The 144179-nt window shown below is 42.7% G+C and overlaps 1 protein-coding gene across 3 annotated transcripts; it reads right to left on the reverse strand.

Moving 5' to 3' along the window:
• Positions 1-12820: 12820 nt before the first annotated feature.
• Positions 12821-82500, reverse strand: SV2B (synaptic vesicle glycoprotein 2B). 3 transcript variants are annotated; one of them, XM_057723229.1, is made up of 12 exons: positions 82035-82500; positions 51883-52063; positions 51392-51543; positions 44526-44659; positions 43002-43091; positions 37266-37376; positions 35686-35774; positions 33433-33597; positions 22843-22976; positions 19870-20070; positions 15454-15613; positions 12821-13050 (listed from the first exon to the last, which is right to left on the reverse strand). In XM_057723229.1, the coding sequence occupies exons 1-12, from the start codon at positions 82483-82485 to the stop codon at positions 12867-12869; spliced, it is 2052 nt and encodes a 683-aa protein (XP_057579212.1). In that variant the 5' UTR covers positions 82486-82500; the 3' UTR covers positions 12821-12866. The 3 variants fall into 3 exon arrangements, with proteins under 3 accessions (XP_057579212.1, XP_057579213.1, XP_057579214.1); XM_057723230.1 differs by lacking the exon at positions 19870-20070 and having other exon boundaries at positions 82035-82485; XM_057723231.1 differs by lacking the exons at positions 51392-51543; positions 51883-52063 and having other exon boundaries at positions 82035-82485.
• Between the last annotated feature and the right edge of the window lie 61679 nt (positions 82501-144179).

The following is a 144179-nucleotide window of genomic DNA, read 5'->3' on the forward strand; positions in this document are numbered from 1 at the left end:
TTATGCTACCCACCCCCTTACACACACGCACACACTTCACACACTTTACCCACCAACCATAACTCGCTCAAACTTCAAAAATCATTTCTAGCCTGAAAATGAGTTTAAAATAACAAGTCCCAAAGTTGTATGAACCACCACATGTTGTGTTTTTGTCACTCTGTCTAATTACAATTCACACCATAGGTAAAAAATATAAATGGAATTCAGGAGCAGATTGCTTGCAGTTGAGGACTTCCTCCTTAATAGAGAGTAGAATGGGGATTTGTACACTCCCTGCTCTGCTAGGAGGAAAGCTGAAGCTGAAGATGGCTCTAAAACATGTTCCTTCCTGGTTGTTTTCACTTTCCTTGCAGTAATAATTATTCTTGGCTAATAATGTTGGTTTTTAAAGCAGGTAATTAGTGCTTCCAACACTGTAATTGAATTTCCTGAAAGCAAAGACCAGCATTCTACAATCCAGGACCCAATTATTTGACCAAGAACTGAATCTCAGTGACAAGAGGCAAGAATTCCCCTGCATTTGCTTTAATCAGGCCACACATGGTGGGATGTCCAGAGCTCATGAGACCAGCTTCAGGAGAACGTTGATGCATAGGTCTGCATTCTGGGGCAGGAGACCGTCAGGGAGCAGTCAGCTATGTCTTACCATTAAGCCCTGGAGAAACTGAGAGTCTTTGGTCTAGAGACATGTGTGGCATTTGAAATCCCAAAGTCTTTGTTTTAGGTGAAATCATCTCTGAAGAGCAGAGGAACTGCTCCTGAAAAAGGAATATCGTTAAACAGAGAGATACATGTCCCATGCATTTGCCACCTCTCCAAAGCAAAAGATGGGGGAAGTGTCCTCACCGCTTGTGCTGGGGCCCCCCACCTGCCCCTGCTCCCTACGGTGATATGTGACGTGCAAGAAGCTCTCCCAGGGGAGTGACTGCCATCTCCTTCTCGCTCTCAGTCTGTTATTTCCCTAGCCTGGCTTACCCCACAGTAGAGCCTGAGATTAGCACCTGTGTGAGAGTAGTTTATTTGGGAGGGTGATTCCAGGCAGCAAGACTGAAGGACAGGAAGAGTGAAAAGGAAAGAAAGAAGGAAAACCAATGCAAAGATGCACTTGCGTTGTCTAACTGGTCCTTGCTCTAGAGCCACTTAATGGCATAGAATCACCTGAGAAAATATGGAGTGTGTCTCCAAGGCACCTGGGTAAGAAGGGGGAAGGCGTTTACCCTGGGCTCTGTCCCCAGTGGGTCCAGGGCTTCCCCACAGAGTATGAACTCCCTCCATGTCAGAGCTGAGCATCTGAGGGTCCTGGTATGTTCTTCAGGTTGCCCTGTTGTGGAGCCAAAATAAACAAATAAATAAAACCCAAGGCAGCAAGTGAGGGCTGAGGAAAGCTTGTCAAAGCCTGTGTGGACTGACTGCCCAGCAGCCATGACTGAAATAAGCGGCCAGGCCAAGAGGATGCGAGGTGATGCCTCGAGGTATCCAGTCCATCCTTCAGAGGAGCAACCGTCAGGGCAGAGGGCGGGTGGACGAGTGCCTGGACTCCTCAGTCACTCATTGGGTGTGAAGTGGTGAAGACTTGACTGTTCATTTCTGACTCAGGAATGCCGTTTCCCGTTTCCTTCTCTGACATGTTCTCCAACAAGATGGAGAGAAACTTATACTGTGCTTGATTTACATCCATATGAAACTGCCCATGTCCTCAGAAAGGAATGCTGTCTCCCTCTGACTGTTGGAATGCACAGAGCCAACCCAAGTCTGGAATCTACGATTCTGTAGTTCAAAGGGAAAAAAAAAATGCTGCATGTTTCATCTATTCAGTACCAATAACTCTCCCTGAAGCCAAATGGATAGAGCAGATACCAGCAAGTATAGTAGGAAAATCAGGGTACATTAAGTCTGGCCTGAAGGAACCGTGCTTTTCCAGAATGTTCCCCACCTGAAGATGAATCTGTGATTCGGCACCTTTTCAGTTTCCCCCATTGGAGGACTCAAGATCTCTGAATGTGCTCTCCTGTATTCCTAGAATTTCTCACTATGACCTCTTTCTTGCTTCTGTGGGCACCACCTGCTGCCCCCTTCTGACCTGGCCTCCTGCCACATCCTGGCCTCCTCCTCACCTTCTGTGCTCTTCTGTTTCCATCATCTGATTCCTTCTCTCTCCTCTTCATCCTCCTTTATTCAGGCTAAGTGCCCCCAGGGAAAATCCTATACACAGTGTAAATTACACTTGAGAACTTGATGCAAATGCAACACTGATTTTTTAAGCAAGATTATGTAAATTGTGGGTAGTCAATTAGTTTGCTTGCTGAAATTTCTTTAACAAAATTATGAAGTTGAAGTTCTTTAATGTGAGGCAGGCCAAAAAAGGTAAATGCATAATGGTTACTTCAGGCCAGACTTAATGTACCCTGATTTTCCTGCTATACTTGTTGGTATCCTGTCTATCCATTTGGCTTCAGGGAGTTGTTATTTGTACTGAATAGTTGAAACATTGAAACACTTTTTCTTTTCCTTAGAACTACAGATGCAAGTAAAGACAAAGAGGAGGCGGCAACTAACATTTACAGACATCAAATGAGAAAAAGGAGGCTCAGAGAGGTCTTCACTTGCCTGAGCTACCCATCTAATAAATGATAGAGGGACTTCCCTGGCATCCAGTGGTTAAGACTCCACGCTTCCACTGAAGGGAGCACGGGTTCAATCCCTAGTCAGGGAACTAAGATCCTTCATGCCACGTGGCCAATAAAAATAAATGAATAAAATAAATGATAGAACCTGGATTTGAATAAATCTCTCCCTCTCTCTCCCTGATTACTTTCTTTCATAGTTTCCACTGACATAACTGAATGGAGTTTCCTGTCACCACTTTGTGCATATCTTAGTCAAGATCTGACTATAAAACTAGACTCCATTTTCTCTGTGGCCACTTTCTTTTTCTATTTTCTCTAAGTTAGTCCTGAGCCCAGTTTTCCCTCCATATTATGTTTACAGATCACCCGCCTCTTTTTCCTTCAGCAGAAGCCACCCGTGAGGAATAAGCAAAGTCCATCCTGTCAAGTGTCTCCAAATGAAGCATATCTAGCCTTGCATGCATTCTCTTCCTCTCATCCTATCAAGATGCAGGTGCAGAAGATTCCATTTCTGTGTTTTGTTTTGTGAGCCTTCCCTGGTGGACATTGTTCTCACTGTAGAAAATTAGAACTCGGAGAGACCTTACAGCCATTTGTCGACCTCTTCTATTTTAGAGATGAAGAAATTGGGGTTAAGCAAACAGCCCAAGACCTCCCAGCCCTTCCCTAGATCACACAAGTTAGGAGTAGAGCCAAGAAACTCTGGGCTCCCAAACTGAGCTTCTCCTAGGTTATCCAACCGCCTTTATATGGATCAGATATGCTGAAAAGATTTGCTCCCATGAGCTCAGCTAGGACAGTGGCTACATGTGCTTAAATGTGGTTAATGTCAGGAGCTGCCTCCCATACATGGAAGAGTTCAGTTTTTAAAGAGACACATGATAAATATACAAACACGACTCTTGCATTCTCGTTTATAACGCTAAATCTTCACAAATTCCCAGGCACCCCCAGAGGTTTCACCTGTGTGAAGCCAGCCAGCAACAGTAAATGGTGCAGGACTGCTTAAATAAGAATGGGGTAAATGTCAGTCATCTGCTAGGATGATGCTAGGTGTTTCCACATGAACATTTAATAAATGTTTGCTCAGTCTGAATCTAGACAATTGCCCCTGACAATTGAGCAAGTTCTTCTGTTTCAGGCCTGAGCATATTACAAATGATTGAAGAACACCCTGGGCCCTTGAGAAACTATTCTGAAATCATCTCCATATTCCCATACATCCTAAAGAATAGAGGGAAATGTTTGTCGTTTTGCAAAAGTTCATTCCACTTGACAGAGTAGGACCAAAGGCTAACCTACCCTAGGAGTACAAACCCATTTTACATCTTCAAGGTAGCTACTGCCCCCTAGTGTTCTGGGTGTACAGCAAAAAATATATCTGGTAGAATACAAGCCAGCCTCAGAAAGTTTTCCAATTAATGATACAGCTCAGTCGCCTTTGTAGTTCCTTAGAAAACAAGATACTGGGATTGACCAGGTGTGGCTTGCAAGGTTTCTATTCAGCCAATTCACATTGGTACTTCTGTGACTGTTAAAATGCTGAAATGCTTCCGTACCACTAGGCAGAAAGCCACTATCCTAAACCCCCTGAGTACCCACACCATCGCTGCAGAACCACAACCTTCCCATGAACTCCCCGGGGTCCTCCACAATCCAATAACTGAAGCTTTAATGCCTGGTGAAGCAAAGACCCCCAAGACCCTGATCCAGAGCTGCGGCTGCAGTGTTAGGTCAGCTTTTGAATCAATCCAGTGATGAAATGTTTTGAATGTGACAATTGCTCCGCTCCATCCAGCTAGCATGTTCATTCATCCATCCACCCATTCATCACCTGTCGACACCTACCATGTCCCAGACACCATGTTAATCACCATGCATGGGGAAAAGGGAAGGTTCTATTAGACTGCAGGTCTGTGGAATCCTCAGAACTTCAAAAGGCATCTAATTTGGTTAATATTGTCCTAGTAGCCTGGAAACCTCTGCAGCCAATGACTAAGCTACACCCAGGCTTCTTTGGGAATAACTCAGGGGGGATGATTACACTATATTATATGCCAGGTGATGAGGGGCCAGACTTCGGCTCCACCTCTTAATACCTCTTCACCTTTCTAGATTTCAGGTTCCCCATCTCTACAGGGGAGAAAACAACACTCAGATCACGAGATCATTGTAAGGATTAAAGGAGGCAGTCATTATCACAGCCTGTGTCACATATGGAGCTTTCCATAAGTGTTTGCTAATATTTAGATCACAAAGTATCAAATGATAAAAATTTATTCACCAAATCAAATGCTCCTACTACTTTAATACACTAAAGAACAAAAAAACTTGGGTCTTGAGAGCAATTCCACTTTCCAGGGACAGTTAGATGGAAAAACACTTAAAGGGGGAAGGAAACTAGAGCATGAAAAATATGAAGAGAAAACTGACTTTGGTCATTTCACACTCACAGCATCGATTTAATCATTCAGTAGGTGCATTCACTATATACAGTATTATTTACAGATTTACGCAGACAGCTCTAGCTGGACATACAGTGGAGGTTTATCCAGCCAGCTGTCAAGTCTTGGTAAATGGGGTAATGAGTCCCTTTGCCCATCACCTGCAGATTTTCTTTTCAGGGCTCACGCCATGTGGCTCTGTGTCCTCCTCGTGGCCATGGGAACAAGGGCTGGTCAATGTAACACAGGACTGTGAAACACACTGACTTTTTGTCACCTCCACTTGAAGGTGCTTCCAAAGAAAGATCCCAGGCTTCCAAAGAAATAGCTCCTTCAGGCTGTGTATCAGCACATTTCATCGATAGCGGTAGTATTGCTTTCTATATTAGTATTGCTTTATGCCATCACGTTGCTTTCTATATATGCCTTTCTATAAATTCCTTCTATACCTACAAAGAAATCTCTACAAATCTTAAAGCACTTCACAGGACCATGGCAGAAACTTGGTAAGACTGTCTTTTTTAACTTTGTTCCCAGACACCTGTCCGGGAGCAAGTCGCCATAGTGAGCTTTACTGCTCAACTTCTCACGTTTGAAAAGTCAGAAGTGTCCCACCCAGTCCAAAGACAGACGTAGCCATGTTTGTAGCAATGACTATAAAAAAAGTATTCAAAACTACTGGTCAAACATTCAAAAAGACCATGAATAGTCACTCACATCTGGATGCTTTTGACCTTCCCCCCAAAGTGTCTCCTCTCTAGCTCCCCTCCCACCAGAGGGAATAAAACCTTTTAATCCCCCACCAGTGCTTATTGGAGCCCAGAGGCTTAGTTTGGACTTTCTAAATTTAACCCACTACTTTGGAATTTTTAAAAAAAGATTCATAAGCATAAGTCAGTAAGGAAAGATGGACCAGAAAACCTGAAGTTCTCTAATAATTCAAGCTACTTTATGTACTTAACCTATTGCATCAAGAACAGAGAAGTAATAACAAAAGATGTAGATACTCCCTTAGTCTGTTAGGGTTGGGTACCTCCAGGATTCAGACAGACCGAAAAGCTGGGACCACATGGAAATGCACACATCAGCTATTTTCATGTTTGACCTATTCAAAATGTAGCAGAATTGACAAATCTGTGTTTAACTACTTGGTAAATAGTTCACACTTTCAAATTTTAAAATATCTTTTAGATTTCATCACATAAAGTAAAAATAGCCTGACTCAAAACTAATTCATGGCGTGTGTGTTAAACAATAAAATAGTTTTCCTATCTATATATTGTAGGAGGTATTTTTTTATGTGTATGTCACAAATACCTCCATCTTACTTCCCATAATGTAATTTTTAAAATTTGAGCTTCCTTTCAAAATCATCAATTTAAGTTACTAGATACACATATGTCTATTCAGGACCGCCTATAAAATGCTCTTTTCCTGCCTCACTTATTATAGCCAAGGTTCTAACATACATCTCAGCAATGTACCACCTGTATTCTGATAGCAAATCTTCAGCTTACCATTTGATATTTCAACTGTAAAATATGTAGACTACAGGTTTCTGAAATTATCCTTATTAAAAATTGTTAGTACAAATACTAGTGAATTAGCTGTTAGCAATTCACTTCAAACATTTGTGGAGTTTTCTTGACGCATCCAGACCAACTCCAAATTGGAAAGAAAGCTGTTATCATAAAACACATTTTAAAAAAGTAGAGTTTTGTCATTTCCAAAAATTTTTGAGGCTGAAAAAATTTGCTTTGTGATTCTTTGGGAGAAACACTTTTGTAAATAAGAGTTGTTTATAATTTGTTCATCAATTGCTTACCAATTTTTTGCTGAGCTTTTTTTAAAGTAATCCTTTGTGAGATAGTTCAAGGTCTAATTTTCCTGGAAAGCCATTTTTGTTGGCCTTTTGTTCACACCCTATTGAAGTCACACAGGCTGATTTAGAGAAATCTGAATCACTGAGATTATATATTGCAGGTGAGAAGTAAACATGACAGTTGGTTTTGAGTAGTTTGCTCTCCTGGGCGGCAGTCACCGGGATTAAACAGAACTCCCTACCTAGCAAAATGACCAAATGTGGAGACCGCATTAACTTGGAGTAGGGGACAGCTCCTGAAAGACCTTTGCTTTCTAGAGGAATGTGTATTTACGGTCTCTGAAATTTGAAGACATTTGAAGCCAGCAGGACCAGAAGTGAATGCAGCTAAAGCACGTGTTTTCAGGTGACATGACAAGGACTCCTCATCCCCCAGCTCACGGCCTGAACCTTCCAGAGGGTGTACTATGGTCCTGCTAAGCAGATCCCCTGCTCATCCTGTAATTAGCCACAACTCTATAGCAACTTTCATTCTTCCATTTACCTTTGTGGATAGCTCTAGTCTCTGTTTCAGTTCATCATTAATCTTTTTGGAAATCTCAGTGCTGTCACAAAAGCCATGCATATAAATCTCCCCACCGTGCTTCTGCAAATTAAATAAAATGTGCTTTAAGCTTGCCTCAAATGCAAAGGCTCCGTGTGATTTATTTCCACACTGTTCTTAGAGCTGTGCCGAAGCATGACTCAGCTACACACAAAAGCCCAAACTTTGAACAGGGGGTCAATCACTTAGAGGTGGGGAACTTGTACAGCATTGGACACACATAGCCATTCTGTAAATGCATGTTGAACGAGGTGTAAGTGGAGGAATTTTTTGCACTCCGGCTTTCTCTTATGGAAAGGAGAAATCTTTTCATCCTTTTCAAGAGACGTGTCCATGTCAAGTTCAAGTTGACTGTCAGCAGGTCAGGTTCACACACACATCGCTGTATCTTTATCATTCTCTGTACATCCCTAGGTAGGAGGAAGCTTTTAGGATCAAAGAGTACCATTATATGGCTTAGTGTATTACAATGTGCTATGAATACATTTGTGTCTATAAAAATCATTACCATGTGAAAATGGGCCAAACAGAGCTCACCAACCCCCAGATGAAAGGACACCTACCCTCTGCTGAGCCTAGGAAATGATTAGAGGCCAACAGCCAGACATAGGCTTACAAGGACAAAGCCTGAGTGAAACCAAGCAGTTTCTAGGGAAGGGATAGCTTCATTGACACTCTTCAGTCACTGATGCACTGCCCCTAGTTGATTGTCTCTGAACTTAAGGAAGATGGTGATCATTTTTCATGGGCTGCTAGTTTGTGTGAGTTTCTCTCTGATTGGGCAATTTTTAATTTATCAAGGCAATAGAACTTCTCCAAAAAATCAAATTGTAAGATTGTTGGTGCTGCTCAAAATATGATCCAAGAACTGACACCATCCACACCACTTTGGGAGCTTGTTAAAAATACAGAGTCTCAGATTCCACCCCAGATGGGGTGGGGCCCAGCAGTGTATGTTTTAACACCCCCTCCCAGGTGATTCTGACACATGCTAAGGTTTAAGAAGCATGGTCCACCTCCCTTTTCTCTCTTTCTTCCTTAGCGCCATGATCCTCACTTTGAAGGAGGGATGGCAATGTTCCCAGGTAAATGCCACATTTCCCAGCCTCCCCTGCAATGAAGGGAGGTCAATGATATACATGTGGAAGCAACCAGACGGGGCACCCAGGGGAGCAGCTTCAAGAGAGACTGGCTCAGCTGGGAGGTGCAGCCCCTTTGCCTCTTGTCCTTCCTTCTGCTTCCCACTGAATTGTGAGTGTGAGGATCGGTGCTCCAACAGTCATCTCAGCCCATGAGGCAGCCTTGACGATGGAAACGGCACTAAAAACTGAGGAGCCGAAAGGCAGGAGTCTGTTCCCAATAATCAGATCACAAAGCAGCCACAGCTTTCTTTCTTCCAGATTCCCTTCATATGAGACAGAAATAAACCTTAACTTATTATAAACATATTCTAAACCTGCTTGTTTGAATTTTCAGTTATACGCCACCCAATCTAATCCTAACTAAATCCCAAATATTGGGTCAGTGTTACTCAGCCACCCCTAGAAAAGCCAAATGCAGAGGTGGAAGTGCCTTTCCCAGGACACAGTGGGAGCCTCATCCCACTAACCAATGTCCTGCTTGAATTCCTGGCCCCCATCCCTTCCATCTAAAACTTTCTTGCAAAGTCAATCAAGTAAAAACTGATTAAGTTCTATAGAAAATGAGCAAGTGTGTCTTTTCCTTTACCTGGTTTAGAAAGGTAAGAAACTGGTATATTCCTTGAGTAAAAGAGAAGGTGGACAGGGCAACACTTGACTGGTAAAGAAGTAAGAATCCTTTTACAAACAAAAGGTGCATTTTACCGATTATCAGATCATTGCACTTTGGATTTGTTTTTTTGGAGGGGGATTTGGTTTTGCCAATTTAATGTCCATCTTGCCCACTCGCTGTAAGTAGAACAAGGCAGGGAGCAAGAACTGTGACCAGTTTTTTCACGACCGCATCCCCAGAACTGAGCGTGGAGGCTGGCATACAGCAGGGAGTCAGTAAGGATTTGTTGAATAAACAAATGAATGACTGACTGACAATGGATGAATACATACTAATCCTTTCGTGTTGATACTGGTCTTTCTACTCATTCTAGGTAAAACAATAAGTGAGCTTTCAGTGAATGGTCACAGGTAAGTTTTAGTCACATCTTCCCATTGCTCAAAGACTACGGGAGACCCTGTAGTAACATAGCAGTGACTGAGAGATTAGTCCAGAACTAGACAGACAGCATCGCTGTAGGACTTGTAACCCACTCCAAGCACTACATGTCACCTTGGTCGCATCATTTAACCTCTGAAGGTCCCCATATGCAAAATGAGGAAGTTGAAGGAAATGATTGTCAGTGTTCCTCCCAGCTGACCCAATCAACCTAAGAATCCAGAAGAGACTTTAGCGTCTGGAAATAATCTCTAGTCTCAGTTCTTTAAGGCTTGCTTACAATTATTTTTATTATTACTTTTAATGAACTAATACAAGGTGCCAGGGAACCCTGGGAATGGAGTTATTTATTACATGACCTCAGGGTCGTGTGCTATAAACATCACAAACAGGCACACCCCTGTCACTATTTATTTCCAGTAAAACAAAAGACCAAAAAATCAGCATCAAGAGATGACACAATATAGCTGAGACCATTAAAAGTAAGTACTCCCTAACTGGGCATCATAAAATACACCATGAACTGCAAACAGATCTGCTCAACGAGGGAGAGCCTCATCCCTTTAATTCTCCACGGATGCCACAGGGAGTTTCTCAGGGTAGAACATGAAATGAAAAAGAAGTGCCTGGCCAGGAATATTGTACATTATCCCCCAATGACCTGCCACAGAGACTATTTCTAAAGAAGCGTTTATCTCAGCAGGAGTGACAGCATTTAAGAAGTAGCCAGGTCCCAGTGCCAGACAATCCTTCATGGGAAAAAGCTGCAGAGCATGGCTGTACCTGTACAAAGATCTGAGTGATGGATAGGATGGGAATTGCCCTTGGTTGGTTAGGTGGTTGGTGTAAGGAACCATTAAGATAATGCAGAAGTTAGAGCTCAGGAATCAAACGGAGTTTACCCCAAATCGTTGCAGCCATCCCAACACTCAAAAATTAATCAGGTTTTAGATTTACAAGATCCATCATAACTAGAAATGCAGATTCTCACTGCTTTGTAAATTTCTTAAGCAGTAACTGCTCATCGAATTGTATTACCCCTTGAAGAATAATGTTATAAGGGATGTGGTAATCCCAGTTTACACAATTTTCTTTTATGAACCCAGCCAGTGCATATCGTATCACAAGCAGGTATATTACAGCTATATTACATTGGTCCTCTCATTATTGATGTAGCATTGATGTTAGGTAACTCCTGTAAAACACGGAGAGAAACACTAATACACAATGGTACTTTTATATACTTGGGAGAATTGGGATGTCAAATCAGGGTTGATGTGTCTTCCTTCCCTGTACAGATAAAAAAAGAAATGGGGGGGGGGGGGGAGGGGGGTGGCGGCGGGGGAGACATGAGAAGCAGAGAAAATCTTTGAACCACTAAAACTGATCTCAAATTCTGGGTAGAAAGGTATCATAGAAGATACTCTTTCCTCCTGTCTACCTTCTACTCCAGAGAATAACCAAAAGATGGCCTGAAGTTATCATGGGACCTAAATACTTCTCCAAAACAGAAAATACACTCAGTGCAGCCATCATTATTCTTCTTTAAATCTGCAAGGTTTCTGGTAGGGAAAGTGTGGCACTTTACACAACTGAGAGCATCACAAATCAATTCAAAGAACTAGTTCTTGCAGACTGATGTTCACCTGGCCTCAGCAAAGTCACCTCCAGTGGCAGGGGTTTACAGCTCATTGTCCCTTCCATGCAGGACAGTTCCGATGGTTAAAACATTGTTCTTCTCCTATGGAGTCAAACTTCAGTCTATTACTCACCTTTGCCAAAGCAGTTTGTCCTGGGTTCCTCCTGCCACCCCCACCGTAACCCCCATGCATGTTTCAAACTGGATCTCAGAAAATTGTTCTCTTGGAATACTGAAGGAAAACATTATGTAACATCCATTGCACTCCTTAACTCCCACGCCAATGACTGCTTCAAAAACCCTGAACCGAGACACATTGGGTAGATTGTTCATGGGACTTGACCATTATAGCAAATATGGATTGTGTTTTACTGCTAAATTTACGCTTTGAAGATCTGTGGCTACACCTCCCCATCCCTTCCTCAATCCCCCATGTGGTCCACCGCGTCTTATTCTCGCCTACAAAGAGGACGCCAGAGGCCATGAAACACTTCCCGTGTTTCTTTCGGGTGAGCAGCAACGTCAAATGCTGGGTTGGAAAATGATGAGCTTGCTTTTCACCAGAGACCCGTGTAAGAGAGGGAAGTAACTCCTCCCCCCGCACACAAAGAAAAGTGCCTGGATGAAAGGAACTGTACAACATTAGTTTGCTAAGTGCATCCTCCTGACAGCAAGATAAATGGCTATAAGAAATTGTGCTTGCACTTCATTCCATCAGCCCCACTTTCCTGGGACCTCAAACACCAAGTCCTCTCAAAATATGGCTAAATGCTGGCAAATATTTGCAGATAGCATTTCTGCAAATGAAACCCAAAGACGGTTACGTACAAAGATAGTTTACAGAATACCTATTGCATTAAGTTTCTTTGACTAGATCAAAATAGAAATAAATATTATTCTTAAATTTACCACCTAATCATCACGGAAAGCTTAGGACCCTTGGAGGGGGTAAAGTAGATTTCTACAGATATTGCTCAAATATTTGGTTTTCTATATGAGAGTATCTTCAATGCTATTGTGCCAATTTTCAAATGGAAACTATGAGAAGTAATATTTTAAATGCAAAAATATATGTATCCTGTACTTCAATATTCATAAGATGACTCAACTTCCCCAAGTCAATGTGTCAGGTCCTTGGGCTCCGAGGAACTTTGCGGAGGAAATTGAGTGTTTCTCAAATTCATTTTCAAATGCAAAAAGTCCTTGCACCTCCCTTGCGGAAATACACACCCCTTGCTCAGTTTGCATACACATTGGAAGGCGTTATCCCTCCTCCTCCCGCCTTGGGCTGGGGACATCATTAACCAAGCACACGGCTCTGGGATTCTAAGGGAGGACCGCTCAGGACACCCCCAAACAAGTCACCTGAGTTACAAACATATAGACAGCTGAAACAGGCACTAAACTAGGGGTCACAAATTCAACTTCTCCTCCTGTGCTATCCAGGTGTCCTCTGGACAGTGACGGACAGGAAGTGTGGGCACAGTTAATGTTCCTGGATGAGGTTCTTCCAACATTTCCTTTCCCTGTAGGCTGTTCACATCAGGACCTGTTCTCGAGTCTCCGGCAGTCGAAGAGCAATCAGGCCACCCCCAACGAGGGAAGTGGCAGCCAGAAGGATGGGGACCACTTTGGTGATCCCAACAAAAGAAGCAAAGATGGTGTTTCCCAGGATGGCTCCAAATTTGCATAATCCATTGAGGATGCCAAAGGCTGTTGCCCTGTAAAAGAAGGAGAAAGTAAATCATTCTGGAAGATACACACTAGACCTCCTTAGATATGTGGGACTGGGTTCTTTCTTTCCCTTATTAAACAAGTAGGGTGAAGGTGTGGGAGGGATTTTTTTCCTAAATATAAAATAACACATTCTCATTTTAGTCAAATTTGGAAATACAGAATAACGTAAAGATGTAAGAATATATTTCACCACTGAAAGGCATCACCATTATTAACATTTGGAGTATTTCCTTCCAACTTGAAAGAATGAAGAAGGATAAAGCAGAAATTGTTCCCCATTCATAACACCTCGACCCTCTTGTGGCAGAGACTGTTAATTCTCCATAAATAGCATTTCTCCAAAGGTAACACTACGTTTCCCAGATTCCCTTGCTTCTGAGCCTGGCCATGTGACTAAGTATAGGCCAATGGGATGTTAGTACAAGTGGCAGCTCCTGAGAAACTTCCTTAAGAGATGTCAAGAGTGATCCTTTTCAGAAATAGTGACACATATGCAGAGAACAAACATATGGACACCAACCGGGGAAAGCAGGGGGGTGGGGGTGGAGGGTTGGGGTGGGATGAATTGGGAGATTGGGATTGCCATATATACATTACTAATAAGAAAAAAAATCAAACTGTATACTTTAAATATATGCAGTTTATTGCATGTCAATTGTATCTCAATAAAAGTTCTTGAAAAGAAAGAAGAGAAAAGAAAAAAGAAAAGAAAAGAAGAGAAAAGAAAAGAAAAAAGAGTGGTCCTTTTGCTCTCTTCTCTTTTATCCTTTTTCCTTCCATCCTGCTTCCTGGAATATAGATGGTCTCATCTTGGACCATAGCTGAGGTCATGAAAGAGGAAGAACAAGATAAAAAGAACCTACGGTGCCTATCTTCCCGAGTATGTGGTTACTTGGGGTCTCTGTTACCCATGGCAGAACCTAATCCTAATTGTTATAAATCACACTTCCTAGTGGTAACTATTGTTAACCATTCATCCTTTCTTGACTCCATCTACATACAGAGACAATATTCCCAGCACTGGTCCTCCCCAAATTAAGTAAAATGTCTCTATTTCATACCACAAGTTTGTTAAGAATGTGGCTACATTTTCATATTTTAAATTCTTTTTACATTTTTTCTATAACTATACCACACAATACCTTTATCCTTGGTCACCACCTCTAACCCCAATCTTTTAGTTTTCAGAATTTTCTTTGATATTTTCACGTGTATTTTTCCAAATAAATTTTAGAGTAATTTTTTCAAGTTCCCAGAGTGGGGAAAAAAATCTCATGGAGTTTTGAATGAACTCTTTAAAAACTAAAGAATACTTGACACTTTTGTAAGATTAAATCTTCTTAGAAGTCAATAAGATAGATCTTGACATATATTTAAGTCTTCTTTTATATCTCTTAGTAAAGTTTTATGATTTTCTTCACGTGTTTCACCTTTCTCATCAAATTGATTTCTATATATTTTATTATTTCTTCTATTGTTAAATGGATTTCAATTTTATTTTGAATTTTTTTATCTCTTTCAAAAATCTAGAAATTATTTAGTTTTGTTATTGACCACCCTATCAAATTATTTTATTGTTTCTGGTAGTCTCTTTGTTTAATTCTCTTAAGTTTCCTGGGTTTAAAATCACATACCATTGAAATAATGATAACTTTTCCTCCTCTTATTTTTTGTAAAACTTAGAAGTTCTTTGATTCACAGAAGAGGCTTCAAATACAGTATTCTGTGCTTTTCCATAGCTACCTCTATCTTAATACCTCTGTCACCAATCTTCGGAAGGTCATTAAGATTTTCTGCAGAGTTGCATTTACCCCCCTTCCACACCACTTCACATTCCTTTCTGGCCACAGAGTCACTTACCTGCTATCCTGAAAACTCCCGCTCCATGAGGAGAAATAACTGCTAAGTAATGGCCTTGACCCTATGCCTTTAAACCAGGCCTCTTCCCACAGGGTACGCACAAAATAAAAGGAAACCCTGGGCATCCCTGGCCCATCTTCCACAAATGCCCTAGACCATCAGGCATCATGCCCGTCTTTATTTCTGCACAATCTTTCACCTTTCACTGCATTTCCCATTGGCAGGCCTGTTCTCACCTCCCTTTGGATTGCACAACACATACGGTTCAGACCTAGTTCCTCTCTCCTGGACAAGGTTTGCCCTTGTCCTTTGCATCTCGCCATCCACCCCACCCTATCAAGCCTTAGCTTTCCCAACCCCTGGGCTATGCCAGCCCCCAGGCGAGAGAAACTCAACAACCTAAGAGACATTGGGTCCATGGAATCCCAAGAAGACCAAGATGGCCAAAGTGGAGGATCTTGGGCAGGTAGACTTCTGGCCAAAGAAACTCAAGCAAGTCCCAGAAGGAAGTCCAAGGAAGAACTGACCTCTGGTTGGTGGGATACAGCTCCACTGTGATCACATCCAGAGCATTCCAGGCGGCAATGCTGGTCCCGCAAAACAGGCACTGCCAGCCGATCATCGCGGACTCACTGTTGCCAAAAAACAGGAAGAAGCAGCAGACGGCTGAGATGAGCATGGAACCACCTGCAGAGGGAGGTCAAGGCAGGAAGAGGCACGAAGCCCAAGTCAGACCTGAAAACACAGCTTCCTCTCTGCAGAAACAGAGCACAGCTGCCCCACCCCCACCCCATCACGGCACCCCAGCCATGGGATTAGAGCCTTCTGCAAGAGTCGTGTCACCAGAATGAGCCTCCAGGAAGGATTTCGAAATTCTCTCTCTATGGTGCTGTCCAGCCCAGAACAACTGAAGACCAAGCAGAGGGGGTGGATATTAGTTGAGAATCTATTAGGTACTAGACATTGTTCTAAGGTGCCTGAAATACATCGGGATCAAAAGACTCCATTCTTCTGGAGCTCACGTTCCACGGAGAGCTCAGCTGTGCACGGGCTACAGAAGAACACCTGATCCAGGGCCATGCTGCTCGTTCTCCATGTAGCCCCATCTCCACCCCAGATGTCTGAGCGGCCCTTCTCAGCCCTGCTCTGAGCCCTGGGAAGCTAACTCCCGTGGACTGCATATCTGGGGGTCCCTTATCAGTTCTGAGGAGAGAGGGCCTGGAATATGTCTTCCCAATTCTCACCCTCTTTTTAAGCCCTTTTCTGGTGGATGCTGCATCCCTCCAGGATGACAGCTCCTCCCGGGCACCTCCTCCTCCTTGGTTCCAGCTCTGTCTGAGCTCAGCTACTGCTGTTTCCCCCTTCATCCCTGCAGTCCTGGAGAAAGAGCCTGCCGCCCACTTTTGCTGGTATCTGGGTGTCTCGTCTGCCTCCTTTGTTCCCATAACCCTGCTCACACCTCTAAAAGCTGCCGCATCATACAGTCTCTTCACTAGAACTGTCTGGGGTGAATTCTTTTTCCCACCAGGACGCGGGGTGAGACAGCTAATGATAAGAGATCCCATTGAAAGAAGATTGTGTCAAATCCTACCCAAACCCAATACCTCCAGCCCAGAAGAGCTTGGGAAGCCTGGAGTGGATGCAGGGCACAGATCAAGAGTATGTCTGGAAATGCAGTGGGAATAATCAGCAGGAAGGAAGGAAGGAAGCAGGTCCCAAACAACCAGCTGGGAAACAGGGTGAGTCCCCACCAGGCATTAGGACCCCTGGAGGAGGGAGGTCTTCAGGTTGCCAAAAAGCCAGAAGGCTGGTCTGGCCTCACCCACAAGTGCCTCCCTGGGGGGCCTCCGCCTAGAATCTCATCCTCAGACCTGGAGCTGCCGAGACTAGTGTCAAACCCTGCTGATGAGCTGGGGAAAGGTAACTGTCCACCTGCATTCTGCTGATTCTGGGAAGAGGTAGGGCTGTGACTGGGTAGCCTGGTAACCTCTTTCCAAACAGCAAGGAGAGAACTAGAACGGGAGGAGACTGGCATCTACTGGACCGCAAGTGCCCTGAGAACTGTATCATCGACATGCATGCATCCCTCCAAGTGGCCAGCCATGGGGGTTGCTGAATACAAAATACGATCATCAAATAAATCAAGTGATAGTCAGGGAGCTAACCCTTCAACTATACTAGATCTTCCTGCTACAGGTCCCTGTAGTCCCCAGTTCTTCTACTCATCATTAGCTCTTATTCTCCTGTGATGGAGAGGCCTGAGGTCAAATCCCAGCTTCCCCTGTGTGACCTTGAGGGAGTCACTTAACCTCCCTGGGCTGTCTCACTTTCCCCATCACAGGGTTATGGTGAGGGTTAAACATGTTAATATTTACAAAATGCCTGGAACAAAACCTGACCTATAAGAAGCACTTCTTAAGTGTTAGTTAAATGAAATATCTAGTTTACATCTGTCTCTCCCAATAAATCATTTGTTCCTTAAGCACAGGGATGCTGTCTGTCTCAATTACTGTTGTATTCCCATTGCCAACCGTACAGCCTGGTGGAGAACTATGCTGCATAAAGTCATGTTTATTGAATATATAAATGAGGAGTAACAGGCTCATCAGGAAAACCTTCTTCTCTGCTGTTAACAAGGCACAGCTTCTGCCCTGGAAAGGGCGCAGCCGCAGAGTAAGGAGGATAAATGATGGTCCAGCACACTTGACAGGGGATTTGTCTAAGGGTCACGGGAAAGGCAATTTCAAAACAGGTCACCTACATCCCATCGAGACTTTTATTGAGCACCTAATATTTACTGGGCCCTGAGAATACTGCAGTTGATCCACTGTGTGCCAGGTCTTTTACTAAAGCTGCAAAGGGGGCACTGTCTGAGCTTTTAACAATCTGGCTCGGAAACAATATACAGACATTAATAAAGGAGCAAGATATAAAGAATGAATGATAAAAATTAGTTCCAGATATCCAGTTTGGGGATTATGGCTCTATTTAGCATTAGAGAAATCAGTTTTTATCTGGGATACATTTATGATGACAAGAAAGTCTTCAATGCAGAAGAAGAGGATGTCCACTCTCTCCCTGCCCTGCCTGCTCCCTGCACCTAGCCCTTCCTCTGCCCCTGGTTGAGGGGGGCAGTCCATTCTTGTTCACAGGTGCACCCACCCCACCCTTCATCGACCCTCATCTCCCAAGAACGTCCCAGCTACTCCAGGAGTGACCACAGAATTCACTGTTCAACCCTAGGACTTAAAACACCAGTGACAGAAATTCACTTTCTGGTATGAAGATTGCCCTTTTCTCCTCCAAAATTGTGTGTGTGTGTGTGTGTGTGTGTGTGTGTGTGTGTGTGTGTGTTCCCATAAAAATAGGCTTGTCAGAGCTGCTCCAAGTGACTTAGTTCAAGTGCCAAGTAAAAATGTTTGGCTTCTTCACCTGTTTTCCTTCTCTACGTTGATTAGACAGATTGGAGAGATTTCTTCAAACACACTATTTGTGTAGCTCATTACATATTAATATTTCCAAGTTTAAAAAAAAAAGGCCAGTGACAGAACGGCAGAAGTGTCACACAGGTACTCTCACATGCCTTGTCTCACTGGAGCAAACAGAGGTATTATTTTAACCATCGTGCAACGGAAGCTCAGAGAGGTGGAGGAAGTTGCGCAGACTCACAGAGCCAGTGTCCGGCGGGGATGGCCACCTGACTCCCAGCTGCTGGTCCTCGACACCACACCGTCCTGAGCACCTTGTGCTGGAAAGCTTGGTGCTTCCGACTCTTCTAGGAAAGAGGCCATCTTCGCGGGTCCCAGGCAGTCCCACAGCATCACTAAGTGGCCACTCGGCGGCAGGCACCGTGCTGGACACGGGCATCACAGAAGTTAATAAGCCACCGTCTTCCCTCATCAGGTTTCAGGTCTAAGCAGGGCACTGCCGCTAACAGGAGGCCCAGCTCAATCTGCCACGCCTGAGAGATGACCATCCTCACCACAAGATTAAAAAGCAGAAATCACAGGCATGTCTTAGGCTCAACCATTCTAAATATTCATGCTGCACTTACGGACAAAATGACTCTGTGATTTATTCTGTTTCCTTTGAGCTTAGCTGTTAGGATCTTGGAATTCATTTTTGCTGATTGACTACATCCCCGGGGCAGAACGCACAGCATGTTTATTAGCGTACTGTCTGCCTCCTCTCCCCTGACCTTGACTCATACTCTAATGTGTGTACATTTTCCCTGGCCCTGGGTGTATATATTTGTTTCTTGTTCACCATGCCTGGCATGTGTTTCTGTAACAAACTGCTGCAAATCTGGCAGAATGAAGCAAGGCCGACATGAGAACCTGCAATGCACCAAGCACAATGAGATGCTTTGGGCACATTATGTTCAAGCCTCAGGAACCCCTACCAGCTCATTATAGGTCTCCTTATCTATAAGATAAGGCCCAGAGAAGTAACCGAATGTGTCCAAAGTCAAACAGCCTTTAGGTGATAGGATTCCAACATGAGCCTGTCCAACTCCAAAGCCCAAAATGTTATCACTATTATACAATAATAAGTAATGGGATTTACTGTAAACCATCAAATGAAACTGATGCTCATTTAAGAGCACTTTATGTATTTTTCCAACAAGAAGAATACAGAGTGGGTACAATGGATGTATTTAATATCCTATGGAAGTGTTAACGGAATAAGTAACTGTCACAGAATTGCTGAGTGAGGAAACGAAGATGTGTTCCCGGTGTGGACCAGAGATCTCAGACGACCTCCACGGGGTCCTGGGGTTTTGCAGACGTGCCTCCTTGGTTCTACACCAGCAGATTCCCTCTTACCTCTGTGGTTTCCTGTGTGAGGTTTCTTTAAGAAAAAGGCCGCCGCTTTCATACACTTTAAGCCACTTCCCTAGCCCACTAGAGCAGGCATGCCCCAGCATGGCCCTAACAACTCACCGATCATCTTGAGCCTTCCGACTCTGTCCATGAGCAGGGCAGAAATGATGTTCCCAGGCAAGACAGACAGACTGCCAAGGAAGCTGACGAGGTAAATCAGGAAGTCGTTATCCTCCTCTAAGTCCACGCGGCAGCCCTCCTTCTGCTCCAGAAAGGTGACGTTGATAAAATGACAGTTGATGAACTTATGCTGGTAGAGGTCTGCGGAGAGAAGGACACCTTTGTTTCATGTGAAATGGAGGGGGTCTGGGGAGATTTGGGGCAGAGGCAGGGATGGCGTTATGCCCCTCCTTTGGGCAGGCGGCACCGCCCACTGGCAATCAGTCTCAAAGTCAAGATGACACGTGGCCAGGTACAGATGAAGAGAGAAACCTTTAAAAATGTAACGACCTGATCAAGTTTCTATAAGCAAGGGGAAATGAAATGAACACTCATGGAGGGACATGTTTACATACAACGTCTTTCAAGCCAGATAACAGTCCTGTTTGTCTCCACAAGACGGCATCGAGGGCCGCCGTGCCTGGGTTACACCTCCAAGGCTACCCGGCGTATACAAGGCAAATGACCAGAGAAGCGGGTCCAGATTGAGCCAGTCCCTCCAAAGCCCATGCAGAAACCTGAACGCGCTTCAAAATAAAAACCGTTTGCTCAGTGCTTGTGGGGGCGGGGCAGGAAAGAGATGACTAGGCCGAGCACAGCAGATTTTTAGGGCAGTGAAAATACTCTGTATGCTTTTATGATGATGGATATTATGCATGTGTCCAAGCCCACAGAACGTACAGCACCAAGAATAAACCTTAACGTTAACTGTGGACTCTGGGCGATGATGATGTGTAGGTCCAGGACTTACAACATGTGTACCGCTCTGGTGGGGGATGTTGCTGACAGGGGAGGCTATGTGTAGGAGCTGGAGGCAAATGGAAATCCCTGTACCTTTCTTCCAATTTTGTTGTAAACCTAAAACATCTCTAAAAAAATAAACTCTTAAAAAATAATAATAGCCATTTGCCTTGGAACCCGTTCCATGTTCTCTGACGCCTTCTAACATCAGCTGTTCTAGCAGAAAGATGATTATATAGGCTCTCAGGAAACCTGGGTTTGGGGACTGGCCCTGCAGCTGGCCCTCTTTAACCTCCCTGAGCTTCTGCCTGTAAAGTTAGAGGAAAACACCTAATGATCTCCACTACTTCCCAGCTCTGACATTTCATGACTGCAAGTGTCTGCAAAATTCCCCATGTTAAGAGTGTGTATATCCATGACACATTAAGTTTAAAAAAGCAAGTGTCACCATATGAGCTACAGAATCAATTGACTTTTAAATAAACATGGGTATGTTATATATGTAGATAAATATAAGAAGATTGCAAGGAGACTGTTACATAGCAGCTCCCTCTGGAAAGAGGAAAAAGTACTAGAGGTCAAGTGCTGGATGGAAACTAAGTTTTACTTCTACTCTATGTGCTTCCATAATGTTTGAATTCTTGCAGTAATCATATATCAGTTTTATCACTTTTTTAAATGTTAGGAAGAGTAGTAAGAACAGACCCTAATAAATGAATTGCTATGTTGCCCATGTCTACATACACATGTATAAGTGTGAACATACAGACTGGACTGCACCTGTGTATATATAATGTGCGCCTGCATGTGGTGTGTATATGTACAGGAACTATGTGCAGTGTGTATGAACATCTGTGTCATATTGTGGTGTGAGAACATGTATATATGTGTGTGTGTGTGTATAGTACATACACAGGAAGTATACACACACACATAAAGTTCCTTTGGGCTTAAGTGTTACCAAATTCTATGAAAGTATATAAAACCTTCTAATGAAATAGCAGATTTTACCTTGGAACCCCCTAAAACATTTTACATACAATAAAAGGTACTTGCTGATATTTTAAAAAATTAAAGTGCGCAAGCAAAGAGGCCTCATTGAAACTTGAAAGAAGAAAAAAGACATGCCAAAGAGTAAGTGGATAGAACTCACTAATATATTTTTTTAAGCTCAGGCTAAAAATAAATAAGGAAGATAAGTCCAATAATGGACTATTTGAAGACCAAGGGATAGTTAGAGACCAGATGTTGAGTCTTTTGAGACTGACATCATGGAGGAAAAAGATGTCCTTGCATAAACCATGTCTCGGTGCCAATTCCCGGGAGAATGCAAGTATTTCAGTGGAAAGCTCACAGACTTTAGAGCTAAACAATTAAGGGACATATCGAAGTTCCTCCAGCTTGCTGGCTGTGGCCTTGGGCAAGCTGCTTAAGCCTCTGTTTCCTGAGTTGTAAGATGGGGATGATAGTACATTTCTTACACGAGGCAATGTCGGTGAAGCCCCTGGTAAAACTCAACTAGTTTCCTTATAACCCAGCTCCACTTGGAATTAATTTATAATGAGAGCAGTAAAACTAACAAGGAGTGAGAGAGTGGTGGACTGTTGTGATTTTTTTTTAATCATGTAAATCTGAAATGGTGTGATTTTAAAATATCTTATCTCACTTCACACACGAAGCTTGAAAAGAGGCAGTTTTCCCTTTTCATTTATTGTTGTGAGAACACACGTCTTGAATTTTGTAAATTTCCAACTATGCTAGGTCTTCAAGAATGCACTCCAGGCATAAAATGCAGTCCTCCTGGAATGCTTGTTTTTGTTGTTTTTTTTTAAAATCTGGGTCATACTTTGTTCCTTCCAAAACCCCTTAGCGTATAGCATCAGTCTTGTTGAGATCAGAACACTCACTTGCCCCGTACTTTTGTTTCCATCTTACATGTGCTCAAACTGAGACGGAGCGCAATTAAATGCCTTGGTGAAGGCTGTGCAACCTCTCTTTGCCATGCCTGGGGCTGGAACCCATTTCTCCACGCAAAGACTCAACATGCACACTTGTGAATACTTTACTACTCCTAAAGCTTATGACTGAGCAGTTTGGTTCTAGACAACAAGCCCACCCAGTTCGTGCCCTTACCTGTGTTATAAAAGATGGTCGATTCAATGGTGCAGTTTTTGAAATAGGTATCAGTCGATGTAACATCTTCAAAATAGCATTCATCAAATAAGGTGTCCTCAAAGAGCACATGTTTAAAGCACATCTTTGTGAACCTGTGGGGGGAAATAAGCCCCTGAGTGAATCACCCAGCAAAAAAAAGGAGACTTGAGACAAAAACAGAAAACACAGGAAGGCAGAAAAAGGAGAACTGCAAACCCAAAGGTTCTAGAATGTTATTTTCAACCCAAACTAGTTCCTCATGTCTTTGCTGTGTGTTTATGAATGGGGAGGGGCCTCAGGACTGCGGAAGTGGATGTCCAGTGCAGGTACACGCATCAGCCTGTGGTTCACGCACCTCCTGCATCAGAATCACAGAAATGTGAAATAGCGTAACATGAAAATATTAATCACATCCCACTTCAGGAGCTTTAAAAACATGAGCATCCCTTGGTTGCTCTTAGAAAGTTTAAAGACAGCAGATGTGTGAGGGCCTCAGAATCTTTGTTTTTAAAAACTGAACCCACAAAAATGTGGGGAAATAGGCACTTTCATCCACATTGTTGGTAGAATATAATTGGTGCAGCCTCTCTGGAGAGCAGTTTTGCAAAATTTAAAATGTACAATCCCTTCGACCTAGGAATACCACGTCTAAAAACTCACCGTACACATACTTGCTCATGCACTCACTGGTCTTCATTGAAACATTGCTGATAACAGCAGTGGATTACTAGATAGACAGATGATAGATAGATGATAGACAGATAGATAGATGATAGCTAGCTAGATAGATGATATAGATAGATAGATAAATAGATAGATAGATAGATGATAGATAGATAGTAGATACCATACAATGGAATACCACGTAACCATTATAATAATCAGGTAGATCTGTATGTCTTAACATGGAATTACCTTCAAGATATACTGTTAATTGAAAAACGTAAATGCACTATGGTATTCATAGCACGTGACCATTTCTATAAGAAAAGACACGGCACATACATCAACAACCGCACAGCGTGTACCTGGAGAGGGACGCAACACATTGGCAGATGCGTGTGGCCCCGAGGAGGTGCAATGGGGGTTGGGCATGAGATAAACTTAATTTTTTCTTTATATCAAGTATATATATATATATATATTACTTTTTCACTTAAAAATAAAACAGTCAATAAGAGGTAAAACCCCTAGATGATTATGAGCTACAGTCCCATTTGGGGGCTGCTGCACGCCTCCGACTCCTACGTAAACTTAAAAGGAAAGAACAATATTACACTTAAAACCATATACTGACATCCATTAACATCATCCTCTATTGGTTATCTTTACCAAGCCAGCTTGAACTTTTAAGCGAGAAACCTTTGACTATGCTTTCATCTGTGAAGAATTAATACATCCTGTTCATTCATTCGTCTGTCCATTTATGTAGATATTCAGTCTTCACCAAACACTTCCATGGCATTAGGTGTTATGAGTACAGAGAGGAAAGACATGGTGCCTGCCCTCAAGTCAAACGGGAAAAAAATAAGCAAACGGACGACGACTATGCAGTGGGAATCACAGTGACAGAGGTAACACAGGGCGCTGAGGGTCACTGTTCCTCTTTAGAGTCACCAGGTCATTCAATCCATGAGCACGTATGATGGCCAGCGCGCCTTACCCTTTAGGCTCTACTGTGTTCAGCTGAGAACTCTAACCGAGAACCACCTCTCATTAGCTTCTACAAAAAGACCTCCCACTCAATAAGAAGGCCTGGGCCAGTGCTTCTCAAAGAGAAGCCCCCGACCACCTGCATCGGAATAAAATGGGAGGTTATTATGAAGGACACCGTTTTCTACATTCCAACCTGGACCTCTGGAACTATAATCACCAGATTATTATACTTCAGAAAACGTGAGAGTCACTGGTCTAGAAAGCCAAATTGTTTCCCACAGTGTTTCTTAGGGTTCAAGTCGCTGCAGACTTTTAAACCACACCCTCCAAAAGCTATCACTGGACTCTTCATATTTCCATGGAAAAATGAATCAGTAAGCCTTTTGTTACAGGAAGATGGCTCTGATATCAAGATTAATGCGATTTGTATGCTGAATGTATTTACTCAGGAAAGCTATTCCTGGAGACTGTCTCAGGTTTTTGCCCTTCTTAATATATCCTTCTCTCTAATACAGTAATAGGCTGGTGATGCCACCTTCGGTGATATTTTAATGTTCTGCCAAAGGTGGGTGAGAAAGCAGAGCCATAACTCATAACAGGTCTGACACAGGCAGACCTTAAAATGTATCTCCAAGTGAGTTATAAAAAGCCAAAGTTATAAAAGAAGAGATAAAAGAAGAAAGGGCCAAGGCATATTTTATGAGTCTTTTATATAAATCACCTCCTCCAATCTCTAATTTATATACTGAACTGATCCAAGATTCTTCATTCAGGAGATTTCAAAGGCTGAAGGAAAAGTTAGCAAAAAGTATCTTGTGGAACTTTTCCTTTAAGGAAACAGAGGCCACTGGCGAGCCAGACTCTATGGCAGAGTTATTATTACAAACACTTTATTTCAGTTACCTTCAGGCCCAATGCTTCATCCCCCAAGTGATGGAAACTACGCCAAAAGTCACATCTATTCAGTCAACATGTGTTAAGGTGGATGGCATCACCCTCAAGAAACTCAAATTAATTAAAGAGATAAACAAGAAAAAAAATGACAACTAAAATTTGGTATGATAATTATCCAGATAGAGATATGCTACAAGGTCATTGCAAAGGGGCACTTATGATGCAGTTGGGTAAAGCATGAGATGGCTTAACCTGAAGGACAAATAAATGCTATCCAAGCAAAGATGTGAAGGAAGTGAATCCCAGGCAAAGGGAACAGCACATGCAAAGGCACAGAGGCAGGTTATATATACCCTTTAATTGCCTTTTGTTTTTTAATAGAGATTTCTCTTTCACATCATTTATATCACCTTTCAGAGAGAAAATAAACAAAAGGTATATCTGCCCAAAGCTCACATACCGTCCTACAATAAGCCTTCTAGATACAGTGAAATAAAACAGAGATTTGCAGAAAAAAACTGGAACTTTAGTTTCTCACACATTATCTCATATCAGGTCCTAATCTGAGGTAAAGCAAAGCACAGGTAAGAAAATCGTTCACTTCAGAAAATATATGCTTGGGCTTAATTTGCTTAAAGAATGAAGGAAACAGAAGGTCTTGCCTGAATACTCTATATGACTTCTTAAATTCTCCAAACGTAGGTATCAGGCCTTTCCTTTACCTCTGACACCATCTTCCAAAAAATGAAGAATGGAATTCAACTTTTAGGGCTCAGTCACTAAAAGATTTCAGGTAAGTGTCTTATCCTCTATAGCCCTGTATTTTAAAAGCTTTAACATTATTGAGGAGATGGCTTTTTCCAGCTCTAATATATGGTTTTATAAATGAGAAGTATCTTTACTGTAGGTAGCCTGAGAAAGAAATAAAAGAGTAGACTTAGGAGATGGCCATCTTATGTCTCCAAATTGTTGAAGTATTATTTCATGAAGAAGCAGATGTATAGGACGGGAAATACTGGTGCTAATGTCAACCAAACAGACTCTCAAGGACGTATGCTCTTGTTCCTCAGGGAATCTGCCAGCAAATCCAACTTTCTCTCTTCATCTTCTCTTACACTCAAGGCTACCTAAGTGCTGAAATCACAATATCTCATCTTGTCTCTTTTACAAAGATCCTAGCCCATTTTTAAAAAGAGGATGTAGGGACTTCCCTGGTGGCGCAGTGGTTAAGACTCTGCCTGCCAATGCAGGGGACATGGGTTCAATCCCCGGTCTGGGAAGATCCCACATGCCACAGGACAACTAAACCCGTGTGCCACAACTACTGAGCCTGCGTGCCTAGACCCCATGCTCCACAACAGAAGCCACTGCACTGAGAAGGCCACGCACCACAACAAAGAGTGGCCCCTGCTTGCCACAACTAGAGAAAGTCCGCGTACGGCAACAAACACCCAATGCAGCCAAAAATAAAAAATAAACAAATAAAAAGAGGGTATAACCTTGATACCAAACTTGAACAAGAACAGTATAAGGAAAATATACACGTCTCACTCAGATGCAAAAATCCTAAATAGAACATTAGCAGTTCTATGGGTTTTAGCAAATGTATAACGAGATGTATCCATCGTTATGGTATCACGCAGACTATTTTCACTGCCCTAAAAATCCTCTGTGCTTTGCTTATTTATCTATCCCTCTCCCCTGACCTCTGGTAACCACTGATCTTCATAGTTTTGCCTTTTCCAGAATGTCATATAATCATTAGATAGCTTACTTCTTTGGCACTGAATAATATTCCGTGGTCAGTATGTACCACAGTTTATTTTTCCATTCACCTACCCAAGGACATCTTGGATCATCACTGGATGACAGGGTAGTTCTGGCAGAGAGCATATGGGAAATCTCTGTGTCTTCCTCTCAATTTCGCTGTGAACCTAAACTGCTCCAAAAATAGTCTTAACAAAACAATAAGTTGACACCCAATCTGAAATATTTGCACAATTTTTTGTAAAAAATAAAGGATGTGTATGTTGCCTCCAAGTGTTGGCAATTATGAATAAAACTGCTATAAACATCTAAACAAAAAAAAAGAATATTAGTAAATCAAATTGTCAAAGTACTGTCATTTAAAGAAATTCATACTGAATTATTAAGATATATCCTGGGAATCAATTATGGTTGAATACCAGAAAAAAATATTATTTTAATATATCATGTTAATAAGTCCAAGGAGAAAACCATATAATTATCATAATAGATGCAGAATGTTTGACAGATTCAACACATTTTCATGATAAAAACTCTCAGCATACTTAAAAGAGAATTTCCTTAACTTTATAAAAAGGACCAATCAAAAACGTACAGCAAATATAGTACTTAAAAGTAAGACACCCGGGACTTCCCTGGTGGTGCAACGGTTAAGACGCCGCACTCCCAAGGCAGGGGGCCTGGGTTCCATCCCTGGTCAGAGAACTAGATCCCACGTGTGTGCTGCAACTAAGAGTTCGCATGTCTCAACTGAGGAGCCAGTGAGCTGCCACTAAGGAGCCCATGTGCGCAACTAAGACCCGGTGCAACCAAATAAATAAATAAATATTAAAAAAAAAAGTAAGACACCCAAAGTACCTCCACTGAAGGATACCCATTAGCACTGTCTCTGCCATCATCAAACTGGACGTGCTGATCAACACAAGATTGTACATCAACTACACCTCGATTAAAAATATTAAAGTAGGGGAAAGCGGAGTGGGTTGGGGTGGGATGAATTGGGAGACTGGGATTACCATATATACATTACTAAAGAAAAAAATACCAAATTGCACACTTTAAATATATGCAGTTTATTATGTCAATTATATCTCAATAAAAGTTCTTAAAAAAAGAAAAAACAAACAAAAATATATATATTAAAGTAAAAGAAGTAAATAGTCTAAAAATAACAACAAAAAAAACTAGTCGCAAAACTCACAGTATGAGAATTACGCATTCACATCTATAACATAGTGTGATATTTACCTAAAATTTAAAGCACGCAAAAGAATGCTCTACAATGTTTACAGATATACAAATATATGGGAAGAGTATAAAAACACACAAGAATATGCAACACCAAATTTATGACCGTGGTGATCATCACTCCTCGGGAGGAAGAAGAATAGCCTTAAGGGGGCAACCAGGTGAGTGATGTTTAATCTAAATTAAAATCTGAAGTCAGTGTGGCGTAGTTTATGATTTTGCAAAGCTAGGTGCTCTGAATGGGATTGTTTGTGTTATTCTCAATTCTCCACATATTTGATATACTTCATGATGGAATAAAAAAGAAAAGAAAGGAGACAAAACAATTGTTATTAGCAGATCATTGGCTGGTATAACAACAACAAGGGAAACTGTTAGAACTAATAAAAGAGCTCGGTTAGAGACAAAACAAACATCCCCAAATCAACTGGATTTCTATTGATCTGCAATAACCTGGCTAAATGTCTGATGGAGGAATAGCAGTCCCATCTTCAGTGGCCAATTAGCTGTAAAATATTCAGGAAGAGGCTCTGCAGGGACTATGCAGGACCTAGATTAAATTACAAAATTTTGCTGAGATATTTTATTAACTCTGAAGCCTGATGGACATCCTATATCAATATGATCACTTTCAGATGTGGAATCAGGCTTAAACAGGTCAGAGCTGCCTCAGCTAGTTTCTGACCCACCAAGTCTTGGAATCCGGTCCCTCAAGCCTTGGCTACTTCCTCAGACCTGAAGCCAGAAGGTATGTTTAACACATTTCCTACCCTTGGCAGCTTCACGGAGATTTACTGCCCTGAAACACATCCACTGCAGATGAAGAAAATTCTTACTGATGCCCCACGAATAAGAGCTTTGAACAGTATGGGTAGCATGTCATCGTGATGCGTGAAATCAACCTTCTCTCTTCTAGATACGCATTTGCTTTCTTTCTCTCTGCTCTCCCTGCTAAAAGTAATCTTCCCCTATGTGTGATAGTCAATAAAGTAAATAATTTTATCCAAATTTGTAACCAGCAAAGTGTGGATAAAGTCAGAGGGGGAATACTGGTACAAACGGGGACAGTGTCCCACCCAAGCTAAAGAGCTTCAAAGAATTTAACCGTCCGAAGAGGCTCGAGGTTTCCCAAGGGGGCATGTTTTCTACTGTATGACCAGAAGATGGCAGCATAACTCAAGAAAAGAAACCAGATTCTCCCTCAGATAGGTTTCAAAGGTTCCTAATCTTTTTCCTTGGAGAAAAACACCCTTTTTATTCAAACAGATTGCTGGGGGTAAAAATTATGAGCATCTAGTGACTGTGGCTGTACTTTTATTATCCACTGGTTAGAAAACATGTATATGACAAGTTGAAATTAACTTACTGCAACTTTTGAAGGGACTTATACTTTAAAAATCACACAGAAATGTTCACGTGCATTTGAAACACAGAAACGTGATAGAGCATCTGTGTGTGCAGAATAGTCACATCCACTCCCAGACAATCTTTGGCCCGCCTATGCATTCCCAGACCTTAGACAATAACTCTATGGGGTCCTGGGTCCACAGATGAGACCAGCGCCTTCCTCAAGGCTTGCTTCCTCCTCACTCCCACCCAGCAGGTTGCTGAAAACTTTAGGAGGCTCAAATCTTTTAAAAGGACAGAGTGGACCAAAAGCTCCTATTTTCTGCCTACCTAAGTCTTAGAACTCCAAAACCTACTGTTAAAAAATCATAACAGCTCAGGGAACCCTCCTACACTATTGGTAGGAATGTAAGTTGGTGCAGCTACTATGGAAAACAGTGCAAAGGTTTCTCAGAAAACTAAAAAGAGAATTACCCTATGATCCAGTAATCCACCTCCCAGGTATATACCCCGGGGAAAACCATAATTCAAAAAGATACTTGCAGCCCTATGTTCAGAGCAGCACTATTCACAGTAGTAGAAGCAACCTAAATGTCCATGGACAGATGAATGGATAAAGAAGAGGTGGTACATATAGACAATGGAATACCACTCAGCCATAAAAAATGCCATTTGCAGCAACATGGGTGGACCTAGAGATTATCATACCAAGTGAAGCAAGTCAGACAGAGAAAGACAAATACCATATATCACGTTTTGCAGAATCTAAAACATGACACAAATGAACCTACCTACAAAACAGAAACAGAATCACAGACATAGAGATCAGACTTGCAGTTGCCAAGGGGGAGGGGGCAAGGAGAGGGATGGACTTGGAATCTGGGGTTGGTAGATGCAAACCATTACATATAGGATGGGTAAACAACAAGGTCCTACTCGATAGCTCAGGGAACTATATCAAATCTCCTGGGATAAACCATCATGGAAAAAAATATTTTAAAAAGAATGTATGTATGTGTATAACTGAGTTGTTTCGCTGTACAGCAGAGATTGGTACAACACTGAAAATCAACTATACTTTAACCAAAAAAAAAAAAATCATAATGGCTCTGGCATTGCAATTAACTTTTTAATGCAGAAAACACCATGGAAAGCAGGGCCTTTGTGGGAATGGAGAGTTTCCCAATGAGACAGCATTTGTAATTGTCGAGAACATGGGATTAGCGCTCGAACGCACACGTTGGGTGAGAGACATTTCTACTTATCTTAGCTGTGGGACTTGGGCCAGCGACTCAAACTCTCTAAGCTTGTTTCCCCATCCCTAAAAGAGAAAGGACATTTCTTGCCTCTTGGCGTTTTTGTGAGGATTAAGCGAGATAATGTATGAGATGATCAGCCTTGCTACCACTGTCAGTACCGTCATTATGACTGCTGACACCACAGCAGAGGATCACCGAACACTGGTAACTTCACAGGTGAGGTCTCTTTTAGGGAATTCGTCTCTGCAGCGAACAACATCACATCGTGGTGACATCTAGCTATCCATAATGTCCCTTAGTTTTCAACATTTCCAAAGCGTTCTAATAAAGAAGGGCAACGTTTCTTTCTTGGCGAGGCCAGCACAAGATCTCTGGGCTTATACTGAAGAGCCCCGACAGTACGAAATCTTGGGGAGAATTGCCGTCCACCAACCACTAGCCTTCAAGCTGCCGTCCCTGGAGTGGCCCCCCTCGACAGATGCCAGTGCCTGACGTGTCCCTACCAAGGGCGTGTGCACGCACGGGCACGTGAACGTGGAGAGGCTCGTGACTGAGCCTCAGCATTTTAAAAAAATCATCTGAAAATCTGAATTCCACGTCCGCTGACAGTCGGTCCTAACATTCCTTCCCCAAAGGGCTTCTATTCGTAGAAATAACATTCCCCTTTTCATGTCACGCTTTCTTTCTCACCCTAAATAACAGTGAACACTTGCTAACGAACGTCTGGCTGGTAAGAACATACGGACTAGGCTCCCCAAGGCCCCATCCTTGGACTTCACCCAGGCATACGCTTCTTTCCCACGGTGGCTAACAGTCACGGGCACGGTCACTTAGACACACAGGTGGGTGTGGGCTGGGGAAGTAGACCCCACCTCGGAGGAGAGAGTTTGTGGTGGTAATTCTTACACAGACACGTTAACTTGGGGGCAGTTTATACCACTGATACTGCACTGTCTGGACTGCGGCGTTTCTGGTGTATCACGCCTGACCCGGTAAACTTGCTAAGGATGATTCAAATAGGGAAACAGCAGAGCTGGAAATGCTCAGCTTAGTGGAGCACACTGCGTGGGGGAACTCTGTCCTGCCCTGACCCATTTGGGGCCTTCAGAGGGCAACCTCAAAGGCTTCTTTTTTTTTTTAAGAACTTTTATTGAGCTACAGTTAACAGACAATAAACTGCATATATTTAGAGTGTACAATTTGGTATTTTTTTTTCTTATTAGTAATGTATATATGGCAATCCCAATCTCGCAATTCATTCCCCCCCAACCCTCCCCACTTTCCCCACTTGGTGTCCATATGTTTGTTCTCTACGTCTGTGTCTCTATTTCTGCCTTGCAAACCAGTTCATCTGTACCATTTTTCTATATTCCGCATATACGTGTTAATATACGGTATTTGTTTTACTCTTTCTGACAAAGACTTGTTCTTAAAGCCCAACAGGCTGGACTAACCATCTCAGGAGCAGGAAGAGGAGGAGTCCAACAGATGGAGGAGGACGTGGGCAGGACTTTTCTAACACTCCATTCACTGTTTCCCCCAAAGGACAACAACATTTTTGGGACTTCCCTGGTGCTGCAGTGGTTAAGAAACCACCTGCCAGTGCAGGAGACACGGGTTCGAGCCCTGGTCTGGAAAGATCCCACATGCCATGGAGCAACTAAGCCTGTGCACCACAACTACTGAACCCGTGCTCTAGAGCCCATGAGCCACAACTATTGAGCTCGTGTGCTGCAACTACTGAAGCCTGCACGCCTAGTGCCTGCGCTCCACAACAAGAGAAGCCACCACAACGAGGAGCCTGCGTACCACAACAGAGAGTAGCCCCTGGTCGCCACAACTAGAGAAAGCTCGCACACAGCAACAAAGACCTAACACAACCAAAAAAAAGGACAACAACATTTTTCATGACAGCAGACCAGGCCATCGATGACCCTTGGAGGTAATTATCAGGTGAGAGACTAACATAAGATAGTGTTATATTAGCCTCTGGGTTTGCTTCTGAGGAAGCAGAATCAAAGAAAAAGCTCAATAGTCAGGCTGTGAGTTGGTGCAGGACCTCAGCGGTGAGAGCTCTGGGTCGTCTCTCCAGGCAGGCACCGCTGAGAGGCTCTGTGCACATCACCATTACAGGTGTGAGGGCTCAGGAAAGATGGTCTGGTTGACCCTCCTGGGATACATCAACCATCGCCAGGATGACGGGGGACAGCACGGTACAGACAGAGCCACCAGGGACACTGCTGAGTCTCCGGCAGCCGCGGTAAAAGTGATGCTCCACCAGCCTCGGAGCTCAATCCCCGCCACACTGAATTCTTGTCTTCCCAATGGCTCTCGCCCCCAAGACAGAGTCCACACACAGTCCCCTTGATCCGAGGAAAGCCCGTGATCTCCCACTTACTTGTCATTCACAAGCTTCCCATGTCGGTGAATCTGATTTTCCATCGTGAAGTTGATTGTGACACCGTACACGTGCTCGTCGTGAAACACCTTCATTTTGGACTTGTATGCTTCATCTTGAAAATACCGGATCATATCAGGGAACCAAACTGTCAGTCCATAGTAACTGTAATAGAGAAGGCAGAATATTAGAGCAGCGACACGATCTGAGTCTGTATTCCTGACTTGATATAGATCAAGCCCAATTTAAATGTATCAATATAGTTCATTACAAAAATCTAATAATATAATTAATAGATCTAAGGGAAAAAAATCACTACCATCTCCATAGATGCCAAAAAGGCATTTGATAAAAAACAACATTCATTCCTGACAAAAACACCAATAGAGTAGGAATTCATGGATGCTTCCTTAGCATGTAAAAATATACATTTCTCAGTTCAAAAGTCAGGATCTTTCTTAATGAGGGGAACACTGCAGTCATTCGCACAATATGAGAAGCAAGACCAGGATATCCATCATCACCACTACCATTTAACACTATGTTCTAGGTCTTAGCTAACTCAGCTACACGAGAGTGAGAACATAGGCATATAAAGTAGCAAAGCAAGAGGTAAAACTATCTCTATTTGCAGCGGACACGATTTTATACCTGAAAACTCAAGATCACCAAAAAAATGGCCGTTAAACACACAAAAATGATGCTCAATCCCACTCATGATAAGAAAAGTGGAAATTAAAACCACACTGTGTTACCATTCTCGCCTACCAGACTGTCAAAACCTTGACGTTTGCCAAAACTCTGCTGAGGAGGCTATAGGTAAGCAGGTGCTCTCATACACTGCTGGAGAAAGGACAACATTTTACAATACCATATGGAGGAGAACTGGTCAATGCCTAAAACAATTACTGATGGATTTACACCCTTTTGACTCCATTATCCCATTTCTAGGAATCTATTCCACTGATAAAATTGTCCAATACAAAGCAGCCTACAAACAGTTACACATTGTGGTATTGTTTGCAATAATGGAAGTCTGAGAACTTCCCAACAGTCTGGCAACAAAGCCCTGGTTGAATAAAGTGCAGGGCTGTGCTGTGAAGAACTACGCACACATTCTATGCCACTGTAAAGAAGAATAGGGAAAATCTCAATTTACTGGTATGAGAGATGTCCAGAATGTATTGTTGAATGCAAAAAGCAGATGCAAAACTGCTTTCTGCAGTTCCTTTGCATAAGAAAATGACAAAGAAATTTGTAAATATACTTGTATTTGCTTAAATTTGAAAGAAGAAACACTGGAATGATAAATAGGAAAATAAACGACAATTATGTAGAGGAAGCAGAAGGAAATAAGTAGAAAGGGAAGGAAGGGAGGCCAGATTTCTCTGTGGTTCCAACATTTGAAATACATCACCTATTCGACAAAATTAAATTAGACGTAACCAAATACAAACAAAATGTATCTTAAAACTATCAGTGAATTGGATCCTAGTGTCTACCATGTTTGGCTTCTGAAATGCTCTCTCCTAGTTTAGACAGAACAGATGGAGAGGAGCAGGGTCCAGCTGCCTCTCTACCTTGACTTGTTTGGGTCTCCATCAATAGCTATTGGAAGATATTTGGTAAGATATTGGAAAGTATCTCCCCATGTTCCTCCCATAATTGAAGAAGTCATTAAAGCCAATTTAATTCCCTGAGTTGAGGGAGTGTGCCTTTGGGCATGGGCAGTGGTGAACAAAGTAATTTCATAGATAGAAGTTTAAAATCTTACCCAAAGGTCCTAGTTGATAATAGCAATTTATTGAGCACTCACAATGGGCCAGAAAGGATTGCAAGCACTTTACATGGCTAATATAATGCATGGGGGTGGAGGGGGTCTGCTGGGGGCTTCTGAGAAAGGTTTCCTTGGTGTTAAAAAGTGGAGCTAGGAGAAAGGCAGCTTCTTCCTTGTTGTGACATTTTTCTGTGTCTAAAGGATACCCAGAGCAACGCAGGCATCTTGCCATCAGATGAGAACTAGCCTGAGGCTGAAACTCCACCTGGGGGCTGCCTCCCTACGGAATTCTTGTTACAAAGGATCAGAAATGTCCTCACTATAGAAGCCACTAGAGTGGGTTGCCTGTTGCTTACGGCCAAAAGCATCCAATCTGACACAGACTATGAGTTCGAACCAACTGTAACCCTCAATGTATACATGAGGCAGGCACCTGAAGCACAAGGAAATTAATGAATTTAAGGAAAACAACTTACCTTAAAGCCATGGTGAACCAGACCACAGCCAGAATCAGTGTGTTCGTCCTGTAGGGCCCCATCACACAGTACAGAGCATTTTCCCAGACCTATAACCCACAGCAGAGACGGGTTGGGAAACACAGGAACTTGTGACTTGGAATAGCTCATTTTTAAGATTTTCTATTAAATTGCCTAGGAACCCATGGAGAGAATAGGCAATGATCATCTTCCAGAGGCAGCAATCCTGCTCAAATAACATGGAAAGCCTCTTCTCGTCTTACTGGCTGGTCCCACCCGCACAGTCCTGCAGCTTCTGGGAACACGTGCTCCAGGCATGTGACCACAATCACACGGAGTGGGGATGTCAAGGCTCTGAATAGCCTTGAGTAGTGAGTTCTGCTCCCCGCCAGTGGGAATGGGGGATGTTCCAAACACTGAACCTCCCTACACCAAGAAGGTCATCCAGGCTCAGCAGATTCTGGCCGTTGACTGCCTCAGTCTTCAACAGTTGATTTGTCTCATATGAGCCACTTCTCTGGAGAAATGGCTTTGTGCTTCATGAAGATTTTCTCAGAAATCACCCACAAACCTCAAAGGGGTCATTTCTTTCACTCACTCCTTTCTTCCTATGGATTATTTAAAGAGAAGGTGCTACTGGAGTGGCATATCAACAAGAATTTTCACCTGATCTGGGATGAGCCTCCCAGCACCGTATGACAAAAATTGGTCATGAAATGTCTCCCAAATATTGGTTGAATTTCGGACCAACAGGAGGAACTGATAAATGGAATGTTGCCTGCCATGTCAGTAAACAAAGGATGTCACCGTCATCAGCGATTGCAGCCACCACCATGAGGAACTGGTGAGCCCCCAGCAAACTCAGGAAGGAAGGCATACCTGCCATCAGCAGCCATCAAACTGCAGCCACTCCCTACGGTGAGCCCTGAGGAGACTCGGGCTGCGAAAACACAGGCTACTGACCCCAGATAGCTGAGGTGCCTATCAAAGGAATGATCTCAGTGAGCCCAGACTCTTACATGTCCCATACATAGAAAAGCGCTAAATTCCTTAAATTGACATATCTGGTATTCACTAATTAACAATAATCTTTTGATGTTCAGACTACCTGCCCTTTGTTGCCAAACTCCTATATATCCTGGCTCCCTACTGCCTCACCACCTAGGAGAAGTTCTCCCAGGGTTATTTGAGATGCTGCCTTCCAGGCTTGAAGTCCTAAAAATTCTCACCAAATAAAACATAATTCTCAAACAAACAAACAAACAACCAAAAAAAAGAAGGTGCTAGAGAGAAAGGTGTTTACTCAGACTAGACAGTGTGCCTACATTCAAAATATCTGCCTTGGGAAGGATGAACAAAGAAAAGAAACTAAGGTTTACAGTTTGTGGCTCAAGGGCTCATAAGAGTGAGAGGTAAACATGGGCTGGGACCCAAACATCCCCATCCAAGGTTGCTTCCTGCCCATCACACTGCCTTGGGTTGATGGGGGTGTTCAGTAACTCTATTCTTCTTCCACTGACATTACAGATTTCTATAGACCCTCCGTCTCACCCCCCCCCCCTCCAGGTTCCCAGTCCTACCTGCTTGAAAGTTGTCTTGAATCTGACTAACCAGCGCTGGTACCAAGTTCCTGTCGAACTCTGGATCTCAATGAATTCATCCATTTGCTTGGGAGTTTTAATGTTGGAAACCTGTAAAGCAAAGATGGGCTAGAAAAACTTAACCCTACTTTGTGTCAGACTTTTCAATTGTTAGTTTAATGTAACTGACTTTATTAACTTATTTAGGGCTAGAGGAGCCTTTGGTGACCCTCTAGTTCAGTGATTCTTAACCAAAATTGTACATAGCATCTCTTAGGGATCTTTCTTAGGTAGATATACCCCTTTGCAGACAAATGAATCAGAGTCTTTTCATTCAATTATGGTTTTGGGAAATACACTGAATTCCTGTTTATATCTGATTTGTCCACACTAGAGTTGACTCTACCTTAAAACTCACAAGTCTATGCTGAATGGGTATTAACATCACAGAAGTCTAGAACCCATATAGGCAACTGTGTGTGTGAGTGTGTGTGTGTGCATGTGTGCTAGGAAAGGGGGTTTCCTATGTAAAACATTTTTAAAACTCTGCAGAATAAAAGACATTATGTCCTCCTGCGCAGCAAAGGAAATTATCAACAAGAGAAAAAGGCAACCTACTGAATGGGAGAAAATATTTGCAAGTCATATATCTGATAAGGGACTAATATCCGAAATATATAAAGAACTCATGCAACTCAATAGCAAAACAAACCAACAAACAATCCAATTAAAAAATGGACAGAGGATCTGAATCGAGAGTTTTGCAAGGAAGACATACAGATGGCCAACAGGCACAGGAAAAAAAATGCTCAACATCACTAAGCATCAGGGAAACACAAATCAAAACCACAATGAGATATCACCTTACACCTGCTAGAATGGCTATTATCAAAAAGACAAGAAATAACAAGTGTTGACAAGGATGTGGGGGAAGGAAATCCTTCTGCATTGTTGGTGGGGATGTAAATTGGTGCAGCCACTATGGGAAAGAGTATGCAGCTTCCCCCCAAAATTAAAAATAGAACAACCATATGATCCAGCCATTCCACTTCTGGGCATTTATTCGGAGGAAATGTGAAAACACTAACTCCAAAAGATATCTGTACTCCTATGTTCATTGCAGTATTATTTATAAAAGTGAAGATATGGAAACAACACAAGTGGCCATTGATAGGTGAACAGATAAAGATGTGATACACACACACACACAATGGAATACTACCCAGCCGTGAAAAAAATTTTTAAAAAATCTTGCCATTTGCAACAACATGGATGGACCTCGGGGGTATTATGGTTAAGTGAAATAAGTCCGACAGAGAAAGACAAATACTGTATGATCCCAATTACATTTAGAATCAAACAAAAAAAAACAAAAACAAAAACAGAAAATCAAGCTCATAGATACAGAGAACAGATTGGTGGTTTCCAGAAGGGGAGATGATATGGGGGGTGGATAAAACAGGAGAAAAGGGTCAAAAGGTACAAACTTTCAGTTATAAAATAAGTCATGGGGATGTAACATAGAGCAGGGTGACTACAGTTAATCATACTGTATTCATTACTTGAAAGTTGCTAAGAAAGTAAATCTTAAAAGTCCTCATCCCAATAAAAAAAAAATTTGTAACTGTGTGGTGACAGATGGTAACAATAAGTCTGTTGTGGTGATCATTTTGCAGTGTATACAAATATTGAATCATTACATGGTACACCTGAAACTAATATAATGTTATATGTCAATTATACCTCAATTTCAAAAAAGAAAGAGAGAAAGTATGTCCTCCTTGCTACCCCTGGTTTTCCTGGTGGAAATCAAAGAGATAGGGAATGGGAATAAGTCTGTATGTCTCAGGGCTCCCCCAAGGGCCCTGGAAAGTGTTGGGCTGTCCTAGGGCAGCACATAGCCCCAAGGAGCAATCCTGACTGATTAAGACAGTGATTTTCAGTTTAATCAATGTTTAAGACAACCACCGCATTCTATAACTAGCCATCGTGTTAAGGAGTTTCCTGACCACACAGACTCTTAGCCAAGTTATCAAGTTCCGAGCACGCAGACCAATTCAGGGCAAAAAAGAAGAGCATACTCAAAAAATTCAAAACCAGTTTCTATCACCTCCTCCAACAAACTTTTCTTTCTAGGGAGAAAAGGCTGTAGTCATAAGAGTGTCTCCATCTCTTTCTTCAGCCCAAGGACTGAGAAACGTGGAGAGACAAAGAGAGAGATGAGGCTGAATTAGGGACAATTGCTTCTTTAATTCCCAAGCACTAAGCCTAGGATGGCATGGCTTTGTTTTTCTAAAGCCTGAAAACAATGGTTCTTAAACTCTTGGGAGGGCCAGATACCCCTTTGAGAACCTGGTAAAAGCACAGGTGCTCTTCCTAAAACATCACAAGTATATAAGCATGCGAGAGCCTCCTAGGCTGGTCCTGCCCCTCCCCGGTGTGTGGCCTTTGCAAATGCTCTTCTGCCCCGGCCCAGACAGGGACACAGGAGAGGGAATCCAGCAGGCCCTGCAGTGGGACTCTTGGCTGGAACGGGTCTTCGTGTTATTAGATACCCCAGGGAGACCAAGAACCCAGCTGCAGCCAAAAGAGGCCAAGGGGAAGGTTCACCCCAAATCAGGAAGCACGTTAAGAATCACACTCAGTGGGACTTTCCTGGCTATCTAGTGATTAAGACTCAGTGTTTCCACTGCAGGGGGTGCGGGTTCAATTCCTGGTCTGGAACTAAGATCCCACATGCCTCACAGTACAGCCAAAAAAAAAAAATACAAATTTTGTCTTTCCTTTGCTCCTGGGGAAAAATAACACCCTGTTCCCTAGGGATCTGGGAGTAGGTGTGTTGAAAACGGCAGGCAAAATTACTCTAATTTACAATTAACTAGGATGCTTGGCTTTGCTTCAGCCTAAATTAGAATATGGTCTGTGTTCACGGCAGCCCTGCAGAACATGAGTTCTCAGGGGAATACTTCAACCCACTCCCCTTTCTAAAGGTGTCTTGGGGGACACCTGCCAGGGGGCAGTTCAGAAGCTTGTGAGGCAGCCAGTGGGGCTGGGGAAAGCCAGGGCTCTGTAGGGGAGGAGACAGTATTCCTCTCCCCTCTTAGGCTCCCTGGCTGGGCCCAGAAGTTAAACTGGCAAAGACAGGTTATCATTCTGCCGAGTTTTTACACGTCCGTGGGAGCCTTCACAAGAAAATGAAGTCCCAAAGAAGTGACCAGCGCAGGAAGCTTTTATACCTTTCAGAAACAGTAAATTTGTGAAGAATAGACAAAACAAAGGGATTTGGGCTAGGGTGACTAAATGGTAAAGAAGTAATTAGGATAATAAGGGTTAGTTTAACAAGGTTTGTTTATACAGCCTTCTTGGCCCTAAATTCCACATCTCTGCTGAGAACCATTTCTGCTTTACTCCTGGTACAGGGAGAGCACGTTTCATGTGGGAGATTTATGGCCTGTTTCAGGGAAGAGGGGCGAGCAGGGGGAGGTCAGAGTGACCTTTTCACTTCCGCTGTTTTCTCAAACTCCTTCTGCTTATGAGATTCAATATGCCAAGATGCCATAATTGGGGGTTTCGTGTCCTGAGCCCCATCAGCTCAACGGCGATGTAAGGAGGGCCTGGCCTGCCTTACGCTCTTCCTCCAGACCACTGAGCATGTTGACTACGAACATATCTACGGAGGGGAGCACACAGGATCAGAGCAGGCGACCCCATCCCGCCGGGCTGAGTATCACTCCTGACTCCAGCTACAGCCCAGCTGTCTGAGGTCAACAACACTTTCCAGGTGTTTGTTTTTTATTTTATTTTTTCCTGGCCCATCCAGTCATCCACTTCTACATAATTAATATGATCATCAGGTTGGTATGGAAATACTAAGCCCATAACCTTTTTAATTCCTTTTTCCTGTGAAAAAGTGAAATCTACCAAAAGCAGAGGTTATGCCCAGAGACTCAGTAATATCTCCCAGGAATAAGCAGGAGTCTGGAGGCAAGGCTATGGAATGGGGGGGGGGGGGAGGGCAGGACTGAGCCGAGTGTACCCAGACTCCAGGGGACACGGTGCTCCCGCTAACATCTCGGGTCCACACCTGCAGTCCAGCTGCAGCATTAAAATCCATCACAGAGAGAAGTGGGTCTGGGAGGTTGGGGGAGCCGTCAATTCCCTTGTCATCTTTCATTTGGAGTAGTTCTGCTAATTGTGCTTCTTCTTCCTTTTTTTTTAAGCATGGGATTTTTTTTAATAAGAAAGTTAATCAAGGAAGGATTAAGAAAACGAACTAGCTAAAAGTTATATTTTCGATTACATTTCATTTCACCAACCCCAAAGTCTATATATATTGTTAATGGTGCTTCTTAATAAATGTTTGTGATAAAAGGACTGGTCCCATATTTTAGATAATTCTAGGGGCATTGGAATTGGGGAAATATGCCATTGAACAGCTTTACTATAAAATCTATTATTTGAGTTTATTTACTTAAAAATATGATGAAATATTTGGATAATAGTTAATATCTATGCAGTCTTTACTCCAAGCCAGGCACTGGTTTAGGTGCTTGATTTTAATCCTTACATAACTATATTTATAGACAATATTATCCCTCTTTCCCAATGAAGAAAATAAGGCACAGACAGTACCTTGCCTAAGGCCATGCAGCTAGAACATGTTAAAACTGGGATTGGGACCCAGACTGGTCTGGCTTCAGGTTGTAGATACTTAACGGCTATGGAGTCGAGTCCTACCTGTGAATCAGGGGTTCCAAGTAACAGGTTAACAAGAACAAGTGTTTTACTCTGACTCAAATTATGGTAGGCAAAGAAGCAAAAAAAAGTGAGTCAGAGTAGCTGGGAGTTAACCCAGGAAGGCTTCCTTGAAGAAGTGGATATGGAGTTGGTCTAAAAGGGGGTCATGCAGACAGGTGCACAGGGACCCTGCTGTGGGCATTCCTCGTGGTTGGCCATAGCTTGGTGGGAAGAGCACAGTTCATGGTAACGAACAGGACCTCCTCGTGGAAACTGCCATTGGCTAGTTTTCCGCTTTTTAAACTAGTGAGAAAGAAAATCCAGGCTAATAGCCAACGCTGGTAAGGATGCAGAGAAACAGGTATCCTGCCATTGGTGATATCACAGATCATTGCAACCCTACTGAAATGTAATTCGTGATACATCTTGAGAGCTATAAAAATACTCATGCTGTTTGAGCCACTCATTTTATTTCTAGGAGTGTACTCTTAGAAAACAAACCCAGAACATGAAGGGAAAGGAACTATGTGCAGGGGAAGGTTCACTGCCACAATATTTGCCGGAACAAGGTAATAAAACAGGGCAAATAAATCTCTAACACTGGGGACATATTTAGGAAAACTATGTTAATGTTCCTAACATTAATGTCCATTAAAAGGATGATTCTGAATACTATGAGACACATGTAGAATGCCTGTGAGCGCTTCTAAATAATCTGTATGTATTGATATATGTAAATATTGGGTTGGCCAAGAAATTCATTCTGTATGACTACAGCTAGTGTTTTCTTTTGTCATTTTTGAACAATTAGTGGTACCAAGAAGGTATCCATCAAAAGGCAAAGAATAATTATGATGTGGTAATAGGAATATCAGGGGCTTTATTCCCCTTTTGACAAATGTTCTATGATGTGCTTACACAATAAAATTATTTTTTAGCAAACTGAAACAGTGAAGAGGTGAGGCCCCCTCCGGCTGGCATAGGTGACCACACACTCACCGTGAACACCTTCTCCGGGGCTCCCTTAGCCCTCATGTTGGTGTCGTGGACGTGCTTGAGAATCATCCAGGCTTCATCATGTTTGCCCATCTGGTAAAACCAAGGAAAGAGACGTGAACAATCCTTTGCTGATTAGGGGTGGAAAACCCTACAACCCAACGGGATGCTGATACCTGAGTCTGAGGCGATTGACCATGGATGCATTACTGTCTAGGGCTTGTGAAAGACCAGGACAAGTTTCCATTACAGCCCATCCTGGAAGGATAATAAGGTTGTGCCTCCAAGGTGCAAATGCTAGGTATAATTATCATTATAGGTGATGAGTAACTACTCCTAATTTAAGGCTGAGTAGACTGCAGGGTGGGAGGCACGTTCCTCCCTGGCAGGATAAAGCAAACACACAACATGTGATGGGCTGAACTGTGCACCCCCCCAACCCAAAAGATATGTTGACGTTCTAGCCCCAGTACTCTAGGATGTGACCTTACTTGGAAGTAGGGTTGTTGCAGATGTAATTGACTAAGATGAGGTCATACTGGGGTAGGGTGGGCCCCTAATCCAACACGACTGGTATCCTTATGAGAAGAAGCCCATGTAAAGAGCCAGAGATGCACAGAGAGAACACTGTGTGGTGACAAAAGGCTGAGATTGGAAGGAAACAGCTGCAAGTCAAGGAATACCAAAACATGCAAGCAACCCACCAGAAGTTGCACAAAGCAAGTAAAGATTGCTCCAAGGGCTTCCAAGGGAGTGTGGCCCTGCTAACATCTTGATTTGGGACTTTTAGTCAACAGAGCTGTGAGATTTCTGTTACTCCGAGCCACTTGGTTTGCGGGCCTTTGTTACAGCAGCCCTAGGAAACTCATACACAACAAACGGTAACTTTTGAGATAAGCCTGGATTAAAAAAAACTTTTCCTGCATCTACCCCCTGATCAATGGATGAAACAAGAAATTCAACAAGGAGGATTAGTCTGCAGAAAGTTGGAAAGAGGCTGATAAGTGGACTCTGAGAATTGGGGCTGTAAGAGCCTTCAAGTCCTATCGCCTTTCCACCAGCCCTGCCCATCTGACCACGGCAAGCACGAGAGACCCCGCTTCCACCAAGTTGGCAACCTCTGGAAGCAGCTTCCTGGAGGAGAGAGGACCTGCAAAGCCAAGAGTCTTGAAGGGCTTGGGAATTGTGACAGATTACAATCCAGCTCACAGCCGTAACATGGAAAAACTCCGTGCAGCTTTGAAGAGCCTCATAATCAGGACCTCTGGGGAGAGTGGGTGCCAGAAGCATCTTCAGGAGGGTCCCCTCCAATGCCACCCAGCCTCAGGGAGCAGGGCTGCTGCTCTGTGCACAGTGAGCTCCTGAGTCCCTCCGGCTCTGGATGTCCTTGGATCCCGGGCATACAACCATCACGATGGATTTGATGATGGGCCAGGTCAGCAGACATGGAACCAAGGGGCTCGGACAGCAGGGCCAGCTCCCATCGCCATCCCATTGCCCTCACATTGAGCAGGGGCGCTGACTCACCTCTAGAAGAAACCTCGGGCTCTCTGGCATGAACTTCAGGGCCACCATGGACACAGTGCAGGGCAGAGCGCAGACAATGACAAACAGTCTCCAACTGTGGAAGTGGTAATTGGTACCCATGCTGAAGCCCCAGCCTGTGAAGAAGCAATCAGAGGATCTCTGACACACGGTCTTAGAGTGACCTGCAAGGACTGGCTCTCATAATTCCTGTTTATGGGGTCACCAAATACCAATGAAGCAAACATTTCTGCTAGGGAGTTGCGTATGGTTCACAGAGCACTGCTATACATATCTCCCTTGGATGAAAATACCACTGAATGTCACTCTATTTGTCGCACGTGTGTTAATTGTGGCTCTACAGCTAGTGTCCAGACTTCATGAGGACAGGGGCCTGTATATAAACATTAAGAAGGTGGGGTCTGACATCCACTATTTGCCATGGCTGTTCAGACTGGGAAAACTGCCCTCACAATGCTCAGTTGCCCTATCTATAAAATGGGAATAATGGATTGCAGAAGGAATAAAAGAACTAACATTTAAAAAAAAAAGAAAGAAAGAAAGAAGAAAGAAAAAGAAAGAAAGAAAGAAAGAAAGAAAGAAAGAAAAAGAAAGAAAGAAAGAAAGAAAGAAAGAAAGAAAGGGAAAGAACAAGAAAAAGAAAAAGAAGAAGAAGAAGAACTGGCTCTCAAATTGTGGGGTGCAAGAGCATCACCTGGAGAGCAGCTTAACATGCAGACTCCCTGGCTGCGGCCCCAAAGCCTCTGATTCTGAAAGACGTTGGGAATTTGCATCTTGTCAGTCTCGTAGGCAGGCCTGGCCTAACATTTATGGGCCTTGCTTAGGCATACAAATAAAGGCACCATCCCATATTTCTATATATTCATTAAATTTTCAGTTAACAAACTGTTAGATAACAGATGTTCCATCCTCCTGATTGACGAATAAGGAGCTGGAAGGCCAAGCCCTGACCTGCCCAAAACCCACCTTTACAGGACCTGCTTCTGTCCTCCCACCTGTAGAATGAGGGGCCACCTGCCAACACATGCGGTCACACCACACACACCACCGCAGTGAGAATGGGTGTCCTTGTCATGATCCCTTGAGTTTAGTGGGGAGTCCTAGGTCCTGAGTACCCAGAGCATGATCTGGGTGGAGAGGGGTCATGGCCTCAGGGATGTCTTCTCTCATGGGAAGGGGTACAGCTGGAGGAAAGCCAGAGCAGGGCCTTCTATGACCCAGGGTTTTGATGAGGGATTACTCTTAGCCAGGTCAAAAGGCAATAACAGCTCTGGGTGATTCCAATTCACAGGGTTCAGGACCACACTTTGAAAAACACTGTCAGTCATTAGGCTAATTTTTTTTAAAGAAACTAAGCTTCTAGATTCAAATGAATTCTACCATCATTGGAGAGGTGACTAGCTCCTACTCAGCTTTCATTATTCAAAGCATTTCTAAAATTCATTTTCAGAAATTGCCTTCAGGATCTACAAAGCATTCTTTCAAATATCTTCATAAGTAGCAAATTTCCCTCTTTCAAGAATGATAACACAGTGGAAAGTGCCTGCACTTTTGCAGTCATATAGATCAGAGTTCAAATCCTGGCTTTCTCACATCGTTATTGCTGTGTTGGTGGGTTTCGCAGCTGTAGAATGCAGGTAGTGGTACTTCCACAGATTTTCTGTGTGTGAAAGCTCCCAGCAACCAATAATAATTCACCTGCTTTGAGGATAGATTTGATTTGTTTAGAAATAGCTACATGACAGTTAGTGCCGAAGATGTTGAGTGAAACAGATGAAACTCAGCAGAGATTAGCAAAAGAACTGTTTCCTTTTAAAGCCAAGGTTATGAAATAAACTGGTTCTCTCATGCCCCTCTCTGAACACAATTCCAACAGCATTTCTTAGAAAAACAAAACTTTATGAATAAGTATATTGATTTCTAAAGTTCAAATGGTAAACGTTATTCGGCTGTAAAAAAATCTCTATTCCATTTATGTAAAAATATATTATATGGCCAACTCCAGAGGTGGGCCGTTTATGTCTTGAATTCTCTATTACTTACAATTGTGGTTCAATTTGTTCTACTTGCAGGGGACGCCTAACCAACATCTGCTGTTTCTGCAGATATTTCTTACTCTATTTGCACAATGAAAGGACTGGGCAGAGAGAATCGCAGGTGAAAAAAAACATGGGACCATGGCCCCGCAGGCCACAGAACATTAACACACATAACACATCCAGCATTCTCAATCAGAATCACATCTCTTTTTGCACAGCCTGGGCTGTTCTCCTTCCCATCTCACTGGACTTTGTTCATTTTAATTTTAATTAAAAATCTTTCCTTTCTCCTGGGAGTGACAACCAAAAGAGGAAGACAAAACCATAGTAAGATTTCCACATCCTCAACTCATGTCCAAAAACCATTCTGGTGTAATTAGAAATAAAGTTGATCAAAACTACATAGCAGTCAAACTCAGGTAGGTAACAAGAGAAGAAGGTATGTTTAGAAAGGATTCTGCCTCAGGGAGATTTTTTTTCTTAATGATAATATGTGCAAATTATCCAAAATCCATTATTCCCTCATGCCTCTATGTTTTTTACGGTGATATTAGTAATCTGCACTTATCACATTCATTAGGCCTTAACATCTTTGGGGCCTTAAATTAAATAAAATTAAACAGTGAACTGCTTCCAAATATATGGAACAACTATTAATTTGGAGACAGGGATTGTTCTGTTCACTGATCTTTTAGCTTGCCCTACTTTTCTCCATTGGGATTTCACAAGCAGCTGGTACTGCTGACTACAGTGGGAATTAATCTTTCATAATAGATCCATGTTTTTCTGGGCTGTGCCTATGAGTTCCCAGAAAAACATTCCGAGCTTTGTAATTTTCTTTCTCAGTGACTCAGTCACCCAAATTCCTGGTGCCAAGACCTCCCATCACTTCATTCCTGAAAAAGAAATTAAACAGTTTGCAACAAGCTATGTACAAACATCAAGTCTCCTTTCTAGATCACCCTGGCATTTGTCCCTGCTGAGTGGAGGGGGTGTTAGAGGATTAATGTCTTAGGTCTGTTGAGAAATATCATCAAATGTCTAGGTCACTGTGGACAAAACATCTGGCCCTGGTAAAATGAAGCTTAAAATAAATAATCATTCCTGTTATACTGTGATTCTAGTCCATCACATTTCTAAGCTGGGTTGCCCTCAAGTTAACTCCTATTTCAATTAAGCCTAACCATCCAAGAGGCTTGTGTTTTTAAGTGGAATGTAAAAGCCACAGATTTCTTACAGGCATACAAATAGGAAACTATCCTGTCCATTTGGAGTAAAACATTTAACCACAAGCCCTGCTATCAGCCAGTAGCCCTGTGGCCCCTCTGCCACGGGCATCTCATTCAATCTTGGTCAACGTATTCCCAATGTGAAATTTTTTTTTTGCTTTTTTAGAAACCAGACACCCAGACCTCGGTGTGTGTTTGTGTGTGTAAAGTGAAATGAAGAAATGATTCAGCTTGTAGTGACTATTGTGGGTTGCTCCCCTCACAACATCCTTCCCCTCCTTTCTCTCCACTGGGTTGCAGAGTTGTGGTTTGGGTGAAACTGACACCATTCCCAGTGCCAGGGATGGGGAAGAAAGTATAGGAAACCCTCAGGACCTGGCACCCTCTGGGGGTTAGTGATTGGCTGAGGTGAGCACAGGACCTAAGCTGATCCAATCAGAGGGAAGCCAAGGACTTTGCTCATTGGCTGGCTGTGAGGGAGGTTCCCTTGTGGAACAAGCAGTCTGCAAATAGGGCTAGAATTGCTAATGCAGCTTGGAGGGAAACCGGCCCAAAGATTTAGAATCATCTCCAAAATTTTCTCTACATTCTTTGCATCCCAAGAACTGCTGGATGTTAGGGCTGGCATGGATCAGATCTCTACAGTCAGATCTCTTTGCTTCCTTCTCCCTTCATTTTCTAGGTGAAGGAACCAAGCCTGGACAAGCTAGAGTGGCTTGTCCCAAATTACACAGCACCACTCTTTTGACTCAGCTTTTATCCAGAGTCTATTTGTTCCCCTCCCCCCCCAAATTTTTCTAACTCAAATTATATGTAGAAATAGTTTCTTAGTGTTAACACATTTGGATCAGTTAACAGGGAAATGATATGATAGCAAGAATTGTGGGGATAAAAGCAATTCCTTGGACCCATATACCAACAGCCTGGATAATTAAAGTGTGCATTTGAGGGGAGGGTGGAGAGCAGAGCCTGCTATTGGGAGTAATACAGTTTTGTATCTAAAATTATGTAGAACTGCCTATGGTAACAGAATTGTCTGGAAAACCCTTCAATGCTTTATTTCATTATTCCTGTTCATGTTTCTTCTCTGTTTCTGATACAAAATTCAGTGGAATATGGCAAAGGTGACATGATGGTCCCAAACCCATTTCTTCTACCTCTGGGCACACAGCTAGGTTACATTTCAGTGTCCTTTGCTATAGTGTGTGGTCATATTACAGATTTGGGGCCAATGGGATGTGAGCAAAGAGGATGTGATCCAATTCCTAGCCTTCCCTTCAAAAGCACCCACATACAACGACCCATGCTCTTTCCCCAAACCAACATGTAGGTTACCTGTTGAAGAGGGTAGATCACATGCTGGAAGGAAGCTGAACCCTGGGATTACTGATGGAGCAGAGCTGCCTGCAGATCAGAAACACCACCCAGGCTTTGCAGGAGAGGAAAACTTCTTTGGTATTAAACCACTGAGATTTCAGGGTTTATCAGGTCCTCAGGGTAATACACCCAGCATCCCCTTAACTAATATGATAGGAATTGCCTACACCAAAGCTTCTTCTTAAAAAGATAATACAGAAGCCTCCATTAACCCAGAACATACATCAAAGAGGGTCAGATTTAAAACAAGCATACCAGGAGGAAAAGAAGCCCTCCTACACTGGTGATGGGGATGTAAATTGGTGCAGCCACTATGGAGAACAATTATGAAGGTTCCTTAAAGAACTAAAAATGGTTGCTATATGATACAGCAATCCCACCCTTGGGCATATATCCAGATAAAACTCTAATTTGAAAAGATGCATGCACCCCTATGTTCATAGCAGCACTATTTACAATAGCCAAGACATGGAAGCAACCTAAATGTCCAAGGACGGATGAATGGATAAAGAAGATGTGGTACATATATACAAAGGAATATTACTCAGCCACAAAAAAAGGAATGAAATAATGACATTTGCAGCAACATGGATAGACCAGGATTCTCATAGTTAGTGAAGTAAGAAAGACAGAGAAAGACAATTATCATATGATATCACTTATATGTGGAATCTTAAAAATGATACAAATGAACTTATTTCCAAAACAAAAATAAACCCACAGATGTAGAAAACAAATTTATGGTTACCAAAGGGGAAAGGGAGGGAGGAAGGATAAATTAGAAATTTGGGATTAACATATTCCCACTACTATATATAAAGTAGATAATCAAAAAGGACTTACTGTATAGCACAAGAACTATACACAATATAGGGTTGGCCAAAAAGTTCATGGAAAAACCCAAATGAACTTTTTGGCCAATCCAATATTTTGTAATAACCCATAAGGGAAAAGAATCTGAAAAAAAATAATTGAATCACTTTGCTTTACATCTGAAACTACTACAACATTGTAAATCAACTGTATTTCAATAAACACACCCCCCCACCCACCCCCACCCCCCAAGGAGGGGAACGGGTAGAGAAGTGCTGGTTAGCTTCAGAGGCAGTTGTCTGCTCCTCCCTACGGTCTGCAGGAGTCCAGGTGATGGCAAAGCCTACACCCATAATCAGTGGTTTACCAAAAATAATTTTGAAGGATGATGATATTACCCAGGATACTCAAAAGGCATAATCAAATTCAAAACTGCTGCCTTCTCCTGACTTTACTCTTAATAAAATCCAATAGTGAAAGTTAATGTTGCCAAGTCTGTGTCCAGAAAATCCAGTTTTTGCAATTATCCGAGATAATAAAATTTTCTCGGCTGAAACCAAGACCTTGTCTGTAAGGCTCCATGTTTGCAGTGGAAAGAGTGACAGCAGGCACTAAAATGGAAAGTATACGAGAGCACCGCACGGATGGGGAAGGGGCATCAGGATTCAAGGTCATGCCAAGGCCAAGTCATCCATTTGGCCAAGTCACCAACTTCTCGGCTTCTGTTACAACATCTATAAAATGGGGTTACTCAGCCTAACTTGCTGTAAGGAGGAGGGCTGGAGGAGATGAAAGTTGAAGTCCTTTCAATTAAAAGGGAGGAAAAAAAGAGAGAAGGAGAAAGGAAGTGAGGGAGGGTAGATTGTATTATTTCCAGAAGGACATGTATACTGAAATTAGCACTGTGTCTCCAGCGTTGGAAGTTCTTTATTCATTTTTATTTATTTTTTGGCTGCCTCAGTTCCTAGTTGTGGCACGTGGGATCCTACATTGCGGCGCGTGGGCTTCTCTCTAGTTGTGACGTGCGGGTTTTCTCTCTAGTTGTGGTGTGCCTGTTCCAGGGCGCATAGGCTCTGTAGTTTGCAGAACACAGGCTCTCCAGTTGAGGCTCAGTAGTTGTGGCACCCAGCCTTAGTTGCCCTGCAGCGTGGGGGACCTTAGTTCCCTGACTAGGGATTGAACCTGCATCCCCTGCATTGCAGGATGGATTCTTTACCACTGAACCACCCAAGAAAGTCCCTCCAGTTGTTGGAAGTTCTTTAGAAAGATCAAGGTCATACACAGGAACTGTGTGTGAGTGTGGGAATAAGGCTGAGGACAGGAAATGTTGTCTGGAGGCAGGTGTCACAGTAACAAGGGCCCCCGGGCTCTTGTAAGCCAACACACTCACCGTAGTGTGGGATGATGCTCCAGGCCATGGCAGATGCATAGATGCCCCCAGTCATCCAGAAGATCCCCAACCAACTGAGATGCTCGCCCCGTTTCTCCCGGGACAAGAATTCAGAAAAATAGGCAAAAACAATGGGCAGAGCACCCCCAATCCTGCAGAGAGAAAATGCCACAAAGAAAGAACCAAGTCAGATACTAAATATGGTCATAGGAACCAAACTGCCTTGTCCCACCCTTAGGCTAAGTGGTAAAGTCACCCAGTGAATTCAAAAGACCAGCCTAGCAAGTGTTGGGTTATTTCGACCTTATGCACTGAGTTGACAACCTAACCCCTTTCTAAGGTTCAACTTTAACACAGTATCTTGGAAGTCAAACAAAAACTCAGTTTAAGGTTTTCCGGAGGTACCACTCAGAGCCAGGGTACCAGGAGAGGTGGACCACCGGTCTGGGCGGTTAGGGGTGGGGTCCAGCTGACCCTCTGTGATCACGTACCCTATGCCTGAGATGAGTCTGCAGAAGAGGAAGCCTCCATATCCCTGTACGAAGGAGGAGAGGGAGGCAAAGGAGGCATTGATGGCCAGGGACATGCTGAGGACTCGCTTTCTCCCCAGCTTGTCAGCCAGGCCCCCCAGGACGAAGGCTCCCCCCATCATTCCTAGGTAGACTATCAGTCCTGTGAGGAAGAGACAGAGAGAGGAGAGGGTGGAGAGAGAAGACAAGAGATTAGAGACCATGCGATGTTTTAGAAAATCTGATGCCCATTTTAATGCAACCTAGAAATTCTGTGTCACAGACATAAAAGGTGGAATGTGACAGATGCTGGTAGCAAATTAGAAATGTTGGATAAATGTGACTTCTTAGGAATGTTGTTCAAAAAATAAAACCCTCATCAGGTTTACACATACGTGCACGTACTAAAATAGAGCAGCCATAACTGGGTTTGATGCACCTTTCTTTAGATGCATACTCTGCAGATGAAGGAAATTCTGTCATTTTATTTTTAAGCAAAAAAAAGTGTTGGTGCTACAAAAGTCCTTACCTGTGGGGTTATGTTTAAAGAGAAATTTTCCAGGGAAAAGTGTGGCCAAGCAGGCATGGGAAACATTCGGAAGGAAAAAATATGGTGCGAGTGAAAACAGCAATTACCAACAAGACAGCTTATTTTATTGAACACCCAAGAAGGACATTTTCCAAGCTACAACCAGTGTTTGGATTTCTTAGGGGAATGTGGAGGAGAGCAGCAATGAGCTACTCTTTCTTCAGCACATTCTATTACAAGTCACATGCAACTACTATGTGACTTGCAATAGAATCAGTTAATTTACAATATCATGTACATACCTTGTGATAGACACATTTATCGAATGCCAATGAAGCCAGCATCCTCACAGAGGTGGCAAATCTCCAGAAGTACATGGACGGTTCTTTCCTATTAACTATTGAGTACTTACTAATTATCAACGACTGTGCTAAGTACACGCATTATTTACTAAGGCCAAGAAGGAAATTTTGGAGAATGTCTTCCATGCGGTGGAAATACTGAATACAAATTAGGTTAAGTGTCCCTTTGCTCATCCCTGACTGTAAATCAGAAGAAGGACATCATTGGGCTTCCCTGGTGGTGCAGTGGTTAAGAATCTGCCTGCCAATGCAGGGGACACAGGTTCGATCCCTGGTCCAGGAAGATCCCACGTGCCATGGAGCACCTAAGCCCGTGTGCCACAACTACTGAGCCTGCGCTCTAGAGCCCATGAGCCACAACTACTAAGCCCATGCGCTGCAACTACTGAGCCTGTGCTCTAGAGCCCATGAGCCACAACTACTAAAGCCCACGTGCCTAGAGCCCGTGCTCTGTAACAAGAGAAGCCACAGCAATAAGAAGCCCTCGCACCACAACGAAGAGTAGCCCCCACTGGCCGCAACTAGAGAAAGCCCACGTGCAGCAACAAAGGCCCAATGCAGCCAATTAATTAATTAATTAAAAAATAATTTCATTTATAAAAAAGAACATCATTTGTCTTTCACAGACAGGAAGCTTCTCCTGACCTGCGGATGCTTTATTTATACAGATGTGTGCTGGGAAGGGCCCATGTAAAGCAAAGAGCTTCACTAGCTGGTTAATCAACTTGAAGGTAGGTCCCCAAAAGGAGCAGTTGAACTATGTTCTGCTTTATCTTCCCAGTGACAGATTTCCTTCTTTTATTATTTTATTCTATGAAATGAAAAGAAATGATAACTTTGGTGCTGTCAACGGTTTTCACGAACTAGGATTTCCTTCACTCATGTGAGTTGTAACTTTTCACCTCTGCGTTGCTCAAAGGCATGAAATATGTTATTTCCCTTTTCTTTTCCATATATGTCACTTCATGAAATATGCCTGAGGCTACAAGTATTCATTAAATGCCTGTTATTAGGTAAGTGCTATTTTTGTTACTGGGGATACAGCAGGGTACAAACATTGAAAATCCTTGCCTTTCTGGCGCTTACTTTCTAGTTGGGGAAACGAGATGATCAGTAAGTGAGTAAAATATACAGTAAGTGGGTTGCTGATAAGCATTATAGAGAAAAATAATACAGAAGCAGAGAAAGGAAGGGTCAGGGTGGGAGGTAACAGTTCTAAATAAGATGATTCAGGGACTTCCCTGGTGGCGCAGTGGTTAAGAATCCACCTGCCAATGTCGGGGACACGGTTTGATCCCTGGTCCGGGAAGATCCCACATGCCTCGGAGCAACTAAGCCTGTGCACCACAACTACTGAGCCTACATGCTGCAATTACGGAAGCCCACATGCTGCAACTACTGAAGCCTGCGAGCCTAGAGCCTATACTCCGCAACAAAAGAAGCCACGGCAATGAGAAGCCCATGCACCGCAACGAAGACCCAAGGCAGCCATAAATAAATAAATAAACAAACAAACAAACAAATAAATAAATAAAATGATTCAAGAAGCCCTCAGGGAAATGGGACACTTGGACAAAGATCTGCAGAGAGTCAAACATGGGGATATTTAGGAGAAATTGCTGGACCTGTGCTCTTGGACCCAAGGTTTCCCTCAACTACAATTTCACCAGTTTGCCAGCCCACAGCTCAGAAAATGTAGTGAACGATTTCCCACTGTGTTAGGTCACCGACACCTGTGTTGAGAAAATGAGTCAAGACTTGCAAACCTGACTCAGGTGTTGGGTCACGCTGTATTATAATGATGTCTGGGTCAGTGTTCTTGCTAGACTGTGAGTTTATCTGCCTGATCCAGCGCTGACCGGCCAAGGGCTTTCAGCATCTGGTTCCCAGCCAACTTAATCTTGCCCAGTTCTTTGCCATCGAGTGTTACATCTAGCAGGACCGCCTTACTCCCTGATGAGGGAGTCTTGAAACCACCTTCTGCTGCCATGACCCATCTCCACCAGGAATGAAATCAGTCAGGTGCCTGAGTGAGCCTCAGGCTGTAGCTCTCCTCTCGCTCTCACTGGGGGGTACTAGTCTGCGAGACTGGCTTTGTGCCTGGTCCTGAGAGCCTGGTCCCCATGCTAGTTTCCTACCAGCATCTGATGCCCCAACCAACTGGAAAAGTCCCAGACTCTGCCCATGCCCAACCAGGCCTTCCTCAGGAAAGAACTGGGTTCTACTTCCTTGTACGTAGACAACCCACCTAACACCATGACCACGGCCAAGAGCCCCACATCCGAGCTGCCCTGCCCCTCCTCCCCACTCCTGGATAGACCCCTGGGAGGTCACCACCAGCCTGGTTCACACTGGAATTTTACAGAATTCCTTATGCTTGGTAATTCAGACCTCTAGACCAGAGCAGAGAGGGAACCTTTCCCCCCAGTTAGGTCTGTTCAGCTTCCAACTTTTGTTGGCCTCAGTTTAGTACAGCCCCGTGCCAAGAATTTCCAATCATCCCATTCAGCCAAGAAATACCTTGCGTTTCTCTCATGGTACCTGATCAGTAAACATTTGGAATAAGAAACAGATATCGAAAGGGAGGAAGGGAGAAAAGGGGGAAAGGGAGGGAGGAGGGAAGTCCCACTCAAATTGCAGCTCCATGAGCAAAACAGATGCTATGGTTGCTTTAAGCCGCTGAGTTATACAGCAATAGGTAACGGGGCAATAAGTGCCGAACAAACTTAAGGAGCCTAATATATCTTAATAATAGCAGCAAAACAGCAAACGTGGAGTGAGCGCTGGCCACTAGATGGGCTCCATGCCAAGCATTTCACAGGCATTGTTGATACCCTTTAATGTTTGCAACATGCCAGTGAGGGAGATGCTGTTATTATCCCTATTTTATGCAGGAGGAAACGGATCCACAGAGAAATGAAGTAGTTCCCTGAGGTCAACTGATGGAAATATCAAGATTTGGGACTAGCACTTCTGACCTCAGCGTCCCTGCTTTAAGTACTATATTTCACTGCTCGTTTTGCATCAGCATTGGTCAGACTTTGTAGCTCTGCATCAGTTCATTCTTTCTTCATGTGCTCGTCCCCAGGATGGCTTGCTAAGTGAGGCATGGTTCCTTCCATTTAAGGAGATAAACCACAAAACCTGTGATTACCTCCTGGTGAGAAACAGTGCTCCAATAGAGGTATATGTCGAGTATTTTAAAATCACAGAGGAGGAGCACAGCCTGGATACACCTCACGCGACGTGGGAAGGCTTCTAAGAGGTAGACTTGGAGCTGTTGTCGAAGGACAAATGGGAGTAAGTCAGGTCTCCATCTTGATGACAGGGGTGTAACACAGACAGCACGTGCAAAGACAGGGAGGTTGAAAGCACGCCTGATGTGTTTGGGCAACGACCTGCAAGTAGTCCAGTGTGAGTAAAACACAGTGCATGTGGGACAGCTGGTGAGGGATGGGGGCTGGAGGTCAGATCATAAATGGTTCAGACGGTGTGTGTGTGTGTATGTTTGGGGTGGGGGGTGGGGAAACAGGCATGCACAGGTATGAGTACATGCACGTACGTTTACATGCCTGCATGTGGGCCTACAAATCGGGGCGGGGGGGGGAGATAAGAATCAGAGGAACAGTCAGGACACTTGCTAAGAACGGGTCTGTACACCCCCTACCGCAGAGAAACACCCTAGCGTCCAATTGAAGTTCTGTTTTTTTCTTACTTCAGTAAAGTTATCTGCAGCACTTCTCAAATTTCACTGTGCACACAAATCACGGAGGTATCCTATTAAAATCGGATTCTGATTCTCCAGTTCAGGAGGGCTGAGTTGGGGCCTGAGATTCCATCTTTCTAACAAGACTGGTGCTGCTGGTTCACGGACCACACTCTGAGCAGTGAGAGGCTAGAGCACACCCACCCTCAGGGAAACACAGGGAGGGGTAGTGGTGAGAATCCTCGCCTCTGAACCCAAAGATCTCGTTCACTGGTTGTGTACTTTGGGAGAAAAGCCTTTCACCCTCCAAGGGCCTGAGCACCACATCTGTAAAGTGATGACTGAGGTAGCTAACCTCCAAGCTGCCTTCCCATCCATTTGTTTCTAAAAAGTATAAATCGTGAAAGATGAAATTCTGTGGATTTCTCAGGAAGAAGATTGGCAGATTAAAAAAACACCAACCCAGACACAAAATGCTTGATTAAACTTTCGTGATCGTCACGCAGGACATGTTTATGGATCAGATGTGGCCCTAAGTGGCTTCTGGGCCACAAGTCTGCAATCTCAGCAGCGAACATTGTGCCGGTAATTAAGCTATTAGCTCCAAAGCCACCCTCCCAGCCCCTACTTTGTCCACAAACTACATGTGCTTTGCAGGCTGCTCCCTGCTAGGTCCTGCCAGTAGGCGGCACTAGAGGGAGGCGTCAAGGCTGCTGACGGGCAAAGGACCTGTGCTCTTTGTTCCTGAGCAACGCGTTTTCACTCTGGCCGCAGCAATTCCCTTCCCCGGCAGCAGCAGCAGTTGAATCTAAAAAGCAGAACCACCCACATCCTGCCTTCCCGCTCCTCCCGCCCCTCTGGAGGCACCAGCCAGCCAGGGCCCCCCTCCAGAGATCTGAGCTCTAGCTCCAAGAGGGCCCCTTTCTCTGAGCTTCTAAGTTATCATTATTCCAATTTATTCCCCCAGCCCTAAGGGTGGGAGCTGCTCCTTGCCTTCACTACCTCAGTATACTTTTTACAAATACTTCACTTACGTTCAATTCTCTCTGTTTCAATAGCTGGCATGATTTCTGTCTCCTGACTACACCCTGACTGACCCAGACACATGGGCAAATTGATGAATCTTAGAGGTTAGACATTGGATTCCATCCCTCAGCTGTCCTGGACGAGGAGGCTGAGCGCCAGAGAAGGTCAGGGACGCTCTCGGAAGCTCCCTGCCAGACTGGGATCTGCTGGCACTACCCTCTGGTCTCCCGGCTCCAAGACGGATGCTTTTGCTACCAAACCTCACTGTTCAAGGCAAAGGAGGAACTAGAAGGAACAAGAAAGAGCGTCTCAAAATGCTGTCATAGGGGACCAGAATATACGGCCTCCAAATGTACCACTTTGATATAGGATTATTTTGAGCTGAAGACAGTTGAGAAAGAGCAGACTCCAAAAACAAAAAAAGTTCTCTGCCCTCGCCCACCATTGCCTAAAAGCAGGCTTAGGCTCTACATCACCAGAGACTCATGAACCATCGGCAGCACAAAGAGCACATGACAAACCTCACTAAAACAACTCTATGAGTTTGCTGCACAGGTTTACCTTCCCACAGTTTGCCACCCTTGAAAGCCTGAAACCCTTTTCCTTTGTCTTGTCACTTCTCTGCAAATGCATTGTTCTTTGCGAAGATGCTATCTCAGCCCAGATTCTAGCCATCCCTAGAGTTACTCACAAGATAGGCACTGTGCATGGTAATACAGTCTGTTTTTCTCTTGTTAATCTGTCTTTTGTCAGTTTAATCCGCAGGGCTCCCAGCCACCAAATCTAGGAGGGTAGAGGCAAGAAGTTTTTCTTCCCCAGCACTGTCTTGGGATACCATGAAAAGGAAGAATGGAAGAAAGGTGAGCCTATCTAAGGAGAAGAGAAACAGAAAACTAACAATGCCTCTGAAATGCCTGTGCTATTAAACTCATTTAAAAATCTATCTTTTGCAGAAGAAATGAAGACAATACATTTGGAAAATTAGAGTGCATTGGAGTTATCAAAAATTACTTTAGCATGAAGCTGATAAGGGACTAGTTAGATAGCTAGGACGTCTACCCTTATTCAACAAGCTCAGTGGCATTTTAAGGCAATGTCCCCTCTAATAACACTGAGCTTTTTGAGGTAATTAAAAACCATGATTGCTACTTGTAGAGTAGGGGGGATGGGGGTGAAAAGGGGGGGATGCAGTGGGGTGAGAAGGGCTTTCAACTGGTGATAACACCAGAGAAAACGGACTACACTTCCATGGAAGAGGGAGGAGCCCACAATGATAGGTGCCCTTAAAAGGAAGAGCCCAGTCTTGAGACACAGACTTGAGCCGGTCACGGTCACAGTCCTGGCTCCATGGATTATAAGTAGCATGACCACGGGTACCCCACTCAGCTTCTCTGATCATTGCTCCTTCTTTGTAAAATTCAGAAGCTAGTGCTCATCTTGCAGAGCTGTTAGGATTATGTAGGACAGTGGGTTGAAAGTATGTAGCAAGATGCCTGTCTCAAAGGTCAATGCATAACTGATCAAAGCTGCTATTGTGATAAGCAGGGCAGGGGCCTGAGAAAGCACAGGATTGGAAAAATAACAATAATTCGGTGGTATTTTAAAGTCAAACCAACCATATATTAGAATTTGAGGAAAGAGGATCAAGATAAGCAGAAGAAACTTATTTATAGTAGCATGCCCTTTAAATCTACCTCCCTCTCACCTAACCTGAAAAGGAAGCCAGCTTCCAACAAAAAGCATTTTTGGTTCAAGTTTCTTCTAACAAGAATTTGGGGGGGGGGGGTGCTTTTTTTCCCTAACTCTTCTATTTCTTAAGTTCCCAGATTAAATGTCATCTCCTGAGAGAGGCATCCCTGATGTCCCAAACTAGGACTCAACAAACTTTTTCTCTAAAGGGCCAGAGAATAAATATTTTACTTGCAAATAATTTACTTTGCAGATGTCTCATGGTATCTGTGAAATATACTTCTTCCTTTTTTTCTTTATAGCCCTTGAATAATGTAAAAACAAAAATACAGTAATTCCCCTACATATGAACGAATTCCATTCTGAGAGCACATTCATAAGTCCAATTTGTTCGTAAGTCCAACAAAGTTAGCCTAGGTACCCGACTAACACAATTGGCTGTATAGTACTGTACTGTAATGGGTTTACAATACTTTTCACACAAATAATACATAAAAAGCAAACAAAAAATAAAGGAAACATTTTTAATTTTACAGTACAGTACCTTGAAAAGTACAGTAGTGCAGTACAACAGCTGGCATACGGGGCAGGCATCGAGTGAACAGGCAAGAAGAGTTCCTGACTGGAGGAGGGAGAGGAGGTGGGAGATGGTGGAGCTGAAGGATGGTCAGCAACAGGAGACGGAGGGCAGGCTGCAGTGTCACTCACACCTGACGTTGATGGAACGCACGTTCGCATCTTTAAAAGTTCGCAATTTGAAGGTTCGTATGTAGGGGATGCACTGTAGGCCACAGACCTGTAGGCCATAGTTTGCTGACTCCTGTCCTGTTTCAAATGAAATTCTGTTGTCTCTGCTGGTCTTTCTGCATCATACTACCGTTCCTTCATATAACATACGTCTAATTGCTACTGTGTATTTATTGGTTCAATGCTTGTCAGGTTCCTTTGACTACAAACTCCTGGAGAAGGGGACCTGTCAGTTCTGTCTACGTGGAGTTCCCACGCTGCTCTAGCACCCAGCGCAGAGAATGACACCTTGTAAGCATGCCATTAATATTTGTTCAAGAAATAAAAAATAATAATATTAAACTAATTCACACCCACTGTAGAAAACTCTGAAAAATATATTAAAAATGTATAAAAGGTAAAGTCCAAACCATCTATATACCACCACTCAAAGACAGCTGTTATTAGCACGTTTTATTCTTTGTATTTGTATTTGTATATATACAATTACATGGTGGAGACCATTCTGTATTGGAAATTTCATGACCTATTTTTTTCCACTTGATAAATAACTCAACAAAGAACATCTCTGTGCATATGTCCTCGTCTGTGTTGCCAGTTACTTGCTCCAAATTGCTTCCAAGAAATGAAATCATGAGGTCAAAGGGGATCTTGAGACCCAGTGCTGAGTTTCCTTCCAGAGAGCTGGTATATATCACAAACCTCTCGCCATCTCTAGAGATGATCTTCACACAGACCGGATATACCCGCAGAGCCAGAGGCAGCAGATTGAGAAGATAAACAATCAGACTGTGCAGGCTTATGTGTGATAGGAAAGAAGAGGCCCCTGCAGGAAAATCTTCTTTATTTAGCAATTAATCATGGACAAAGAAGGCATTTCTCACATTTTTTTTTGCTTCAATACATAGAAATTAAATGCATTAATATCCTAGGAAAATTCTGAGCTCTTTTTTCCTACAACCACTCCAATATTTATTTTACTGCATGCATATGCTTTGCAGGAATAAAAATCAACATCTCCAAATGGAACCATTTCTATTTCACTTCTTTATTATTCAACCAAATATACTTTCTTGAAGGGTAATGTTCTCTTGGACTAGGATCTGGGAGTCACAGATCTATAAGGTGGTAAATGTGATAAAGGTTGAACATATAAGGGAACTCCTGGAAGAAGTCTCATTTTGGTACTAAGTCATGGAAGAACATCAAAATGTCTGCACACCCCTATGAAATCAGATGCCTTGGGTAGGTGCTTTGTGTATATGATGTCTGGATGCTTGGAAACTTCTGGGATAAATAAACACTTTCTTTTGAGTCTAAACTCTTAGCACAGAAAAGGATTGATTTTCATAGGAAAACCAATTGAATTGGTCTAGTGGAAACCAACCTAGAAATCACTGTATCGGACCCTTCTAGTACTTTATGTGTCCGATAAACTCAAGTGAATGAATCTTTGGAAGTAGGTTAACTTTCCCAATCTGTGGAAAGTTGGAACTCTCCAAAAGATCACATAAGATATTTGGAAACAAGTGTGGAGCGGAGAAGGGAAGGGACAAAGGAATTAGCATCTTTGAAGACCCTACCACGTGCTAGGTACTATGCTAGGTGACATATGGAATAATTTCAGTTTGTCATTCCTACCCTGTGAGGGAAGTATTAATATTTTTATTTAATAGATGAGGTTAAGAGCTTTCCCCTCTGGCCACAATCATTGAAATATCTAAGTAAATTGTTCTAATATCTGATGGAAGAAATCCAGGTTTACAGTTGGGTAAGTCATCGATGCCCCAAATTATGGAGTAGTCCATGAGAAAAGATGCACCAATACTATTCAAGGACAGCAGTGTTGGAGGCACTTGTCACCCTGCCTGAGGATGCAATACATTCACTCATGCTTGGTCCTTCAGCTCGAGAGAAGCTACAACCCTATGGAAGAGCGGAATCATTCCTCCTGGAAGGTCTAGCTTCAGCATAAGGCCAACAGATCCAGAGGTAGGGGTTTGCAGATGGACTGGGGAACCTGAGGGACAGGGCCACTTGCTTCAGCAACGTAATGTAAGGATAGGGTCTTAAACCAGGAAGGTGTTCTATCTCTAGCCATACTTATTGGAAATTAAAGACCCTGCAAGGCAGCCCAGAGACTTTATCATCCCAGGTGATGCATAACCAAGCTCAAGCCACAAGGCAATATTCTGAGTCAAGCAGTGAGCCTGTAAGAATACCCAGACCCCAGATCCCTAGCCACGTCTTCGGTGAGTAGAAGACAGGCCCACAGTCATGGTGCAAGCAGCTGTAACAGAAAACTTTCAGGACACTAGCGAGGTTTCTTCCCAGGGCTCAGGGTAGCCCTTGGACAAAGAGGTATCTGACATGTCCCTTAATCTTCCCTTAGGCTGATAACAAGAGGCATTAAGAAATATTCCTTGAGGATGCTGCGAGAACCCTGAAATCGCCTTGTTTACAAACCACCACACTGGAGCCATCTTAGAAAAGCAGAGATTTCCTTTTGGTACCTCTCAGTGCAGGTAAGAAGAGGTGTCACCTGGGCTAAAGCCAGTAGAGGTGTGACATCTCTGATAGCTCTCCTGGACACCATGGGCGTCTCAGATATGACCATTACCCAGTGAGCCTCGGCAACCCCTCACCCACTCCACTAAAGACCAAGTTGTGGCCGCCATCATGGTCATCTCTAGATGGTGGAACGATGTATCCAATGACATCTAGGACCAGTCCAGGAGAATCACGGTAGGGCTAATTAATTGCAGAGCATGGCTGAGAGTTAGAAGCTGAGACAGGAGTAGCTGACATAAAATCAAGAAAGGAACCCAAAATCTTTATGAGGAAATTTGCTCAGCCCCATTCTCTACACCTCAGTGAGTATGGGAAAGAGGCATAGAGATTAATACTCCAGCCCAGTCCTCTGCTTTCAAAAACACTCACAATATAGCAGAAATAAATAGGTGGAAACAAGTTAAGTGGAGGAGCAACGCAGGGGCCAGAGAAAGGTCACAGCAAGAATGCTGACAAGCTGATGATGGGAACGAGGGTGGGGGCCAAGCTTGGCTGTCTTAGAATAAGCAGATGGATGCGGGTGGTAAGGGAGTGGCCGGATGGGGGCAGCAGGACTGAGCAACACACCAAGGGATCAGAAGGTGATGAGGCTGGTTACTGGCAGAGGTCACACTCACGACCTTCCAAAACTTGGATGTCTTCTTGGTACAATGACTCTGAACAGGCTACCTTGTCTTCAAAGAACATTATCTTCTACATCAGCTTAGAGCTGATTTACAGCCGGACTGGAAAAGATCTGTCTTTCTCTCTGGGACACCTAGACATCTGGCTCTGACTCATGGTCAAGATAAGGGCAATGAGATTTGTGATGTGTTGTTTAAAGTCTGAGACTGCCCTGGCAATCCCTAGAGCCCGTTTGTTTACTCGTGGTTTCCAGTGGCATAACTGGTTAGTCAACCTGGCTGGACAGCGCAACCAGAGGGATAAGAAAATCCCTCTGGGAACTTCTGCCTTGAGGTCTCCCAAAGTGAAGATTTCTTGCACAGATCTTAGTGGTTTTATCTGGAGACAAGCCCATATGAGAATGAGGAGGACCCTGGGGACTATGCCTGGATGTCTTTTGAATGTCCGGTTCTGGCCTACACTCTCTTTCTCTCTTTGGCCCTTTAAATAAGTGCCTACGTGACTATACTCAGAGGAGTCTTGTGAATTCTCTCAAATATCCAAACTAATGAAATCTTTTCACCTCTTAGCCCGAGGATTTCAAAATCAGATGCCTACAGGGGCCAAGCAGGGGCCAAGCAGTAAATGCAAGTGAGTGGAGTTGATCAGGCATGTTTCATAGGGAATGGTAGGGACGGAGGAATACACGCCCATTGACTAAAGGGTGCAGCCACACTTAACGTCAGCCGGTTGTTGTGTTAGATAGAATATATACTCTACTGCTAGAGTTTCAAAAAGAGCCAGAAATCTGATTTCTAAATAAAATTCCTTGCTTTTTAAAACACTCTACTAACCAAACAATTATTTTCATCCATTGTTTGCAAACCCTACATGACAGAGATCTACGCAGGTTTTAATGTTAGTATGCTAGGAGAGTGAGTATTCACACTTTTGTTGAAGTAAAATGTATCTCATGGGTCAGATCTCTTAATTTGTTTTCCAGTCATTTTTAAATTACACAACACATGAATACACCTGTATTTTAAAATGCAGCAATGTTTTACACAAACTCTCCTAGTCCCAGTTCCTCCCCCAAAGGCAGCCACTATGAGCAGTTTGGAATATATCTTTCTAGACTCTTTTTGCTCTTACATGCATATTCATATATAGTACACATATTACTAACAGATACCATTAGTCTACTTTCCACAAAGAAGATAGCAATACACACCTACCAGTAATAAATGAGAGGAACAGGCCTTCACCAACTCTGGAATCGATCTTTCTAATATTTTCCCAATCCAGTAAGTAAAGATCATCTCATGGTTTAAGTCGGTACTTCCCTAATACACAGAACTCAAGTCTATCCATCTGTTCTTCCGTGGTATTCCAGATTTTAGGAGGCCTCCCCTTCCATGCTGCCTAACGCTCTGAAGTTATTCCCATGACAATTACTCTTAATTTTCTCTTTCCCTTTGTATCAGATATCGCGTACCCCCTGCACAGTGATGTTCTACGCTTTTTCCCACCTGAGCCTTCACACTGCTTGTTCGTCCACCGGGCGGGCTCTTTGTTCAGACCTTTGCATGGCTGGCGCCTTCCTATGCTCCAGGCCAAAGCTTCCCTGACTACCCACCCACAGCGGTCTCTTCATCCAGCAGGTGGAATCACAAAGGCCAGTTAGAAGGCCATTACATCCCAAGTGAGTGACGCTGACAGCTTGGGGCACGGTGATCAGTGGCAGTGGAAGTGGGAAGAAGTCGCTGGATTTTGGATGTATTTTAAAGGTAGAGTCCAGAGAATAGATGGTACTGCGTTGGCCAAAAAGTTCCTTTGGTTAATGAATACGCTGTTCAATAAAGTTCTTGGTGAAAATGAAAAACATGTGTCCTTTATTTTTACTTAAAACAGAATGAACTTTTTGGCCAACCCAATCTATAAAGCAGAGCTCAAATCGGCTCTCCAAAGAAGTGAGTGGTAACAGAGGAGCTTCTATGGCTGAGTACTGAAATGTTCCAATGTTTAAGGGTCAGTAAGATGAAGAGAAACCAGCCGTGGAGAGTGAGAAGGAGTGGCAAGTGGAACAGCAGGCATACTGGAGGTAGGGATAGCCTAGATGTCCAAGAAAGAAAGTGTATCAAGGAGGCGGGAGGGATCACCTCTTGCAGTTGCTGCTGACAGGTCAGGAATGCGGAGGACTGAGATTGGACCACTCAACTGACCAAGCGTGGGTCACTAGTGATCTAGACAAGAACAGTCCTCTGAAGTGTTGGGGACTAAATTCTACTCAAAGTCGAGTGAGAATGGGAAGTGAGGACTTGGATTTAGTGAGTTTTACTGAAAACAGAAGAGATGTGTGTGAAGTCAGCGTTAGAGAAACTATCATGTTTGTGTGCTGATGGGAATGACTCAAGACAGAAAAATAGATGAGGGAGAGGAAGGTGAGAATTATGAAAGTGGTACCCTGGGGAAGTGAGAGGGGATGGGAATCCGGCCTGAGAGCGGACAGGTGAGCCTCAGCTCCTCCATAGGAACAGGAAGAAGGTGTAAGCCCAGGCGCAGTTAGGAAGGTAGGTGTTGCGGGAGTTCTTTTCTGATTGCTTCTGTTTTCTCAGTGAAAGAGGAACTGGTTCATTATGCTGAGGATAAAGATGGGGAGGAGGCACTGGGAATTGGAGAACAGAGGATGAGGCACGAAGCAGTCATCTAGGAGAGTGGGAAAGTGAATGGTTCAGGGCAATGAAGGATGATGGCTGGCAGCACAAGGGCCCCCTTGAGGGTCTCGACCATGAATTTAAAGTGAGACCAGGGGACGACACTGGGCGCATCTCACCAGCCGTGTTCAGCGACAGGGTACAGGGACAGACGGATGAAGAGTGAGGTGTAACCAGAGCTGGGGAACACAACAAACAAGAGAGGCACGAGGAAGCTGGTGGTGTTTGCTGGGGTTGATTCTGGTCCGCAGAATTCAAGTCCAGTGAAGCATGGGATGAGGACAAGAGCGTGGTGAGAGACAGACCAAAAGGCTGTAGGTGTCATGAGGCTGAACAACTGTGGGAGCTGGAGGACTGGATAGAGTGAGCTAGAAAGACAGAAGGGGTACTTGACACTGGGATTGTGAAGGGGTTGGCATCATTGATTATAATAAGATCTAGGGTAAGACCAAGACAGTAAGTGATTGGGAAGTAAGTGATTGGGATCATTGCAGAAGACCTTAGGAACAAAGAAACTAGGATACTGGAAAGCACGTACCGAAATCACCAAGAATTATAATGGAAATTGTGTTGACGTGTGACGGTAAACCTGGAACTAAACTCCTCAAAGAATGAGGGGCCTTGACCCAGGGAGCCAGTAGATGACTACACCAAGGATGCATGGTGGGTGATACCCTCTAAGGACAGGAGATTCAAATAAGGGATGTTTTAAGGATACAGGTGGGAGAATAGTCTGGATGTGTCCTGGAGCAGCCAGGAGGAGCAAAGGTCCAGGCGTGTGGAGTATGAGAAAGGAAACAGCCACCCACTAAGACCACAGGGCTAAGTAACGTCCTCAGAGGAGAATATGTTTCAGTGGTAGCAAAAAGATAAATGATATTGAGAGAAGAGCTTGAGAGGTGGGAGATGAGATGGGGGAAAAGGGGATGCACAGCGCCATGGGAGGATAAGGAACATCTTGGGAGACATGGACCTCTTATGGTGACCAACACATACAGTGACAAAGGGCATAACAATACTCCCAAAGGTCTCAATACCAATTTTGGTGGCAAGGCTGGTAGTGTTGGGGGGAAAGAAGTACTGAAGGACCTACCTGGAGCACACTGAATTCTAGATCACCCCCTGCTCCTGCCAATGGAAGAATGGAGGCTAGGAAGGGGCGTGGAGAATCATCTTATTTATTGTCTGTTTCCCCCTAAAATGTTAGCTCCATGAGGGAGGGACTTGTATGTCATTCTTATTTAACCCTCACAATGGTTCTGTGAGGTAGGTACTAATAATATCTTCATCTTATAGATAACGAAACCAGAGTTTGGGGAGGTTAAGTGACTTGTCTAAGATGGTAGAGGTAGTTAGTGATAGAGCCAAAATATAAAGTCAGACACTCCACCTTTAAAGCACTCACGCATACGGTAGACTCTGTTGGTCATATTCCCAACAGAACTTTTCCCCTCTTCTTCCTTGTTAAGGGAAGTGTGGTTTTGTTAGATATTAAAATGTGTTCAGAGAACTTGAGACACACACACACACACACACACACAACCCTAGAGGATGAATCATAGTTAATTTAAGACGGTCACCTGAATCCAAGTCTTAACTCAGGGAGAGAAATAAGGCATACAGGGACGTCTGTCAAAGGATACTGGGCAATGCATTTGTGCAATAAAAGAGAGAACATGGCAGAAGAGGCACTTTCTTGCTACCATCTCTTTTAAGTCCTGCTTGGAAAGAAATCATGGGAAGATGTAGAGCATAGAGCTATGGTGGTCAGCTTATGACCATGAGGGAAAGGCCAGGAGAATGTCCTTGCCTCATGTCCTGACATCAGGAGGCCACTGACCCAAGCTTGGAACCACCTCCTTGAAAAATTCTTGATACATAAAGAATAAACATCTTCAAGATTCAAAGTCATTGTTACAGGCAGTTGAATGCCTCCTAGACAAATACCGCCTCCCAAAAAAGAAATCATACAGATGAAAGAGCATGTGATTGATTTACATAGTCATTCCTTAAGAGCAAAAGGCAAGACAGCTCTGTGTAGAGGAAAGGCTCTGTGCCAGTAGTCAGGGACCCAGGTCCTGCTCTCAGAGATTGTGACCTTGACCACCTCACTTCCTCCTTGGGGCTCGGTTTCCTCCACTGGGAAATGAAGGGCATATTAGGAGTTCTCCTTTATCCCTTCCACTTTTAATATGAGATGACTCTATAATGTTGTAAGTAATGTCTCATGCCTTCTGATCTGTTGTTACATCTCCTTTGAAGGATAAAACTTCCCTTTCTAGGACCCAAGGAGAGGTGAAGAAGAGAGGTCAAGGAAAGGGTGGGACTTCTTTGGGCTATTCGCTGCACATCCCCAGCAGAGACTGATGGATGCCTCTGAGTCAGCAAAATCTCCAGTGCTGAAGCAGAAGATGCTCACTCTGCATATTTGAGCAGCCCGGGCCAGTCCCCATGGAGAGAAGGGTGTTCACATTCAGTCTGTTCAGTGGACCCCAGGGGGGATGGCAGAAGCAATTACATTTCCAAGACCATCTATCTGACTCTCCCTTTCCTCCTCCCTGGGCTGCTAATATCTGAGACTTTCTCTGGAAATTAATCAATCCTTTGCAAAGAAAAAAACCAACTCATCTGGGCTTGTGCTGCTTAAGAGCTATAAATACAGAGAGATTGTACATCCACTGGCCTGCAAAGGGCCATTATAGCTGAACAGTCATGAGCTCCACATTGCACATGAGTGTTTCACTAACTGATGTGGTTCGTGGCAGGGGCGGGTGGAGAAGTCCTTTGTGCCTCTGCTGCTCTGGTCTACACAGGGTGATGGAGCATTCCTCAGGACACGTTTCATGGGCAGATGGCAGTGTTGCTCTTCAGCAATATATCAGCCTATACTGGGCTGACAGTTTCAACGTCACAGATCACTGAAAGTCCCTGGTGAAATCGGCACCTGGCCTTTCTGGTCCAGCTGGCTGGGAGCTGGACTACATCACCCTCTTGCTTACAGAAATAAGCTGTACCTCTGTTGGAGGCCCAGTGCCTACTTGGCAACTGCATCTTATTGGAGTGAGGCATTTTTCATAAAGGTTGCTCAAGGTTACGTATGTAACGGGCACCTAGAAATATCTTCCGCAGATGGGACAGCAAAGTAAAGGAGAAGCAGTAGACTTTGAAGGCAGACATAACTGGTTTCAACTCCTAGAGTCATCACTAACTAGTTTTGACAGGTTATATTAACCTCTTAGAGACTAAGTTTTTTTGTTTGTAAAATGGTGAAAATAATGCTTCCCTTGAAGGTTGTTATAAGGATCAGAAATGTCATATATAAAATGCCTAGTATAAAATAATTTATCAAATTGTAACTCTTGGTGGTGGTAGTAGTATAATTATTATAATTTGCTTTTAATTTAAAAGAACGGTAATGGAGGTTGTAACAGCACTGGGAAATAATAGACCCTTAGGCATCAGTTCTCTGCTTTCTATGAAGAAATCCATACATGAGAAAATAAACCTTCCAACCTCATGACTGGAAAGTAACCCACAGTGAACACAAGTGGCGATGAGTGACAACATGGGACAAGAAAACTGCCTTAGGAACCGCATGCATCACTTAAGGTCTCTGAGCATCACTTCCCTCGTCCTGTAACCTGGGGATTCCACTCTGACCCCCTCACAGTGTCATTGAAAGATCAAATGTGAGTATCTATGAAAATCATTGCTAATCCTTAAAGCACTATGCAAACGTAAACAAGATTTTTGGGTACAACCCCATTTTTTTCACGCTGGTCAAGGTGTGTGCAAATATCCCATCCATCACCATGAACACAAGAAGGAAGCCATCTGGGGAGAATTCCTATGTAGCACAATAAACAAAAACCCTGACTACTCAGCAGCTCCTACTGATCCCGAGTCTCTGTGTAAACTACCTGGTTTTCTACCCTGGCTGCACAACAGGGGGTCACCAGGCAGCACACCTCACCCATAGAGACTCTGACATCATTCTAGAGCAGAGCCTGTTTTGTTTTTGTTTTTTAATAATATTTATTTATTTATTTGACTGCACTGCGTCTTAGTTGCTGTGCACGGGATCTTCACTGCCGCACGCGAGATCTTTAGTTGTGGCACGCGGGCTCTAGTTCCCCGAGCAGAGATTGAACCCGGGCCCCCTACACTGGGAGCATGGAGTCTCACCACTGGACCATCAGGGAAGTCCCAGGACCTGTTTTTTTTTTTAACAGCTCCTCGTGTGACTCAAATGGACAGACGGAGGGGAAAACACTCACCTGGAGCTGTGGTTCTCAACTGGAGGTGATTTTGTCCCTCCAGGGGATATTTTGCAATATCTGGAGACATTTTTGGTTTTATATATACATATACGTGTACAGGGAATGAGCTACGTGTACGTGTGCGTGTGTGTGTGTGTGTGTATACAACATGTGCCTGACCCTGCAACTTCCCCTCCGTTCCCAGTTAATATAACAGTTTACTGAAGGATTTCTCCCATTCATTCCTGTTGTATTTTCCATAGTCTGAAGATTATATTTTCAAACATGTGACTTAACAGCCCTATGAGCTTTTTCTAATTCACTAAAGTTTTCCATGGTGGGGGCAGATATAGGGGGATCCACATGAATAAATAACTGGCACATTTTCACTCCAAACGTTAGGAAATCACTAGTTACCAAGCACCTTTTACTTAGGTCTCTAGGAGTGCGCTGACAACTGTGGAGGAAAAAAAAGAAAAAACCCTTCAAGTCTTTGAAGGTCTCATGGCCAAGGATATTCTGCAAGCCGTGTAGACAGAATATACTGAGGCATCTTTGCTACAATGAAATTTGAACCAAGTTAGAAGCTGAACATCAGGTTTTGCAGATGGATTAGAAAAGTAGAATGAGTATTAACTGACGATATACTGCGTGCAGACCCTGAGCGGGACCTGGTGATCGCATTCAATTCTCCCAACAGCCCGGAGAGCTAAGTACTCCTCCTCCTCTCCCTCCCCCTACCCCACCCTCTTCCCTTCCCCTTCCTCCCTATCCTTCTCTTCCTTTCCCCCTCCCCCTCCTCCTCCTCCTCTCCCTCCCCCTACCCCACCCTCTTCCCTTCCCCTTCCTCCCTATCCTTCCCTTCCTTTCCCCCTCCCCCCCCCTTCCTCTTTCACCAGACAATGCTATTTACTCCAGGTAAAACTAAAACCTACACACAGAGAGCTCCAAATCGCCTTGATTCAATCTTGATGAAAATCAGAGTAGAAATCCAGGATCCATAAGTTAGAACAAGTGGTCAATAATTAGCAGTTGCTGACACATGCGCTTTCAGACTGAGGAAGGCTCTACCCTTCAAGGTAGGACTAAGTTGCAAGGCACAAAAAAAGGAAACAGCTGTGAACAAGTTGGAAAAGTGCCCCACTCAAAGTTAAATCCATACTTAACATGTAGCGCCCATCATAAAAGTGAGGGTTTTGTCTCAAGAAGGTCTCCTTGCCAGATTTTTCTTAACTCCAATGGCTGTGAAATAATTTTTCATCTCAAGTTTACGATACTGGTTTTTGGTTGGTTGGTTAGCTGGTGGGTGGGTGGGTTGCACAGGAAATCGGTTTTCTTCCTTTACTTTTGTTACAGACAACTGCATTTACTCATCAGCTTGGTGATAGTCTGACTATGGATTCACAGATAGTATTACAATAAACACAACGAGCTGTGTAAAAATGTAAACCTCTCGAAGTTAGGAGGGGTTGTCTTCTTTGCGTAAGTCACCTGTTTTCTCTCTTGCATAAATTAAATAAGAAAAAATGGTGGGTACAGCAGAAACATTTAAAGCTCTGTATAAAAAATGTCAATCTTTCAAAGCACTCAAGCAGCCCCTACAGTTTCCTCTATGCACCACTCCAGGAACTGCATATTCCTCCCTTGGACTACTCTAATCAACTTCTGTCCTATCTCCCACTTTAGTCTCTCTCCCTGACAATCCATCTTCATCAAGGTGGGGGTTTTGCCAGTGGCTAAATACGTCTACTCCAGTGAGGCACTCGGCAACTGGGGAAACAACCACAGGCTGGATCTGGGGAGCTGCCAGGTCCACGGTGAGATGGACCTGAGCCCGAACTCCACGGATCACCTGACCTTCATTAGTCCCTAACCTGACTGATAGACCATAGTGATTTTTTTTTTACCATATTTTAAATTGGAGTATAATTGCTTTACAACATTGTGTGAGTTTCTGCCGTACAGTGAAGCAAATCTGCTACATGTATACATATATCCCCGCCCTCTTGGACTTCCCTCCCACCCTCCCATCCTTCATCCTGCCCATCTAGGTCATCACAGAGCGCCGAGCTGAGCTCCCTCTGCTATACCGCAGGTTCTCACTAGCTATCTATATCACACATGGTACTGTGCATATGTTCAGTCCTAATCTCCCAATTCATCCCACCCTCCCCTTCTCCCACTGTGTGCACATGTCCATTCTCTACATTTGCGTCTGTATTCCTGCCCTGGAAATAGGTCCATCTGTACTATTTTTCTAGATTCCACATATATGCATTAATATACGACATTTGTTTTTCTCTTTCTGACTTTTGAGTCTCCTGGAATCAGTGTCAGTCCAGATCCGGTGTCCAGTAATCCTCAAAAGGTCTGATTATTTCCTTTTCCCCATTGCACAGTCACCCAGGTAAAAAGCCAAAGATCCCTTGGGGAAGACTGGGAGAAAGATTTACCAGTATAAATTTTTGGCAGGGTGCTGGGATCCTTCCTCAAGGGGACCCAGTCTCCCCTTTACTCGTGAATTTTGGGCCTATAAACTGGCTCAAATCTGGGAACTGATTGAGGGTGCACGACTGTTTTGATAAGACAGGTTAGACTTTTGCTCAATTGACCCGGAATTTTTCTGCGTATACAGATCAAATACGAATTTAGTAGGCTTCCTATGTATTTCACTTCTGGGAAGAGCACGGTCTCCAAGAGTCAGGCTATTCTGATTGCTGCTTTGACTCTGCTGAACATTAGTCATCACACCCACCTTGACTTTGGTGGTTAAGTGCTGCCACTTGGCCCCAGCCACCCAGGGTCCAATTACTCCCACTGCATTTGGGTTTCTCACTTCAGTGACTGAAGTCCCCACTGTGAGGTCTGGCTTACATTTCAGAGTGATCGCAGAGCTCTTCAAGGATGCTGGGGGCAGGGCAGGGGGTGGGTGGGTGGAGTGGGGTGGACGGGGGCTCCCCTCACAAATTTATTTCTCACAGTCATGGTAAAAGGTGTCCTCTGGACCCTCCCAAGGTGGGTGAGTAAGTTTTAAATGACAAATCCACTCTAACATTCCAATCTCCCTAAGCCTTTGAATCTCTTCCTCTACATGAAACCAAGGCATTGAACTGGCATTCAAGTCCATTTACTGGGGGCCAACTTTTGGCCCATGCTTTAGCCAACCAACCCACCAAACTGGTAGAGCCCTTTCTAACTCCCCAAGCGTCAACATTAAATGTAGACTCTCTGTTTAGTGGGTCCATATCAATTAATGGGGCCCAAACCAATGTTACCTTCCTTCCACCATTACCCACACTCCTAATATTCATTCCCACACATGTTCTCTGAATTTCTGTATACATTAGAAAAACCAAGTGGTCCTTTTGCAGTGTAGCAGACCTCCTCATGGGTCGCACTTTGACCCTCACTTGACCTGCAGGGACTTGAGCCTAGTTACAAGTTCAGAAGAAAAGAGGGCTGGGGGTGGGGTCCTGAGAAGGATGAACACGGTCCTGCAAGGCAACTGCCTCAGGGGAGGCCACTGCAGCTTCCTCATCCATGCACGGTCAATCCCCTCAAGATGGGTGGAGAGGCTGCTTCCACTGGCAAAGAAGACTCATCAAAATTTAGGAGTTCAATGTCCCAGCTTCATCCGGGTCTTCCCACACATCCCCATGCCAGCTTCCAGAATCCCATTTCTTCCCTATCAATGCCCTCTACTTTAACAGCAGACACTCTGTGAGGCTGGGAATTCAACCTGCCCTCTAAATCAGCCACTCAGAGGATGAGATTCTGGGTTTGGTTGTCAGCAATCTTGGGGGATAAAGGTCTCTTTCAGGGCAGACATAGACGATTTGGGGTCATCTATGCAGCGCTTGTGCTGGGAATTCGAGTCCTGAGTTCATTCATTTCTTTTCCCGCTTTGTCAATGATATTAGGAGCAACCAGCCAATCTCATACTCGTTAATTTGACAACAGTTAGTTTGACAAAAGTGGTCACCTAGATCCTTGCCTCTTCTAAATATTTGAATAGGAGTATCCAATGATGATATTTTGTATATCCTTTTTGCCCCATCACGCTGTGAACAGGAAGTGCTCTCTTTACTACGGGAAATAGAGCTAATGGTGTCTTTAAATCAAACCAGACTAGAGAGCTGATTCCAGAAGCTCCAGAACCAATTCAGTAAACTCATCCTTAAGAGTCTGTTCCTGTAGAACCATTCTCAGTACCAAAATCCCTGCAGGACAGTCATCATCATACTAAACCACCTTGTCACTCCCTTCCTCAAAGCCATTTAATAGCTCTTCCATTGCCTATGCAATCAGGTCCGCACTCCTAATATGGCAATCAGTGTAGACCCTGTTAAGGGAGACCTTGGCTTTCATTCTATTCTAAAGAATCCCATGATCTAAAAAACATAAATAAGGACAACTGATATAATCAAACCCAAAAAGATTATATGAAAATTCCTAGTGGTGGATTTCACCATCATGAGTATTTGTTTCCATGATGCTAACTGGATATTTATTGAGCATGTATTTTGTGCCAGGCTCTGGGGTAGTGTTTCCTCCTTTCAGGAGCTTACACTGAAGTCAGGGCTAAAGAAAAATTGGCTCATAAATCAAGTGTTCTGCCCTGATGCTCACTTCGAATTTGCATATAAAACAAAGGATAATCTTTCCTGACAGTAAAGTAATACATCCATCACTGAGCTGCAATGGAAATTCAACACACAATTTATTCTAATGAATCCACTCCATTTGACCTTGCTCCGTGTCCTCCTTTAGCTCATACAGACACCAAGCCCCAGGGGTCCCCTGCTAAGTTCAAAGTCACTCTCTGAAGTGTAGGACTCCCTGAGCCTTCCCACTGCAGATGGAAGAAAAACTAACAGCCAATAAAATACCCACCACGCAACTAGACCTTTCCAGGAAATCAAAATTCTGAAGGCAAAAGTGGAACTCTTGCCTTAAAATGGGACTCTATTTCTTTTGAACAGCATGAAGGTAGGAATCACCCACACACTAACGGGTATTTTTACAATTATGGGAAAACTTTGGTGGCAATCTCCCAAATGCAGGGAGAGAAGGACGCTGTTGGTTTGTTGCATGTGTCATCAATAGTAAGTGCTATCCTAGCTATAAGGAAACAAGGATTAGAGATGCCAACAATTACACATCATTTGAAAAAGCAAATGTCATGTCAGACATTTGCTAAACTTCCTATTTTTAAGTTATTTTAAATGATTTTTTTCTACATATAACTAGAAAATACGTAAATAATACCTGAAACGGATTAAAAAGAAATATAGATTCATTCATCAACCACCTAAAATCATGGAAGACTTTGAGAGGAAAACTTCAGATCAGCACAAGGACACACAACCACTAAACAGCAGAGCACATGTAAAAGCAAGCCACTTAACTCTACAACCTGCCAGCTTCAGGCTCTATCCCTTACACTGTCTCTGTTTCCTTCATATCTGAATAAAGGGGGTAATGTTGAATATTGCATTGCATATTTGCATAGTGCTGTTTGGTATTTTATATTTCTTGTGTGAACTCTATTTGCGCCATTAGAATAAAACTCGCTGAGTGCTAGGACTTGCCTGTCTTGCACTGCTATATAGGGAACACCAGGCACATGATAATGTTCAGCAATTCCTTTAAAAATAAAAATAAAGAGTTTAATTAACAATTGAATGCATTCTTCTTATCTTGAAGGGGACCAACTGCTTTATAAGAAGCATGGCTGGGCCTTCCCTGGTGGCCACAGTGGTTGAGAATCCACCTGCCAATGCAGCAGACACAGGTTCAATCCCTGATCTAGGAACTAAGATCCCACATACCATGGAGCATATAAGCCCGTGCACCACAACTACTGAGCCTGCACTCTAGAGCCTGTGAGCCTCAGCTACTGAGCCCACCTGCTGCAACTACTGAAGCCCTCATGCCTAGAGCCCATGCTCTGCAACAAGAGAAGCCACCACACTGAAAAGCCCACACACCACAGTGAAGAGTAGCCCTTGCTCACCACAACTAGAGAAAGCCCACGTGCAGCAACAAAGACCCAATGCAGCCAAAAATAAAATAAAATAAGAAGCAGGGCTGAGCTTTCAATACTAACAACATTTTCACAGGAATTTTTCTTCCCCAAATGAGACAGTTCTAGACAAGTGGCCTGCTAAAACACAGCCCTTGAAGGAAGCAAACTTTCATCTTTCTAAAAGCTCAGCCAAGTTGCACGGCAGCATTGAGATATTTTTGTTATCTGGCCTGGGGATGCTGCTTTTATTTTCTGAATGGGTTCATCTATCTCCAGGAAGAAAATAACAAAATAGTCTATGATTTGAAGTCTAAACTAGGGGTAGTTCTCCTGAATTCTTTTCCTGGAACATCAACTGTGAGTCAAGTCCAGAGCCAACACTTTCACTTTCTTTTTAAAATAAAAAGAATTTTAAGAGAATGAGAAAACAAGCCACAGACTGGTAGAATATATTTGTGAAAGGCATATCTGATAAAGGAATGGTAGCCAAAACCCACAAAGAACTCTTAGAGCTCAACAATAAGAAAACTGACAGCCTAATTTAAAAATGGGCCAAAGACTTTAACAGACACATCACCAAAGAAGGTATACAGATGTCAAATAAGTATACGGAAAGATACTCCACATCATATGTCACCAGAGTAATGCAAATTAAAACAACAAAATACCACTTCACACCTACTAGAATGACTGCATCCAGAACACTGACAACACCAAATGCTGATGAGAATGTGGAGCAAGAGGAACTCTCACACAGTGCTGGTGGGAGTGCAAAATGGTGCAGCCACTTTGGGAGACAGTCTGGCAACATCTTAAAAACCCAGATTTATTCTTATCATACAATCCAGCAATCACACCCCTTGGTACTTACCCAAAGGAGTTGAAAACTGTATTTACACAAAAACCTGCACATGGGTGTTTATAGAAGATTTAGTCATAACTGTCAAAACTTGAAAGCAACCAAGACGTCCTTCAGTAGGTAAATGGATAAATAAACGATGTCACATCCAGAAAATGGAATATTATTCAACACTAAACAGACACAAGCTAACAACTCATGAAAATACGTGGAGGAAACTTAATTGCATATTACTAAGCAAGAAAAGCCAATTTGAAAAGGCGGCATACTATATAAGTCCAATTAGATGAAATGCTGGAAAAGGTAAAACCTTATGTAGACAGCAGTTTCCAGGGATTGAGGACGTGAGGAGGGATGAATAGGCCGAGCACAAAGAATTTTTAGGGCAGTGCAAACACTCTGTATGATACTATAGTGATGGATATATGTCATTACACATTTATCCGGCCCATTGAATGTATAACACCAAGACTGAATCCTAAAGTAAAAGTAACTGTGGACTTCGGGTGATCATGATATGTCAACATAGTTTCATCAATTGTAACACTGTACACTCTGGTAGAGGATGTTGACGATGGGAGGAGACTGTGTGTGGCGGGGGAGGGGGGCAGGGGCATAAAGAAAATCTCTGTACCTTCCTCTCAGTTTGTCTGTGAACCTAAAACTGCTCTCAAAAAAAAAAAAAAAAAAAAGTTTAAAGAAAATAGCTAGGAAGGGGAAAGAAAAAACTGGGTTAGCACTTGAACGGAAAAGGCCTTTTCACCAGTCAAGGTAGGGAAGGTTGACCTTAAAAGACTACTATAAATAATTTGGGGTGAAAGAAATATGCAGTGTCACCTGAGAAAAGCTAGTCTTGAATTTAGGCGAGTCATCATTATCAAGCAATCAACGGAGCAATGATAGCTACTTCAACAATAATAACTAAAGTATCTCGAGCACCTATTATGGGCAGTCACCGTTTCAGGCAAGTTAAACGCATTAAACTCATTTAGTCCTCAAAAGTCAATGCGGTAAGATACCATTAGTATCTCCATTTTGCAGAGAAGGAAACTAAGGCACAGAGGAGCTAAGTAATTCCCAAAGTCATCCTCCTAAGAACTGACAGAGCAAGGGCTCATATCCAGGCCACCTGGCTGCAGGGTCCAGGCTGCTCCATTATCTCACTGCAACTATAATTCCCTATAAATGCTGAAGGGAGCCTGTCATAATACAAAGTAACAAGAACTAACAGTAGTTTAGCAGGCATAAAAGCTGATTGCTTTACCAGCTTCATCTCATTAAATCCTCACAACAGACGCATCATCATCTTATTCCATATATGGGAAAACTGATCATTAAAGAAGTGATGGCTTCCCTGGTGGCGCAGTGGTTAAAAGCCACCTGCCAATGAAGGGGACATGGGTTCGATCCCTGGTCTGGGAAGATCCCACATGCTGCGGAGCAACTAAGCCCATGTGCCACAACTACTGAGCCTGCTCTCTAGAGCCCATGCTCCACAACAAGAGAAACGACTGCAATGAGAAGCTTGCACACCGCAACGAAAAGCAGCCTCCGCTCACTGCAACTGGAGAAAGCCTAAGTGCAGCAATGAAGACCCAACGCAGCCAAAACTAAATATAAAAATAACATAAAAATAATAAAGAAGTGATGACTGGCCCAAGGTCCCTGGAAGATAAATGACATAGCCAGCTGCCAAACCCTAGTGGAGAGACACCAGTGGCCACATCATTATTCCCCACAGCATGCTACCTCTCTGTTGGAAGCAATCCATGGTGCTCAAGCAATCGATGGGGTGCTTGATGACTGGAGAGAAGCCTGCCCCATGGCATGACCTCCTTCCTAAAGACCATACATGAAAGAAAAGCAGTATCATGCAGCAGAACAACCACAGACCCTGAAATCAGAAAGACCTGGGTTGAAATCCCAGCTCCAGCGATCACTTTGTGACATTAAATACAGCTCTCTGAGCCTGTTTCCTAATGTGTACAAACAGGAGAAAAATCCTATAAGCACCGTGGTGACTATGAAGCTGACATGAGACAGAACATGGAAAAGCCAGCCTGGCAAGACCTTCCAATCACCACCTCCCCAGATTCATAAAGAGAGCCCCACAAGTGCGTTGGGAATTCATCTCTGCTCAGCGGTCTGCCTGCCCCTCTTGCACTGAGCATCTTCATGGTAAACATGGAAAGTAAAATTGCACAAACGTGGGGTCTCCAGATTGGGACCATGTTCCCTCAACTCCCTGCATTACTCCTGGGAGCAAGCAGGAGTTGTAACCGTGCTGTTCAGGAGGTTGCCGGGCACGAGGGTGGTGGAGAGATCAAGAGGGCAGGAAATCCTTACTGACATACCAATTTGGACTAATAGGGACTCAGGGTTTCAGTTGAGAATACCACAAAACAAAATAATAGTCTTGGAAATGTTTAGATCAAGTGGCGATGGTTTGGTTTGGTCAAGGGGTTGGAGTTTGTTTTGTTTTTTGCCCTTTTATAAAAATCTATGGAAACTTCAAGAAACACAGCAGAATTTTGTTGATAAAAAATAATAAATAATTTTAAAAAAATAAAATTTTGTTGGTGTTTAAAAACTCAGGGTGACATTTTGCTTCTTGAGTCACTTCTTTTGTTTGTATATACTTGGTCTCTTTTGGTTTCCTGATGGCCATATCTGACTGAGTTCTCATCTTTTTAAATGTCCCTTTAATTAAGCAGGAATGAATAAAACCATTTGTGTGTGTGTGTGTGTGCGCACACACATGCGTGTTTATGAGTAGCCTATATCAATTAGCATAATTTAAGTTTCATCCATGTTGTAGCATGTGTCAGAATTTACTTCTTTTTTCTCTTTTATAAATTTATTTATTTATTTATTTATTTATTTATTTATTTATTGGTTGTGTTGGGTCTTTGTTACTACATGCGGGCTTTCTCTAGTTGCGGCGAGTGGGGGCTACTCTTCATTGAGGTGCACAGGCTCCTCATTGCCGTGGCTTCTCTTGTTGCAGAAGCACGGGCTGTAGGTGGCTTCAGGAGTTGTGGCACATGGACCCAATGGTTGTGGCTCACAAGCTCTAAAGCACAGGCTCAATAGTTGTGCCACACGGGCTTAGTTGCTCCGCAGCATGTGGAATCTTCCTGGAGCAGGGATCAAACCCGTGTCCCCTGCGTTGGCAGGTGGAGTCCCAACCACTGCGCCACCTAGGAAGCCCTACTTCTTCTTTAAGGCTGATATTTTTTACATTTATATTCATTAGGGATATTGGCTGTATATTTCTTTTTTCTTTTTTTAAAAATTTTATTGAAGTATAGTTGATTTACAATGTTCTGTTAATTTCCTCTGTGTATTCTTCTTCTGAGTATAGTTCCCTGTGTGACCTTATTGTTTATCCATCCTATATATAATAGTTTGTCTCTGCTAACCCCAAATTCCCAGTCTTTCCCTCCCCCACCTCCCCTCCCCCTTGGCAACCACAAGTCTATTCTCCATGTCTATGAGTCTGTAAAACCATTTTTAAAAGCCTTCTAGGGACAAATCTTTATGCAGATGTTTATTTTATATCCCAATCTTATTTATCGTGGCTCTAAATCAGGGGCCAACAAACTATAGTCCATAGGCTAAATACAGCCTACTGCCTTTTTTTTATATAAATAAAGTTTTATTGGCACACAGTAATGCCCATTCGTTTACATATTGTCTGTGGCTTCTTTTGTGCTGGAGGCAAAGTTGAGTAGTGGTGACAGAGACCAACTGGGCCTTTAGAGAAAATGTTTGCCAATCCCTGCTCTAAAGCAGGCATTGGGACCAGAATGGCACAAAGTGTTTCATAGCAGGGATCCCTACCATAATCAAATAATTCTCTGTGTTCATTAATGCCTGTTTGTCCTGCTTTACATGAGTTCTTTGAGAAGCAAGGACTACATCTACCTTGTTCAATATTTTCTCACTAGGGCCTGAGAACAAAGACTAAAACATGGTACACAAGTCAGAAATATTTGTTGAGTGAATGGACTAAGTTGCTAGATGGATTTTGAGTTCCTGAGGGTCATAACTATGTCTCAGTCCTGAGTAAGAACCTGACTCACAGTAAGTTCTCTGTAACTGATGTCAGCTAAACCATCAACAGCATGGACTCTGAATTTACAGAATGAATATATTTTGCAGGACATTGAACGACCAAGAAAAGCCTTTGTCTATATTTTCATGAATCTCTTCTGTGCCACACTGTGTACACCCATTCTCTCTCTATCTGCACAAAATCCACTGTGCCTCAAGCCCTGATATCTGATGTTTGGCTCTGATGGTGCTAGTCTCATCAATGATTTGCAAAGCCGGTCCCCCACCCCAACCCTCAGAATCCATCTGTGCTTCCCAGCGTGATTCCCAACCGCCTGCAGGGGCTCTGTGGGTGGCGCAGCCCAGCATTCATTGCCAAGACACATGGGCATTCAGCCCACTAACATGTATATACAAGAGAAGCCAGGAGTGGAGGCTATTGGATTTTGGATTCTGGAAAGACACAGAGGAAAGGACTGAGTGGAAAAGACCTCTGGCCTGCCACACAGAAAACGAATTCATCATTTGGATATGGAAGATGGTTTAACCTGAAAAAGAGAGAAATCAGACCCTCAAGGAGGCAGCTAGACTTGGGAAAAAGAGAATAAACTTTAAAAATTGTGTATCACTATGTTGTACATCCATAACATATAATATTGTACATCAACTATATTTCACTTAAAAAAAAAAAGACTTGAAAGAAAAGAACTAAAAGCTTGAGACTCAGACAGATCTGGGTAAGAACCCAAGCTCCAATACTTACTAGCTTTATAAACCCGTGCCTATTAATTTCTCTGAGATTAAAAATACCTTAATGCCAAAATGTAAATGTAAAATGATATATGATGTAAAATGACAGTGTTGCAAGGACACTGCAATAGATTTAAGATGCCTAACAGTGACAGGTTCTATACAAATTCTACTGCTCTTTCCTCTTGAGATTTTAAGGCCACAAAGAGAACGATGTTGGAAAATTTCTACTTACCAAGCATCCCTTTCTTGGAACTAGACAGACACATGTCCTTCTCTGCACTGGGCAGGGCGAAGCTCACCACGAACACTTCCACCCCATCAGCCATCAGGGCCAAGCCCAAAACAAAAAAGAGGGTCCACTGGAAGCGCCCATGCCCACACTCATCAATGATGGTCTCATACTGGTGGGCCAGCTGCTCCTCATCTTCCATCCTCTCGGCCATCAGGTCAGCCTGGCCCCGAAGGCCATCCGCCCTGGAGGGCGCCATCTTGGCCTGCTTGGCCTTGATGTCATCTGGGTGAGGGATGCCCTGATACTCGCCCTCATAGATCTCATCCTCCTCATCATGGCCTTCTGTAACATCACTCTGTGCATCTTCTTCTGGATTGGACTCATTGCCACGATAGTAGCCATCACTGGGGGCATAGCCCTCATAGCTGTCCTGATATTTGTAGTCACCCATTCTTTGGTTCTGGGACTGTCTGCTTGCTTCGCGAGCTATATCCCTTGCACTGTGATAGAAGTGGGGGCTGTTTCAATAACCATCATCCATTCTACGTACAGAGGTTTAAACGTAGACTTCTTGGGTGAACGTGACACCTGTATTCTCCCCCGTTGTCTCAAAGGCAACCTAAGTATCCTTTTGCATTCAATGTCTATTGGAAGTCTTTAGAAAATTTCAAATTCTGGTCTGGTATCCTTCACCAATTGGGAGATGTTGCTTAGAAATGGGTCCAGCTGTTCTCCTTGACGAGGAGCCCACAGGTCTTGGCAACTTGCTGACGGGTCTGATTTGTTCTGCTACTGCAGGTTATGCCCTGGAGTACAAAGAAAGGAAAGAAAAGAATGTTATAAAGTATGGAAATTCTGACAAATGATTCTCAGAATCAAACACATAGATTTATGAGTGCCAGGGCTTCATGTGTAAGGTGGAGGAAAGCTTCATCAGATTCATGTCAAATGAATGAGCATTAAATCAGTGAGAAAGAGCTGTGGTCAGAGAGGCCCTTGGAAGCATTGATTAACACATGAAAGAGGTCAGGCCTTATACAAGAATGAAATGTAAAGTGAGCAAGAGATTTTCAATATGAGACGATTTTATGTTACGGATTTTCTGTTAGAATTAATCAAGCTTTTGGCAACAGGGCAGGTTTATTACAGCTTAGCTTCTGTTATGAGAAGGCCAGCTTTTCTAACTTTGTCATGCAGTGGCGGTACAATTTTACATGTAGAAACGTATGGCCGAGAAATATCCAGGACCATTTTTCCCAAGGCTCAGCTTTTGAGACTTAGCATTGTGGTTCCAGGGCCACTCTGACCTTGTACGTGTCCTAAATAGTCAAGAACAGTTGCTGAAGACCCAGAGTCAGAGAACTTGTGTCTGAAATTTGATTCTGTCACATAATGGCTGTGTGATCGTGCACATATTTTTCTGAGCCTCAATTTTTTCATCTGTAAAATGGAGATAACAATGGTACTTAACCCCTAAGGTTGTGCAGAAAGTACTTAGAACAATGTGCCTGACCTGCTTGGTAAACACTACTTAACCCTTGATGTTATGTTGCTCTTTTTTTTTCTAGCTCCAGTTCTAGAAACCAAGACCCAGTGTTGTAAGAGCCAGGACCCTACCTCATCTCCCAATTCTAATCACTTGGTCTGTCTGCTGCTCTCCATGCCCAGCAGACCCTGTCCTAATTACATCCCTAGAATCCCAGTTCTCACAAGGTCTGGAGCCACCGTTTAACAATGTCTCCTGGGTACCAGAAACTGTGCTAAATGTGTCACATCCCTTACCTCTAACTCCTACAACAATCAGAAAAAGAAGAAAAATGTGTTTGCATCTTTATCTTACAGACAAAGAAACTGTGGCTCAGGTGTGATTAGATCAAGGTCACAGAACCAGGACTCAACCAGGTCCACTGATTCCCAAGTTCATTCTTTCCATGGCTGCCCTGCTTCCCAAATGCCGTTCCAAGGGACTGTCACATTAGATCCCCCAGGGAGTTTAGATAAAGATTCTAGAGTGCATGCAAAGGGATGGGTTCAAGCTCAGAAATCTGAGTTTGCACACAGCTCCCCAAGTGGCTCTGAGGCCCAGCTTCTCATTGAGCAGCCCCCTGCCAGGTGGAGGCCAGGCCCCTCCCACACACCTTCATTCACTTCAACTCTCCCCACTACCAGACCCCCGGACTCACATGACGCTCAGATCTCTTCATCAGGGCTGCCAGAAACCCACCCCTCAGCTCAACCCACCTGCTGTCAAGTACATACTCATTCCATCAACATTTTCAGGCCTCCCTGTGACACCCAAAACCCACATTGTCCTTTCACCAAGCGCAGCAGATTGCCACCCCACAGCAGACTGGACACGCTTGCCCTCGTCATGCCCACAGGGCGTCCCTGGACGCTCTGCCCCACAGCTGTCTGCCTGGCTCTCCTCGACCTCAGCCCTGGACGGACTCCAGCTCTGGAACTCATCTGACTCAAACAACTCACAGGATTTCTCTGGGGGATGCCAGACACCAGTGGTTCTCAAACGCAGGGTGGGCCAGAACCACTCAGGGCATGGGGGCTCATTAGAAATGCAAATCCCAGCACCCCTCCCCCAAAGACTCTGAACCTGCAGACTAGGGGTGGGGCCTGGAAATCTACAACTTCCATAAACATTATAAGGAACCCAGTGGACTACGTATGCTTTAACAGTGTGGTAAAACATCCTCAAGAAATATTTACTGGGAACTGATTCTCACTTTATCCCTTCAGATTTTTCACCATTCCCAGTAAATAAATTTGTATCAGACCATGCTGGCCTGAACCATGTCAAATTAATATTCTAAACCTGTTTTTATTATATCCACTTAGGACCACAGGAGGAATATAAATCACATGTAAACAGCATGAGAGCTTTGCAGAGTGCTATAAAAAAAATGGAGAAAGGACACCAACTGCCTGAGATCTGGTGTGTTATTTCCATCCTGGGGGTTCTGCAAAAATGTCATGAACCAAAAATGATAGATTTGCCATTCCAAAAGCACACATGGGAAATACCATTCAGGGCAAAGGTCCTAGGACTTGCTTTGTGGAAAGAAGCAGATCTTTGTCAAAACGAATTCCACTCATCTGACCCAGTTAAATGGACTGCTGTGAATGTCAGGTGTCTTGGAGTCAGGAAAGTCACTGTCAAGTGTTGTGAGGTTGTTTCTCTTTCATTGAGAAATGCCAACTTATTTTTTCAGCAAAGTATTTTCTAGAGAATACAGCTATTAATCATTTTCTCTGTTATGGGTTGAGTTGGGACCACTCCTCACTGAAAAAAGGTATATTGAAACCCTAGCTTCCAGTACCTCATAACGTGACCTTATTTGGAACTATGCCTTCATAGAGTAATTGAGTTAAGATGAGGTCATTGGGGTGGGCTCTAATCCAATATGACTGGTGACCTTATAAAAAGGAAAAATTTGGATGCAGAGACAGACATGCATAGAGAGAAGATGATGCGGAGACACAGGGAGAGTACCACCGACAAGACAAGGGATGCCTGAGACTGCCAGAAGCAAGGAGAGAAGCCTGAAACAGGTTCTCCCCCACAGCCCTCAGAAAGAATCAACCCTCATCAGGACTGATCAAAACCAACACTTTGGTTTTGGATTGCTAGACTTTGGAACTACGAAACAATAAATTTCTTTGTTTAAGCCATCCAACTTATAGTACTTTGTTATGGCTGCACCAGGAAACTCACACATTTGAAAACATTAATAAGTCCAGTATTTATCAGCTAAACAGTAATAAAAAAACAACCAGAAGAGCAGCTATTAACTGACTACCAAGATGAGCATGTTACAAGCATTACTTCCTTTATCCTCACAGCCAAGAGTGAAGCAACATTATTCTCTCCATTTCACAGATGAAGAAACTGAGGACTAAGAGGATTAAAGAATGCACCCAAAGTAACACAAAAGCTTGGATTTGAAGCCAGCTTCAAAGAGAATGTTAGGGATGATGTACAAAAACTGGGAGTCCAGGGGGCCAAGTCAAGGTCACGCATGGAGTTGCCTGCAGAGCTAGGACTGACGTTGGGCTTCTGACTCCCAGGTTCAAGTGTGTTTGCCCATCCTCAATAAACATTCCCCAGGATCTTTGGTGCTTAAGGCACTGTATTAGGTATGACATGACTTGATGATCCCCATTCTCAAGAGGTCTACCCCTCATGAGAGAGTCAAACAACACAAAGCATCATGTAGTCATAAAAATGACAATCTTAATTATCACTAATATTATTTTTCATTTACTGAATACTTGCCTTGTGGCTCTGAACCAGGTACAATGCTAAGTTTATCGTGCACTTTACATCTTTCAACTGGGACAGGACCCCTACGAGGCAGGGGCTGGTTTCACACCCAGTTTACAATAAACAAGACTGAGGTTGAAGAGGTTGGACAGATGACCAGCGTCCCAGGTTGTAGGTTCTCCCAGGGGGTTCAGAGAAGGGAGGGACTGTTATGGCCTGAGTTCTGCTGAACTCAGCGGCAATTACGGGAGGTAGACTGGGGAGGGAGATAGCAATCAGTCTGAATGCCCTGCTCAGGGACTGGGAATTTTCCTTTGAGCAAGGAGAGCCCTGAAGGTTGTTGTTGAAGTGAACAGAGCAGCATGTCATGCAGAGCAGGGATCTAGAAAGATTTTCCTGGTGGGAATGCATGTCCTGGTTTTCAAGTGAAAACCTAAAGACAACGAAACCAAGTAGAAGTTTTCGTGTGTGTGTGTGTGAATAGTCCAAAGGTGAGGTTAGGCCTGGACAAAGGTGGGGGCCTTGGGACAGGAAGAGAAGGACAAACACAAGGGCACTTTCACGGGAGAACAAGTGATGTATTTCTTGTCAGGTGAGAGGGACCAGCAAGTGTAACCGGGCCGATGATGACTCTAGGGAGGCAAATACTGGACTGGGAATCTTTCCAGCATCCTACAGTCGCCCTGTGATTAAGACAGACAGGGACTTCCTTGGTGGTCCAGTGGGTGAGATTCTCCACTCCCAATGTAGGGGGACTGGGTTCAATCCCTGGTCAGGGAACTCGATCCTGCATGCATGCTGCAACTAAGAAATCTGCATGCTGCAGCTGAAAATCTTGCATGCCAGAAGGAAGATCCCTCATGCCACAACTAAGAACCGGTGCAGCCAAAATAAATTAAAAAAAAAAAAAAAAGACAGATAAAAATCTTTTTTTCAGGCTGATTTGTCTTTATGGAGGGTGGTATGATATATAACAGAGTGGTTCAAGAGCACAACCCCTAGCCTTAAGGCCCCTGGTTCAAATCCTGACTCTGCCACTCCCTGCTACCTATGCACAAGCTACTGGCTACTCCGTGCCTCAGTCTCCTCATCTATAAAATGGCTATGATACTAGTACCTACGCTGAGGATCAAAGATAATGCATGGAAAGTGTTTAGCACGGTGCCTGGCATGGATGTGATCAACATAAATCTGATTTTTTATTATCATTGTTGTTGTTGTTACAATTACTATGGTGAGGACTGATAAGGAAAATGTAGCCAGGATCTCAGCTTGAGCCTTTCCCAGCTCCACTTGAGATCTGGGGCCCATCTGGACTGGGCTAGGGAAACAAGCACAGAGAAAAACAAACTGACATTTAGCTATTCATGAAAACCACTGCTTCTCAAAAATGTCCCAGCACAAATCTCTTAAGCATCTTCCTTTAACTCTTACATTCTATTAACCTCTGTGTCTATGCTACCTGATTCAAAATCATGGTGTTGTAAACACTTGTTCATAATTAAATATCGCAGAGAACAAAGCTAAAAATAATATTAGAATCAAATGATGTAATGCTTCCCAAAATGTGTTCTGCAGAACATTAGGCCTCAACTTCCTCATTTAAGGGGAAAAAAAGAATTTCAAGAGCAAATAAGTTTAGGAAATGTTGCATACTCTAGTCACCATTTTCTTTCAGAGACTCATAATGCACATGGCTATGTTGAAAGCTGTGAGATGACCTGAATAAAAACCTATTTCATGCCACAATGAGCTACCACCACACACCCATCAAAATAGCTACAATCAATAGACAGACGATAGCAAGTGTTGGCTAGGATGTTATGAATTAGAACCCTCATTTAGAAGAGGGTTCTGCATTGCTGGTAGGGATAAGAAATGGTTCAGCCACTTTGGAAAACAGTTTGGCACTTTCTTAAAATGTTCAACATACACTTATCAAACAATCCCATCCTAAGAATCTACCCAAGAGAAATAAAAGCATATGCCCACACAAAGATTAATACACAAATGTTAATAACATAATTTATAATAGCCCCAAACTGGGAACAATACAAATGTCCATCAGCTAACGAACGGATGAACAAAAAATGTGGTATATCCATGCAATGGAATAATAACCAGCAAAAAAAAGGAAAAAACTATTGGTGCATACTGCAACGTGGAGGAACCTCAAAAACATTACGCCAAGTAAAAGAAGGCAAACACAAAGGGCCATGTAGCATCTGACTCCATCATATGAAATCTCCAGAACAGGCCAATCCATAGAGACAGAAAGCAGATAAGTGGTTGCCTGGGGCCAGGGGTGGGAATGGGAATGACTGTAAGTAAATTTGAGGAATGCTGAACCAGGGGAGTGTTGTGAATGTTCTAAAACTGGATTACAGAGACGGTGTTGCACAACTCTATATAAATTTAGTAAAAATCATTTACTCTTACAAGCAGATTTTATGCCATGTATACTTAATAATAAATTATTATATTGAGTAATTTTATAATTTATATTATATAATAAAGCTGCTGTTCTTCCCCTCTATCTTCCCCCCCAAAATCAATTTAACTGGTTGAAACCAGTGTTTCCCATGATCATGGAACTCTTTTTCCTTGGAACCCGTGTTAACATCTATGGAATATAGGCTCTTCTAAATACTGAAGTACTGATTTTGTACTTAGAGGCTAAGCTCTATTCATCCTAGGATTTTGTCATGTCTTGAAAGTCCATTTGGCAATCATCCCGGAGTCTATCTACATGCAAGATCCACTAGAAGTGAGAATTAAGGAAAACAGCCTGGTCGTAGCCCAATGGGCCACAGCTGGGGGGAAAGATAATTCTGAGTTTTTTCACCAGATTCAATTAGATCTTGGTGGTATATCAAGATCCCAGAATGTAGTCACTTGGGTGAAAACAATAATGGAAGACGGTCACCTTAGCAAAGATACCAGTAGACTCAGACCCACCCTTGGAAAGCTGAGCACACGCGTTGGCCTTCTTGGCAGGAGTCAGTAGCTGCTGTGCCTTCAGCTGAAATTGGCCTTGATGGGAGATTCACTCCCAAAGAGTCAGGGCAGAAGAACACGGCAGATAACCTACCCTTAGAAAGACTAGTACACCAACACAGGAGATGGTCTTGGGTACTCCTGAAACTATTTGGCAGGAATTAAGGGGGAACTGAGGCATCAAGGGGTAAAGCCTGAGAAAATGTTATTTAGAACCTTAGTGTAATTCTATTTTACATAAACAAGAGACAGGAAGATCAGCAAACTCAGACAGGCACTAATGAGATAGCCAATGTGTCAGTTAGTTTTGCAGATACCACTTCACTTCCCATCCTAATCGTGCAGGTCATGCCAATAATGAGTCCAAGGAGAGGGTAAGAGGACTCAGTACAAGATATTGTCAGTTGTTTGGGAGAAAGACTGGTGGACCACTGGAGAGAGGATGTGAGCTGTAGCCCTATACCTGCCATCGAGCCATGGGGGCACCCCTGGGTGAGGCCCTCCGTTCCATGCATCTAAATGACAGCCTGTCCTGGATGACTTCTTAAGGTCCCTTCCAGCTCTCTGATTCAACACTTTTTCTGTATCTGTGACAACGCTTTGAACCATCTAAGTAATATACAAAACATTTACTATTATTATTATTATTATTTTAATATCGGGGATAGTGTCCATTTTAAGTTAAGAGCAACAATTTCCAAACTGATTAACCATTTTTTGGCAATTCGCTGGCTCTTTATTCTTAAGCATCTAGAATTACTCCAAGAGGTCCCCTGGCATTCTGCACGTATCTCTGTAATCACCTTTTACCGTCATTGTTTACGCATCTCTCAGCCAGAAGATTGTGTGCAATTCTGGATAAGTAAAGCATAGGATTTTACTAATTTTTTAATCTCTAGCACCAAATACAGTCTTTAAACACAGAAAGTCCTTGAAAATGTTTGCTCAATAAAGGAGGTTAATAGTTATTCAGTGCCTGCTTGAAAGACAGTCAAAAATCGCCCGTGGGCCAGAATGCCCCTGTCCTGGTTGTAAACAGACCAATTGGTTTACCTTTACTTAGCAAAAAAAGTCAGATCAGCTGACATTCGGAAGATGCCACCTTTTATAAGGAATCATTCAGTCTTTTACTTCCCTTCCGGCCTTCTGTTGACACCGAGGTCCCAGCTGAGATTACCCGGGGTGCGATGGTCCTAAGTACTACTTGAGTTATTTGTTATCAACTTTCAGGTAATAAAATATGTTTTGACCACCTGCGATGCTTCCTGAAATACACTGCTTGATGTTTCTGGGGTAGGTTACATCTACTGTGAGCTGAAAATACCAAGACTTAATCTGGCTGGTATCAGAAGATGTATCCTCTGAGGCGTCTAACAATCGCTGTCCCACTTAAAACAGTGTGGGCTCATTAGGGTGACATTAAAAGCACTTCTCTCCTCTTAGCTGAATCACCCTGCTATTCTATTGTGCTAAAACAGAAAGCTCGTTTCCAAGGTGTGAAAAACAATTGATTATTAAGAATCAAACCACATGATCTTTTTGTTGAAGGGAAAAAAACAAACACTTTAAAGTAATAACAAATCCTTTAAAGTAATGCCAGCCTTAATGTGCCTGTTCAGAAGCGTTCTTCATTTTAAAATACAAAAACAAAATAACAATTTATGGAGAAGTATGTTGATCCAAGCATGATTTAGACCATCAAGACTGGAAAACAACCCATATGTTAAATAACAGGGGCTAGGTACATAAATGGTAGCATACTTATACATTATATATTATGATGATATAAAAATTATGGATTTTGAAGAATTTATTAAGAAAAAAAAGATCAGCTATAATAGTAGATGATCACACTATAGTAGTAGTTGAAAACACTAGGTAAATCATATTTACATCATTAAGCCAATAGTTTCCATAATATTATATACAGTAATTATGTATTTATATTACACAAATGCATCTGGTGGGATGGTCCATTAAGTTGTTAATGTTGACCTACTGATCCCTGAGATGCTACTTTTCTCCCTCTCTGCTCCTCTGTGTTCTAAAGCCAGGTCAGGGTTTCTCACAGTGGTGCTCAAACCACCTGCAGGAGAATCATTCGGTGCCAATTAAATACAGATTCTTGGACCCCATTCCAAACCTTCTGAAACAGGAGGGGGACAGAAGTCTGTTTTATTAGCAAGCTCTCCAGGCAATGCTTGTGATCACTCAAAGTCAAGAACCTCTGGCTGATGCTCTTCCTACCCCAGGAAGCAGTCAACAATTTCTTTGTGATTCAAGGGCAAATCCAAAGAAGCCCTCAACCAAATCTTCAGACAATTAGACCCTTCCAGGAGCTAAGCAGGAAGAGTTGAAGAAGAGAAGCTGGTGCTTTGACTTGTAGGGGGGGTACCCAAGCCCTGAAAGAGGGGGACTCGTAGAGAAGGGGGTTGTGAGTTCCCTGAGAGAAGACAGAGCCCTTTTCCTCCTGCGGGCAGCACCCTGGATGAAGGATTGACTGTGGGTGCCCATGGAGGCTATTGACCCTGCAGCCCTGGAATCAGCAACAAGGGTCTCATGCAGTAGTACAACCTACAAATAGAAGCAAGAATTGTTGAGTGATGTCACTGAATGTGTCCAAATCAGAACTGCCTAGCAGATGGCGGAAAGCCTGTTCCCATAGGCAGCACTGAGCAGCACAAAGAACCAGAACCACTGTAGCTGCAGCCATGGACTGAAAGCTAGGCATCCCTGCCATTTGGGGCAGCCACTTAAGCGGTCCAATGGAGTGGGAAAGGGAGCCCTAACAAAATCTGATAATCACCATCTAACCAACCTTACTGTAATTTGATTACGAAAAACCTTTTTAATGGTATATCTTGCCTTGCAGTGACATTGTAAAGCAAATTCTTGCCCCCCTGCAGATTCCAGCTCTGCTCCTTGCAAGCTCTGAGAATCCGAGCAAGCTGTTTACCTTTAAGCTTCAGTTTCCTTGTGTGTGAAATGAAGAGAATATAGTTTTCTGTTCATTGGGGTGTTATGAGAATTAGATGAGTTAATATGTTCGAAAAGCTCAGTACAGTCCCTATCACCAAGAAAGCTTAATAAAAACAGCTATTATTATATAAATAAATAACACAGATATGCATTTCTGTATACTCACTAACCTCTGTAGCAATGCCTAACAGAGCCAGAAGGACAGTAAGAGACTTCACCTCACCCCACAAACAGCAAATCTGCAGCCTTTGAGGTAAGATTCTCTAGATTTTAGCATCCCACTCTGTTGGAGCCCCGCCCTGAATCCCTACCCCCTGGCTAGGGTCCTGACTACCTCTCCCCTTCACTCTGTACCAGCTCCTCTCTCTCCGGGGACCCCAACCCTGACCCACATCCTTGTAGTCACCAGATGATATTTTACTCCTTTAGGGGCTCAGGGTGGGCCCCCCAAAATACGCCACAATGGCACATTGACTACTTTGAATGACAGTTACTTAAGAAACAGCCAGTGTAGGATGGACACTCTGACCCTCCTCTGTCCTCCTGAAAGCTGTAAATAAATCTCTCATGTGAAAGGTAAGCTCCCTACATCTGGAAGTAGAAGAATACCCTTATCACCCGAGACAGAGAATTCAGGCCGAGAAGCCTACGTAAACAAACCTTGTCACTTCTTTAATTTACTACCCCAAGCCCAAACTCTAGATTCTTTGCTAATTGAGCACCCAAAACCTAAGTCTCTTTGTCCTGTCAGTTCCTCACAAATGTATTGTTTCCTTGCCTAAAAAGTATAAAAGCTGCCTGCTTTGGCCACTTCTTAGGTCTCATTTCTACCAGACCTCCGTATGCACAAACTAAAATTTACTGCTTCTTTTCCTGTTCATCTGTCGTGTGTCAATTTTATTACCAGTCCAGCCACAAGAATTCAAGAGGGATTGAGGGGGAAATTTCCCCCTCCCCGACACTCCCAAATGACTGATGCCCAAGGCCAGTTTCCCAGAGTGGGTGATGCTACCTTTCTTGGTATCTGACATGATTTCAAGAGATGTTTGAGCATAGCATTAAATCACTTTGATTTGCATACAGAAAAAGTGCATTTTTAATGTTCTTTCAATCCCTTTTGATTGTCAAAGAAAAAGTCTCCTTTGGGGGGTTAACTTGCTAACTGCTTTTTTGTTTTTATATTTATTTATTTACTTATTTATTTATGGCTGTATCGGGTCTTAGTTGCAGCACACAGGATCTTTTGTCGCAGTGCGCAGGCTCAGGCTTCTCTCTAGTTGTGGCACGTGGGCTCAGTAGTTGCGGCATGCAGTAAGCTTAGTTGCCCTGTGGCATGTGGGATTTTAGTTCCCCAGATGAGGGATCGAACTCACGTCCCCTGCATCAGAAGGCAGATTCTTAAGCACTGGACCACCAGGCAAGTGAAAACAAGCCTTAGATTGAGACCTTTTAACAAGGCCCGGTATCCGACTAAACATCAATAACATAACATTGTATTGTTTTCACTATATTTGTTTTTATAGTTACCCTATATTTACAGGAGTGGTATAGTTTCCTTCCTAAATAAATGTATTCCTTTAATAAGAGTAAGTTGATTGTTTTTTAAAAATTAAGTAAGAGTATGATCTTTGCCAGTATATGGTAAAAATCTTGAGGATCACACATGAATGATGGAAGCTTGTCAAATACCACCCAGACAGAAAACACTGCCTTCAAGGTAGAATGAAAGCAATATTTTCCTACCTGATTACTTCTGATTTATCATCTCATTTCAACTTCACCACACTATGAGATAGTTATGAAACAGAGCAGGACCCTATAGTCCTTCCCCTCTCTCCTCCACCTGCCTTGTATCTGTGGAAAGACTTTAGGCAAATAATAAGTTTAATCAGAGAAGTGAGAAAACACATAAACAAAGGAAAACAGTTGAGGGAGACCAAATAATAGTTCAGTCATTAAGCAAAGTCAAGGACCTTTAGTTCCTCCTCAAGGGCTATAGATATTCGTCTCAGCCATGTCCTGTGAGCTGTCTCATAGATACTGAAACCCCCACCAGGTGGAAGAAATGACGTAAGCTGCCACAATTCCGAGAACTGGCCGCAAAGAAAGGAGAACAAACTCACCCTGGAACCGAAGATTCACTGGACTTAAAACAATCAAGATGATGGTGGTCAGACCACTGATGACCAGTTGCAAGATGACCGTCAGAGCTGACCGTGCTATTTCTGCACGTAGCAACCCCCCCTCCCCACCCCCCACCCCCACCCCCACCCCCACCCCCCCGTCTATGAAAGCTCTTGCCCACTGGTTGTCATAGGGGGCAGGGGGTGGGGGATTCCGCCTTTGGACAGGAGTCCACTCTCCCCACCCCCTCCTGCCCCACCCACTGCCAGCCTCTGAAATAAAGCAAACTTTCCTTTCCACCAACCTTGCCTCTTTATTGGCTTTTGAGCAGTGAGCAGCCAGACCCTACTTTAGGTTACAGTTATGCTTGTTCTTTTATTCCATGGGGGAGAAAACAGATTCAGAGAGGTCAGGTCACTTGCCAACGTCACACAGCTGGTAAGTTTGAGAGTCAGGATTCAAACTCTCCAACTTTACTAAGCTTCCTCCTTTACGCCCTATTGCCTCTCTTGCTGCCAGATGGGTACCTCTCAGAAACCAACGTTAGCCTGAAGGAAAATTAAATGTGACTACCACTGAGAGGGCCTGCCTGCCAGATGACATAGACCCCCTCAAACCAGGCCCTTGGGGTCCTGTCTTCCTCTATTCTATACCAGAACATTCCTCCACAATCCCACTTTACCTTATGATCAAATACACTCAATCAAGACTATACATACTAAAAGCAGCAATTGAAAACATCCCTGCATGTTCACTTAGCAATATATGTGTCCTAAGTAAATTCACATACTGACAAAATTACACAGCAAATTTGGGTAATGTAGGGGCAGAAAAATGTTCTCTTCTTCCCTAGGTTTTTTGGCTGGCCTATAAGACAGGTGAACGGGAGAAAAATTTAATTTTATACATACAGGAGTCTCATTTAAATACGAGATTCAAAGAGATGACTAACACAGGCAGCTTTTATATCTTTTAGACAAAGAAACAACAAATTTGTGAAGAATTGACATGACAAAGAGGGTTAGACTTTGGGTAGTAAATTAGGAAAGAAGTAGCAAGGTTTGTTCATATACAGCCTTCTTGGCTCTAAATTCCCTATTTCTTGTGATAAGGGTGCTCTCTACTCTCTTGTTACAGGGTAGGTACCTTTCATGTGGGAGATTTATTTCCTGCTTTCAAGGGAACAAAGGAAGATCAGAGTGTTCTTCTTGTACCAGCTGTTTCTTAAGTAACTTTGATTCAAAATAATCAATACGCCAAAGTGGCATCTTCTGGGGTGATGTATTCTGCTTCCCTGCAGTAACGTCAGATTTTGTAATGATAGGCTCTTCATGGAGGCCAGTGAGTCCAGAGGGAGCTTGGGGGAACTCTGGGAGGACGGCTAAAGATGATACGTGGAAAGGAAGGTGAGGCCAGATTGGGAAGGGCCTTGAGCGACAACAGAAGGTGTTGAACTCACTGACACCTCAAAGCTTGAGGAGTGAAGCAGCACAGGTACATTTTAGACTAGTCTGGAGGAATGGAGTCACGCTTTCTGCTTTTTTAAAACTTTTGTTTTGTTTTATTTTTTCCTGAGAAGCAATATTTCCTTTGGGAAGAAAAGTAGGAGCTATTAAAATGGAACCTTCTGTGCTGCCCACATCTACCTAGAAACTCACAGAACACAAGCACCGGCTTATCTAAGGGAACATTTAAAGATCGGTCCCACTGCTGGTGGACTTCCATCTCCCAGAGCAAGAAGAGATAGTAGAACCTGCTGGGCATTTCAAATACACTTTTTTTTCCCTTCCCAAAGTAGATTTGATTCAAAAATAATTCTAATGGTTGAAACTGCAGCTTAGAGATAAGGAACAGATAGTTTAGAGCACTATGCCAATAGCAGAATTGAATATAAGCTTGAAGACCGCCGTGGCCATCAGCACGAAAGCCAAACACCCAGGACCCCCTTCTTGTGTGGTTTACAGATTTTGTCCGCTGAGCCAATTAGCTTTTACATTTTGACACTATGCCAAAGAAATAAGGTCTGGAGGCAAGCCTTCACTGATACCCCCTCAGGGCATCTCTCACCCAAATTACCCCAACACGGTCAGCCCACCTCCACACAGACTGACTAACACCTCTTAGTGGTTTCTCAAGACCTTCAAACCATTGTCCTCAAATTTGGCCTTGAAGGACCCTCGCTAAACGATATATACCCCACCTTCCCAGCTGTATTTACTCCTTTTCTAATAACTCCTCCCCAGGGGACCAGCCTTACTAAATTATTATCATTACAGTCACTCATCTGTTCCATAAATACTTTGGGGGTGGGCAGGTATCAACTACACAGCAGGTCCTGTATCAGGTGCTAGGGTCGCCAAGGGGACTATAACACACTCCTGTCCTCCTGTCTCTTATAGGCTAGTTCACAGACATTTTACTAAACCTAAGAACAACAGACTTCTGTAAGAAGAGGGTCCTGTCTTCACACATAAGATAGTCTCCATCTTCCGGTGCATTACAATCTTTAGAAGTAGATCCCCAAAAGTAAAAATACAGAACTGGCATTAAACGTAAATGATGTGATACTCCAATAGGGGGGCATTGGTTGAAAATGTGGGTCTCTTCCTAAAAGACTAAAAACTTTGTGGATACAGATGTATGAGGAAAATGAAGAGTGGTATGGACAGGTTAATATAGTTGATATCTAGGAGGATCCAAGACCTCGATATCATGCCCTAAAGGCAAGTCTGAGGGCCATTGGCAGGGCTGAAGGAGTTCTTGATATCTTGATTTACCTCTTCTCTTGTCTTAGCCCTTGTCATTTTTTTTCTTCTTCTTAAAACTAGTCTGCTCTTCTACCGTATGATCCTACAACCCCACTCTTGGGCATATATCTGGAGAAAAACATGGTCCAAAAGAATACATGCAGCTCAGTGTTCATAGCAGCACTGTTTACAATAGCCAAGACATGGAAGCAACCTAAATGTCCATCAAGAGAGGAGAGGATAAACAAGATGTGGTACATATATGTATAACAGAATATTACTCAGCCATTAAAAAGAATGAAATAATGCCATTTACGGCAACATGGACAGACCTAGAGATTGTCATACTGAGAGAAGTCAGAGAAAGAGAAATATCGTCTGATATCACTTGCATACAGAATCTAAAAAGAAATGATACAAATGAACTTATTTACAAAACAGAAACAGACTCACAGACTTAGAGAAGGAACTTATGGTTACCAGGGGGGAAGGATGGGGGAGAGGGATAGGTGGGGAAGTTGGGATTGACATGTACACACTGCGACATTTAAAATAGATCACCAACAAGGACCTGCTGTATAGCACAGGGAGCTCTGCTCAATATTACGTAACAACCTAAATGGGAAAAGAATTTGAAGAAGAATAGATGCATGTATAGGTGTAACTGAATCACTCTGCTGTACACCTGAAACTAACACAACATTGTGAATCAACTATACGCCAATATAAAATAAAAAGTTTAAAAACAAAACAAAAAAACTAGCCCCGCTCTCCGCCACATTCCAGCCTTGTAATTGCTCAGCCACGGAAACGGCCCCTCCTCTAGGTTTGCCTACCGGTAGCAGCTCCTGCAGCTCAGGCCTATGGACTTAGCCCACGCTGCTCGACTAGGGGCCCCTGATTTCTGCTGCCCAATTACGGCTCCACCCTGCATCCTATCAGCCTGCTGCTCTCCTGGCCCCTGGAAACCTCCCGCCACCTTTCTCACTTTGAAGAAACTATAAGTAGAGGCCTCCTAGCTTATCTTGCTCTCATCAGTCCCCTGTATTTCCCTGAAATAATAGATATTTTTTAACGTACCCCAGTACATTCTAATTCTTGTCTCCATCTCCTAATTATCCTGGAATGACTCCTTCTCCGGGTGTGATTGGCCCTGTGGTTCTCCTCTGCCCCCTACTCCAGTGTATGACATCTCTGTAATTAGTCTCCTCCTTCTCTCCATCCTCGCCTCTAATTCAGCTTGGCAAAGTATAAACGTTGTAATTAGAAAGAGCTCAGATGTTGCCAGGAATGCAAACATATTTAGTTCTAGAGCCTAGAGTATTGTACAGTTCTGGGCTCCACTCCAAATCCTAGAGGAACAGCGAAATAGAAGGGGAAAGGAAGGGACCCTTTAATGAGCTTGTGGTACATGTCAGGAGCTTTCTCACCAGCAAGCTCGTTTAATCCTCTCAAAGATCTAAGAGGTGGGTTTAGGTAACAGGAGCTCAGGGAGGCCGAGAGAATTGCCCAAGGTCACAAACCTGGAGAAAGGCAGAGTCAGATTCACACCCAGGTCTATCCTTGGCAGCCTCTGCTGCGGCCTTTGGGCTTTTTCACATTATTACAGAATGTCACAGATTATCTCAGTCTGACACCTGACAAGCCTGGCTACCTGAGTGATGAAATTCCTTAACATGCCTCTTTTCACCATTTGGCTTTCCTGTTGAAATTACTCCTACCTATATGGTAAGAGGAGATTTCAACTGATGTCAACATTTTAAAGGACTCGGCTTAAGCCATTCAAAGCAGTATTGCTACATGCATGCACTCTTGCAGCTGACTGCCTAGATCAGCAGTCCCCAACCTTTTTGGCACCAGGGACCGGTTTTGTGGAAGAAAATTTTTCCACGGATGGGGGTGGAAGGGGATGGTTTGGGGATGATCCAAGTGCATTACATTTATTGTGCACTTTATTTCTATTATTATTATGTTGTAATATATAATGAAATAATTATACAACTCACCATAATGCTGACAGGAGGCAGCGCTCGGGCAGTAATGTGAGCGACGGGGAGTGGCTGTATATACAGATGAAGCTTTTCTCACTTGCCCGCCACTCACCTCCTGCTGGGTGGCCCAGTTCCTAATAGGCCACGGACTGCTACTGGTCCATGGCCTGGGGGTTGGGGATCACTGGCCTAGATTGTCAGCATCTTGAGGACAGGGTCCACTTTGTATTTGTCTCCCAGGTGGCAGGTTGCAGGACTTTGCACTGAGGGCACTGAATAAATACTTTACTACAAAAGAAAAATAAAGAGAAGATTGGACTCCTGCCCACCTGAAACCCAGGGCAGTGGAAACCCAAATAATCCATCACAGCATCCTTTCATCTGTCCTTGGGTACCAAAATGAACTCTGACACAGCTATGTCCTGGAGTCCTGAGCAGGACAGAGGAAGGGAGGAGGCGGGAAGGAAGGAAACAAACTGCGTGACAAGAAGCTCATTTTCTTAAAAGATGCATCTTCCTTGTCCTCCTCTTCCTAAATTGCCTTATTATTTAGAGGGTTGTCATACACCCTCCATGGGGAAAAGATGAATTTGAAGAAGACCTGGCAGGGTTATTTTCATGGGCTCCTCAACAGCTACTGGAATCATCCTAGAAACAGATGGCGCATCACTGCCACATGCTGTGTGAAGGACAGTTCCTGCTCAGGCATCATCCAGGACCCACCCCCAGAGCTGCAGGCTGCTGCCATTGGGAGCCTTGAAGCCAAAGACACCATGTCTTTCTGTGTTCCGTGAATATGCAACTGGCCTTAGCAAAATGATCTTTGGAAACTTTCACCTCTGAAATCAACTACCCAGTGTTGTTTTCTTTTCAGAAGGAAAAAAAAAATTTTTCATCATAAACCACACAGTCCTGATTCACCCTAGAGATCTAAGGGGAAAAAAAGACATAATTTGCAAGCTGTTGTGCATCTAAGTAGAAGAGTAAATATGGGGGCTTCCTAGGTGGCTCAGTGGTTGGGAATCCGCCTGCCAATGCAGGGGACACGGGTTCCATCCCTGCTCCAGGAAGATCCCACATGCCGCGGAGCAGCTAAGCCCGTGCGCCACAACTATTGAGCCTGTGCTTTAGAGCCTGTGAGCCAAAACTATTGAGCCCACGTGCTGCAACGACTGACGCCCACGTGCCTAGAGCCCGTGCTCCGCAACAAGAGAAGCCATGGCAATGAGGAGCCCGCATACCACAACGAAGAGTAGCCCCCGCTCACCACAACTAAAGAAAGCCCGCGCACAGCAAAAAAAAAACCCAACACAGCCAATAAAATAAACAAATAAATAAATGTATAAACAAAAGAGTAAATATGAAGGTTTTTTTAAAATGGGAGTGGCCTCTGCTGAGAAATTGGAAACCAGCTGCTCAGACACTAGTCAGTTTCTACTACAACAGAAATGTTGCCATTGCTTCCTGTGGGCTCAGGGACCCTGGCTTGACCGATGATACCAATCGGACCAAACAGAGTTGATGGACTTGCCCCCCCAAAATTATCTCTCTGTTTACATGAGCTGGATGAATCACTTCCCTAGAGGGCACCTTGCAGTACACACAGGCCATTTTCAGGTACAGGGACTAAAAAGATTCCTTACAGAGGCAATTCTTTGCTCTCCACACAGGATGCTTTCCACAGAGGAATTCTTCAGTCCCACCTTTTAAAATGTTCAGCAGAAAAATGTTTAAAGAAAACTGCTTGTGGTTCAATTTCACACTTTTCAAAGAGTTAGCATCTTGCCCTGGGTCTCAACCAAACGTTCCCTTCTCACCGTCTCAGGTCTCTCTGAAAGACGCACATGCCCAGGATTGGATCAGTGTCCTCCTTCCTATTTGGGGTGATGTAGCGAAATAAGGGATCCTCCCAACAGAACACCAGCCTTTCAAACTTCTGCATGGATCAGAGCATCCTTTTCTCTCCTCTGGATACCACTGACTTTAAACTCACTCTCTTTATAATACAACCAAGTCAAGAGGAAAGATAACATTTATATCTTTATGAGCACATCAGCTAACAAATCAGAAGACAGGGCTTCCCTGGTGGCGCAGTGGTTAAGAATCTGCCTGCCAATGCAGGGGACACAGATTCGAGCCCTGGTCCAGGAAGATCCCACATGTCGTGGAGCAACGAAGCCCATGCACCACAACTACTGAGCCTGCACTCTAGAGCCCACGAGCCACAACTATTGAGCCCATGTGCCACGACTACTGAAGCCCGTGCGCCTAGAGCCGTGCTCCACAACAAAAGAAGCACTGAGAAACCCACGCACCGCAATGAAGAGCAGCCCCTGCTCACCGCAACTAGAGAAAGCCCACACAGTAATGAAGACCCAATGCAGCCAATAAACAAATTTATTTATAAATAATTAAAACACAAAAAAACACAGAAGACAACTCCATATCCTCTTAAAGAAGCATGGGGCCCCTCACTCCCATCTGCACTCCCTCAAAATGATTGTGTGACTATTCACTTCCGAGCAGGCCTTGCCCACAACGTCCCCAGATGGACAGCCCTCCTCAAGTCCCAAGCAAACTGAAAGTGTCCCATCTGATTCTAAGCCACAGCAACTTTTACGGAACTGAAATTCAAAGCAGCAACCATGGTCGGGCCTTTGGAGAGCTGTCCCACGTGGACCAGCGCACCACCCATATATGAAACGGTCTACATGTAGCTACAAGTGTGGAGAACCTTCTGGAAGGGGGAACTTCCTTAACAAAATATTGACAGTAGTTACCTCTGGGAAAGGGAATCGGGTGCACTGTACCCAGACAGGAACGCTTTCTAGAAGAAGCGGAGGAAAGGAAGCAGCACAATAAGGAACTCATGCACGTCTTTCTGAAGCACAGTGAGTTGGCAATCTTTTAGCAAATGCTTATTGCAGAAAACAAAATCTGGGGTCCATACTTCAGCCTTAGGCCCACTTGGGTCTGAAACCAAGTTCAGATCTCCTGCACTTTTATTTAACCCCTCTCCACCTCAGTGTTTCCCGCCTTATAGGGCGGTGGTGAGGAATAGAAGAAAGTAAGTGGATAGATAAATAAGCACAGCAGATGTGTGTAAACCTCCATAAATATGAGCTATTATCATAACGCTCAACACATTACACATGTGAGTTAATTTTTCTTCAAAACAAATAACCCTATCCAAACTAAAAAATGTTAGAAATTTGAAAGAAATGAAGGCAGAACCTTCACGTGCTGTCCAGGAGAAATTTCTGGGCTGCCCGTTACATAGCCACCAGCCAGCACTGGCTATTGAGAACAGGGAGTGTAGTTAGTATGACTGAGGAACTTGATTCAATTTGGCTGGTGTTGGACAGCACAGAACCAGATGTACCAGGCTTTCACCAAGCGGGTAACGAGCCGCCCAGACAGGAAGGGCTTGGTGGAAGTTCTCAATTTGTTAGAAGAGACCTCACACTAGACTCCAGCTCTCCAGACCCAAGTCCTGGTTCTACTGCACCCCAACTCTTCTCAAAGAAAATGAAGATACCTGGACTGTTTTCACTGAAAGTTATGTGAAACCTAAGCTGAACCATCACACATTTAGGATATTTTAAAATAGAAAAGTTAATAGTGTTTTTGAATAAAGATAGAAAGGCATTTTATCAAAAAGGCTTTCACCTTTACAGAGTAATTTGCATTTCAACAGAACATTCTTGCAGCTTCTTAAAAATGCTTCAAATAGAAAATGGAATTCTAATGGTAGGATTCCAGGTGGTGAAGGGAATTCCCTTTAAGTGGAAACATGCACTTGCCTGCTGACCTAGACTACTCAGAAGGCTTGCCGTATTTTGTTTTCATTTATTTATTTATTTACTTATTTTTCCTCCACGTATATTTTTATACAGTTTTTAAAGGTTACACTCCACTTACAGTTATTCCAAAATATTGGCTATATTCCCCATATTATACGATACATCCTTATAGCCTATTTTATACCCAACAGTTTATACCTCCCACTCCCTCACCCTTCTAATGCCCCCCACCTCTGGTAACCACTAGTTTGTTGTCTATATCTGTGATTCTGCTTCTTTTTGTTATAGTCATTCGTGTGTTGTATTTTTCAGATTCCACATATGTGATATTATATGATATGTCTTTCTCTGTCTGACTCATTTCACTTAGCATAACGCCCTCCAAGTCCATCCATGTTGCTACAAATGGCAAAATTTTATTCTTTTTGCGGCTGAGTAGTATTCCATTGTATGTATGTACCACATCTTCTTTATCCACTCATCTGTTGATGGACACTTAGGTTGCTTCCATATCTTCACTGTTATAAACAGTGCTGCTATGACCATTGGGATGCATGTATCTTTCCAAATTACTCTTGTTGTTTTCTCGGGTATACACTCAGCCGTGGAATTGCTGGGTCACGTGGTAGGTCCATTTTTAGTTTTTTGGGGAACAGTATGGTGGTTTCTCCAAAAACTAAAAATATTCCTATTTTGTTCTGAGTCACCTGGATCACAGGAAATAGGGTAGAACTCACTGACACCTCAGCCATGATCTAAGCAACTATGCAGCTGAGTAAGCAACACACCTCCACCCCAGGTACCACAAGGAGGAAAGCTTGCAGAACAAATCCAATCATAAATTTTTATGAGCAAGCCAAGATTCTCAAAGGAAGCCTTTCCTCTGTTCTCAATGGGCACTAGAATAACTAGAAGTGCTTAGAAGAAACTGATTGCTGGGTTAAGGCAATGCAGTAAGAAGATGTGATTCCAAGTATTTCTGAAGTTGACTGTAGGGGTGCTGGCATGCTCCGCCCAAGCCTCCACACACAACTGGTCTGCAGCCCCAGCGTCTCCCTAGGGTCTGGCCTCACCCAAGGCCATGCCCTTTTCCCAAAGAACCCTGAAGCCAATGACCGAGTGATATGGGCATACAAAGGCCAGGCCCACCTGCCCCAGTGCAGGCCAACTCTGTGGGCCTTTCCAGCTCTTTCACTCCCTGGAGAGATGAGACTGCAGCCCACCTTCTCCCTCTGGCCAATCTTGCTTCTTTCACTCCTTCGGGTGCTGCTCCCAAGAGCACTAATCCTGTGTACCAATCTCCCTCCACTTCCCAAGAAATGCCCCTGCAGTAGGTCCTGTGTGCCAAACACTGTCCTCAGGACTTGTGTGTACTGACTCTCAGAAGTAAGCACTATTCTTATCCTCACTTTAGAGATAAAGGAATTGAAGTCAAATAGAGATAAGTAATGTTTCCAAAGACACCCAGGTAGCCTTGGGAGATCTTGTGAAGATTAAGAAATGATGCATATAAACATGCTTATAATAGTGACTAGCACGGCGTAAGTATTCACTTCATTCATTACTGCTTTTCATTCTTTCTATAAATATTTATTGAGCATCTACTATATGCCAAGTGCTATTCACACCACTACAGATACAGCATTGAGCAAAAGAGTTCAAGTCTCTGCCCTTATACAGCTAGCATTCTGCTGGGAGGGGCAAGAAATATACAAATAAACACGTAAATGTAAATGTCATGTAAGTGCTGTTAAAAAAGAAACAAGCCCCAAAAGGAGTCACTTATGCTAGGCCCCACCAGGAGTTAATATCTAACCTAATTACAGTTTCAACCTTCCCCAGGAATGTGCCCTTTAACCAACCAACCTGAAATTTCCTGGTCAGCACAGGAAATCCTCCCTGCACTCCCCTTGGGAGGGTGACCTTGCCTAAAGCAATGCATTCTTTGCTAATTTCTACACCCCTCCCCCCAACCCCTGCCGCACCCTCCCTCTCTACCTTTATAAATCGTTCCTTCTCAACAGAGCTCCTCTCTATTGTTCTATGAGATGCTGCCCAGTTCAGTGCTGTGGGGCTTTTGGAGCTGATGATTGGAACCTAAATATTTACTTCAATTGCACGGATTCCAAAGCAAGTTGAGAGCGACGTGGCGTGGCGTGTCATTCTCCTGCTATGCTTGAGACCCCACAGAAGGTGTTATCAACACTCAGTGTGGCTATGATGCCAGGCAAAAACCAGAAGTCAATCAACAGCTTGTAATCTACATGAAAGGCTGTGTGCCCCAGTTCGAGAAGTGGTTGAAGGGCAACTTAACCATGGTGGCTGGTATTTTCCTAGGTATTGCATTGCTACAGATTTGGGGGATCTGCCTGGCCAGGAATCTAGTGAGTAATATTGATGCTGTCAGGGCTAGCTGGTAGAGCGCCTGCAACAGCTGCTTCAAGACACTGGACAGACGCAGACTTGCTGACCCTCCAGTGTGCCCAGCTGAAACCCATGCTGCACGGACCCGAATCACAGAGGCATCCTGCAATCCCACCTGATGGAGCTGCCAAGAACTTGGTTTTGTGGGGGATAAAACTGGGAAATGCTGCTTACTGACAGAATTTAAAAAAAAAATAACCAGTAAAAAAAAAAAAAAATTGAATTGTTTTTAATAAAGCCAATTAGGTCTTTGAATTTACTCAGTTGAATTTTTGTTATTTAACAGTGCTGTGTATAAAAGTAAAGCAGGTTAAGGGCAGCAGGAGACTACAGCAATGAGAATGGGCTATTTTAGGTAGAGAAACAAAGGAAGACCTCAGTGATAAGTTGCCATTTGAGTAAAGAATAGAAGGAAGTAAGGGAGTGTAAATAGAGTCATCACTCCCGTATCCGGAGGGTTCACATCCATGGATTCAGACCCCACAGATACAGGAGGCTGGCTGTACTGCACCACTTTATAGTAAAAGGGACTTGAGCATCCTCGGATTTTGGTACCTGTGGAGTGTCCTGGAACCAATCCCCTGCAGATATTGAGGAACAACTTGCAGAAAGTGTTTCAAGTCAAGAGGGCAAGTTCAAAGTCAGGAACAGTGAAAGACACTGAGCAGAGGTGTAATGTGATCTGACAGATTTTAACAGGATCACTCTGGCTGCTGCTGTGTTGAGAACAGACTGGGGGTGGGCAGACAAGGAAGGGAGCGGGGAAGCCACAGAAGAAGGGGTCTCTTGCCATAATCCAGACCAGCAACAGCAGTAGTTTAGGCCAGGATGGTTATGATGGAAGTGGTAGGAATGGTAAGACCTGGCTCTCTGCAGGAGGTAGAGCCATATGGATTTGTGGGTGGATCAGAGGGGGGGTGTGACAGCAAGAGAAGAGTCAGGTGACTCCAAGATTTGGGGCCTGAACAGTTGGAAGGAGTAGCCATGAAAAGAGACAAAAAAAAAAAAGGTGGGAGTTGCAGCTTTGGCTGAAGATGGGGCAGGATCAGGAGATGTGGATTGATGCAAGTTAGCCACGATTGCAGTAGGCTTTAGGAAGAGACAATATGGCATGCTGGTGATGGGGTTCAGGGCAGGCTGCCCCAAAATATGCTACTTTGGTATATTGATTATTTTGAATTACTGTTACTTAAGAAACAGCTGGCACAGAAAGGATACTCTGACCCTCCTTTGTCCCCCTGAAAGCAGGAAATAAGCCTCCCACGTGAAAGGTACCCTCCCTGTACCAGAAGGAAGGGAGATATCCTTATCACCAGAGATGGGGAATTCAAGGCCAAGAAGGCTGTGTAAACAAGTTTTGTTACTTCTTCACTAATTTACTACCCAAACCCAAACCCAAACCCCTCTGTCGTGTCAATTATTCACAAATTTATTGTTCCTTTGTCTAAAAGGTATAAAAGCTGCCTGTTTTGGTCACTTCTTTGAGTCTCTCTCTCTCTTTTTTTTTTTTTATGGTTTCCCGTACATAGAAAATTAAATTTGTTTTTCTCCTGTTAATCTGTCATGTCAATTTAATTTCCCTTAATAAAGAAGGGAAACATTTTCCTCCCAACACTGGGTATGAACACACATTCCATAGCCAGACTACCCGGAGTTGAGTCTTAGCTCTATGACTATTAGCTGTGTGTCTTTGGGCATTTAACGGCACGTCTCTGGGCTTCATTAGTCTCCTCTGTAGTATAAGGAGAATATTACCTCATACGGCTGCCGTGAAACTTAAATGAGTAAAGATATACAAGAGTACTTAGAACTAATAAGCACCATAGTAGTGTTTAAAAATAAAAACTGGACCCTCGACTAATGTCAAACGAGAATTACACAATACGTGGAGAAGAAAAAAGTTGTCCTCAACCCTTGTATGGTCCCTGACTGGGTTTGAAAATTAAAATCACAAAGACATCAAAGGGAGAAAGCAAACAAATTTATTTAATATAAGTTTTAGGTAACACGGGAGCCCCTGTAAGGAAATGAAGACCCAAAGAGACAGGTAGACCCGTGTTTATGGATACTGGATTTGATGAGGAGTGGGCGGTCATGGGGCAATATGACAGGTTAAGGACTATGAGATGAGTGCAGTTAACTGGGGGAAACTCAGTAAGACCTGCGTGTTGGGATTGTTCTCAGGGTCCCTTTGCCTCCAGAGAAAAGGGTGCTCCTTTCCTCTGGGTAGAGGGAGGACATCTCTCACGTGAGAGGTTTTTTTTTTAATCACCCATTTCCCGGGAGAAGAGCGAGGCAGGGGTGGTCAGACTCACCTTCCTGCTTCTGCCATTTTACTCAGATTCCTTCAGCTTAAAATAGTCAACAGGCCAAGGTGCCGTATTTTGGGGTAGGGTGTCCTGAATCCCATCAGGTACAAGTTGGTGCCCCGGAGGAGTGAATGACTGCATCTGAAGACTTGCTCCCCTGAGGAGGTGAAGCCTAAGCTTGACTTGGAAAAATGAATAGGAAGTAGCCAGGTAGACAAAGGGTGGAAGAGCGGGGAGAATTCAAGTCAGAAGGGCCAGCATGTCCACTTCCCTGAAAATACAGCCAATATGCAGTAAAAGCTAAACGTGAAATGGTTATCTTATGCCAGCTATATTAATCCTTCTCCCTGACACTGTGTAACCCACGACAAGTCTGAAGAGAATGAGAATGGTTTTCAGCCTATTGATGCAAAATAAATAAACTCTAGTACAGTCCCTCAGACCTTCTCACGCGCCGGTCTTTGCTGAGTGGTGGGCTGGCACCACTGGCCACGCGAAAGCCTGTGTTGACTTATTAGAGTTCCCAGCAGCCTCCCGATGGCCCCTGCCGACACCCCTGAAGTTTCCTTCCTAACCCCCGGGCAAGCGTGTCCCAAAAGTAATCAACAGAAGCTGGCACTTTTTCTTCTAATTGTCTGTGACCCGCTTGCAAGGCCATGTGGCTCAATAAATATCCCTAAACTCTGTGTGCCTTCCTGTTCCTATCAATTCTGCTGGAGAAATAGCATTTCAAAGCTCAAAAGCTTGATTCACGCAGAGCAGCTCTGTCTGGATCTCAGTGAAATGGGCCACGAAGACCAGACACAGAAGTAAGGCATCTGATTCCCTCGGCTGAAACCTTCCCTCTTGGTAAATGATCTAACATCAGAACGTAAGCAACAGGAGAACTTGTGTGGGATCAAGGCACTTTCTGGATTTTTTAATGCACCTTAGATACATAAATATGGGAAATCTTGACAAGCGATGAAAGATAGTTAAAAAGAAAGCCTGACTCTGAGCTGTCTGAGCCTGCCTCTCTGGACAGGCCAGCCACCTGAAGCCCCTTGGCCTGCAGACGTAGCCCCAGCTAGTCCGCAGTCAGTAGAAGCAAACTCAGCCACCCAGCCGCTACGCTACACTGACAGCAATGTGTTCTGAAGGGTAGCAGAATATATCACTTGACATATTAATTATTTTGAGCTGGAAGAAGCAGATACGAGAAAAGCTCTCTGCTCTCCTCTGAAAGCAAGACACAAATTTGTAAAGGTGACCCCCTCTCCTCTCTACCAAAAAAGGACAAACTCTAGACCCTTATGAGCCCAGAGGCAGCATCAGAAGAACCTACATGACAAGTCTTACTAATTAGCCCTTATCTTCCATTAGTTTCTCCATATATTTGTCTTCCCACAATTTGCTGCCCTTGAAATTCAAAGTCCTTTTCCTTTGTCCTGTCACTTCTCTAAAAATTAATTGTTCTTTTGTTGAGATGCTATAGAAGCCCAAGTTCTAATCACCCTTTGGAGTTTCTCATCCCCAAGGGCTCCCATGTATGTGTGCTCTGCACCTGTTAATAAAGGTCAGTGTGTTCCTCTTGTTAATCTTTTGTCAGTCTAGGTGACAGGACCCCAGCCGATGAACCTAAGATGGGCAGAGGAGAAGAAAGGTTTTCCTCCTTTGCAGTTTAAAGCTGCTTCCTCATCAGCAAGTGGGCTTGAAGTTAATAGCCTTTAGCCCAGAGTAACCTGCCAAGCCCTCATCCCCACAGTGTATGTCCAGAAACTTTGATTGGCCTCTGCTCTGTTACCTGGCTTACCTATCGCCCCACCTGGGCACTGAAACCCAGGTCCCTCAGTGGTTCCTCTCATCTCTTATTGCTCGTGGTCCTGGTTCAACACTGATAGGCTTGCAAACAAACAAGGACCACCACGGCCTGCAACTGGGATTCTCAAAGCATTTACTCCGCTCCAAGAACCTGAGGGCCTAACATTTCCCCAGAGGCACTACGGTTCAGGACAGCAGCATTTAACAAATACAGCCCAGACCCACTCACTCCTACTCCAGGTGGGGAGATCTCAGGGAGATAGAAGAATATGCTTTGCTTGTCAAATCCTCCCCCACCCCCATCCCCATCATCATCACCAAGATTCTGGTCCCCTGAGCACGCCGGCCTAGAGCAGTGTTATCAACATTTTTCACCTATGCTCCCCCTCCTTCAACAAATCCCACAGCCTTTTATTCCCTAATCTTCCCCCTAGGGAGTGATGGCTCAGTTAAGAGTCAAACTATTTTCTGAGGGACTTCCCCGGTGGTCCAGTGGTAAAGAATGCTCCTTACTATGCAGGGGACACAGGTTCGATCCCTGGTCAGGGAACTAAGATCCCACTAAGCTGGCATGCCACAACTACTGAGCTAGCATGCCTCAACTAGGGCCCACATGCCCATGCACCCTGGAGCCTGCATGCCACAACTAGAGAAGAGAAAACTGGCATGCCACAACTAGAGAGAAGCCTGTGAGCAGCAACAAAGATCCTGCATGCTGCAACAAAGACCCGACAGGGCCAAAAATAAATTAAGTAAATAAATAATAAATAAATCTTTTAAAAAAATGAACAAATTATTTTCTGAAAATTCTTCCCCCAAGATTTCTTGAGTTTAGCTCTCTGTAGTTTACACAGAAAAAACAAATTCATATTCAATATAGAAAATACAATATGCTGTTTCAAACCGTAAACACACATGCAAAACCACAGGAGATGCTGCCAGTCCTCCAGAGCCAACTCCATGTCATTAGAGTCACTGAGGGTTATGTCCTCTCCACCAGATCAGGCTGCATGCACGCAGCAAGACTAGTCTGGGTCAAGCCAAAGTTGGCCACATAGCTTTAAAAATTATCATTAAGATCTCCAGCCACCCTTCTTTGGCAATATCACCACAGCCAGCTTCTTGCTTTTTCCCCACTTACCCCTTAAACTGTCCTCATCTCCTGTGGCCCAGGCCCCGTTACCCACAGCAAAGCCCTTTTAATCATTAAGGTAACATATTCTGCATTTCACTTAAAGGAAATATGTTTTTTAGGTTTCTGATACAAACACAATACTCCATTTGGCAAATGTGCTCAGTTCCTCTAACAGACCTCCAAACACACACCTAAGCACACGCATGCATTGTGGATGAAAACCAAAAGCTGTCAATACGGAAGAAAAAGCAGTTAGAAAATTCACTCAATGCCAGAAGTAATGTCTTTGTTGGAGTAGGCCTGGGCGCCTTGACTAAAGCTTTGCCTTTTAAAATTTTACTGTATTACGAAAGTTCTCTTCAAATACAGAAATACAAAGAGAAAGTGATGTAACATAATGAAGAATCATGAACTCATGGCCCAGATTTATCTAATCTTAACACTGACCTTGTGGACTTTTTGCTTTCAAAACAAAGGAAGTTCTACAGATAAACTTGAACCCCCCGTCCTCTGCCCTCCCCGCAACCCCACAGGCCTTGCCCATGTTGTCTCTCTCTTCCTCCCAGAGAGTCACAAGTTTTCATAGCCTCCCACATATTAATATATATGTCCAATATGTTTTGTGTGTTTTTTAAACTTTATATAAGTGATATCCTATGGTAAGTACCCTTGATTTTTAGCCCAACATTAAATTTTAGAGATTTAGCCATAACATATATGTAATTCTAATTATTTTAACTGCCGTATAGTAGTCCTTCATACATCTCTCTTTAATGATCCATTCTCCTGTTTATGGTGATTTAGTTTTTTGCTGCTGAAAACAATGAGGACAGCATTTTTTTTTTTTTTTAATTCTTTGGCTGTGCTGCACAGCTTGTGAGATCTCTGTTCCCCAACCAGGGATCGAATCCAGGCCCTGAGCAGTGAGGGCGAGGAGTCCTAACCACTGGACCACCAGGGAATTCCCAGCATTTTTTTATATTAACTGATATTGACTCTCTGGGAAGAAGTGTGATATTCTGATAAGGCCACCCACACTCCGACGTCAAGCAGGGGCAGGGCATACGGACTTTCTGGTTTGCTTCCAAGACTGGCATCTGTGGGCTGATGGCTGCCACAGCTGACAGGCTGAGCAGAAGAGGGGCAAAGTCCCACAGCCCTGGGATTGGGTACCAACTTCTGTCTGCAGTAGGGCCCTTTGTCACAGCCTGGCATGTGACTAGTGCTATGTAAACAATGATCGTCATTCTTATTCTCATCTGCCTGGCCCTGTGCTTGGCTAGAAGCCCAGACCTCTCCTCCCAGGTCTTCCCTTTAGACTCACCCCACAGTGACACCTTTACTCACTCGCAGTCCTGAAAGGCATAGCGCGCATTTCAGCACAATTTCATTCTGACAACAAGGTGTATGGGCACACCTTGTTCAGCAGGCAAAAAACTTCCCCTGATCTATAAAAAGAGGATAATTCATAACCTGGCTGATTTTCCTTCCTTTCTGTCTCTGGTGTTTATCCAGGGCATATGTGTCAAATGCGTATTTCTCTACAACGTCCTCCCCGTGCCTGCAGAATCAAATCCAAATTCCCCAATATATCATCAAGGGTCTTACAGCCAACTTCAGCTACTCATCTCGTCTTTAGCCACATCCTGTCTTCCAGTCTATGCCTCCCTCCACCCTACAGGGCCCTACACACCCAAGGGGTGTCCAATTAGCCTAGAAACCCCAATCCAAATGCCACTTCCTCTCCGAGGCTTTGGGCAAGACCCACCTAGACACAGCATATCACTCCCACATCTGTGTTCCCATTGCCTTTTCTATGGAATTCTATAATACAATAGCACTTACAGCATCTTATATTTTTAATTGCCGTGCTAGTTGCTTGTTAAAATTCCATAAAATGTGTTTTTTATTTTCCTACTTTATTTTTTGTAACCATTTTTTTAATTGAAGTATCATTGATTTACAATGTTGTGTTGGTTTCAGGTGTACAGCAAAGTGATTCACAGGTAGATAATAAATACATTCTTTTTCAGATAATAAATATATCTTTTTCAGATTCTTTCCCATTATAGGTTATTACAAGATATTGACTATAGTTCCCTGTGTCTTTCTTGTTTATCATTTTATATATAGCAGTGTGTATATGTTAATCCCAAACTACTAATTTATCTCCCCCCGTCCCCACAACTGCTATCCACTTTGGTAACCACAACTTTGTTTTCTATGTCTATGAGTCTATTTCTGTTCTGTAAATGAGTTCATTTGTGTCATTTCTTTAGATTCCACACATAAGTGATAACGTGATATTTGTCTTTCTCTGTCTGATTTACTTCACTTGATATGATGATCTCTAGATCCATCCGTGATACAGTATCTTATTTTAATTCTTTGTACATGGTGTCCCCTAGGCTGTGAGCGCCTCAGCACAGGGGCCCTACTTTATGCTTCATTTTACACTCATGCCTTGCCCTGGACATCAAGTGAATAAATGTTTCACAAACACACCAAATGTGATTTTCTTGCGTGATTAATTTCTAGCAAGAAAAAGAGAATTTTAGTATCTTGGCCTGTGTGTGAACTACTGATTTATTTTTGAAAAAAAAAAAGACTCAGCAGCAGATCTTTAATAAATTATTATGAACACAAAGTCTAAAGCACTTAAACAGTTTCCCTTGTATGGATATTTTCCCTGCCTGCAGATTTTTTTAAAGAGATAGACACATTTTGCTCTAGTTGTAGTAGAACAGAATCGCAGAATCCTAGCCCTCCTCCAGGACTTCGGATTCCCAGGCCCTTTGATCCTGATGCTGACAGAAAATGTACCTGTATAAAAATATCAACATCCTTAAAACAACCACGGCAACAACAGCGAGCAAACCTCAAGCACTTATGTGTCAGGCACTGTGCTGTGCGCACCTGTACTTCAGCATTTAACCTGCCCACTGTCCTACAAGGTGTGACGGCTCCCTTATGTGTCAACTTGCCTGGATCACGGGGTGCCCACATTAAACATTACTTCTGAGTTTGTCTGTGAGGGTGTTTCCAGAGGAAATGAGCATGGAAATCAGTGGACTCAGCAGAGCTGCCCTCCTCAGTGTGGGTGGGCACCATCCAATCCAGTCCATGGGGGGCCTGGATGGAACAGGAAGTGCAGCAAGGGAGGACTCGTTCCTTTTCTGCCTGCCTGCTTGAGCTGGGACATCAGTCTTCTCCTGCCCTTGGATGAGGATTTACACCAGCGACTCTCCCGGTTCTCAGGCCTTCAGACTCAGACTGGAATTACACCACCAGCTTTTCTGGGTCTCCAGCGTGCAGACAGACAGCGGGTCATGGGACTTCTCAGCCTCCACAGTTATGTGAGCCAGTTCCTCATAATAAATCTACTCCCTCCATCGACTGATCGATCGACTGATTGATCAATAGATAGACAGGTAGAGCCAAGGGTAACTCAAAAATTATCCACAGTCTGGCTGTGCGGCCAACAAAAGCTTTAATACAACTGGAGTGTGCATAATTTTTGACTCACCCCAGATGGATAGATAGATACAGGTAAGATAGACAGATATAGATAAATAGATATAGGTGATATAGGTAGATAGATAAGCAGATAGATAGATGATGATAGATGATAGATAGATAGATGATAGATAGATAGATAGATAGATAGATAGATAGATAGATAGATAGATAGATAGATAAAGATGATAGATACATAGATAGATACATAGATAGATAGAGACAGATGATAGATGATAGATAGATCGATAGATAGATAGATGATAGATGATAGATAGAGACAGATGATCGATAGATGATAGATAGATAGATAGATAGATAGAGACAGATGATGATAGATAGATAGATGATAGATAGAAAGGGATGATAGATATAGTGTTTGTGTATATAGAGTAGTATATACACACATATATAACATATATGTATACTATATATGTGTTAGGGTTCTCCAAAGAAACAGAACCAATTGTGTGTGTGTGTGTGTAGTGTGCCTCCCTCCACTCCACAGGGCCCTACATATCCAAGGAATATACATATTCTACCCAAAGCCATTAATACTACTTTATCAAAATAGGAAATTAAGCTCATGAGGTCCAAAGACATGGGTGGGCTGGCCCAAGATCATGCCTTTGCAAGGTAAGTTGAGGCAGAGTGAATTGTGCATCCCTCTGTCCGTGACCCTTTAAGTCACTGAGCCAGAGTTCCCTGCCTCCCCATCCTACCATTTCCACTTCACTGAAACACTGTCTTCCCTCTCAAGCTCCCCTAGTAATAAAAATTGCCCTTGACAGATCCCAGCTGACTTTGCCTAAATTTAATCTCTCCTGTGCTGGCCATCCAGGGCAGCATCCCAGTGTCTCAGCTGGGATGCTATAAGAAAGAAAGCCCTCTGATTCATCTATATCCTGATGATTAGCTGGCAAATACCAACATAGGTTTGCAATTCCTGCATTTACACTGTAAAAGTAGGGGAAAACTTTGTGGGTCCTTATGGTTATAATTTAGGTTTGATAAACCTAAACATGCTGGAATATAGAGGCAAACAAAATCTTTTTCTAGCCAGCTGTCTCTGAGACAATAAGCACATTCAGAGCATTTAAATCTACTCCAGTGATCTCTTTTGTGGTCATTTTACAAGCACTTCACTTGAGAATTAATCTTCAAGTTAATATAAATGGACAGACATGAAAGCTGAGTGCTTTCCAGAACAAGGAGCTTTGAGAAGATGAAAGCTGCTTTCATTCTGTGTTGGCAAAACGTCCTTGTGCTTTTCTCACATATTTGGAGGTCTTCAAAGACCATAAAATTTTAAAATATGCATAGGGTGGCTCTACTCTTAGATCTGCCTCTTGCTTAGACCTGGCAAGTGAAGCCACCATCTGCTCTGCTCCAAGAAAGAGAAGGAAGTACAGACAGTCTGGGTCTTCCTAAGGGGGGTCCCTGGCTCTGATGTGGGTTTTTTTTTAATCTCCAATTTGGAAAATGTCAGGCAAAGCAAAGTGAACCCTGCTTCTTTGGAAATGACAGGTTAACCATACATATTAAGGTCAACAGGTACATTTTTCAACAATGTGGCAGGATAGCAGGCAGGTGTGGCAAATACTCCCTGTGCAGATTCCCCTCCTACAACACTTAAGGGGATCCTTTCCATCCTTCTGCCTTCTCAGGCTCACCTATCCTGACCCCCTCCCCATCACTTGCAAGAGCTGAACAGGGCATGATATTGAACAAACACAGATGCCTAAGAAACAGATGCTTCACTGAGTAAAAGCGACCACTATGTATTAACAGACAGAAAATAAATTAAGTGACCCGATTTGTCTCTTTTTTTTTGCATTTTAGAAACGAAAAATGGGGAGAAAAATAGTGTAAGGTATGAGAGCAGCCATGAGCCTGAAAATGACAGGTTTGAATAGCCCAAGCCAGCTCACTGCATCAGAAGCAGCATCCACACTGCCCGACCTCAGAGCCCGCCAGCAGGTGCCTAGAAGATACCGCAGCTTGGTTTCAAGGTAGGAATCACACACCAGCCCCTAAGGCCCATCTTAGAAAAAGCAGCAGCTGAAAGCCATTAATCTGCCCACAGCAAGAAACACTTTCTATAATATTTAAAAATGGAAAAAAAATCATAGTGAATTCCCTGACCTTGTAAAACAAAAGGAAATGTTACCTACTCTCCTCTTTTCTTTTCATCCTTTCTTAAAAGGAAGAATTTTGTCAAAAATTTTAAAGCCATAGTAGGCACAAAGCAGTGACCATTTTACTTAAAGTTCAGAGAGGCCGAAGGTCACTTCCACAATGGACCTCAGCTCTCACAACAGACGCTCAAGAAGTTATATTTACAAAGGCTTAGAGAAAGAAACTGAATTAAGACAGCCTAGAATCTTATGTCAGCCAAACTTTCAATTAAATGCAAAAGTGAAGTAAAGATATTTTGAGTCATTCAAGGCCCCAGATTTATTATGCAAAGACTCAGTTTGAAAGTACTTTTTAAGAGGAACAATGCTGCAAAAAGAGAAAATAAGTTCTAGAAGGACACTGCTAGATACAGGAAAGAAAATTGAGTAAATATACTACCAAATTTTATTTTCTAAATAAATGATGACTGTATATATAGGGAACTAAAGATCAGTGCTACCATGGTGGTGGGCAGGGAGGGCCAGACCAGAGTAAGGTGACAGCATGATAATGTATTTATTTGTTTTGTTTGTAAAGACAAACGTAGTTTTAGTATTCTAGGGGTAACCACCAGAAAGCTAAAGCTATAACCTGAAAACCTGTAAAACAGAATTCAACATATGTATTAGAACAAAGGAAGGGAAAGGGAAAAAAAGACAAAAGCTATGCAAAATCAAAAGCAGAAAACAAGATAAGGCAACCAATCTTAATATAATTACAACTACAACTAAAGTAAAAAGGTAAACAATGTGATTAAAATATTTTCAGGTTGTATTTTGAAAAGTATCCAGCAAAGCGTTGCCTATAACAGAATTATTTAAAACCAAAGTTCATGGAGAGATTATATAAAGGAATATTTTGCACCACTTGTTAACAATGACAAGAGAAATTTTATCTGAGCTATGGCAGTAGAGGAGAGAGACTCCAGTGTAGAGCTGAGCTCAACTCCAAATGCAGCAAAGACAGCTGTAGCTTTATAGCTGGAGAGGAGAGTGAGGGAGTCAGTAAATGGAAAATCACTAAGAAGAACCTAGTAAGACAGGAAGGGTGGGGGGATTTTTGCTCAACTGGCTTAACAGGATTCTTGCTAAAGGCAGGTCAAGGACTTGGATATCAGGGATGGAGGATAAGGAACTTGATCAGACATGAACGATGAGGATTCTCCCTAAGCTCACCTAGCAGGATTCTTTGCTGAAACTGGACTCAGCAGGCCAAGGTCAAGTTCTAGTCAAGAATACAACCAAGAGGAGCCTGACAAAAATTTGGTCAAAGAGAGAGTCTGTCCATTTAAAGTAATGGAAAAATAAGAACCCAAAGAAATTCAGAGCAACAATCTTAATATCAGACTAAATAGAACGTAAGGTAAAAGTATCATAAGGAAAAAGACATATGATATATACTGGTAGAAGCAACACTAGATCAAGAAACTGTTAACCATCATGAACATAATGCTGTAAATAATACAGTATCAAAATACATGAAACATAATTGATAAAACCACAGGGAGAAGTAGATAGATCAATGACTGTAGCTAGAGATTTTTATACTTCCTTTTCAGAAAAAGATAAAGCAGACAAAAAGAAAAATGTTATAGAAGACCTACATATGTGTATAGGTTTGTTGACACTTATGAAACATTTGCAAAAATTTATAATGGACCAAGCCACAATAGAAGTTTCATACAGATTAGTTTCTCACTATAAAGCAGTGAAATCAGAAATCAATATCACATGTCTGAAAGCTAAGAAATACTTTGTCTTTGGGAGAAAGAAGAAATAAAAATGGAAAGTTGAAGATACTTAGAACTAGTAAGAAAGGAAGCACTACAGGTAAGTATTTCTGACTATAAATAAAATTGATTGCCAAAAATCTACAGCAAACATCATACTTATTGAGAAAATTTTACATGCACTCACTTTAAGATCAAGAACAGGAAAAAAAAATGCACACTCTTGCCACAACTGTACAACATAGTATTGGAGGTCCACACCAATGCAACTAGGCAAGAAAAAGAAATACGGAAAAAATAGAAAACATTGGAAATGAAAAGGCATAACATTATTTATGAATGATATGATCACTCATGTAGATTATTCATATAGATGTAATAATCTAAGATTTATGGAAAGAAGATCAACATACTAAAATAAATAGCATTTCCCTTTATTAGCAAGAACTAACAAGAAAATATGAAATAAGATAACCTACACAATAGCAATAAAAAATCTAAAAACATATCAAGGAGTTATTCTAAAATTGAGTGTACAAGGCTGATATGGAGAAAATCTAAAACTTTGTCACAAAAAACTTTTAAAAGACCTGAATATATGGAGAGATTTACCATATTCCTATAATGAGATTACATTATATATAAATGGGAAATTTTCTTAGAATTAGATTGTGTTGGTAAGTTAATTTGGAGAAAACTGACTTCTTTTTAAGTCAGGAACATTGAAATACATATGTGTATATATATTAGTGTATATACACACACACACACACTTGAGTAGATCTTTAGAAATAGCACTGAGTGAAAAAGCAAGAAAGAACAAAACTATGAGGTAATGTCATCCATGTAAAGAATATGCATATGATATATATATTTTTTAAGAATATATGTAAATGGACTTACTAAACATGTTGGAGTGAATCCCTAGGAGAGGAGGTAAATGGGGATGCAGCTAGAAAAAAATGGCAACGACTGAATGAACTGTTACATAACACAGGGCATCTTTCCAAGGACCAATTATGACAGTGTGCCATGAACTAAACATGGTACAAAAAAAGGAACAGAGGTGAAAAAAAAGACATTTTCATAAAAAACAAAACAAAACAAAAATGCAAAAACTAAGGTAGGAAAGAGAATGCAGATTAACCAGGGCTTAGTATTAGAAGCTATCAGATTGTGAGAACAATAAGAAAGACAACCTGGAATACGTGATGGGTCATAGAAGTCAGAGCTTTCAAATTAACTTTTTTCCCCAAAAGTCTTTAAATAACTTTCACTATTCAAGCCACACATTCATGTGCAAAGGAAAAGGCACTCATTTGGCTTCCAAATTATCTGAATTCAAAAGGTTAAAGCACATACTGAGCTGACAGACTCTTCCTGGAACCCCTCTTGGCCTCTGTAGGAGGCAGGTTATAGAACTCTAATTAACTGGTCTCTGATTGCTCTCTGAAATTATTCCTTTTAAAATTAGGTGAGTACAGGAAAACTTACTGATAAGATAATTAAACGAAAGCTAATATATAGTCAATAAAATATGTTAAGCTTTAGGCTCCAAATGTCTTAGTAATTTGAATATTTTATGAGTATAAGATAGCCATTATTATTGTTTATTATGGTACTGAGCCTTTAAGTTAAATCCAAATATAGGGAATCAAAGCAAGTTTAACTTTCGAATATGTGGTTCAGTTCTTCTCAAAAGCTCTCAGCACCAACACACCAGTCTTAAAAGAAATATAGTCAGTGTTTTGCAAAATGAAAATCCACAAATCCCAAGTGCTGCTTTCTAGTAAATAAATACAGAAAATTATTAAATTAGTTATAATTTACACTCAGTAAAAATTATACAAATCCACTTATCTTTGCAATAAGGAGAAATTTCCATTTGTTGCCACAATAAAAAATATAGTAAAATGAAATGATTTCAGGGTTATCACTATTTTTCTAAGTATCAAACCAGTATCTGTTGACAGATGTTATCCTAAAAGTCACATGAAGCTTTACTTTAAATACTGTGAGTTTTTTTTAAATATTGGATTATATATTAGAATGAGATGCCTTCTAGGAAACAAACCCAAGGTCACTGATTTCATAAGCTGGAGCAGCTTTTCAGCACATTGGACAGTGACCTTCACCTGTGGTTTTCAGATGCTGGTGACCAGGCTGGTTGGAATGCTCTACTCTGCTGTCAAGTGAAAAATTATTGATTAAATGTGAGACTCCAAAATTCATCTCTTACTGAGAACATTTAAGAACATTATAGAATTCATTTTACCCATGCAATAAATCTATTGAGAAATGAGAAAGAAGAATCCACTTGCAAATATGGAGAAATATTTCCTCAAGCAGTCACATCAGATAAATTATTCACCTCCAACAATATGCCACAAAATGTAATGCTGGTAGATGTTTTTAATGCAGTGTTCACGCATCCAGGATGGATGCCTGGGAAATGTTAATGCCTGTCAGTTTTTCTTAAAAGCATGCCTTGTGCGTGACTCAGGCCTTCTCTGGCACTCATTATAGGAATACAGTGTGTTCAAGCAATCATCTCTTTCTAGCGCAAAAAACAGTGTACTTTTAAAAGATAAACGAGCTCCCCCAAACAAATGCTTTTTGTGTATTCAATTGATATTTCATGCTTCCAAGTTAATTGCCTAAGAAAGACCTGAATCTTCTCTTATTTTTTAAAGTTTATTAAGCATCTAGGATCTTTTCACATTTCTACAGCTTGTTCAATAACTCCACTGATAGGTGTGATTACCTCCTCTTAGAAATCAGAAAACCAAGCTTCAGAGAGGTCAAGTGACTTGTTAAAGGACACACAGCAAGTAAATTGTGGAGCTGGGCTTTGAAACTAGCTTTGACCACTTCCATGTATAATTATGCTTTTCCTATTGTCATAATGCTGCTCCCCTATAATATTTTACAAATAAAGATTCCTCTGTGGCTTATCTCACTTACAAAACATAAAGAAATAAATTTAAACTCTATGATTAGTTCTATTTACATAAGGAAAATACATTTATGACAGCAATCTGGCAAGTAGGTCTCCTAAGGATCTGTAGGTACTGGCTTTGGGTGTAAAAGAAATCAGTCTCAGCCCTCTCCATTCCACATCTCACTAATAAATAACCAGATTGGCCAGGGACTATTTGTTAGGAGAAAAAAGTGGGTAATTCCATGCCAACACCCACACCCTTGTTCAAAGAAGAAAAAATACCATAGTGTAATAATCCCTTATAAAGACTCCTCCTGTTAACCAACAAGGACGTCCTGTATAGCACAGGGAACTCCGCTTGATATTATGGAACAACCTAAACGGGAAAGAATTTGAAAAATAATAGATATATGTATGCGTATAACTGAATCACTTTGTTGTACACCTGAAACTATCACAACATTGTTAATCAGCTATACCCCAATATAAAATAAAAAGTTAAAAAAAAAAGAATCTTCCTGTTTATAATGATAGAGAGGGAAAACAGGTCCAAAGACAGCCTCAGACAGGCAGCAGCCCATCTCAGGAGGGGTCTAGTCCTGCCCCATTGTGGTGTCAGGATACACTGAGAATAAAGCACTGGTAAACCTCATAGAACGGGGGAGTGGTGATGAGCATGTGATTTAGAGCCAGGCCACAGCAACATGACCTTGGGCAAGTTACTTTACTCCTGAGCTTTAAGTTTCTTCATCTGGAACAAAAGGAGATAATGAGGTCTACCTTGGAGAGTATTCTGAGAGTTTAATGAGCCCCTGAGTGCAGGGTAAGAACTGAACAAATGCTAGCCATTATCATCATCCTAATCACTGTATCACTTTTCCAGTTCAGCAGTTTGACCTTCGAAAATACTCTGTGCTATTTTCCTTAGGAAACCTCAAAGGACACTGACCTGTGGGTATGAAGAGCAGAAACATCTGTGTTCCATTCCACTTATTCCCATATGCTTTCCTGGAGAAAATCATAAAATCTTCTCAAATAGCTTTGAGCTTAGGACCAACAAGACCAAGACAATTATCATCAGCGTACTGGAGACAGCTGCATACCTTATAGGTTAAAGCAGTGCCCACTGACTGTTCAAATGGAAGAAAGGAAAATATCATCCATATCCTGGATGCAAAAGAGCTTTGCAAAGGAACTACTTGCAAAAATTCAAAGATGCAAACAGACACACATACACAAATGTGCTGTACATCTTTGTAAATTAGAAATCAAAATAAATTTGATTTTGAAGAGGTTAATTTTCTTCTCAGAATCCTTTTAGTTGATATTCAACTAGACGGACAGACCATCTGTTTCAGAAGAAAGTTCCAGTGACAGGATAAAATGATTTCCAACATCATACCTCTTTAAAAATGAAAGCAACCTTTATAAATATTTATCTTTTAAGCACTTCTATTGGAATATAGTTGATTTAAAAATATTTATCTTAACTGAAGTAGATTCTAACAATTTTATTATACTAACATTAATCAACCAAGTATACATGCAGATTCTCTTATGTACATTTATGCCAAATAGTCTGAGAAATCTTAAAACACTATGATAACATTTTGACTTCAGGTTTTTAAGCAAACATTTGAGGAGATGAAGGGCAGTTGCTTCTGACTGCTGGGGTTTTGAATAAAGTGGTGAAGGTCAGATACGTAAGTTGGATGCCAATGATAAGATGAAGCATATGGCTTTGAAGTAACAGATAAGTCATGAGTAGGCACTTTCAAGCTCACAAAGGAAGACGCAGCTGACTAGCAGTGGAAAAAAACAAGATAAAGAAGAAAGAAATTAGGGGATAGAAAGTGCTGGGTGATGAATCAGAAGGCAGTATAGGTTCCAATAGCAGGACCTTGGGGAAGACACTAAGAGAAAATGACATTTTAGAGAGCATCACCAAAGCTAAACTTTTCCCCCAAGAAATAACTGCTACCTATCCATCAACTCTCACGGCATCTGACATCCACTCGTGATGCCCAAGTGAGGTATTAATAGGCAGCATTTATTGAAAAGTTACTATGTGCTAAGCATTGTGTTAAGCATTTTACAAGCATTCTCTCATCCTAGGACGTGGAAACCAAGATCATCCCCATTTTTCAGGTGAGAAAACTAAACCTTTGAGAAATTAAGTGACTTACCTAAGGACGTGTAGCAAATCAATGGTGGTGCCCAGGTATGAACCAGGAAATGTAACTCAGAGTCCATGCTCTTAACTTCAAAATTACACTCCTATGTATACAATGGAACAATATTTCTTGAAAGTTAAAAAAAATTCATACAGCTCAACCTAATGAAATGAAGAAGAAAGAATTCCATACGCAGCCCCTCGTCCTTTGATAATAAAATTTCATTATATGATGATTGATTCAAATTCTCACCAAGCCATACCTTGGTTAGAACTGACATCACAGGAGAATCCCAGAACCTTGGAGATAAGAATTTCATGGCATCAGGAACTTTCCTAAGCTAGATAGTGTTTTCTCCCTTTCCTCTTTATACGCACAAAAGAATACTACTTCTTACTTCCCTAAAATTTTTTCAAATTTTTTTAATTTCAGCTCATTGTCTTTAAATAATGACTCACCCAATTAAGCAATTAGATAACAATGAAAAATGGAATAGTCAGTTTGATGACCATCATGAGGCTGTCACTTCCCACAGCAAAGGGAGTTGTCACATGTCACTTCTTTCATGTGGGAGTTATGGTTGAACCTGTATTGGGTTATGTATAAAGTAACGTAAGGAACTTGGTAGCATCTGGTCTGTTAGAAGGAGAAAGATTTTAGTCCAGCCTAGACTGTATCTCTGCAATCTATATCTAGAGGTGATGATAGATATAGATAGATAGATGATAGATAGATGATAGATAGATAGATAGATAGATAGATAGATAGATAGATAGATAGAGGATAGATAGATGATAGATAGATGATAGATAGATAGATAGATAGATAGATAGATAGATAGATAGATAGATAAATAGATAGAGGATAGATAGATGATAGATAGATAGATAGATAGATAGATAGATAGATAGATAGATAGATAGATGATAGATAGATAGGTGATAGATAGACATGTATAGGTGTATTTACACTACAGGTATTTTTAAGAGCTCAAGTCTAAAGACAGAGAGAAAATAGACCCTTGGAATTTTGCACTTTTTCTTCTTTCATTTTGAAATACTTACACATCTCAAATGTAAGATTGTCTAGAACCACACTATCACTGGCCTTCTGATGAAAAATGCATTCAAATGAAAAACATACTGACACTGCAAAATAAATTCAAGTGGGAGAAATAAGCCTTGTATGAAAGAGAAGAGGAATGTTTTTCCTATGATTAATTTAAAGCAAGGATCAGTTCAAGCAAGGGGAGCTTCCCTTTTTAGAAACCTCTCAAGGCCTACTGTGTGACCATCCATCTAACTGCCAGTGTGAGGGAGCGCCTGCAGTGAATGGAGTGCCTTGCTTTGTGGCTGGCGTGTTGCAAGTGCTCAATTAATATTTGCTTATTGCATGCATACATGAATAACTGAATAAAAGGTGTCTCAAAAAGCTCAAAAGCTAGAAGCTCCTATTTCAAGAGTCTGAAATAAGATCATAAACCTGAGTATAAATCCAATGATGACGATAGCACTGATGATATTCTTCAGGCCAAGTTCATGGACTTGAGTCCCCTGGAGGCCAGTCAGCACTGGTTATTCTGAGGCACCACACTGTGCCCTACACCCGCTCAGCCATGTCTCCAACACATGCCACTGACCACAAGGACATCCAAGATGGGTCAGCACTGAGTCATAGCTGGATAAACAATTCCAAGGCCCTGGTCTCATGGCAGAGGTCAGGAGGGCCTCTTTAGGTCCTTCATTTCAAGGACTTCATCTACAGTTTCCTGTCCCTACCAACTTTAAAAATGCAATTTGTGAGGGGAAAAAAAATCCACATTTCTGCTGGATATTACTTAACCACAAACCAAGCTCAAAAGCATATAGAGCTGTCCAGTTTGGAGATTGTTATGGAGAAGTATCACCCATACGTATATCCAGGAACTCTAAGAGTTGCATGATCATTTCACAGTTACTCAGTCAACAGCCTCTACGTGCCAGGCCCCATGACAAGGCTGAAGAGACTACAGATCCTGTCCTCCCAGAGTACGAAGTCTAAGGAAGAGATAGGCACTGCACATATATAATCCTACAAAAGCAAAGGAGAAGGCATCGTTAGGAATATCTAATATGAGGACTTTACCTAGTTGGAGGAGGTGGCCTTTGGGTAAGCTTTGGGTAAGGCTGAAAATTAGCTAACAGATGGTCTTATAATCCTGATCATACACATTGGGACTAAGTTACTGAGATAAATTGGAGAAAGTCAGCCTTCACTTGAATTACCCAGACACTGGGATTTTACTGTCTATTGTGAACTATTGAAATATCAAGTGGAAAAATCAAAGCAATTGACCAAACCATTAGCCAGAAAACATTTTTGCCTTAATTATATACAGACTCTTCAAGAAAAGTCGTTCCATAGCAGATGTAAACACAGCTCTCAGGTTCTCCACCTCAGTTGGTGCTCTTACATCCAGTTTTAATATCCAGCTTAAGATGTATGACTTGTTATGGGTCAAAACTATGAGGCAAATTTCTTCAAAACTCTTTGTGCAACACAGTAGATTCCATCAGAGGTTATTTCCTCACTGGTAGGATGTCAACTAGCCTTCCCCATAGACCAAGCTCCACTGTTGAATCGTACTGTAGAATTGTACTCCACAGCCATTTTGCTGTGTAATTGTGAGGGCATTCAGCAAGACAACAAAGGAAATGAAAACCCCAGTCCCAAAGCTGTGTGGATGTCAGTAAACAAATAGATCCAAGAAGTAAGCAAGCCAGATCCACATTCACTTGTGATTAACCAAAAAGCAGAGGGGGAGGAAGCTGACTATTTGCCAAGGACAGGATGGAACACAAATTGAATTTTCCTCCTGGCCTTTGAAAATGTTGACATCTTCATCTGCTCATCATTTCTACATGTCTTATGTTCACCACTCGCTTCACACCCTAAATAACTGCCTGGGGCCAAAAAATTACTGCAATAGCATCAGGACTTATTTAATCACTGGTCTCGTTAAGAAGTTACCGTATCCAATTTCATCTTTTACGAAGTGTCTAGAACACCTAACATTCACAATATTGTGAACTCGCAACGCATGAGAAAAATTTGAAGAATACATGTCTCATTTATCTCTGTGGCCCCGGAACCTAGCACAGACCAGGCACAGAGTCCCATTAACTAGAGGCCCCCTAAAACCCTTGAGCAGGAAAGCGACTTGCCAAGTGCTATCGTGAGTAGGAAAGGTAATTCAATGAGTGGAAATTCATGGTCTCTGGAGTCAGACAGATGCTATTTTGAATCTTGACTGCTGTTTCCTAGTCACATGACCCTGGGACAAATGGCTTAAATTTCCTAAACCATAGATTTCTCTTCTATCAAGTGGAAATAAGTATCCCCAATATCGCAGGTGTAAGGTACGAAGCAAATCACATCATGCACATAAAACATTGGTCCTTGCTAGGCAATAAGGAAATGTGTGTCCTCTTTCCTTTACTTAAAACACCCAATAGATCAGCTTGTGGCATGTCCATGATGAGGAATTTTTATTTTACCTTTACTAGTGGGGACAAGGTGAGATGAGGGAGTAGACCCTGTTACATTTGATACCACAAATAATATATTGGGAAGTTACTCTTTTCCAGACTTGCTTCATTCATTCCAGAACAGCTCACAATACATTCATGTCTGAAACGTGTTCCCCCAAGGCGACAGAGCTACCGGCTGATAGGGGAGGAGGCCACACACCCACGGTCTCAGAGACCCTATCCCATCATCATTCTCTAATGCTATAAACACAGAGAACTTCATGGCCATCCACCTCCCCTTGGCATCTCCTCTATGAATTGCAGGTGGGAAAGTTCTCCCCACCTCCAGATGGACACAGCTGGGTCTGAACTCAACCTCACTCTGCTCAGCATCTGCAACTCAAGCTGAATCCTACACTGGGGACACCAGTTGGCTCAGAAGTCTCAATGCTGAGAGACCGGCCCATCCAGTGGCCTGAACCATTTTCTAATGAGCTACATAGAAATGTCACAAATTTGGAGAACTATCTTAGAAAAAGCTTTTCCTCCATTATCACTACAGTAAGCTTCCTTTTGCCCCCTGAATTAAAATCCCCTCCATTGGCTACTCCCTGAGGTACAAACTGCCTGAGCTAGCCAGCTCCTTTAGCCATGCTGGATCCCATCTAATGAAGAATAGTATTTATTGAGAAGATAAAGGAAGGTAGGATGCGATAGTACAGGGGCTTAAACTATTAAGAGAATGTGACCTTTGGCTTTAATTCATTTTCACCCTAAATTAAGTGATAGCACAGCATTCAACATTCAGTTTCCCACAGGGAATGGAAATAAAATGTATAGGGTACCTACTACTCGCCATCGGACAGTTTCCATAAGTAGCACATGCACAACTAGCCCGTAGGTGTCGACAGAGTTTAATGATCAACCCCAAAGAAGCACAAAGAACTTAAGTAACTTGCCTAAAGCCACAAAGACAGTCAGTGAAGCTGAGACTCAAAGCCAGGTTTCTCGCCTCACAAGTCAAACTTTCTTAACCACAGAATCTTCTATTGTTCAGGCTTTCGTCCAAACGTACCCTCTTCACAGAGGCCCACTCCCCACCGCACCAACCAAAAAGTCCCTCCTTTCCTCCAAAAATAATTTCTCCTGAGCATATCACCTTCTTTGTTCCTTTCACGGCAGTTATTACAATGTGGCATCACCTTGGTACTGACCTGTTCACTTGTTGATTATCTGAGCTTCACTAGAAGAAATGCCCCTTCAAGGCAGCCTCTTACCTCAGTGTATCTGGTGGACAATAACGATAATAGCAAGTTTTTGTTTTGTTTTGTTTTGGCTGCATTGGGTCTTCATTGCTGCATGTGGGCTTTCTCTAGTTGTGGAGAATGGGGGCTACTCTTCGTTGTGGTGGGCGGGCTTCTCAGTGTGGTGGCTTCTCTCGTTGCAGAGCATGGGCTCTGGGTGCTTGGGCTTCAGTATCTGCAGCACACAGGCTCAGTAGTTGTGGCACACAGGCTCAGCTGCTCCTCGGCATGTGGGATCTTCCCAGACTAGGGCTTGAACCCGGGTCCCCTGCATTAGCAGGCCGATTCTTAACCACTGCGCCACCAGGGAAGTCCCGACAATAGCAAGATTTATATAACCTTTATTATGAGCCACATATTGTCATTAGTACTTTACATATATTAATCCACTTAGTCTTTTGAGGTGGAAACTATTATTGTCCTCTCTATCTTACAGATAAGAAACCAAGGTACAGAGAGGTTAAGTAACTTGCCCAAAGTCACACAGCTGGTAAGGACCAAGCTGGGCACCTGGACAGACTGTCTTCAGAGTCCAAACTCTTAACTGCTCTGCTCTCCTGCTTCTAATTGTTACAGGGAAGATGGGAGACTTCTTGGAAGGAGGCACAAAAGAGAAGCTTTGGGGAACTTATTTACATCACCTGTGAGTATCTAGGCCCTTCTCATGCCTCCCCTCCTTTCCCTCCATTCTGAAGATCCCATGTGCCAGGAGAAGAAAAAGAAAAGACTCACTGCAGACAAAAATGCTCTGTAAGGGGAGGAAATAGGCTTGCTCAGGGCGACCCAGGGAGGCTGGGCCATGTCGTCTCCACCTCTGTGGCTCTTGTGCACAGCACAGTGACTGGCACACAGGGGATCTGGAAGGGAAGAGAGAGAGGGAAATCCTCTCACTGTGGAGGGCTGAGAAGAGTTTTCCTAGAAGAAAGAACAATACATGCAAAGGTTGGAGCTCCTGACTACTTCTGTTGTACTGAGGTGTAGTTTACATACGATACAATTGCACCCATTGTAATGATGCGATGTTAAGGTAGAGTCTGATGGGTTTTGACATTTAACCACCACTGCAAGCACAATAATCAATATTTCTATCACCACCCCACCACCAGAGTTTCCTCAGCACTGAAGAATTTTAAGCAAAAGTAACAAGATCAGGTTGGTGTATCAGAAAGACAATCCTGCAGCAGGCGTGGAGAGGAGGTGTGGAGAGGAGGCGTGGAGAGGAGGCAGATCAAAGAGGCAATGGTGTCTTAAAAACCCAGTCATCTCAGTTTCTGATACATGGAGCAAGATAGACTCACCGACAGACAAGCACTTTAAAACACTCCCTGGAATAGTGTTCACTCACAAACTTAGTTAAAATGCCAAAAGGAAAGAGAGCACAAAACAGCAAAACTGGTCTGCACGGGTTAAGCACACAGTTTTTCTGAGAGCAAGAGCTTGCTGCCCGATCGATAAAGCCGCAGCAATCCATCCACATCACGAGGAGAGATGATGGCCATTTAAGCTGCGTCTGGGTGTTTTATGACCCTGGGCACAGCCTCGGAGCCCCATTCCAACCAAGTGCTCTGAGAAAATTAGCTGCCAGCTTGACACACGACCCAACCCAGCAGACCAGGCAAGGGTAGCGTGTGACATAAACTGCAGTCTAGTGCACAGAGTGACTGCAGAGGCAGAAGGCAGCCTGGCCCAGACATCCAAGACCATGTATGGCAACAGCCTGGTACTCCCACCAGCTCGAAAGACCAAACACCCAAACTCTCTGTGCTCAGAAATGCTATTAGCAAGTTCATCCCATGAACTGCTTACTATAAGCTTTCCATAAAAACTTAATGATCTTAACTCTGTTCGGAGGGGACTGTTCTTATCTCCATTTTAGAAGGGATGAAACTGAGGCACAGAAAGTTTGAGCCACTTATCCAATGTCACACAGCAGAGCCAGGATTCAAAGCCAGGAAACTCAGCCCCAGAGACCCAGAGATGGATCCCATGCTTCCCTGCCTTTCCACAGCATAACGGTTTAAGAGCACAAGTGTCACAGTCGGACTGATTAAGATTCAAATTCTGGTTCTGCCAGTAACCAGCTGCATGACCTTGAACTTAACCTCTCTCCATCACAGTTTTCTCATCTGCAAAAAAGGCAGAGTTGTTGAGGATTTAAATGTGTGAAAACTGCTGGCACAGAATGAGTCCATGATGAAGGGTAGATGTGACAGGACTTCCGAGGTGGCGCAGTGGTTAAGAATCTGCCTGCCAATGCAGGGGACACGGGTTTGAGCCCTGCTCTGGGAAGATTCCACATGTCACTGAGCAACTAAGCCCATGCACCACAATTATTGAGCCTGTGCTCTAGAGTCTGTGAGTCACAACTATTGAGCCCATGTGCTGCAACTATTGAAGCCCATGTGCCTAGAGCCCGTGCTCTGCAACAAGAGAAGCTACTACAATGAGGAGCCTGCACACCACAATGAAGAGTAGCAACTAGAGAAAGCCCATGTGCGGCAACGAAGACCCAATGCAGCCAATAAATAGATTAAATAAATAAATTTATAAAAAAAAAAAAGAGTAGATGTGATAGTATTATTTCAGGAGTTCACAAACCAGATTCGAGAAGCATATTATGCAAGCTTCACTGTCAACTAACCACCTAAAAAAACCTGAATACTAATGACTTGTGCTGGTTTTCATTAAAGCCTTATTATTGCATTAGATCAGGTAAACTTCCCCAGAAGCATGTATTCATTTGACAAATGTCAGATACTTACTCGGTGCCAAGTGCTGTTCTGGTTTCTGAAAACACAAACTTTGTATGATTTTGTTTGTTTGTTTTTGTTTTGTTTTGTTTTGTTTTGTTTTGGCTGTGCCGCACAGCTGGCTTGTGGGATCTTAGTTCCCAGACCAGGGAGTGAACCCAGGCAGTGAAAGTGCCAAGTCCTAACCACTGGACCGCCAGGGAATTCCCTGTTCTTTTTTAATTTTAAAAAACTCTAACAAACCAACATGTTTAATGCTCATAAGCCTATACAAACAATCTAAAAAAAAAAAAAAAAAAAAGACATTCAAGCATCTTTATCTTTTGTCTGGAATTATACCAACCCAGTTTATAGACACTGCCATCCCATGAGAAATCTACTTAATTAAGGGCTTTAAATCTATTTAATTAGGGCTTTTTCTGGTGGTCAAACTCTTAAAACATGGACCTAGGAGACAAATTACATTACAACAATTTCTTTAAATTAATCTTCGATTTTTTTCTTTTTTAAAGCTGGGCTAAAACAGATCACTGGATGGTCTCTAGGACCCCTTTAACAATATAAAAGGAACTGATTCTCCTTAGTCTTTTTTAAGGATTTCTCTTAGAGTTTAATTTACCCTCCTAATTGTCTCAGTGAAAGCAATGAGCAGGTTAAGCAAGAGGAAAATTCCCCGTTGGGCTGTGACCTGCGGATGAATGAGTGTCTGATGGCTTCTTTCTCAAAACTCCGCTCAAACGTGATCTCCACAGAGAATCTTCCTGACCATCCAAACTAAAGCAGCCCCCCACCCCCAGGGTCTATCCATTCCCCTCTTTTATTTCTCCCTATCACTTACGCCCTGAAATTATCTCATTTGTTTATCAGTTACTTGTCTCCGGCCTGTCTTTCATACATTAGAAGGCAAGCTCCATGGAGCTGGGATCCCATCTGCCTTTCCTCACTGTATCCCCAGCAGACAGAATGCTGCCTGGTGCACATATTTGTTGAGTGAACAGATGAACAGCAAAACTGGTGTGTTGCTTTGAAAGGGTCTCTCCCCTTAGCTGCAGTGAGGAAAGAGAAGCATGTACAGATGCCTAAGTTCTCCTCAGCCTATAAAGCAGTGTTGGGGTGGGAGGTGGTTGTGTATCCATTCATTCCCTGAGCAGATATTTACTGAGAAACTACTAGGCACCAGGTACCAGGCTAAGTGCTGGGTAGGAGAGTGAAATAGACACAGTCCAGGTTCCTAAAGAAGCCATTGTTGAACAAGCCCAAGCCTGGAACATCTGCAAAGCACACACTTCAAAGGTACCTAATGTATGTAAAGCCCTTAGCATGAGTCCTGGAAAATAGTAAGCGCTCAAGGACTGATGAGAAAGAGGAAGATAAGCATTATGAGGATAATTACCACTTTATATGCAGAAAGAGAAAGGAACCGCCTACAGACATCAAATGAGCAAAAAGTATTCACTGTGATCATTCACAAAGTATTGATAATCTGCCCCTGGACTAACCAGGAGAATTCAGTGTGGGTTCTTTCTGCAGATAAGAAAAATCACTGTGTCCAAGACGAGTGATGTATTTCACTTTCTTATCTAAAGCCACAGCCATGTCGTCATTTATATTATTAATAATCTACCTGGGATGTCCAGTTCTGGAGAAGATGGAATGAGTACACTCTGCTCTCTCTTTCTCTCTCTCTCTTCCCCGCCCCACTCATTGCTGATAAAATCTCTGGACAAACTAGATAAAGGAACTATATGAGGATTCTAAAAAGTAAATAATAGCAGGCTTGCTGGGGAGGAAAATGAAAACTCAAAGAACCAATATCGTGGTGAATTTCCCAGTTTAATTTTTTAACTCCCAATTCTCCAGCTTAGACTTAGATTCAGGGGGCCCAAATCCCAGAGCTGTATGGCAGGCACAAACGGAAAAAAAAAAAAAATCTCCAAAAGAAACTTATTTTTCTGGCCAGAAGACTGGAGGAGGGAGTGGCCTGTGAGACAGAGGCTACAGGGGCATCCCCACCTCTTTTCTTCCTTTCCCCTCTGCTGGTCCCCAGCAAACACACACCATGAGCCTGCACTTCTACAGCAGGTGCAGCACTGTCACCGCACAGGCACCAGTGACTGAGAGAAAGTCCTGCTCTTTGGCCAGAGGAAATCGGCTTATTTTTTTAATTGAACTATAGTTGGTTTACAACGTTGTGTTAGATTGTGGTGTACAGCAAAGTGATTCAGACATTCTTTTCCATTGTAGGTTATTATAAGATATTGAATATAGTTCCATGTGCTATACAGTAGGTCCTGGTTGATTATCTGTTTTACATGTAGTAGTGTGTATCTGTTCATCTCAAGCTCCTAATTTATCCTTCCCCAACACCTTTCCCCTTTGGTAACCAAAAGTTTGTTTTCTAGGTCTGTGAGTCTGTTTCTGTTTTGTAAATAAGTTCATTTGTATCATTTTTCAGACTCCACATATGAGTGATATCACATGATATTTGTCTTTCTCTTTCTGACTTACCTCACTTAGTATGATGATCTCTAGGTCCATCCACGTTGCTGCAAATGGCATTATTTCATTCTTTTTTATGCATGAGTAATATTTCATTGTATATATGTACCACATCTTCTTTATCCGTTCAACTGTCGATGGACATTTAGGTTGCTTCTATCTCTCAGCTGTTATAAATAGTGCTGCTATGAACATAGGGGTGCTATATCTTTTGAATTTGAGTTTTCTCCAGATATATGCCCAGGAGGGAGTGATATTGCTGGATCATATGGTAGCTCTATGTTTAGTCTTTTAAGGAAACTCCATACTGTTCTCCATAGTGGCTGCACCAATTTATAGGGAATGGGTCTCTTTGATGTGAAAAGTGTGGGAGGAATCCTGTTATTTTTCTGTCTTTCTTTTTTCTGACTGCTTTACCCCAAGGTGCAACCATTCACATAAAGGGTGGAACTGTGTAGAGAGACTAAATTCTCAGATTTTTAACCAGAGAACAAAAAAAAAGGAGACCTGGAAGCCCGAGCGTATGGGAGCAATCACAAACTGGAAGGGGCAGGGAAAAGCTATGCTCTAAATCTAAGTGTGAAACCCTAAGCTCACTCTTAAGCTGCTCATATGTAGAATCAACCAAAGCATCATAGCAAAAGCTCCAAGGACTGAACTACAGTATAGACCATCCCCCAGATCTCAGACTGGCCCCTGAGTGGGAAGACCCAAATAGTGCTACAAAGGCTTTGAAAACTAAATTGACATTGGAACCAGAGCTTATGGAACACAGAACTTGCAATCTGAACCTTACAGAATTGATTAGCTGCTTTAAAAAAACACACCAAAAAAAAAAAAAAAAAAACCCAAAACACAACCTTTTAACAGAACCCAGAGCCTCATAACACAATATTCAATATGTACAGGATGCAATCTGATAGGCTCAATAATGTCCCCCTCAAAAGATGTCCATGTCTTAATCCCCAGAACCTATGAATATGAAGTAAAAGGGATGGTAAATCCCTTACATGATAAAAGGGATTTCACGAATGTGATGAAGTTAAGGATCTTGAGATGGGAGATTATCCTTGACTCTCTGGGTGTGCCCAATGTAATCACAAGAGTCTTTATATAAGAAGAGCAGGAAGATCCGGATCAGACAAAAAGGAGATGTGATGGATAAAACCAGAGGTTGAAGTGATATATTTTGAAGATGGAAAAAGAAGCCACAAGCCAAGGAATATAGGACCTTCCAAAATACGGAAAAGATAAGAAAAGACATTCTCCCTTTTAAAGCCTCTAGGAGGAACGCAGCCCTGCCAACACCTTAATTTTAGACTTCTGACCTCCATGACTATAAGAGAAGAAATTTGTGCTATCTTAAACCAATAAATTTGTCGTAACCTGTTACATCAGCAATACGAAATGGATACAGCATTTCAAATTACTCAAAAACTGAAAAAAATCTCATTAACTCTCAAAGAAAAGACAACAAATGCCAAAGCTGAGCAATTCAGATGTTGAGGTTATTAAAGATTTTAAAACATATACTGTAATTATGTTGCATGAAGTAAAGGCAAACACTCTCTAAGTGAATGAAAAGAGAGACATTCTCAGCAAAACAACAGAAACTGCACAAAAGAACCAAGTAAAAATTTTAGAACTGAAAAAAAAAATAAAACTGACATTTAAAACTCCCTAGATGGGTTGAGCAGAAGAATAACGATCCAAGAAAGAGTCAATGAACTAGAAGATAAATAAAAATTATCTAACCTGAACAATAGAGGAAGAAAAATTGAAAATAAAATTAACAGGTTTCTGGGGGCTGTGGAACAACATTGAAAGTTCTAAAAATCTATGTCATTTTTGTCCCAAAAGTAGAAGAGAATGAAACCGGTGCAAAAAAAAAAAATTTGAACAAGTAATGGCTGAATACTTCCCCAATTTATAGGATACAAATTTACAGATTCAAGAAATTCAGTGGACCTCAAATAGGATAGACTCAAAGAAAACAAGACCAGACACAGGATAATCAAACTGCTGGAAACCAAGCAAGGAGAGAAAAAGAGAGAGGGAGAAAGGAAGGAAGGAAAGAAAAGGAAGGAAAAGGAAGGAAGGAAGGAAGGAAGGAAGGAAGGAAGGAAGGAAGGAAGGAAGGAAGGAAGGAGAAAAGAAAGAGTTTTTTTTTTTTAATTACACATTATATAAAGGACATAACAGTGGTTCTCAGCTGGGGTGATTTTCCCTCCCAGAGGGCATTTGGCAGTGTCTGGAGACATTTTGATTCATCACATTGAAAGTGGGATGCTACTGGCATCTAGTAAGCCAAGGATGCTGCTAAACATCCTGCAGTACACAGGACATCCCCCAAAAAAAGAATCATTCATCCCCAAATCTCAACTGTGCTGAAGTCCAGAACCCTGATATAAGGGAACAACAATTCAAATTACAGCAGATTTCTCATTAGAAAGCATGGAGGCCAGGAGACAGTGGAACAACATTGTTAAAGTGCTAGAAAAGTTGTCCACCTACAATTCTGTATCCAGTGAAAATATCCTTCAAGGATAAAGGCAAAATAAAGATATTTTTGGATAAAGAAAAACAAAGAGAATTTGTTGTCAGCAGATTTGATCTAAAATAAACACTAAAGGAAGTGTATTGGGTGGAAGGGAAATAATACCAGAAAGAAATTGGAAATGGAAGATATCTAAGTAAATATAATAAACTGTTTCTCTCCTCTTAAATCCTTTAAAATATGTATGGCTGTTGGAAAAAAATATATAACATTGTCTGATGGTATTTCAATGCTCAGTCTTTTAATCTCAGAGTAGCTTTTTTCTAAGATGGCCCCCAGTATTCTCAGGCCCTAGTGTATACACACCTTCTCCCAGTTATTCAATCAAACAGAAACTCATGCATTACTATGAAGGACTTTTGCAAATCAGTTGACCTTAAGATAGAGAGATTACCCAGGTACACCTGACCTAACCACATGAACTCTTTAAATCTGACTCTAAAGTTCAGAGACAGAGGAAGTCAGAGATTAAATCATGAGAAGGATTTGACAATGCTATTCTGACTTAAAGATGGAAGGAAACATGTGGCAATGCAAGTGGCCTCCAGGACCTGAGAGCAATCTCTAGTTGGCAACTAGTAAGGAAATGGGGACCTCAGTCCTACAACCACAAAGAACTTAATTCTGCCCAAAAAAAGGCGGAGGCTGGAAGCTATTTTTTCACTAGAGCTTCCAGGTGAGAAGCGATCCCAGTCAATACCTCAATTTCAGTCTGGTAATAACCTGAGGACAGAATCCAGCCATGCCCACCTCCAACCTAAAGAACTGTATGCTAATGAGTTGGTGTTATTTTAAGCTCCTAAATTTGTGGTAATTTGTTACACAACAGAAAAACTAATATATGTATATACACACACAGATTTCCAAGTCAATAGAGGTAAATATTTCTACCTCTTTTTAAGGCTGTATAATATAGGTTTGTTATCATTTTGATGTAGCAAAACATATTCAAACATATTCCTATTTACAGAAATTCACCTGGTTCCTATTTCTTGTTATTTTCAAATAACCCAACAAACATACTAATGCATTTGTCTTGACATATCTGTGCTATTTTTTCCTGGAAGGCAGATTGCAGGAAGAGGGATTATTTTACCAAAGGCACACACATTTTTTTATTTTAATAGCTACTATCCAGTTAATCTCCAAAATATTAAATTGATTTACACTCCCCAAAACAGACTTCATTTCCTCACACTGTCACAGATAATACTAAGTATTACCAAATGTTAGAAATTTTGCCAATCAGTAAGTTTCATTTTCATTACCATGGCTACCTAAGCAAATTCTATTGCCTATTTGTATTGCCATTTGTGAATATTCTTTGCTAATTTGAGATTAGATTGTTTGCCTTTTTTAATTTTTATGAGGTTTGTATAAAGAAAAATTCACTCATCTTTTACAAATGATATAAACACTTTATCTAAGTCTATGATTTGCATTTTTACATTTTAAATGTCTTTCATCATGAATTTTGTAAATTTTATGCTACCAAATGTATATTTTTCTTAATGGCTTTTCCATGACTTGCTTAAGAAAGTATTCCCCATCACAAGTTTATAAACAATATTTTCTGGTATGTTACTCCAATATTTTATTATTTTATACTTTTCCTTTGTTCACCCCTAATATTGTTAATAGCTTTATTGATTGACAATTTACATACCAAAAAAATCACTCATTTCAATTCTACGGTTTGATGAATTGTATGGTAAATGTATGGAGTTACATAACCATTCGGTTTTAGAATACATCCATCACCCCCAAAATTTTCTTCATGCCTGTTTTCAGTCAATCCCTGTTCCTATTTCAGCCCCCAGGAAACAACTCATCTCTATAGTTTTTGCCTTTTCTAAAACTTTTGTATAAATGCAATCATACAAGATGTAGTATTTTGTGCTTGGCATCTTTCATTTAGCATAATGTTTTTCAGTCTAATCCAGGTTGCTAAGTGTACCAGTAGCCAATCTTTTTCGTTGCTGCATAGTATTCCACTGTATGAATAAGCCACTTTTTGTTTACCCACTCACCAGCTAATAACCATTTAGATTGTTTCCAGTTTGGGGCTACTCTTAGATGATTATTCCATATGAAATTCATTTGGATTATAAGGTTTGAGATAGGGATCTATTTTTTTTCCCAAAATGAGTAACAGTCCTTCCACCACTATTTAATGAATATTAGCCACAGTGATTTGAATTACTACACTTATCATACATTAACTTCCCATTGATACTCGGATCTATTTCCAGACCCCCTCTTTCAGTCCACTGACTGTTTTGATCATAGTAGCTTTATGTTACATTGTAATATATGGTATTTTCCTTCTTTTTCAGTCTTATTAGCCATTTTCACACTTAGATTTTGATATGAAATTTAGAAAACATTTTTCAATTCTCCACCTCTCCAAAAAAAAGACAACATTATGATTCTTACTAGAATTGCATTAAATATTTATAATGGTTTTCAGAAGAACTTTTATCTTTATGATATCACTCTTCCATCCAAGAATATGGCATATCCTTTCATTTATTCCTCTGATAAAATTTATATTCTTCTGTAAAAGTGTAGAGTTGCCTTCATATTGTTATTACATTTCCTATTTAATTTATCATTAGGTATTTTACAGTTTTGTCATTAATCTTTATTGCATTTTACTTTTGAAATCATTTTTAATAGTAGATAAAGGAAAATTTATTTTTGCATATTCATTTTATTTCCAGATAAATTCTCTATTTGTTATAACAGTTTTTCATTTAGGCTCTTAGATTTTATAGGTATAAAGTGATCTCAGAGCATATAGTGGTGATTTCCTCCTTCTCTTTCAATATTTAAGTCACTTATTTTTATTGTTGCATTCTATCAATTAGAATTTTCAAATTTTTTGAATGACAGCAATAACCACAAATATCCCTGACTTACTCAAAACTTGAATAAAAATGTCTTATGCTACTTGGTATAATGCTTGCTGTTGATGTTTAATAAATTTCTTCCTCCTCTTTATGAAGTTTTCTTCTATTCTTACTTAATGTTTTGTCAGAAATTGATCCTAGTGGAGTTAAGAAACCACCTCATCTACTGAAAGTCACATAGATGCATCCACAGGGGACAAGGTAGATGGGGCCCAGGTGGTGGAGTACATTGGATGCCAGGCTAATGAACTTGTTCTTCATCCTTCAAGCAGAGTGGATGAGGGCATGGACTCTCAATTCAGACCCCAGGTTCAAATCCCAGCTCTGCCACATATCAGCTCTCTGACCTGGTACAAGTTAATGAAGGCCTCCAGGTCTCAGTTCCCTCCTTTCTCAAATGGGCTGATTATAGTATGTACACCACAGTGTTGTTGTGAGGAATACATGAGCTGGCATGTTCAAAATGCTTCCAACTCTGCCTAGCATATTGTCAACAACAAAAAGTGTTTGCTTTATTGTTATTTTTGATCAAGAGAGAGTCATGAAGAAAGCTATGTTGTCAGGTTGTTACTCTAGCCAAAATTATCCTGGAGCCAGGGAGAGATAATGGAAGGGTTAACATCTCTTGTGTGAGATGGGAAGGGAGAGAAGAGAAGAAAAAGGATGTCTGGGTCTCCCATGGGTGATCTGGAACACCTCATTTCATACCTCTTTCTTGATGCTTTATGGAGACTCACACAGAAACCATTTATTCTCTGTGCATGCAGGGATGGTACACCCAATTGCTCCAGAATAGGGATGGAAATGGGGGAAAGGAGAAAATCCTCCCTGAAACCCATTCTCATGTCCAAGCTCAACTTCCCCGCCCCTAACCTGCCCTCATGATGTCAGTATTTAATACACACAGGGCTTTAACCACACCCTGACTGTGGCCTGACTGACCCTACAGCTGGGGCCAAGTTCAGCAACAGAGAGCCCTGGGCATCAAGCAATGGGCCTGCACCTGCACCTGTTTACCTGAGGTTTTAGTTTCCAGATAAAGCATCTGTCCCAGTGCCTTATGTAAACACAAAAATCATAATTAGCAGCCCACATAAAGGACTTGAGAGTCTCCATGTGGCTTCTAAAGCAGGGGAGTGGGGATTATACGTGTAAACAATAGGATTAAAGGACGTTACACCTGGAGATTTTCCAGGCAGTGTTAGAGGGAGGTAATAATGAACTTCTTGGGGATTTTGGTTGTCACTCTGGCTTGATGATGAGTCTCCATCTATCTGACTTTGCCTTTGATTAGAGATTTCCAGGTAGGAATGAGTACATGTCCCTGTATTTTAAGCCAGGCCAATGGCCATCAAGGACGACAGTGCAGACCCATTAGCATGAGTCTCTCCTGTACATCTTCCCATCACTAACCCAGCTCCAATTCTACTCCATTTTCTCCCATTACCTTGCCCTTGGCTTCGGCTACTGGTTTCCACTCTACTCCAGCCATTTTGTTTAGGGCTTTGGCTTGATTTTTCCAAGCTTTAATTCTTCTCATGCTTAGACACTCCTGCCCACCTCCAAATCCAGGGCTCATTTAGCTTCTGGTGTCTTGTGTAGTGTCCCCTGCCATAGCTACATCTTTGGGGATTGTAATCCCAGCAGACCCCACACTGGCCCCTAAGAAGGATCATTAGGAATAGGACGGCTATACCTGTGGCCCGAGTGTCTGAGTCTCTCATCAGACTTTCCCAGGTGCACACACTCAACACATGACCTCACACAAGAGAACCCATCTCCAAGAAGTCCTGAGTTATCACGCTGGACCTCTGGTCTCACTCCAGGGGAGGATGGTGATTTGTACCCTTTCCCTGAAATTTGGCAGAGACAATGCAAGCTTACTGGGGCCATGCCTTTCCCTTGGGCATCGCAGCCAAGTTTCCCTGAGATATTTTCACCAATCCCCAGCCTAGAGTTACCTGGAAGCCCCTACAACATGAACATAGCACATTCTTCCATTCCTGTTTTCCACTTGACCTTCTTGCTTCTCTCCAACCAAACCCTAGAGTTTGAAATCCATGTCTACATGGACACAGCAGAATAACAGTATCTGGGCTCACCATTCCTTGGAAAGAGGGAAGACAGCATTCAGAGTTAAGGTAATGTGGGTCTTTGGAGTGGCCACATGGGTTTAAGGAACTGCTTATATGAGATTGCATTGAGTCCAGATGATGGTTTTAATGGTCTAGAACCATGACCACCATGCAATATCAAAAAATCTGATCCAGTCTTTCCAGTTTTGTCCAATGGCATAGATTATTTAAGGCACCTCTTTAGATTAAGTGAAACTCAGCTGATGAGTCTTTTTTTTTTTATTCTTCTTTTCATAAAGGTTATGGTGAGGGAGAACAGGAACTCTCCCTGGAATAGGAAGGGAAGGGAGCAATCAGTCCCCAGCCCCAACTGTCAGGTCTCAGGTCAAAGGCTCAAACATTAGACCTCAGGCCCTATGCCCTGACCCAGGGCCTAGCCCTCTCCTGCATCCAGGGTCCAGAGGAGGCCAGGGAGCCAAAGGACACTCAAAGAATGCTGATCACACTCCCAGATCCAGAGGAACAATGGCTAAAATTAGCTTTCTCTGTGTTTCAAACAAGAAATGTCTTTAAAGCCATTGTACTGATGACCAGGCAGAGAGGATGGCCAAGCCAGGACAGAACTGGTGTGTTAGTACCATGGCCTCCTGCACTTAACACTCACTGGGAGTGACTTCTACTCTGGGGCCTGGGACCTGGGGCACCAGGGGTCTGCTCTTGACCCTCCAGGAAGGGATTCAATTTTTCACCTCTTTTCCTCCTTCCCTGTATGTTGCCCCTCCTACCTGAATCATGTCCCTCCCTCTCCCCTATTTTGCTCCCAGACTCCTACCTTCTACTTTCAGTGGCTTTTCTTAAAAGGTGGGAACTGAGGGGAGGCTGGGAAGAGTCAGAGTCCCAGGGAAGGGGCGTGAAGGAGTACTTTGGGATATTAGGCACACTGAGGACAGGTAACTCATGAGAAACAAGGAATCAGCAACAGCCACGGGATGCTGGGCCTCGCTCCACTCCATCACCCCCATTCTGCTGATGGTGCATGCTCTTCGACCAGAGGTATGTAAGTTTCCTAGGGCTACCATAGCAAATAACCACAAACTGGATGGCTTAAACAACAAAAATTTATTATCTCCCAGTTTTGGAGGCTGGAAGTCCAAAATGAAGATGTCAGCAAGTCACGCTCCCTCCCAGGGCTAGGAAGAGTCCTTCCCTGCCTCTTCCAGCTTCTGGTGGCAGCTAGTGTTTCTTGGCAACTCTGTGTTCAAATTTCCCTCTTTTTATAAGGATGTGAGTCATTGGACCAGGGCCACTCTAAACCAGTGAGACTTCATCTTAATTGATTATATCTACAAAGACCCTTTTTCCAAACAAGGTCCCATGACAGGTACTGGGGCTTAGGATTTGAACATATCTTTTTAGAGGATACATTTTATTTTTTTTAATTAATTTATTTAATTTATTTATTGGCTGTGTTGGGTCTTCATTGCTGCATACGGGCTTTCTCTAGTTGCTGCAAGCGGGGGCTGCTCTTCATTGTGGTGCACAGGTTCCTCATTTTAGTGGCTTCTCTTGTTGTGGAGCACCGGCCCCAGGCACGTGGGCTTCAATAGTTGTGGCATATGGGCTCAGTAGTTGTGGCTCACGGGCGCTAGAGCACAGGCTCAATAGTTGTGGCACACGGGCTTAGTTGCTCCATGGTATGTGGAATCTTCCCAGGGCAGGGCTCGACCCGTGTCCCCTGCATTGGCAGGCGGGTTCTTTACCACTGCGCCACCTAGGAAGTCCATTAGAGGATACGCTTTAACCCATAATAGGAAAGTAAGGACAGATGCTGAAATCACTAACCTCAGCCTATACAGCCCAGTGGGCCCTGGCCTCTGTCTGTCCTGTGCCTCTGTCTGCTCTTTCCAGCACAGTTTGCCTCTCTAATACCCAACTTCAGCTGCTTAATCCCAGGTCTCTGGAAGCCTGTATCCTGAGCCTTCCTGGACAACTACATTTCTGTGCTACCAAGCCTAGCACCTTGCACCGCACCCAGCATGTAGCAGGCATACAAAAAATGATGACTGCGTGACACCCAACTGATCTGTTCTGGAGATAAGACCAGGGGCCCTAGACATAATTGTCTCAGGGTTGCTGAGGATTAGAGAAACTAGGTCTTCCTTAATCTGGACAGCCACCCACACAAAGAAGGATGGAGGGCCAGCTCAGACACACTTCAGCACTTCTTGCCTATGGTTTGAGGGGCCTCTCTGTTGCCCCCACCATGTTCTTGGCAGATGTTCTATTTTGAGAGCCTGACCAAGGTTCTTATCTATTTTGCTTTGACCTTTGTCTCTAGCCCTGCTCTTACGACCTTGACACAATAGGAATTGACCCTCAGCACTCAGCTTGCCCTTCTCTCTTGGCCAATTTGGATGGACATCCCTTGTGATCTAGATATGACCTCTAGGACCTACCCAAGCACTGGCCATTTGGCAGACACATGACACAAGCTTGTCTCAGCACCCTAGCTCACATCTGTGGGAAATTTTGTATCTGCCAGACACGGAGCCATAGGTTTTCCATGGATCGGCTCATTAAATTCTCAGAGCAATCATGAGAGGTAATAACAATTACTATCCCCATTGGACAGGTGAGGAAACGGTGGTGGAGAGGTTGGACACCTGCCCCAAGGTCCCACACCCAGGAAGTGGTGGTACTTGATTCCATCCTGGGCCTGGGAGTGTGTAGCCAGTGGTCTCAGGGCACAAAGCCAGTTTTCCAGAGTGTGGGTCACAAAGTCCTGTTGGTACCACAGATGATTTGGGGTGGTACACAAACACAGCCCTAATATGGAATTCTGGAGTGAGACTCCTCTATTAACTCTCTTTCATTTTTCTGATCATATCACAGAAAGTCTCGGTTTGGTGCTGAATGGGATGTGATTTAACACCTTTCTGACATCCTCTCCACCACGGCCCTGCTCTTTAAAGGCAAGGCAAGCCTCAAGCTCAGGCAATTTGACAGGAAATCATCTAGCAAAAAAAAAGAGTGATACTAGTCATCCTCTTATTTCTTTTTTATGGTTACTTGAATTTATGCAAATGATACTGTTTCTCCTTTTATGGTAGGGATTAAAGCCTTCGTTTGGGATGCATTTATTTAAGTACGAGATGTGAATCTACTTCTTAAACATTAACTCAGTAAGAGTACATTTGATAAACCCAATATGGAAAACCCAGGGCACAGGAGGCTCCAGAGTGGGGCAGCGTCCTGTGTTCTGTCACCTCCCAAGACTGGGGGATCCCAGCTGTTATAGCAGCCGAGCCAGCAACTCCCATTTAACTGCCCTCCAAATACTGTTAAGGGTTTGTGTTCATTTAGAATAGCTACAAGTTTTCATAGGTTTTGGAAACACTGAAGAGCACTGACCCACT

This window comes from Hippopotamus amphibius, chromosome 2, assembly GCF_030028045.1.
Source record: "Hippopotamus amphibius kiboko isolate mHipAmp2 chromosome 2, mHipAmp2.hap2, whole genome shotgun sequence".
NCBI lineage: Eukaryota > Metazoa > Chordata > Mammalia > Artiodactyla > Hippopotamidae > Hippopotamus > Hippopotamus amphibius.

Excerpts from the sequence above, each read along its gene's own strand:
- SV2B (XM_057723229.1), bottom strand. The coding sequence starts at position 82,485 with ATGGGTGACTACAAATATCAGGACAGCTATGAGGGCTATGCCCCCAGT. Across the intron at positions 51,544-51,882 it reads AGACTCATCTCAGGCATAGG|GATTGGGGGTGCTCTGCCCA; the intron begins GTACGTGATCAC and ends TTCTCTCTGCAG. Across the intron at positions 35,775-37,265 it reads TCAAGACAACTTTCAAGCAG|GTCTGGGAAAATGCTCTGTA; the intron begins GTAGGACTGGGA and ends TGTGGGTTATAG.